The following is a 131,570-nucleotide window of genomic DNA, read 5'->3' on the forward strand; positions in this document are numbered from 1 at the left end:
CATCCGATAAGAGGAATCAAAAGTCCATGCAACCCGATTCCATTTGGTCCAGACAGACTAGCCCCCTTTAGGCTTTTTTATTCAATCAAAAGTTAAAACCTGTAACAATATGAGAATGTATAGTAAGTGTGGTGAGGAATCACTCGTAGTATTTAAGTAAGTAACATTTCTTTGAGGCAAACTCCTGTTACTGCCTGTTTATGAATAAGCATTACCAGTCTGCTGTCAGCATTGCTGTGCCATAGATTCACTCCAGTTTGTTACTGAGACCCTAAAAACTGACTACCTGGTTTATTAACAACAAACAAACAACTAGTGAGGTGTCGTATTTTGTGGTTTTGAGATTTTAATCAGTGCAGAAGTATCAACTGTCAAAAGAAATGAAAGATCGTGAAGGGAAATGTAAACAAATGAACACCCACACATTGCAAATAGCATTTTTTATGGTCTCCGCTGTGCAGTTTGCCGTACAGCTCATTTTGCTCTGACACATTACGTTTATTCTCAGGATTTCCTTGTGTGGTAGAATTGCTATACACTGATCAGCCATAACATTAAAACCACCTCCTTGCCAAATTTATCAGCTCCACTAACCATATAGAAGCACTTTGTAGTTCTACAGTTACTGACTGTAGTCCATCTATTTCTCTACATACTTTTTTAGCCTGCTTTCACCCTGTTCTTCAATGGTCAGGACCCCCACAGAGCAGGTATTATTTAGGTGGTGGATCACTCTCAGCACTGCAGTGACACTGACATGGTGGTGGTGTGCTGGTATGAGTGGATCAGACACAGCAGCGCTCCTGGAGTTTTTAAATACCGTGCCCACTGACTGTCCACTCTATTAGACACTCCTACCTAGTTGGTCCACCTTGTAGACGTAAAGTCAGAGACGATCGCTCATCTATTGCTGCTGGTTGAGTTGGTCATCTTCTAGACCTTCATCAGTGGTCGTAGGACGCTGCCCACAGGGCTCTGTTGGCTGGATGTTTTTGGTTGGTGGACTATTCTCAGTCCAGCAGTGACAGTGAGGTGTTTAAAAACTCCATCAGGTGTCAGCACAACACACACTAACACCACACCACCACCATGTCAGTGTCACTGCAGTGCTGAGAATGATCCACCATTCAAATAATACCTGTTCTGTGGTGGTCCTGTGGGGGTCCTGACCATTGAAGAACAGCACGAAAGGAGGCTAACAAAGCATGCAGAGAAACAGATGGACAACAGTCAGTAATTGTAGACAGTGAGTATAGAAACAAGAAAGTGGTTTTAATGTTATGGCTGATCAGTGTATGCTTCTTTATTTGCTACTCCTAGTTCTTTACTTTGTCATTTATGATTGTCCTTACTATTTAGCATATGATCTCCTACTGCCTTCTTGCATTTTTATGTTAGTAATAACTACTGTAACCAATTCCCCAATAGAACATGTCCTAGTTAAATAGCTTAAGAATGATTTAAAAATAAATAAAGTACATACGTACATACTGATTAATAACAGCTGTTAGAAAAATCAAGAAATACTTTCACTTTACATTGGTTTTGAATTTGAATCTGGATTAAAGTAAAATCATTTCAAAGAATTTACTGACTTTATTGAAATTGACACCATCAGAGGATACCACACTTCCAACAAGTGAGTTATCACATTTCTGTCATGCTAGAGCTGTGGGGGGGGTGTGTGATCCGACTCTCTTTGATCAGATCGGGGGTTGTGCAAGTGGCAATCAGGAATTTGGAACGACTAGATTGCGAGATAAAAAGCGGGGGACCTTCTTACCCAAACACAATAAGGAGAGGTGTCCACAAATTTAGCCATCGAGATTAATCATGTAAGCTTTACCAATAGCTGTTACTTTCTTCACAACTTTGTTCAGCCCACGGTCAACAATGATAATCAATAATTAAGAGTTTTTCCCAATGACACATCAGCTGAACAAACTGCATCCTTATATGCTTAAAGAAACTAATTTAAAAAGAGGCATATTTATATTCAAAACAGCTTGTCTGGAAAAGCCCAGAACAACTTGCCGAGGAACTTAAAAACAACTTGGAGTGAATAAGGACAGTAATTACTGGGAGAAAAAGGCAATGCTGAAAGCAGACCAGTAAGAACCGTCATCACACAAATGCAATAATTATTCATTTACCACAAAGAGACAGACTGGGGCTAAAAACTGGCAAATTCCATCATGTGTACCCACCAGTCACTTCAGACACTAAAGCCGACATACTGTAGAACTAAATCAGTCTGTCTTAGATCTAGATCTTCTTGGCCCGACGGGTGAGCTGGTGGTAGTACAGGAGGGTAATGAGAAGGAAGAGGGCATCGCTGAGAAGAAACAGAGCAGCTCCTGTGGTCAGTATGCCCATCTCTACAAGTGAGACCGTGGTCACTGTGAAAATATTAATAATAAAATTAAAGGTAATTTCAGCACAGTAGTAGCTTTGGGGACAACGGTAGTTCTAGTGTTAACAAATATAATGTACAATAATAGAGAGAGAAGTTTAATACAACTGTACCAGCTTAATAAAGTGCATACTACACTGATCAGCCACTAAATTAAAACCACCTCCTTGTTTCTACACTCACTGTCTATTTTGTTGGCTTTACTGACCATGTAGAGGCACATTGTAGTTCTACAATTACTGACTATAGACTATCTGTTTCTCTGCATGCTTTGTTACCCACCCTTTATGTTGTTCTTTAATGATCAGGACCCCCACAGGACAACCCCAGAGCAGGTATTATTGAGGTGGTGGATCATTCTCAGCACTGCAGTGACAATGACATGGTGGTGGTGTGTTAGTGTGTGTTGTGCTGGTAAGAGTGGATCAGACACAGCAGCGCTGCTGGAGTTTTTAAATACCGTGTCCACCCACTGTCCACTCTATTAGACACTCCTACCTAGTTGGTCCACCTTGTAGATGTAAGGTCAGAGACGATCGCTCATCTATTGCTGCTGTTTGAGTTGGTCATCTTCTAGGCCTTCATCAGTGGTCATAGGACGCTGCCCACGGGGCACGGTTGGCTGGATATTTTTGGTTGGTGGACTATTCTCAGTCCAGCAGTGACAGTGAGGTGTTTAAAAACTCTATCAGCGCTGCTGTGTCTGATCAACTCATACCAGCACAACACACACTAACACACCACCACCATGTCAGTGTCACTGCAGTGCTGAGAATGATCCACCACCTAAATAATACCTGCTCTGTAGTGGTCCTGTAGGGGTCTTGATCATTGAAGAATAGCAAGAAAGGGGGCTAACAAAGCATGCAGAGAAACAGATGGACTACAGTCAGTAATTGTAGAAGTAGAAAGTGGAGCTGATAAAACGAACAGTGAGTGTAGAAACAAGAGTGGTTTTAATGTTATGGCTGATCAGTGTATGTGCATTTAGGCCGTGTCATGCTGCCCTCATGTGACCAAATACGTAATTACATCTGGCAACGCTCATCAAAACCAGAAGAGGGCAGCATAATTTCAGGTACCAAAAATGATTGCATTGAACAAACGACCTGCAGAATAGTAAGCTATATAACAGTAACTTCTTCGAGCAGGGTAAAAAGCATCCAGTTTACTTTTCACACTCAATAATTGTCTTTTACAGGGGAGGTATGGTGCAGAGAGCCAGCCAGCAAAAGACCTGTTTTCAGTGTGTGCTGTTAATTCTAATGTTCTGCTCAAATACCCCCTCACTGATCATTTTCTACTAACATTTTATTCAGAATCAAAGGTCTGGCACCAACCATTTATTCATTTATTTATTAGGATTATAGCGTCATGTTTTACACACTTTGGTAGTTAAACGGTAGTTAATCGTCAAACAGAGGCATGGACAATTTCGTATCTCCAATTCACCTCACTTGCATGTCTTTGGACTGTAGGAGAAAACCCACACAGACACGAGGAGAACATGCAAACTCCGCACAGAAAGGACCCGGACCGCCCCACCTGGGGATTGAACCCAGGACCTTCTTGCTGTGAGGTGACAGTGCTACCCACTGAGCCATCGTGCTGACCTGGATCAACCCAAAAACACTGAGCAAAGCAGGATCAGCCTGGACATGGTCTCACACACAGGTGCATTCATTCGCTAAACCCAGGGGCGTAACTACTTGGGCGGTGGGGGGTTTGGTTCATGTCGTGGAGGCCCATGGTGCATTGGCTGCACTGGGCAGGTCGTTATTATTATATTAAAATATTAAAATAGTTTCGTTAAGTAAAATATTAAAAGTGAAAAAGTGAGTACATTTAATTCATTCTGATCAGCTATCAGCTTACTACATAGTATATATATATATTTATACAACAGTTAGTTCCGACCTTACAATCTGATTGGTTGAGAAGCGTTCTAAACGTGCTGATATTCGTGATAACAGCACGGTCTTTTCACACCACAATGGTATTACTCCGCTGACGCGTTGCCATTAACGACAAGCTTCATGCACATAAGTGCACGCAGGCGACACAGACTTTTTTTCCCGGTCGCGTTTTAAATCCGTTATCTGATATACAATCTAGCGCACTGTGTAGGGAACATAACCAATTGTCTAATTCACTATCTAGTGCACTATGTAGGGAACATACGTATATCCATGATCTGATACACAATCTAGTGCACTATTTAGGGAACATTAATGTGTTTGTAACACGAACAGTTAGTTAAGCCCAGTTAGCAGCTCCTAGTAGTTCTGTTTTCATCCATAGCCTTTGGTGTGTGCGAGAGGTTTTTTTATTTCTTTTTTTTCCCTTCGGAGGTTCTTGCTTTCTTCTTCTTCTTGTTCTTACCTCCCTGAAATGAGTTTTTGCAACTTGGGATGTCTGCTTTGTAGTGTTAAACTTTATATTCGTTGTGGAACTACTTTTTGGCGGAAGGTATTGTCAATATTAAAGCATATTTAATATGAAATTCAGGGCTTCTTTGATTTATTTTCTTTCTTTATTTTGTAAAAACTGTTGACAGGTTCTTCGGTTCGTGCCTGCGACCAAATCACAGCCGTGATGTTATTCGCGATAACACACTCCCTCTCGTGTTCTATTGCTTAAATATATGACAACTGTTAATATGATCCAAAGAAATGAGGGCTAATATGTACCCAACATTTTCTTAACATGTAACATCACTGTTTAAAACCTTATATTTGAGCTGTGCTGGGATGATGAGGGAATTGGCTTTGGATGGAAAAATACGCTCTTGAAGGCATGAATAAAACTTCCTACAAGCCTCCAGGGTTGTTGTTATTTTTAGGCTATGCATTAGTAAACTCCCACATCTGATTATGTAACCATTTGGCTCTTCAGCTGGTGGAAATGTGGGGCACTTCTTCAAGATCTGCTGCTTCCACAAACAAGCACAGCACACAGCTACCGTACTGCTTTAAAATAATCAAAGAATGAAAGAAGAAGCAGGCAGAGATAATCACCCCTCACCTAGGAATTGTACACCAAAGTAGCATGCTTCAGTAAGCAGTGTCCACTGAATGATGATTTTCTCCGCAGTGTAAAGGCCGTTCCACAGGATTAATGAGATACCTGTTGGAGGAAGGAAAAGGGGGAATAAAAATGACACTGGAGTGTAAACACAGCCTGTACTGATTTAAGATCATCAAAAGAAATGCATGTGAAATGCACACATAGGTTTTGTTTCTTTAATCTTTTCATATGCTGCACAGCCTCTTTGTTCTGCTTTGTCAACACATGCAGGCTTTACATGTAAATTTATATACAACCCCAAATCAGAAAAAGTTGGGATGGCATGGAAAAGTTTCTTACATTGATTGCAAACAGGATGAACCTGAGATATTTCATGTTTTACCTGCTCAACTTCATCTCATTCCTGCATTTCAGGTCTGCAACACATTCCACTCTGTAATGTTGCTATTTCTTTTCACCACACTTAAAAGACGTTTTGGCACCAAGGATACCAAGTGATTTAGTGTTTCAGGTCTTATTTTGTCCCATTCTTTCTGCAAACACGTCTTAAGATGTGTAACAGTACGGGGTCGTCGTTGTCGCATTTTTCCTTTCAAAATACTCTATTGGGGACAGGTCAGGACTGCAGGCAGGCCAGTCCAGTACCCGTACCCTCTTCTTCCGCAGCCATGCCTTTGTAATGTGTGCAGCATGTGGTTTTGCATTGTCTTGTTGAAAAATGCATGAACGTCCGTGGAAAAGATGACGTCTTGAAGGCAGCACAAGTTGCTCTAAGATCTCAGTGTAGTTTTCTGTATTAATGCTGCCATCACAGAAGTGTAAATGACCTTTGCCAAGGGCACCCTCACCGCCCCATACCATGACAGACCCTGGCTTTTGGACTTGTTGCTGATAACAGTCTGGATGGTCCTTTTCATCTTTGGTCCAGAGCACACAGCGTCCTTTTAAAAAAAAAAAAATGCTGATTCATCTGACCACAATACACGTTTCCACTAAGTGATGGTCCATCCTAGATGCCTCTGAGCCCCGAGAAGTCGAAGCCGCTTCTGAACATGGTTAACATAAGGCATAAAAAAATCTTGAATGATCGTGATCGGTGATCACTTAAACGTTTGGTGAAATCAAATCGTAGACAACAACAGTAGAACTCAGGGAGATGTTTAATAGTGAAAGTAAGAGCATTTCCACACGCACAATGCGAAGGGAACTCAAAGGATTGGGACTAAACAGCTGTGTAGCCTTAAGCAAACCACTTGTCAGTGAGGCTTTAATTTGCTAGGGAGCATAAAGATTGGACTCTGGAGCAATGGAAGAAGGTCATGTGGTCTGATGAGTCCAGATTTACCCTGTTCCAGAGTGATGGGCGCATCAGGGTAAGAAGAGATGCGGCTGAAGTGATGCACCCATCATGCTTAGTGCCTACCATACAAGCCTGTGGGGGTAGTGCTATGATCTGGGGTTGCTGCAGTTGATCAGGTCTAGGTTCAGCAACGTTATGTGCCCAAATGTTCCCTGATGGCACGGGCATATTCCAAGATGATAATGCCAGGATTCATCGGGCTCAAATTGTGAAAGAGTGGTTCAGGGAGCACGAGACATCATTTTCACACATGGATTGGCCACCACAGAGTCCAGACCTGAACCCCATTGAGAATCTTTGGGATGTGGTGGAGAAGACTTGCGCAGTGGTCCAAATCTCCCATCATCATTACAAGATCTTGGGGGAAAAATTAATGCAACTCTGGGCAGAAATAAATGTTGTGACATTGCAGAAGCTTGTGGAAACGATGCCACAGCGAATGCGTGTCGTAATCAAAGCTAAATGCGGTCCAACCAAATATTAGAGTGTGACCTTTATCAGTTCCATTATTTATTTCAACTCTTTGTTTGTTTCTATGCTTTTATTAAGGATTAAATGCTGCAAAAATAACGAAAGAACACAAATCAGACGTGATACATTGTAATTTGCAGTGAGTGGCTATGTTTTCGGATATTGGTGAGTAAAATCTTGCATACATGTAACGAGCATTTTTCAGTAATCCAAGCTGGGTTAAGCTAGGCACATCTGTACAGATCCCTTCCAGCAGAATCATTTAACAGATACAAATACAAGTTTGGCAAACCTGCCCTTTAACAACTGACCTATATTTCTGGCGCAACACATCACCCCTCAAATGCTACACTGCTAATAGCTACCATAATAAATATAAATATATGAAAGGATTTTTTTTTATATGTGGGCTTCTAAACAACTGAAGAACATGTGGTGAATCTTCCTCCCTAATATCGGCTATGGATGACATGGAGATCGGCTGCTTTTCTACCCCCCTACCAAAGGGCCATCTGCCAACAGGATTATCTCAGCCCTGCATGTGTGATTCCCACTATCTTAGACTTTGATATGACACAAAACAGTCACCACTTCCTGCTGAGTTTGACCACAAGGTACTCATACTGTAAGCCTGTTATCATCAAAGCTTGCTTGTAGACTGAGAAAATGGTTGCATAAACCCAGCAAATTCAAACATGCAGAAGGCGGTTACACCAAATAACCAGTGCCTACATGTAGAGCCAGCGGGGCCTGACAGCACTTCCAGATTTATGAAGCATATCATCCTATTGCAACCCAATTCAAGCTAAACCACACCTACATTTAAACAGACACGAGAGAAAAGTGATTTTTTCCTTAATTTCCTTCATTTTTAAGATTCTAACTTGATAACTCAGTAGTAATATTTCAATTTTTATATTTAAAGGTACACCAGTCAGGTATAACATTATGACCACCTTCCTAATATTGTGTTTGTCCGCCTTTCGCTGCCAAAACAGCCCTGAAACTGCGATGCAGTATGTATTCTTCTTTAATAGTTTGAGCTACAGTAGCCAGCCTTCACTCTGCACGTGCATCAATGAGCCTTGGCCGCCCATGACCCTGTTTCGGGTTTACCACTGTTCCTTCCTTGGACCACTTTTGATAGATACTGACCACTGCAGACCGGGAACACCCCACAAGAGCTGCAGTTTTGGAGATGCGCTGACCCAGTAATCTAGCCATCACAGTTTGGCCCTTGTCAAACTCGCTTAAATCCTTACTTAATGTTATTTAAATTGAATATTATTTATCAATGAATGACCAAAATGTTTCTTTAAAAAGGCATGTAAATCAAAAATAGAAGGAACTCATTAAAAAGAGCACAGTGTAAGGCCAGTGTCATATGCAAATGGACTGAAATGTTTGTGTAAATGGAAGCATTAATGGCAGGAAATTGATTAAAAAAAACACACACACACATTACTGAATATATCATTGTACTAGCCATTCAGATGGACTGATAAGTGATGTGAATGAAGACAGCGGGAAGTGTAACAAGAGGTAAAAGCCTACATTCTGTGGTAAACATACTTAAAAGGGCCCCTCCAAAGAGTCGGATGGAGATCCTACTGGTTGAGAGCTCAAATATCATCTCATAGAGTTGACTGGGGAAGGCCAGAGACTGAAACGAATAGTATAAGACGAGCATAGTATAAACATCCAAGTCATTACACAAGTCTAGTCCTGTCACTCAAAAGGTAGATGATTCACTGTTACATCTATCTGTTAAAATACACCGATCAAGCATAACATTAAAATCACCTCCTTGTTTCTACACTCACTGTCCATTTTATCAGCTCCACTTACCATATAGAAGCACTTTGTAGTGCTACAATTACTGACTGCAGTCCATCTGTTTCTCTGCATGCTTTGTTAGTCTCCTTTCATGCTGTTCTCCAATGGTCAGGACCCCCACAGGACAACTACAGAGCAGGTATTATTTGGGTGGTGAATCATTCTCAGCACAACAGTGACACTGACATGGTGGTGGTGTGCTAGTGTGTGTTGTGCTGGTATGAGTGGATCAGACACAGCAGCACTGCTGCTTACTGTCACTACTGGACTGAAAATAGTCCAGCAACCAAAAATATATCCAGCCAACAGCGCCCCAAGGGCAGCGTCCTGTGGCCACTGATGAGGGTCTAGAAGATGACCAACTCAAACAGCGGACAGCGAGTGGACACGGTATTTAAAAACTCCAGCAGCGCTGCTGTGTCTGATCCACTCATACCAGCACAACACACACTAACACACCACCACCATGTCAGTGTCACTGCAGTGCTGAGAGTCATCCACCATCTAAATAATACCTGCTCTGTGGTGGTCCTGTGGGGGTCCTGACCATTGAAGAACAGGGTGAAAGCAGGCAAAAAGGTATGTAGAAATACACATGGACTACAGTCAGTAATTGTAGAACTACAAAGTGCTTCTATATGGTAAGTGGAGCTGATGAAATGGACAATGAGTGTAAAAACAAGGAGGTGGTTTTAATGTTATGGCTGATCGTGTGTATATGCAGCCTGTCAATGAAATGTTCATTTTGAGTCAAGTGTCATTGTGTGCTTACCACTAAAGACATAGCTGTGAACAACAGTGCAGAGATGAAGATCCAAAGTCTGAAATGAGAAACAAACTGCCATTTCAACATACAGGTGACTCTTAGAGGTGTTCAAGGACCTCTCAAGAACCCCAATACAATAGTAGCAATTACCGAGCCCCATCAATACTGTGCTGCAGTCACGAACCAGCTATTAAACATACCTGAGACCGATGGGTTCTCGCACAGCAAACTTTATTTCATTCCCCAACATCTGACTGATCTGAAAAACAAGAAAAACAAAAGATGAGATTTACTACAGTGGTAGCCTAGTGAGTAGAGCTTTAGGCTATCAATTGCAAGGCTGAGAGTTTGAATCCCAGCTCTGACATGCAGCCACTGTTGGGCCCTTGAGCAAAGCCCTTAACCCTCTCAGCTCCAAAGGTGCCGTACAATGGCTGACTCTGTGCTCTGACCCCAGCTTCCAAACAAGCTCAGATATGCGAAGAAAGAATTTTGTTTTACTGTACATCTGTATATGTACACTGATCAGCCATAACATTAAAACCACCTCCTTGTTTCTACACTCACTGTCCATTTTATCAGCTCCACTTACCATATAGAAGCACTTTGTAGTTCCACAATTACTGACTGTAGTCCATCTGTTTTTTCTACATACCTTTTAGCCTGCTTTCACCCTGTTCTTCAATGATCAGGACCCCCACAGGACAACTACAGAGCAGGTATTATTTAGGTGGTGGATGACTCTCAGCACTGCAGTGACAATGACATGGTGGTGGTGTGTTAGTGTGTGTTGTGCTGGAATGAGTGGATCAGACACAGCAGTGCTGCTGGAGTTTTTAAATACCGTGTCCACTCACTGTCCACTCTATTAGACACTCCTACCTTGTTGGTCCACCTTGTAGATGTAAAGTCAGAGACGATCGCTCATCTATTGCTGCTGTTTGAGTTCATTTTCTAGACCTTCATCAGTGGTCAAAGGACGCTGCCAGTCCCATTCTCAGTCCAGCAGTGACAGTGAGGTGTTTAAAAACTCTATTCAGCATTGCTGTGTCTGATCCACCCATACCAGCACAACACACACTAACACACCACCACCATGTCAGTGTCACTGCAGTGCTAAGAATGATCCACCACCCAAATAATACCTGCTCTGTGGTGGTCCTGGAAGAGTCCTGACCATTAAAGAACAGGGTGAAAGCAGGCTAAAAAAAAAACTTGTAGACATTCTTTTTTCAGTCAATACCAATACTGCTTAATGCAGTACAGTAGTTTTTACTACTGTCCACTTATTTACTAGAAAAGAGTCATAGCTTTAAGATATGTCTGCCAGACAGTCTGTTTCCACCTACCATGTGAGGTTTTTCGGGCAGCTATGGCAGCTCTCGACAGTATAACAAGCATGTGTGCTATCACTACTTCTGTTCATTGTGTGATAGAACTAAGAAGGCAAACCCAGATCTGGAGCATCAGAACAGGCTGCTCTGTGAAAGCCTTTCAAATCTTGTCTGATAAAAAAAATCTCAGTACAGGGAGACAGCTAGGCTCAATGAAGTAGGCATCACAAACATGCTGAACAAAATCAGCAATATGACAAGAAGATAAGCATACCGAAGACAGATGTCAAACGAGCAACATGCAGCACAGTAAGTTTAAAAGCCTTAAAACGGATTAAGGTGATGAATGGTGGTATAAAATAACCTGAATGTATATATGTAGACTAGGTCAGCCTTTTATTTATTCACCAAGCAAAGCTCATCCTGCATTCACACCAACAGCAACACCAGACACAGGAAATGTTTAAAGAAAGCAAAAAAATGCAAATACAAACAGATCCAAGGTGAAAATAAAAAGTGCAGGTGGTGCATCGGTAAAACACTCTGGCACACCAGAGCTGACATTTCGAACTCAACAATTTGAAACTCAGCTCTGCCATCCAGCTGGGCTGGGCGGCTACATGAACAACGATTGGCCTGTTGTTCATCCAGGGAGGGAGCCGGATAAAGACTCTCTCATAACTGATGCAATTACGACATCTGCTGGCTGATTGATGGTGCCTGCATAGAGTCGGGAAAAAATGTGTGGCTCAGGGTGTGGCTCTGATCCGCATATAAACTCCTCACGCAGGTGAAAAGATGCAGTTGGCTACTGCTCAAGTGTTGGAGGGGGTGTGTGACAGTCTCGGTCTCCTCAATCGGCAGTAGGGATCAGCATAAGTACAGAGAAAGCGTAATGCAATCTGGTAATTGGATACAACTACATTGGGAGGAAAATTGGGAAGAATGCAAAAATAAATAAATAAAAATAAATAAAAAGTGCAGGCGCTCGTAGTGTGCAGCAGCCTGTTACATAAGCCCACCACTGCCGAGATCCGGGTTTGAATCTTAGCCGTGCTATCGGCCAGCCGGACACTTGCAGAGTTGCACAGTGTGTCTCTCTGGACGTTATGAGGCTCTTTGTGAGAACCCACTGCTGGTGGGTAAAAGGAAAGGTTCGGCAAGTGTACACGTCTTAGAGGGTACACGTGATTATCTGGGGTTCTCCTCAGTCAGGAATTACAACAGGTGAATTTGAAATACTAGATTAGGAGAAAAAAAAAGTTAAAATAAATAAATGAGCCACTCAGGTGGCGCAGCGGTTAAATATGCTAGCACACCAGAGCTGGGATTTGGAATACATCATATCGAATCTCAGCTCTGCCATCCGGCTGGGCTGGGCAGCTACATGAACAACGACTGGCTGTTGTTCACAAGGTGGGACAAGCCGGACCAGGGTTCCTCATAACTGGTGCAATTATGACCTCTGCTGGATGATTGATGGCACCTGCACAGAGTTGGGGAATAATGCTGATCAGGGTGTGGCTCTCCGTACACAAGGCTGATCCGCATATGAACCGCCTTGTGCAGGTGAAAAGATGCAGTCGATACTGTATACGTATCGGAGGGGGCGTGTGTCAGTTGCGAAGCTCCTCAGTCAGCAGTGGAGGGTAGTATCGGTAGAGGTAAAGCGTAACGCAATCAGGGTCATTGTATATGACTAGATTAGGGGAGAAAAAGAAAAAAAAATGAATATAAAAAAGAATGATTTGAGAATTAGATGTATAAAATGTAAAACAGTAAAGGGTGAAGAGAACAAGGTACATCCTAACACCAAACCATCTCTATTTCCCTAACTTTGTCTCCAAAACATCGTACCTGTGCTGTCCTTCAAATAAACTGGTTCCTAATCCTGTCCATCCTCGTCACTCCCAATGATCTGTGCCACCTCCAGCTCCCGCTCTGTCTTTTTTCAAGCCATACAGCACATAATTTCCCTTTCACTATGGCAGATACCCTTCAACGTTACCCATTTCTTGATATTTTGGCTCTAGTACTTGTACAAATACTCCGAGACGAACTAGACATTCGGTTTTCTGCCTTTTACGACAGAAAAAACAACATCCTAATAAAACAACAACACCAAAATCAGAAGCCAGAAAATTAAGCACAAGACAGCATCTTATGTAAAGCTTAAGTTATTGCTCCCAGTCATTAACCGGAACAAGAAGGCTGTCTGGTCGAAATTCCCTGACTAAAAATAAATGCATTCATTCTTCTAAAATACACATAAGATAAAACGATTGAACATGATTGCAGCATGATTGCTTAGTGGCTCTCTGTCTGATTGAGAACTTGGGTCTCAAGGGGGAGTGAAGCCCCTTCAAATAGTCTGAGAACAAGAGAGCTGGAAATAATGAGACAGATCTGTAGATAGCACTGGAGCTTTTCAACCCAAACACTTATTAAAGATCTTAGAGAAAAAAACTGCTGGTGTAGGAACAGCCCATTCTTGTACAACCCCAAATCAGAAAAAGTTGGGACAGTATGGGAAATGCATATAAAATAAAAATGCAGTGTTCCTTACATTTACTTTGACTTTTATTTGATTGCAGACAGTTTGAACCCAAAATATTTCATGTTGTGTCTGCTCAACTTCATTTCATTTGTTAATAAACCTTCATTCCTGCATTTCAGGCCTGCAACACATTCCAAAAAAAGTTGGGACGGGGGCAATTTGGGGCTAGTAATGAGGTGAGTCTTTGATGAGCAAAGATGATCAGAGGATCTCCAGTTTGTCAACAAATGTGTGAGAAAATGATTAAAAACAATGTACCTCAAAGAAAGATTAGAAGGGATTTGCATATTTCTCCCTCTACAGTGCATAATATCATTAAACAATTCAAGCAATTGAAAGGAATTTTAGTGCATAAAGGCCAAGGGCGTAAGCTTAAACTGAACGCCCGTGATCTTCGATCCCTCAGACGGCACTGCATCAAGAACCGCGACTCAACAATAGCTGAAATGACCACATGGGTGAGGGATTACTTTGGCAAACCTTTGTCAAGCACTACAATACAGAGTTACATGTAGGGCTGTCGCGCTAACCGCAATTTTGAAATATCGCGGTATAGACCAGCCAACCGCAGGGCATGCTGGACAACCGCAACACCGCGATATTCATGTTTTTTCTTTCTTTCTTCTCCTTTTTTTTATTGTTGCAGGGTCCATCTTGTTTTATACGCTTACATTCGTGCGTAATAAATGTTAAATAAATTCATAATGAAAATGAGCTAGGAGCGACATTTTCCCACAACCTGTTCGCATGCGTTGCTGCTGAGTGTCAGGCTTTGTGTTTTAAAATGTAAACAATCGCAACAGGAATTATAGGCAAGTTTATTAATGATTAAATTGAGTTCACACTCAATAAATACTTGTAATTTAGACTATATTCAAACAGCCTTGGCGAACTAAAACACTTAATGACGGTTAATATGGCATTGCAGCCTGCAGATTCTCTCTTGCTGGCTTGCTGGAATGATTTAAATGCATTTTTTCGTTGAATAAAAATGTATTGAAACGAATAATAACTTGAAACGTAGTATATATTGTTATGTTAATTATACCTACTAAATAGATGGTTAATAGTGGCACGATAACCAGGCTAGACTTTCTCTGATCTCTAAAGTCGCATGCAGGTTCAGTACATCTACAGTGTATTAATGCAACGAGCACCATCAGAGAGAGTTTTAGTACCGAGGGGAACATCGCTACCCCACTCAGATCCTCTCTAAACCACATCAGGTGAACATGTTGGTTCGTCTAGCGCGCATGATAACGCAGGTTTAAACTCTTACAGACTTTATTCTTTATTCTATTTTTTTACCATATTTTGATTAGATGTGCATTTAAAATATTTAGCCTAAACACTTTTTTTTTGTTTCACAGTGTATATCTAACCTAGGCTAGAAGCTTATTTAAACCTTTTTTTAATAGAGAAAAGACGCGCATCCCTGCTCTGTTCTGTATTTAACAATAGCCTAAACACGCATTTCATTGGTCTTAAAGCTGTCTCATCTTTGTCATTATAAAGCAATAATATATCGAATCATAGCCTAACAATAAAGCTTGTTTATATAGCTCTAAAATCCAGATCAATTAAGTAATTTTCAAAAACAACAAAAAAATGGCGATATAACCGCATACCGCGATATTGAGACAGTCTGAATACCGCAAGGGGAAATTCTGTCACCGCGACAGCCCTAGTTACATGCACAAATAACACTTGAATCTTTACTGTGCAAAATACAAGCCTTATGTTAACCATGTCCAGAAGCAGCGTCGACTTCTCTGGGCTCAGAGGCATCTAGGATGGACCATCACACAGTGGAAACATGCATTGTGATCAGATGAATAAGCACTCCAGGTCTTTTTTTGGGGAAAAAAATGAACGCTGTGTGCTCAAGACGAAAAGTCCAAAAGCCAGAATCTGTCATGGTATTAATAAAGGAAATTAAGTTGAGCAGCCAAAACATGAAGTATCTCAGGTTCATCCTGTCTGCAATGCAATACAAGTCAAAGTGTTTTTTTATTATTATTTGCATTTTCCATGCTCTCACAACTTTTTCTGATTTGGGGTTGTATTATGGATTATACAAATCAACTGTCCTGAGGAAACCCTGGGTGATTATTTCAACACAACATAATTTAATGCAATAACTTTATTTGTAGGTAAACTCTCTCTCTCTCTCTCTCTCTCTCTCTAATATATATATATACAGTGTATCACAAAAGTGAGTACACCCCTCACATTTCTGCAAATATTTTATTATATCTTTTCATGGGACGACACTATAGACATGAAACTTGGATATAACTTAGAGTAGTCAGTGTACAACTTGTATAGCAGTGTAGATTTACTGTCTTCTGAAAATAACTCAACACACAGCCATTAATGTCTAAATGGCTGGCAACATAAGTGAGTACACCCCACAGTGAACATGTCCAAATTGTTCCCAAAGTGTCAATATTTTGTGTGACCACCATTATTATCACTGCCTTAACCCTCCTGGGCATGGAATTCACCAGAGCTGCACAGGTCGCTACTGGAATCCTCTTCCACTCCTCCATGATGACATCACGGAGCTGGTGGATGTTAGACACCTTGAACTCCTCCACCTTCCACTTGAGGATGCGCCACAGGTGCTCAATTGGGTTTAGTCCATCACCTTTACCTTCAGCTTCCTCAGCAAGGCAGTTGTCATCTTGGAGGTTGTGTTTGGGGTCGTTATCCTGTTGGAAAACTGCCATGAGGCCCAGTTTTCGAAGGGAGGGGATCATGCTCTGTTTCAGAATGTCACAGTACATGTTGGAATTCATGTTTCCCTCAATGAACTGCAGCTCCCCAGTGCCAGCAACACTCATGCAGCCCAAGACCATGATGCTACCGCCACCATGCTTGACTGTAGGCAAGATACAGTTGTCTTGGTACTTCTCACCAGGGCGCCGCCACACATGCTGGACACCATCTGAGCCAAACAAGTTTATCTTGGTCTCGTCAGACCACAGGGCATTCCAGTAATCCATGTTCTTGGACTGCTTGTCTTCAGCAAACTGTTTGCGGGCTTTCTTGTGCATCAGCTTCCTTCTGGGATGACGACCATGCAGACCGAGTTGATGCAGTGTGCGGTGTATGGTCTGAGCATTGACAGGCTGACCTCCCACGTCTTCAACCTCTGCAGCAATGCTGGCAGCACTCATGTGTCTATTTTTTAAAGCCAACCTCTGGATATGACGCCAAACACGTGGACTCAACTTCTTCGGTCGACCCTGGCGAAGCCTGTTCCGAGTGGAACCTGTCCTGGAAAACCGCTGTATGACCTTGGCCACCATGCTGTAGCTCAGTTTCAGGGTGTTAGCAATCTTCTTAAAGCCCAGGCCATCTTTGTGGAGAGCAACAATTCTATTTCTCACATCCTCAGAGAGTTCTTTGCAATGAGGTGCCATGTCGAATATCCAGTGGCCAGTATGAGAGAATTGTACCCAAAACACCAAATTTAACAGCTCTGCTCCCCATTTCCACCTGGGACCTTGACACATGACACCAGGGAGGGACAACGACACATTTGGGCACAATTTGGACATGTTCACTGTGGGGTGTACTCACTTATGTTGCCAGCTATTTAGACATTAATGGCTGTGTGTTGAGTTATTTTCAGAAGACAGTAAATCTACACTGCTATACAAGTTGTACACTGACTACTCTAAGTTATATCCAAGTTTCATGTCTATAGTGTTGTCCCATGAAAAGATATAATGAAATATTTGCAGAAATGTGAGGGGTGTACTCACTTCTGTGATACACTGTATATATATATATATATATATATATATATATATAAATATATGTACATACATACACCCTTTCAGTGTACAGTGTATCACAAAAGTGAGTACACCCCTCACATTTCTGCAGATATTTAAGTATATCTTTTCATGGGACAACACTGACAAAATTACACTTTGACACAATGAAAAGTAGTCTGTGTGCAGCTTATATAACAGTGTAAATTTATTCTTCCCTCAAAATAACTCAATATACAGCCATTAATGTCTAAACCACCGGCAACAAAAGTGAGTACACCCCTAAGAGACTACACCCCTAAATGTCCAAATTGAGCACTGCTTGTCATTTTCCCTCCAAAATGTCATGTGATTTGTTAGTGTTACTAGGTCTCAGGTGTGCATAGGGAGCAGTTGTGTGCAATTTAGTAGTACAGCTCTCACACTCTCTCATACTGGTCACTGAAAGTTCCAACATGGCACCTCATGGCAAAGAACTCTCTGAGGATCCTAAAAGATGAATTGTTGCGCTACATGAAGATGGCCAAGGCTACAAGAAGATTGCCAACACCCTGAAACTGGGCTGCAGCACAGTGGCCAAGATCATCCAGCGTTTTAAAAGAGCAGGGTCCACTCAGAACAGACCTCGCGTTGGTCGTCCAAAGAAGCTGAGTGCACGTGCTCAGCGTCACATCCAACTGCTGTCTTTGAAAGATAGGCGCAGGAGTGCTGTCAGCATTGCTGCAGAGATTGAAAAGGTGGGGGGTCAGCCTGTCAGTGCTCAGACCATACGCCGCACACTACATCAAATTGGTCTGCATGGCTGTCACCTCAGAAGGAAGCCTCTTCTGAAGTCTCTACACAAGAAAGCCTGCAAACAGTTTGCTGAAGACATGTCAACAAAGGACATGGATTACTGGAACCATGTCCTATGGTCTGATGAGACCAAGATTCATTTGTTTGGTTCAGATGGTCTCAAGCATGTGTGGCGGCAATCAGGTGAGGAGTACAAAGATAAGTGTGTCATGCCTACAGTCAAGCATGGTGGTGGGAATGCCATGGTCTGGGGCTGCATGAGTGCAGCAGGTGTTGGGGAGTTACATTTCATTGAGGGACACATGAACTCCAATATGTACTGTGAAATACTGAAGCAGAGCATGATCCCCTCCCTCCGGAAACTGGGTCGCAGGGCAGTGTTCCAGCATGATAATGACCCCAAACACACCTCTAAGACGACCACTGCTTTATTGAAGAGGCTGAGGGTAAAGGTGATGGACTGGCCAAGCATGTCTCCAGACCTAAACCCAATAGAACATCTTTGGGGCATCCTCAAGCGGAAGGTGGAGGAGTGCAAAGTCTCGAATATCCGCCAGCTCCGTGATGTCGTCATGGAGGAGTGGAAAAGCATTCCAGTGGCAACCTGTGAAGCTCTGGTAAACTCCATGCCCAGGAGAGTTAAGGCAGTTCTGGGAAATAATGGTGGCCACACAAAATATTGACACTTCAGGAACTTTCACTAAGGGGTGTACTCACTTTTGTTGCCGGTGGTTTAGACATTAATGGCTGTATATTGAGTTATTTTGAGGGAAGAATAAATTTACACTGTTATATAAGCTGCACACAGACTACTTTTCATTGTGTCAAAGTGTCATTTTGTCAGTGTTGTCCCATGAAAAGATATACTTAAATAACTGCAGAAATGTGAGGGGTGTACTCACTTTTGTGATACACTGTAAGTGATAGCAAGCTTCTAATACCATGCCAGCACCTCAACCAGTCTCAACCGGAAGCACGATTGAAAAAGCAAAGGGAAAGTTAATCCTGCCTCCCTGCCTCAGATACAGCCGGTTCTGCCTGTTGAGCACCATGCCGGACTGATTGCACAGCTGAGACTCAAATCTGGAAGCTCGAACATTGTGTTGAAAAATGAACTGCCACCACAGTACGAGATTGCAGTACGAGATTGATCGTGGAGATCCATTGACAGTTCTTCGTATTTCCTAGCTTGGTTTTTGTCCTAAAAATGCAGTGTAAATTCTGGGCCTTATAGATCCTTTGTGTGTCTTTCCAAACTATATTCAGTATTATTAAATTGCAAAAGGTGGACTCCAATTAAGATCTAAGGAATAATTAAGCAAACATGTTGCTCCTGACCTGAATACAAGAATGTCATAATTTATTTAAAATTCTAAAAGCTATTATTTTATATATAATCATAATAATCATAATATACACCGATCAGCCACAACATTAAAACCACCTCCTTGTTTCTACACTTACTGTCCATTTTATCAGCTCCACTTACCATTTGGAAGCACTTTGTAGTTCTACAATTACTGACTGTAGTCCATCTATTTCTCTACATGCTTTGTTACCCACCTTTCATGCTGTTCTTCAATGGTCATGACCCCCACAGGACCACCACAGAGCAGGTATTATTTAGGTGGTGGATCATTCTCAGCACTGCAGTTAAAGCTGGAGTTTTTAAATACCGTGTCCACTCACTGTCCACTCTATTAGACACTCCTACCTAAATGGTCCACCTTGCAGATGTAAAGTCAGAGACGATCGCTCATCTATTGCTGCTGTTTGAGTTGGTCATCTTTGAGATCTTCATCAGTGGTCACAGGACGCTGTTGGATGGATATTTTTGGTTGGTGGACAATTCTCAGTCCAGCAGTGACAGTAAGGTGTTTAAAAAATTCGTCATTGCTGCTGTGTCTGATCCACTCATACCAGCACAACACACACTAACTGCAGTGATGAGAATGATCCATCACCTAAATAAGACCTGCTCTGTAGTGGTCTTGGGGGGGTCCTGACCATTGAAGAACAGCATGAAAGGGGGCTAACAAAGCATGCAGAGAAACAGATGGACTACAGTCAGTAATTGTAGAACTACAAAGTGCTCCTATATGGTAAGTGGAGCTGATAAAATGGACAGTGAGTGTAGAAACAAGAAGGTGGTTTTAATGCTACGGTTGATCGATGTAAGCATATATAATTACACACAATATAAGCATTATGGGTGTTGGTTGATGAGTAAAAAGAGCAATTACATTAATGCAGCATCACATCCACACCACAATAAAGTGGGAAATAAGTCTGAATACTTTCTGAATCCGTATGCAAATCTGTATGTGAAATTGTGTAATGTATAGATATAATTATAGCCTAGCTAAGAACCAACCTGTTGAAAATGTAAATACATTTCCACAAAGCTTGACTAAATGGACCAAAATAAATACTTGATATTGTTAGTCAATTATTCAAATTTACTTTACACATCAGTGCCTTTGATATGCTTCATGAAAGATTAAAGCGGACGCTAACACCATTTTTTTTCACTTGTTGGGTTGGGTTTTTTAAAAACAACAATGGGGGGTTAAAACAATTTCCTTACATATTAAAGGGCCATTATACCAGGGTGTGTGGTTTGTGGTGGGGAAACCATTTAGACTTCCACTCCAACAAGCACTGCTAAAAGCTTCTGTAAGGTTGGTCGAACTACCCCTCGGTAATGGGGAGCGGCAGGGCTAAATGGTCCAAAGTAAAGGTAATTTGAGAGAATTTAAGAAGTTAGGATGTGGTAATTGTAATTGCAGATGAAACAGTATTACATTATTACGTGAGGATTGCAAGGATTTTTACTGTAGCCAGGGTAACAAGAGACAGTACAGTGTGGACTATTATTAAGTATTCAATCAATTCCAAAGGTAAAAAGCAAAGGTATAAATAAATTATGTGGGTGAAGTTTCAAGACTGCTAGAATGCGTGAAACCTGCTGCTTTTTCTCTGGGTGTTAAATCGCATGTTCATGTTAAACAAAATAGTTACAGATAAAGATGGATTGCAGTAAAACCAATTAACTTGCCACCATCATCTTTAATGGACGAATATTTATAAAGGTCTTTGATTAAAAGATACACCGATCAGCTTTAACATTAAAACCACCTCCTTGTTTCTACACTCACTGTCCATTTTATCAGCTCCACTTATCATATAGAAGCACTTTGTAGTTCTACAATTACTGACTGTCCATCTGTTTCCCTGCATGCTTTGTTAGCCCCCTTTCATGCTGTTCCTCAATGGTCAAAACCCTCCCAGGACCACCACAGAGTAGGTATTATTTAGGTAGTGGATCATTCTCAGCACTGCAGTGACACTGACATGGTGGTGGTGTGTTAGTGTGTGTTGTGCTGGTATGAGTGGATAAGACACAGCAATGCTGATGTCACTGCTGGACTGAGAATAGTCCACCAACCAAAAATATATCCAGCCAACAGCTCCCCATGGGCAGTGTTCTGTGACCACTGATGAGGGTCTAGATCATGACCAACTCAAACAGCAGCAATAGATGAGCGATCGTCTCTGACTTTATATCTACAAGGTGGACCAACCAAGTAGGAGTGTCTAATAGAGTGGACAGTGAGTGGACACGGAATTTAAAAACTCCAGTGGCACTGCTGTGTCTGATCCACTCATACCAGCACAACACACACTAACACACCACCACCATGTCAGTGTCACTGCAGTGCTGAGAATGATCCACCACCTAAATAATACCTGCTCTGTGGTGGTCCTGTGAGTCCTGACCATTGAAGAACAGGGTGAAAGCAGGTTAAAAAAGTATGTAGAGAAATAGATGGACTACAGTCAGTAATTGTAGAACTACAAAGTGCTTCTATATGGTAAGTGGCGCTGATAAAACGCACAGTGTGTGTAGAAACAAGGAGGTGGTTTTAATGTTATGTCTGATCAGTGTATAGTAACCTTTCATTTTATTTAATGGATAAAAAAATTCACCCTGTACTGGAGGACTAGTTCTAAAGACTAGGCTTTAAAATGATCACAATTTAAAATGTACTACAGAGTGAAGTCAAATTGTTTGGGCTTTTCACCCTGTGCCCTCTGTGTGTCCTTCACCACAATGCCGACTTGTTCGCCAAACAGCAGACGTCTCATGCGCAAAAATACAATGAACAAAAACTCATCCAACCTCTCCAGCATTTCTCAGACAGGGCCAATTGTGACTGTTGAGCACCAAGCCAGGTCAATAGCACTTACACTTTTCTGAAATAAAAACTGCACAAAGAGGGGTCAATGAAGACATGGCTTGACAAGTTTGGCATGGTTTTGTCAAAGCTCTGACCTTTAGAGATGAATTGCAATGTCGATTGTGAGTCTGGCCATCAGTGCCCAACCTGACAAATGCCATTTTGTCTAAATGGGTAACAACTCCTAAAGAAACAATTTAAGTGAAGTGTTATGGCTGCAAGGGGGAGAGGGTGTTGAACTCTATATTAATGCCAATGCTGTTAGGAGTAGAGATGTCCACATACTTATGGCCATAAATGGTATATATTAATCCCAATCAATATCAAGGCAGCCATCACCATATTACATTTTATTACTCTAGATTAATTTTCCCTTTACATAACTGAACACCTAGAACACAGACATCAGCTTACCACCACTGAGATTCGAGTTTGAATCCCAGCTGTGCTCTCATAACAGTATTAAATTACTGAGAAAATGGGCCTGATGCAACCCTACGTCACTGACCAGAGCAGCAAATGCTCATAAGTCAGATAAAATAAAGCTTTGTAATCCTATCATGAACCGGAGTGTGTACTGTTTCCCATGGGGAGACAAAACACATCAATACAGCGGTACCTTGTACAACTCAACGTCACCTAAACTCAAAATCTTTGAAACTTGACACCCTTCGTCAAGAAATGTGTACCTTTAAACTTAACGTGTGTGCGACTGCTGTCTGTGTTTAGCTGAATTATCCTCACTGTTTCACTTTTAAACTTGTGTTATAGCTTGAGGTTCTGAGAAATTGGGAGAATCAGCTTTTCCGAGAGTCTAAAATGCTTATCATTAAATTAAGCTTAATGTGACAATGTATTGAAAGAACGACAAAGAAAAAAAACTAAAACTCTCTTAATTATTACTGCTCATAAGTTCTCTCCACTAATTAAAAAGCATAAGAAGTAAAGATAAAGTGCAGGTTTATTGTATTTTTATTGATTTGTTTTTAATTGTATTTTAGTGTTTATATTATATTTGTGTTATTTTCAGTGTATAAGTGTCAAAAACAACCCCTTTATTTTACATTAGCCTAAAATATATGAAGTTCCACGGGACCATGGAACACATTAACAGGTTTCCCATACAACCTTATGGGAAAAAATACCTTAAAACTCAACCTTTTAAACTCAACACCATTTCCAGATCCAATTGACATGGAGTTTCAAGGTACCACTGTATATGTTATTAAAACAAACTGAAAATAAACCCAACGTGTTTCCTGCTGTGGTCATAGATAATTTCCTGTACTACTTTCATGTAACAAAAGACACATCATTTACTGTCTAAAGGAAGCATCAGGCGTCTCAGGAATCTTAATGCTAAAAGGTTCAACAATTTTGTGGACAGCATTCCTTAAGCTACTGACCAAGTTGTCCAATTAATAAAAAGAATGAAGGTGGGTGGTACTTCTTTTATAGATGGTAGGGCTGAATGGTTTGACACTATTATGTAAACTGTCACTCATCAGGGCTGCTTTTCTCACATTGTGTTTAGGCGTCTGCTTCCCATCTTTCTAGTCAAAGACCTTGACATTAAAAGACACATTCACTTTGTCAGTGCATTCTTAGATATTTATTTATTTAATTATATATTAGGATTTTAATCCAAACTCTTAACCTTTCAGTTGATAGCCCAAAGCCCTACACACTTGTTGTGATGAGGAGTATGTGTCACAACACACATTGCATCAAAACCTTCAATGCATGGGAATGTGTAGACACAGGCCAGTCAACGTACAAATGCTAATTCCATTGCATCATCAAATGCATCTACAATGGGCACGCAGGCATAGGAACCGGACATCAGAGGAATAGAGGAATAAGAGCTATAAATCTTCTTGTCTGCAGAATCATGTGGACATCCAGGCATGTGTGCTTTGTTTTCCCATGAAAGAAAGGGCCACAGGTGAGCATACGTCTTCTCCGACAGCTGTGAAGTCAGTGGCCACATCTGTGGATTCTTACAGAAGGCCTCAGAACATTTCTGTGTATTCTTCCGCCTCTGATGATGGCACCTAGACTAGACAGAAGAAGTTGCTGTTATTGCCGCAATGAGGAGAAATCCGTGTCTGCTGCATTCGGTCAGGTCAGGTAGCGATTCCGGGTACACCGGACCTACCGCCACCCTGCCATGGATGTTCTCTTTGATCTAAGCCGTCTGGGGCTCTGAGTAAACAATGCAGAGCTTGGAGAGTGGTTGCGTCCTAACGCAACTCTTGTTTCATGTTGACTGTAGTGCCACACAGGTCACCTCACGCCTTTCACAGGGACAGAGGAGAAAAAAGAGAGAGGGCAGTCTGGGAGAAGATCACAGCTGTTATTTTGATTCTGCATTATTGATGTTGGGTCTGTAATACAGATGATATGTTTTAGTGCCTGGATTTATACTGTGAGCACAAGGCTCACAAGATGCTCTGTTAAGATGTGGTTACTAGAGATGCATGAGTACCGATACTGGTATCGGGTATTTGCCCGATACCGCGCTCATTAACTTGTATTCGTACTCGCAAACGAGGCTCCGATACTAAACATCCGATACCGTGTACCTAGTGCACGTTGCTGCGTTACACTGGTTCACACTACACGATTTTTGCCCTGATTTTCGCTCGCCGGCTGGTCGGCGCTAGATTTGCTGGCTCGGGAGCAACTCGGCGTTCGCTCGGCGATCAAAACTCGGCTCTCGATCGCTAAGTGTGAACTATCCAACAACTCGATCTGACCGGCTCGCCGACCGCTCGAGTTGTCTGATCTGAGATGTGCGACTGGGAATAAGTGACATGTCGAACAGCCAGTGAGAACGCAGGATACGGTGTGAGGAGAAACGCAGGAGAGGAGTGTAAACAGGTGGGACAGGGGGATAATATAGTTTATATCAGAATACACCGGCACACACACACACGTTTTACAGTATTTCTGACCTGATCGTTCTCTACAAAACATAACAACAAAACACCGACATTGCAAAAATATTTATTAACCTCCAACTCACTACAGAACAATCCATGCTGCTCGTGTTGCCAAATCCACTCAGATTCATTTATTTTTCCTCCTTGATTTCATCACATCAGCGCACAAACACTTTGATCACTCGCTACTTGTTGACGTGCATTTTCGGACGTGGTATCATTAAACTTCTCGTCACTTCTCACGTGTGTTTTTGTTTTTAAAAAAAAACGGTATTCTAAATAGGTATTGGTATCGGTATCGGCAAGTACAAAAATACATGTACTTGTACTCATACTCGATTGGGAAAAAATGGTATCGATGCATCCCTAGTGGTTACACGCCTATGTATGCTTGTTTGTTTGATGGAAAAAGAAAAAGAGATTGTATTAGATGCTGTAGCAATTAGTTTTTACCTTTGATCTGTGCACCTCTCCATCATCATCTTCTCCGCCGACGCCGAGGATTTTCCGGGTCTTGAGGCGACTCACCAGATCAGTCTGACTGTGCTTCTTCATGAGCGGCGGGTGGGGTTTGGAGGCCATGGCGGAGAGGAAGAGGTAGACACTTGGCTTGGCTGCAGATGGGGGGGAAAAAGCAATACAACCTGCACTTAATTTCAGTTCTACTTTCACAAGCCTTTTTCTGTTCTGTTCAGGTAAGTCAAAAAAACAGCAATCAAAAAGTAACAGCTGACTGGTGTTAAATTGAACCAGGGAACAGGAATGAAGTTGGATTCGGTAATAACGTCTGTATCCCTTACAGTCAAGGGTAATTCATCATGTCGACAGTTCTGTCAAATGTGCAGTGCAGAAAATGGAACAACACATTCAAGAGAAAAAGACACACAATAAAAACACACAGGAGTGGAATGACTGTACTATAGTATGTCTGTAGGTGACACCCCTCTCCATAGTGCAGGGGTTATCAACCTTTTTTGAATGGTGACCAGTTTCCAAAAACGTTGTTTATCAGATTAGGCCACCTTCTTCCATTGCTCCACGGTCCAGTTCCGTTGCTCACCTGCCCATTGTTGGCACTTTCGATGGTGGACAGGAATCAGCATGGGCACCCTGACTGGTCTGCAGCTACGCAGCCCCATACACAACAAACTGTGATGCACTGTGTATTCTGACACCTTTCTATCAGAACCAGCATTAACTTCTTCAGCAATTTGAGCTACAGTAGCTCGTCTGTTAGAACAGACCACACGGGCCAGCCTTCGCTCCCCACGTGCATCCGTGCATCCATGACCCTGGTGCCGGTTTACCACTGTTCCTTCCTTGGACCACTTTTGATAGATACTGACCACTGCAGTCACAAGAGCTGCAGTTTTGAAGATGCTCTGACCAAGTCGTCTAGTCGTCATCAACTTTAATGATAAAATGTTCACTTGCTGCCTAATATATCCCCCCCACTAACAGGTGCCGTGACGAAGATATCAGTGTGATTCACTTCACTGGTTAGTGGACATAATGTTATGCCTGGTCGGTGTAATTATTAAAATGAAAATAAATGTTAGGAACACAAAAACGGGTAGTGATAGCTTAGAAGTTCGAGTACAGGAATAAAAATCCTTAAGATTCAACATATTTCAACTGCCACTGCTGGGCCCCTGAGCAAAGTCTTTAATCTTTAAAAGATTAACATTACGAGATTGTTTTTACTTCTAAAACTAAAGCAATTCATTTTTCACCCACGGGAGACAGATTGAATTATTCTCACTGACACGCACGTTTAATGTTATTTAGTTCCGTTTGAAAAAAAAAAAAAAACCTTCAAAATAGAGCTCACAGTGAAGATAACCGGTTACAAAAGCAGCGACCGCTGTTATAGGACGTGTTTGTGTCTTTAATACTCTGTTCACAGTGTCGATACAAGTGATTCAGGAGTCGACTCATTTTAAGCGCAGCCTCAGTCATCTCTCCGTGTTTACTGTTAGAATGAATGATGCGGTTGTAAATAAACACCAACTACTACAGAACATTTTGTGTGACTCGCTTACATTATAAAGCTCAGGCTTAATTATACTGGTTATTACCACAGAGCGGGAGCCGACTCAGAGTCGTTTACGATTTACCGAGGTGAACCACGAATGTATGTGCTGATAGAATCGGCTCAGATGGGATCGGACTGTATTATCTTTTTAAAGTAAATATTTCAATCAGCAGAATCGCATCGCATGTATGATGTGCACAACGTTAATTACGTGCGTTTATTAATGAACGTTAACGTTAGCTTGTCAGAAGCTTTCTCAATGATGTCTGTGCGGTGTTTTTTCTTTTTTTACAATTAGTGATGGCAACCCAAGCAACTGTTCCACTGCACTATTTTACACTAAAAACTACACTATTCCATAATGCTCCAGATTGTATCATTCTAAATAGGTATCGGTATCGGCGAGTACTAAAATACATGTACTTGTACTCGTACTCGGTTGGGAAAAAATTGTATCGATGCATCCCTACTAATAGGACATTAGAGCTAAATGCAACAAATTCTGAGTCAGAATTTCAGTTCACCGGGGGTACCTCCCTGAAATGAGTTTTTGCAAGTTGGGATGTCTGTTAACATTAAACACATGCATGGACAATTGTGTTGTCTCCAATTCACCTCACTTGCATGTCTTTGGACTGTGGGAGGAAACCCATGCAGACATGGGGTGAACATGCAAACTCCACACAGAAATGACCAGGACCGCTCCACTTGAGGATGGAACCCAGGAAATTCCTGCTGTGAGGAGACAGTGCTACACACTAAACCATAGTGCCGCCGACCCCCCATATTAAATAAATAGCCAAGCCTAATGATATGACGAGAATCTTTAAAAATTATCACCATGTTACATATTACAAAATATGTTACATTTATCCCCAAGAAACTCAATATTATGAAAAAAAAAACATCACATGATCCCATTTGCATCTTAGGTGAAGCCTAGCGTTGAGAAATGATGCTTATGTATAACACCATGTACAATAATAGTAAAATTATAAAATATATTAATTGTTTAGGCTTGGGTTCTACTCAGCTGACTGAGTACTCTTGATTTAAACACCTAATTAGTGCAATCCTACTCTAAGACTTTTAATTAAGCTGCAGTAATGGTGGCACACCAACCCATCTTTACTAGACCTTGCTTTGTTCACAGGTGTGCAGTCATGCTGGAACACAAAGTGTGAAGCATATAATTACATTCATATAACTGATTTTATACCTATTAGTATGAGGTTGGCTAAAACACTCACTAATACCCCTGAATTACAAAGGATGTCCACAAACTTGTTGCTTGTTGGACACACCTTTCCAAAACTATGGGCATTAATAAGGATAGCTACCAAACAATAATACTGACACTTTTTTGGGAAAACAAAAAGTCAGTTTAAATATGATATGTAATAATAACAATCAGTTTAGCACTTTAACACCAAATACAGCTAAGAAACTAGAAATCAGATTTGCTTTGCTTTCCTGTTGACGTATGGATTCAGGAAACAGAGCTTTGTGGTGGTTCAGAGAAAGGACAAAAACAGGAAACTGTGGATTCCAACAAGTCCACAGATCTCTTCTTTTAAAATGCATAACTCTAGGCTGTTTACCCCTAAATGTACAGTAGTTAATACCAGTGAGATGTGGGCATTATTATAATATTATTATACTCATACTCTCATAAATGTGATTCACACAGGGGTGTAAAACAACGTAAAAAAAAAAAAAAAAAAGCAACAAGCACTATATTTACGTAACACTAAAAGCATAATAATTGGATTCCTGTTTATAGTGATTTCTAAAAGCATATTACAAGTCTGAAAAGGGATGGGCTCACAAAAACAGAATGTGCCTGGCTGTACATGAACCTAGCCTTTGAGGTGACACATATCAGTGCAAAAGGGTTCCATCAGCAAGCACATTAGGCGTAAAACCGCTACCAAATCAGTGTTATTTAATATACTTTTAGTACATGTATCCACTTTAAAATTGCACATAGTACTTATTTTGACCTAAAACCTATTTATTTCAAAGGAAAAATAGATGCATTACTAAGCATTATGAAAATATATATCACAAAACAAGATTAGAGGAAAAACGATTCTACGGTAAGAAATGATTATAGTGTTTTATAAACTTATTATAATTTATAAATTTATTAAACCCACTTCTTTTTGCAAATTTACACCCCATTTTCTCATAGGGGTGGGCGATATGGCCTTTAAATAATATCACGATATTTTGGGATATTTTTGCGATAACAATATTCACTCGCGATATATAAGAATCTCACGGTTGGACTACTGCAACTCCCTCCTGGCAGGAGCTCCCATGTCCACTATTAAACCCTTGCAGCTCATTTAAAATGCAGCTGCCCGTCTGGTTTTTAACCAGCCCAAACACTGCCACATCACCCCACTGCTGCGTTCTCTTCACTGGCTTCCTGTAGCTGCACGCATTCAGTTTAAAACACTGATGCTCGCCTACAAAGCCAAAAATGGACCAGCCCCAAGCTACCTTCGTGGTCTAATCAAACCCCGCTCTGTACCACGCAACCTCCGAGCCACTAGTCTCGCTCGACTTGATCCTCCACCCAGGACTAAAGGAAGACAAGCATCAAGGCTCTTCTCTGTTCTAGCACCCAAGTGGTGGAATGAACTTCCTCTGTCTGTCCGAACATCTGAGTCTCTTGCTGTCTTTAAAAAACGATTAAAAACCCACCTTTTTACTAAACACTTAAGCTGACTTGTACTTATTTACTAACATTTTTTTTCCATTTCCAAAAAAATAAAAATAAAAATAAAAACTTTGGTTCTAGCAGGTTTCAGCAGATTTGTGTTCTTTGACTGTTGTTTACTAAAACTTGAGAAATAAAATGTTTACTATGGAAGCACTTCTGTAAGTCGCTCTGGATAAGAGCATCTGCTAAATGCAGAAAATGTAAATGTAAATGTAAGAACACTTTTTAAAAAAAGTTTATTTAAAAAACACTTTTGTTTTGCAGACACTCAGGAAATCTAAGGTACAAATGTTACTAAATGTACATTAAATTAGGCAAAACTCATATCTCTATATGCTTTTGAGAAGTCGTGATATACGATACGATGTAATGTAAACTTAAAGTACAATGGCAGGCCACCGCCCGTATTTTACCTGATAATGTTTATAAGTTCACTTAAAAACACATAACATTGATAAATTCTGACTAATTACAGTGTTTATATTTTGCATTATTATAAAACTGTATTTGTATTAATATTGACAACATTTATAAACAAACCAGCAGAATCTCACGATCACATTTCTGCTCCGTTTTACTTCAAATAAATGAGCATGAAAAAATCCCGAAAACGTTTAATATTTGATCATGATTTGCTATCATTTAATAGTGAAAGCGAGTCCGTCAATTATACAACAACCAATGAAGAGAGAGCTAAATTCGAAGTTCTGATTGGTTCATACATCTGAATCGGAGTTGTCTGAAGAGGGTCGTTTCGGACTCATTGACTCAGTGATTCAGTTTCCATGCTCATATGTGAAGGAAAGCGTTCCGCTTAGCGCTTTTGTGTTTTAAACGTTCTCAGATGGTAACCTGTGTGGTAACCTGTGTATTCTATGTTCGTTCACTGACACAGTTTTTGGCCTCACATCATTCTCGGACTCACGCAGTGACCGACGCTCCTCGTACTCACGCGGGTGCTTTTGCTTTAGGTGCTGAAATAAAGTTGATGTTGCCACTGTTTGTCGTCATCGTATTTTTGTATGTTTTGCAAATTACAGTCGTTCGTTTGGAGTCTGACCTTCTGTATCCGAAAACCTTCCACACTAGTGATGTAGCTCCGCTTTTAGGGACTAGTTCGTCCTCAATGCTAACTCCGGTACTACTCTCTGCATTGGTCGCCATAATTTCACTGTTACGCGCTTGAGAGTGAGTGACGCGCGTTTGCTAACAATATCGCGATATGGCAAAAATCATTTCGAGTTTACAACTATACCGGTATTATCGTGAACGATATTATATCGCCCACCCCTTTCTCCTGATTTTTTAGCACGTCCAATTTTTACCCAATTGCGTTATGCTTTCTCTCTACTGGTACTGACCCCTGCCCTGATCGAGGAGAGCGAACCGACACGCGCCCCCTCCGCATCTCTTCACCTGCACGAGGCGAGTTCATATGCGGAACAGCTTTGTGTACGAAGAGCCACACCGATTGCATTATCCCTCAACTCTGTGCCAGCAGAGGTCATAATTGCATCAGTTATGAGGTCCCTATCCTCCCTTTATGAACAACAAGCCCAGTCGGACGGCAAAGCTGAGCATTGAACCGACGAGTTCGAAATGTCAGCTCTGGTGTGCTAACGTGTTTAACCGCTGCGCCACCTGAGTGGCTATTGAAATCTATTTCTAAAGGTTGTGAGGGTCCCTTAAATGGACTAGTATTTCTAAACTACCATATAAATCATCTGTAAGATTTAAGTCTCCTGACTATGCCATCAAAGCACCTTTTCTTCTTTATATGAACCACACTTGTTATTTTGAAACGTTATATTTAGTGGTGTAATAATACAATATTTAATCACAGCAATATGATAAAAATATAAAAGCTATTAAATAGTATAAACTTCTTTTTTTTCGGCTGTTCCTGTATTTAAGGGTCCAACAGCGGATCATTCTGGTCCACATACCTGATCTGGAATAGTTTTATGCTCCTTATTTTATCCGGGCTTGGAACCAGCACTGAGAGTGCACTGACACGTGCACCTCCCAATGGTTAGGCTGTTCTGTCATCGTCCTTGGCAACTGATGCACTCACAATACAGGCCTAGGTACAGTATAATGTTAAATACTGTATTTGAATATTTAGTCAATAGATAAATCCTTGTAAAATAGTAGTTGGGTAGTAAAACTGTTTTTTGTTTGATCAAAAGATTGATAGTTATGCCGCTCAGGTGGCACAGAGGTAAAATACGCTAGCACACCAGAGCTGGGATTTCGAATACATCATATCGAATCTCAGTTCTGCCATACGTCTGGGCTGGGCGGCTACATGAACAACGATTGGCTGTTGTTCACAAGGTGGGATTAGCCGCACCAGGGTTCCTCATGACTGGTGAATTTATGACCTCTGCTGACTAACTGATGGTGCCTGCACAGAGTCGGGGAATAAAACTGATCAGGGTGTGGCTCTCCGTGCACAAGGCTGATCCGCATATGAACTCGCCTCGTTCAGGTGAAAAGATGCTGTCGGTACTGCACACGTGTTGGAGGGGGCGTGTGACAGTTGAGGTGGTCAGCAGTGGAGGGTTGTATCGATTGATGTGAAGCGTAATGCAATCAGGGTAATTGGATACGATTAGATTAGGGGAGAAAACTGGGGGGACAAGGTTGATAGTTTCAGCAATGACAGGCTGCTGCTGTTGAGCTCTTAAGCAGGACATCTTACCCTAAAATACTTGCATCTCAATTGTTCTTTGCTTTAGATTAGTGCCTGCCAAATGCCAGTTAATAACCAATACACTACCCACCCACACCTGTCAATCAATGGCGCGTCTTAATTCCACATCAAGAATTTCTACAAAGAATTTGAACTCTTAAGGCATCGCTACAACACTGCTGGATCTGGAACAGGAACTGACTGCTCACCAGGAGCTTGTGTAATGCATATTCTTAGCTTAGTGTTAATGAATAGAGTTTAAATTCATGAGGCAGCAGTCCCAAGTGGGGCTCAGCAACAAAAAGAACCTTTTCATCTTCCTAAAAACAATTCAATGCATTCACAGTGACGACACGCCGGCTGAACAAAAAGTACATGAAGATCTGATGAAAATCAAATTGGTCTTTATTACAGGATGTACTCCCTTTAAGTACGGTCTAAAACAAACACCCCTCATGCTTAAACAAATAAATGAAATAACGACTCAGCAAGAGATTTAATTCTGTAGTAACATGGGGTGTGTTCAAAAACCTAAGCTGCGTCCGGAATCGCATACTTCCATACTCAATAGTACGCGAAATGAGGACGCGAGAGCGGTTAGTATGTCCGAATACATAGTATAAATAAAGAGGTACGCGAGAAGTACCCGGATGACCTACTTATTGGGCAGCCATGTTTGAGTATGCAAGTGATGCACACTTGCGGTCCGCTAATGTATCCCATAATGCAACTGGAGCTGCGTAGGCGTTCAAAGCGGAATAAGAAACAAGAAAGATAGCGGCCCTCTGAGTCCTCTGTTTACAAGTGCAAGTAAGATAAATAAAATAAAACATTTTAAAGACGAATAAATAACAAAAAGACGATAAATATCCAAACTTTTGGCGAGTGGGGTTTGTAATGAGTCTGTAACTATGGTGATATTACGTCATCACGTCCTTACGTCATCACTTGACGTTAGTAAGATGCCGAATGTAGTACGTTGCGGTGTTGTGTGCATACTGCATACTTCTGTACTGAAAGTATGTACTTTTTTACCGGCAGAGTAGTGCATACTTCCTCCAATCTAGTACGTACTCCGTAAGTATGCGATTCCGGACGCAGCTCTAGTGCACTCTCAACATAGACACAATTTTACATCATCCTACGCGCGCTCCCAAGAGGAAGGCTGTTCGAAATCCTAGATGCCTTAATATGCTCCCTACTAGGGTATCTTAAAATTTCAACAGTACTTTGAGCGGAGAACGAGTGACCATACGATGCTTCCTTAGTGGTGAAGGCAATCCCAGCATTCAGTGTGGCACAACTTTTCTCACAAAAGAAGATAACAAATATGGTGGACGATGCGGGGCAAAAAACTGAGTTATTTTCAATGTAAATAAATTATCATTGGTTTTTAATTTGTATAAACGTGTACAAGTGTATTTATTTGCAGGTTCGGGCTTGTCGGGGACAGTTTAACCGTTTTCGGTACACGGAGGGAGATGTTAGTCGTAGGGCTGCAACTATCGATTATTTTTGTAATCGAGTATTCTATCGATTATTCAAGCGATTAATCGAGTAATCAGATAAGAAATACTTTTGCTTTTAAAAAAAATACATATAAGAATAAATACCACATCTCTTGAAACAAACTGAATATTTTTATTACTTGCATACCGTATATATATATATATATATATATATATATATATATACAGTGTATCACAAAAGTGAGTACACCCCTCACATTTCTGCAAATATTTCATTATATCTTTTCATGGGACAACACTATAGACATGAAACTTGGATATAACTTAGAGTAGTCAGTGTACAACTTGTATAGCAGTGTAGATTTACTGTCTTCTGAAAATAACTCAACACACAGCCATTAATGTCTAAATAGCTGGCAACATAAGTGAGTACACCCCACAGTGAACATGTCCAAATTGTGCCCAAATGTGTCGTTGTCCCTCCCTGGTGTCATGTGTCAAGGTCCCAGGTGTAAATGGGGAGCAGGGCTGTTAAATTTGGTGTTTTGGGTACAATTCTCTCATACTGGCCACTGGATATTCAACATGGCACCTCATGGCAAAGAACTCTCTGAGGATGTGAGAAATAGAATTGTTGCTCTCCACAAAGATGGCCTGGGCTATAAGAAGATTGCTAACACCCTGAAACTGAGCTACAGCATGGTGGCCAAGGTCATACAGCGGTTTTCCAGGACAGGTTCCACTCGGAACAGGCTTCGCCAGGGTCGACCAAAGAAGTTGAGTCCACGTGTTCGGCGTCATATCCAGAGGTTGGCTTTAAAAAATAGACACATGAGTGCTGCCAGCATTGCTGCAGAGGTTGAAGACGTGGGAGGTCAGCCTGTCAGTGCTCAGACCATACACCGCACACTGCATCAACTCGGTCTGCATGGTCGTCATCCCAGAAGGAAGCTGACGCACAAGAAAGCCCGCAAACAGTTTGCTGAAGACAAGCAGTCCAAGAACATGGATTACTGGAATGCCCTGTGGTCTGACGAGACCAAGATAAACTTGTTTGGCTCAGATGGTGTCCAGCATGTGTGGCGGCACCCTGGTGAGAAGTACCAAGACAACTGTATCTTGCCTACAGTCAAGCATGGTGGTGGTAGCATCATGGTCTTGGGCTGCATGAGTGTTGCTGGCACTGGGGAGCTGCAGTTCATTGAGGGAAACATGAATTCCAACATGTACTGTGACATTCTGAAACAGAGCATGGGCCTCATGGCAGTTTTCCAACAGGATAACGACCCCAAACACAACCTCCAAGATGACAACTGCCTTGCTGAGGAAGCTGAAGGTAAAGCTGATGGACTAAACCCAATTGAGCACCTGTGGCGCATCCTCAAGTGGAAGGTGGAGGAGTTCAAGGTGTCTAACATCCACCAGCTCCGTGATGTCATCATGGAGGAGTGGAAGAGGATTCCAGTAGCGACCTGTGCAGCTCTGGTGAATTCCATGCCCAGGAGGGTTAAGGCAGTGCTGGATAATAATGGTGGTCACACAAAATATTGACACTTTGGGCACAATTTGGACATGTTCACTGTGGGGTGTACTCACTTATGTTGCCAGCTATTTAGACATTAATGGCTGTGTGTTGAGTTATTTTCAGAAGACAGTAAATCTACACTGCTATACAAGTTGTACACTGACTACTCTAAGTTATATCCAAGTTTTATTTCTATAGTGTTGTCCCATGAAAAGATATAATAAAATATTTGCAGAAATGTGAGGGGTGTACTCACTTTTGTGATACACTGTATATATATATATATATATATATATATATATATATATATATATATATAAACAATAATACATACACATTGCCTCTCATTGGAGGTGGATGAGGTGGATCTGACGTTTGTGTGTGTGTTTGCCTGAGCCCTCAAAAAAGCCTGTGGTGGTTGCAATGAAAAAAAGTAAACACGACGCTCTAATGGTCTGCGTTTTTCTGAGTTTTCATTGTTTCCAGTTTAAAATAATCTCAAACTTTCAGTCGTTTTCTCTATTCCTCTCTGCTCACCCCGCTATATTCTCTCTCTCTCTCTCTCTCTCTCCATTTTGCAGTCCGCGCTATCAAATCGTTACTTTTATATTCAACAGTACACGGAAGCGGCGAGCGTGTACAAATAGGCGAAAAGTACCCAGATTAAGTCCTGTTAAGTACTGTTTAAGTGTGAGATTTGGAACGAGCCCTCACGTTAAAGTGAAAGTCCGTGCGGAACACCGTGAGCTGTGTATCGGTGTATGGAATAAACGATTCCTCGATGCGAAAAATTTTAATCGACCATTTTTAGTAATCGAATTACTCGAGTTACTCGAGGAATCGTTTCAGCCCTGGTTATGCCTAGTTCACACTACACGATTTTTGGCCAGATTTCGCTCGGCGACTGGTCGGCGATTGATTTTCCGGGTCGGGAGCAACTCAGCGTTCGCTCGGCGATCAAAACTCGGCTCTCAGTCGCTAAGTGTGAACTATCCAACAACTCGACCCGACCGGCTCGCCGACTGCTCGGCGACTGGATCGAGTTTTCTAGCAAGCCAGATATCTGATCTCAGATGTACGACTGGAAATGAGTGACATGTCGAACAGCCAATGAGAACGCAGGATACAGCGTGAGGGGAAATGCAGGAGAGGATATAGTTTATATCAGGATACACCGGCACACACACGTTTTACAGTATTTCTGATTTGATCCTCTACAAAACATAACACCCACGCTGCATTACAAAATTATTAATTAACCTCCAACTTACTACAGAACCATCTATACTGTTTGTGTTGCCAAATCCACTCAGATTCATTTATTTTCCTCTTTGATTTTACGCTGCACATCAGCTCACAAACTTTGATCACTCGCTACTTGTTGACGTGCATTTTTGGACGTGGTATCATTAAACCATTGGTCACTTCTCGCGTTTGTTCTCGTGACTAAACGTAGAGAAGCTCACCTGCGATTCCAGTTGGTGATGAATCGTGTAGTGTGAAACCCCCGATCGCGATCAGTCGTGTAGTGTGAAATATACACTGACTGAAAGACTCCCGAGTGCAAAAGATTCAGTCGTGTAGTGTGAACTGTACAGCGACCTGACGACTGGGAAAGTCGTGTAGTGTGAACTTGGCATTAGTCGACATGCTAGCGTGTTGTGTCACCTCATCCCATTGGTTTGAATGGCATAATGCTAACTGTGTTTGCTTAGTAAACGAAACCCCCAGGTTTCCGAACGCAACAAGTGTGTGTATGAGAAAAACCTAGTCTCAGAAAAGAATTCAGAAGTAGGGTAGAAGTTCCACTGGTGTAGAAAATGCAGACAAGCAGTCACCAGTTAAGCCTTTATTTCTAAAGAATAACCTTTTCATGCAAAACAGCACAAATATCTGATTATACACAGAGCACTTCTTGTTTTTCCTCCATTTCATTTCCACAGGCGGAAAATATGAAGCCCTTTATAGCGCTTAGTATTCACAGAACAAAGATCTGTTGAGTACGATTTATAAGGGCATTCACTCTGACTCTCAGGGCGACTGTCTGTGTCAAGGAAAACGGATGATCGTCCATGTTACAGCACATTCACCAAGAATCACAAGTGCTCAATGTTCAAGCACAATAAGCTAGTATACACTGATGGAATTCACTTATAAAATATCCTTCTAAAAAGCGACCAAATAAACATTTTAAACACACTACTGCCTTTATATGCTGTCGATTAATGGTTCTAATATCTCAAATAAAGTAGTAAACAGACATCTAAAACATCTGCATAAACTGTGTACATGTCACAAGCATTACTATAATGTTTATCAGCCATAACATTAAAACCACCACCTTGTTTCTACACTCACTGTCCATTTTATCAGCTCCACTTACCATATAGAAGCACTTTGTAGTTCCACAATTACTGACTGTAGTCCATCGGTTTCTCTGCATGCTTTGTTAGCCCCCTTTTATGCTGTTCTTCAATGGTCAGGACCCCCACAGGACCACTACAGAGTGGTGGATCATTCTTAGTACTGCAGTCACACTGACATGGTGGTGGTGTGTTAGTGTGTGTTGTGCTGGTATGAGTGGATCAGACACGGCAGCATTGATGAGTTTTTTAACTGCTGGACTGAGAATAATCCAGCAATAAAAAATATCCAGCCAACAGCGCCCCGTGGGCAGCGTCCTGTGATCACTGATGAAGGTCTAGAAGATGACCAGCTCAAACAGCAGCAATAGATGAGCGATCGTCTCCAATTTTACATCTACAGGGTGGATCAACTAGGTAGGAGTGTCTAATAGAGTGGACAGTGAGTGGACACGGTATTTAAAAACTCCAGCAGCGCTGCTGTGTCTGATTCACTCATGTCAGTGTCACTGCAGTACTGAGAATGATCCACCACCTAAATAATACCTGCTCTGTGGTGGTCCTGTGGGGGTCCTGACCATTGAAGAACAGGGTGAAAGCAGGCTAAAAAGGTATGTAGAGAAACAGATAAACTACAGTCAGTGATTGTAGAACTACAACATGTTTCTATATGATAAATGGAGCTGATAAAAATGGACAGTGAGTGTAGAAACAAGGAGGTGGTTTTAATGTTATGGCTGATAAGTGTATTGATTATTGCTGGGGTCTTGTTTATATGGCTTTTATAGGGATTTTCATGGCACTTTAAGACTTCTCAGAGGAGCGCAGACTGTTATAGCTGTGGGTGCTGTGGATGTGCAACAGTGTTCGCTAAGTAACATGACAACATGGTAGTTTTAGAGGAACTGCATGTTATTTTACAGGCTCCTTCAACAACTTACAAACTACATTCCCACAAACTTTGCACTGCTTTGTTTATTATAATTGCTCATTTTCGCAGCTCATTTTTCTAGTCAGGGTCTGGGTGGGTCCAGTTTTCTTTGGAATCACTGGTCGTAATACAGTAACACACCCTAGACACAGTATGCCTTTACATTTGCAGCATTTAGCAGAAGCTTTTATCCAAAGCGACTTACAGTACTGTGACAGTGTATTGTCTAAGCAATTGAGGGTTAAGGGTCTTGCTCAAGGGCCCAACAGTGGCAACCTGGCAGTGAATACTAGGCCGGTATCTTAACCACTAGGCTACAACTGCCCAATACACTTGTCCAGCTGGTAGCATCGCTGGGGGTAGGTGAGCTCTCAATGCTGGTCCCAGAATTGTATTGCTTTTTTTAAAGACACTTTTAAGACAAGTCTGATTATGTGACTGTCTTAGTTGCATAGTGTGCCCTCTTAAAAGCAAGTAATCATGCACTGTGCACTTTCCTGTGATTGCAAAACTAACAATCTCAGGCGTATAAGTGGTGTGCACTCATTAAAGATTCCTAGGTAACTATATTCCCAACTTAATTTGAGTATTTGTATGATTAGATAGATGATAGATAGATAGATAGATAGATAGATAGATAGATAGATAGATAGATAGATAGATTATTAATCCCAAAGGAAATTATTGGTCTCCAGTAGTTTAACAAGCAAAAGAAGAGGAACTAATACAAATACAAATAAAGTAAGTAAATAAGTAAATATGGTGCATTTATACAGCATATGGTATTTACTTTAAATATATATATAAATATATATGGTGATGTACTTTAAAGCACCCCGCTGTGCAGAATTTCTAATTAGGGAATGATGAATGATATTTCCTTTACGTGTTTAGACACAGCGCTCCCAAAACGGCTCGTTATGCTCCGTACATCCACCGAATGGCAGAAATGAAATCTCACCTGTTAATTTCACAGTCGTCACTCGTTCTGACTGAGCTTTGAAAAGTGCACGCTTTTAAATCAGCAAGTATTAATAAATGCCATCCGAGTCATGTCTAAAATTAGATGCTTTTGCTAGACAACGGCAATGAATATTGTCAGGAAGACAAACCTCTTTGTTTCTACACTCACTGTCCATTTTATCAGCTCCTCTTACCATATAGAAACACTTTGCAGCTCTACAATTACTGACTGTAGTCCATCTGTTTCTCTACATACTTTTTTAGCCTGTTCTTTAATGGTCAGGACTCCCACAGGACCACCACAGAGCAGGTATTATTTAGGTGGTGGATCATTCTCAGCACTGCAGTGACAATAACATGGTGGTGGTGTGTTAGTGTGTGTTGTGCTGGTTTGAGTGGATCAGACACAGCAGCGCTGCTGGAGTTTTTAAATACCATGTCCACTTACTGTCCACTCAATTAAGACACTCCTACCTAGTTGGTCCACCTTGTAGATGTAAAGTCAGAGACGATCGCTCATCTATTGCTACTGTTTGAGTTGGTCATCTTCTAGACCTTCATCAGTGGTCACAGGATGCTGCCGACTGGGCGCTGTTGGCTGGATGTATTTTTGGTTGGTGGACTATTTTCAGTCCAGCAGGGACAATGAGGTGTTTAAAAAACTCCTGCTCGGAGTGCTGTGTCTGATCCACTCATACCAGCACAACACACACTAACACACCACCACCATGTCAGTGTGACTGCAGTGCTAAGAATGATCCACCACCTAAATAATACCTACTCTGTTGGGGTCCTGACCATTGAAGAACAGCATGAAAGGGGGCTAATAAAGCATGCAGAGAAACAGATGGAGTACAGTCAGTAATTGTAGAACTACAAAGTGCTCCTATATGGTAAGAAGAGCTGATAAAATGGACAGTGAGTGTAGAAACAAGGAGGTGGTTTTAATGTTATGGCTGATCAGTGTATTATGAGTTTGGCACAGAGATCAGGCAAAATGTTCTTATCACAGGTTTCCTCCTGACGTCAGCTTAACACAAACCGTACATTAATAGCACAATAAAACAGATCAGCTGATATCCAGCAGACACCGCCCAGCAATAACAACAGGCGAAATCCTTTTCTTGGCCTGTCGCTTTGGTAACGCTTAAGGCCAGTTGACCTTAAACAAATGGCTCTGCAGTGCTTTAGTCATTAACGTCCTGCTGTTTGTTGTTTAAGAGAGCCGTGCTATCTAGTGAAGAGCGCAGGGCTGTGTCAGCCAAGAAAAGGATAAGCCTGAAAAAGCCCTAAGAGTTAAACCAGATCTGATAAATCAGTTTCGCACTCATCTCCTGCCATGGCAACGAACTCTCCCACTTTCCAACTTAGAAAGGTCATGGCAGATGTGAACAAGATTACTGGTCATGCATAATAAATGAACAAGGATTAGGATGGGTTAACATTTCAGTGTAAACTGGAAGCACAAGAGTAGAAGACAGAAAAGAAAGAAAGAAAAAGAAGAATCATTCCTGCCGTTCAGCCTTAATGCATAACCAGACCTCCCTCTCTGGAGGACAGCAAGCAGCCATCTGCAAAATGTCTTCTGTGACAACTTGGCATTGTTTAAATAACTGTAACCTTTACAGATTGAAAAATGACAGAACCCAGGCTCAACATTTAATGCTAACAGTATACCATTTTCTATTGCTTACAATATGGCACTAAAGAACAAATCATAATAATGCTCTGAGGAACAATCACGAATGTATCAACCATACAGTCATAATTGTACTTAAACACCTTAAAAAAATACTCAAAAATTAGTGACCAACTCTTCACAACCACGCTGGCAATGTTCCGCTAGCACACCAGCGCCTAGATTCTGAACTCCTCGGTTCGAAACTCGACACTGCCACCAGTCAGCTGGGCGCCATCTAGCGTGCATAACTGGCAGTCCCTGCAGCAACTAATTGGCCACCTGGTCATGCGCCCGCCTCCATGTGTCGACCACGAATCTGCGAAACCCCCCCCCTTGACTAGCACCAACTCCCCCCGTCAACTATCGCACAGAAGTCATTGAGAAAGCTCTAAAATAACATAATTAACGTTGTGCACATCATACATATAGAAATATTTACTTTAAAAAGATAATCCCAGATCCCATCTGAGCCGATTCTATGAGCAAATTATATAAATTCGTTGTTCACTTTCGTAATTCGTAAGCGGTTCTTGCTTTTGATGTAAATGAGAGCAGAAAACGTTACTTCACAGAGCCAAGCAGAGGCAAAAGTACATCAATTACCTCAATAAAGTTGGTTAGATTCAGGTTAGTTAGATCTGCTTTGACTGACAGACTGTGATTGTGATAAAGTGACTGTGATTCACTTTAAATTCACTTTAATTCATTTTATAATTTACTTCATAATTTATATCTTACTACTGTGACTTAAATTTCATACTATCCTCACAATGTTAACTGAAACTACACCTCCATATGTACCATATTTACCCTCAGGTCCTGTTGTTGTTGTGTGTTGTCCGAGTGTTGTTGTGGTTATACAAATACTTTTTGGTATAATGTGAATGTCTGTAGTGTGTACCATTACTTACTATTACTTACTTTTTTGACTTGATTTATGTAACTTGCTACTGAGGCCTCAATTTCCTTTGGGATCAATAAAGTATCTATCTATCCATCCATCCATCCATCCATCCGACAACTTTTAGCTCCACAGGCAGAATGAGTGTGACTCGGCTTCCGCTCTGTGGTAATAGCAGTATAATTAAGCCTGAGCTTTATAAGGTAAGCGAGTCACACAGAATGTTTCAGTAACTGGTGTTTATTTAAAACCACGACATTCATTAATAACATTAAAACTGGAGAGATATCTGAGAAAAGGAACTTACGATTCGGTTAAAATGAATTGACTCCTGACTCACTTATAGCGACACTGTGAACAGAGCATCTCCTACACCTCTCTTAAAGACACACGTACTATAACAGCAGTCATCGTTTTTGTCACTTATCTTCACTGTTCGCCTTATTTGTAAGGATTTCTTTCAGATAACATTAAACGTGCGTTTGTGCGTGGTCAGCAAGACTGCGTGGTCTCCTGTGGATAAAAAATGAATTGCTTTAGTTTTAGAAGTAAAAAATCTCGTAATGCCACACAGGACAGGCAGTGCTTAACCATGCTGGTGGCATGGGTCTACATGACGGTGATAGTTACGTGTGTAATGTTTAGGTAAGAAATCTAGTAATGAGACCTTGTCAATTCTATTAATCAGCTGTTTCCGTTTCTCATTTGACTTTTCATTTAAACTGACATGAAATGTATCTCTCACATTGAACTGGCAAGCCGGTCTAGGGTGTATTCCTGCCCAGCAGTCAGTGCTTCAGGGAATAACTGACCCGTCGCAACCCTGACCAAGAGAACTCAGTGGTAAAAAATGAAATAGAAAAAGGAATCTTATTTATTTAAATGCTTATTTAAGCAATGTACTGTAGACTAACTACTATTACTACTGTATACTAAAAGTAAAATGGTAAATAAAAAAAATGAGACAACACAAGCATGTTGTCTTAACTTATACATTATTTTTAAAATTAGTTTGATGATTCCAACATCCATTATTGTGTTTTCTTGTCTAAAGGAGTGTTACAGAATCTGAGAATTGTGCTATTTTCCCACTTTAATCAGCACAGACACTACAGAATTGGGTTAAGATGTGTAGCGCTTGGTTTCCTACTGCAACCCTTACAAGGATAAAGCACCTGAGGACATGAAAAACTGTTTATATTCGCATAACACACGTTACTGCCACATTCCCTAATGTTTAAATAAAGCATGATGTCTTGTTAATACTAAAGGGCTAAGCATTGTGCTTTATATTTCAATAAGACACTAAAAGCTCGTCAAAACAGTCATATCATCAGTTAAAAGCAAAACTTTTGCCGCTCAGGTGGCGCAGCGGAGCTGAGATTTCAAATACATCGTTTCGAATCTCAGCTCTGACATCCGGCTGGGCTGGGTGGCTATATGAACAACGATTGGCTGTTGTTCATCCAGGAAAGGGAGCGGAATAGGGACCTCATAACTGATGCAGATACGACCTCTGCTGGCTGATCGATGGGGAATAATTCTGATCAGGGTGTGGCTCTTCCGTGTACAAGGCTGATCCGCATATGAACTCGCCTCGTGCAGGTGAAAAGATGCAGTCGGCTACTGCGCATGTGTCGGAGGGGGGCGTGCGCCCGTTCGCTCTCCTCAGTCGGGGCGGGGATCAGCACCAGTAGAGAGGAAGCATAACGCAATTGGGTAAAAAATTGGACGCGCTAAAATCGGGAGAAAAAGGTGAGATATAAAAGAGATTAAAAAATGCATTTAAAAAATCTTTAGTTAAAACATTCATTAAAGCAACAAAGCTATAATGACGGCATTTATGGTGGAGCATTAAAACAGACATCACCTGACTCAATTTGATCTAAATACAGACCATCAATAATCTGCACAAATTTTAAACAAAAATATTTTAATTTGGTCAATATATACCTGGGCGAGACGGTGGCTTAGTGGGTAGCACTGTCGCCTCACAGCAAGAAGGTCTTGGGTTTGATCACCAGGTGGGGCGGTCCGGGTCCTTTCTGTGTGGAATTTGCATGTTCTCCCCGTGTCTGCGTGGGTTTCCTCCGGGAGCTCCGGTTTCCTCCCACAGTCCAAAGACATGCAGTCAAGTTAATTGGAGAGACTGAATTGCCCTATAAGTGAACGGGTGTGTGTGTGTCTGCCCTGCGATGGACTGGCGTCCCATCCAGCTGCACTATTAATGTCCCCCCCCCCCCCCCCCTTGACCCTAATTGGATAAGCGGATAAGAAAATGAATGAATGAATATATACCTGCTGTGAACAGGTAAATGTGTTATATGATGTGCACCACCAGTGCTTTTTAACAATGAACTACAGCATTTATAATTTTATATCATAATGTCCTTGAAGGCCACTGTTTTATGAATTCATTTATGGTTATATAATAAAAAGGACATTTGCATGACATGACACATCATGACTAACCAGCTTACTGTCTCACAGTAACAAAGTGAAGTGCTTTCTATTTCAAATATTTCAAGTCTGAACTCTAATCTCAGACCTGCATTAAATAATCTAAGTGAAATTTATGTGCAACAAAAGTGCATGGGGGCTGAAATGAACCAAAGCTCATATTTATTCCTAAATTTCAGTCTCAGAGGTAATTAATCAGCAGCGTGCCATGTGGCACCGAGGCAAAGCTCTGAACACCAGCACGCATGCACACATCCCTCACATATCTTTCCACTGAGAATAAAAACAAATGTCACACTCCATTTCCTCTCAAAAATAGATTTATATTATTCAAGAGATAAACAAGTATGAAGTAATGTACACCTTATATATCAAGAAACTATTATGTGGCAGTGGTAGGTCAGTGGTTAAGGTACTGAACCAGCCATCAGAAGATTGTTGGTTTAAACTAGGGCTGGCACCGATCCAATACTCTAATCTTAAACCGATACTTGTATTTTCTAGATATTGTCTAATAAGAACTAGATAATACTGCTCACACAGTGCACACTTCAAGTACATTACAGTTATTCAAATTAATCCAATGTACATGTTTAACAACTGAATAGCTCTGCAGTGCTGTAGGGAAAGAATTGGCTGCATCCAAGCTATTGCTTAATGTTCTTTTATTTTTCCGAAATAGAAGTAAACAAACTTAGTGCAGCATTGTAGTAGTAAAACTAGAACACTCAAAATGAAGTGAAGGTTCTTTTTGAGGAAAATCAGCATCTCTGCCGTGTTAGCGGACAGTCGGTTCCTCTTCTCATCATATAATAATAAACTCGCTGTATTCGACTGAGTGTTTATTTTTTAGGTGCCGTATCAAATTGGTAGTAATTGTAGATCGTTTAATTAAATTATATCTGGTTTGTTTCTTATGAGCCACCGTACTTGTATGCGTGTTGTAACTGTAACAATGGTTCTGTGGTTGTATTGTGACAATGGTTTGATGGACGTTTCTACGCGAAGTGAGTGTGTTTTGACCCTTTGGGGCTTCCATAGTGCATGGAATAGCGTGCTTGGATAACGCGACGACTCTAGCTGTCCGCTATTCGGTACCGTAACAGAAGAAGTTAATAAAGTGTTCTGCTCCCGACAATCTGTGAATATACCGTGTATTTATTTCTTTATTAAGCGAGTGCATCACTACATTGTTTTGTGAACCGGAGTGATCCTTGACTCACACACCATATAAATAGTAAAATTCTACAGGAATGAACGCAGCTCTGCTCCTACCGCCTCGTGAAACGCTCGCATTGCAGACATTACACTTCGCTGTTGGACTTGTTTCACTTTACAATTTAAAGTATTTCCACACAGCGGACATGCGGACATAAAACAAAGGATCGGGCTCAGAATCGGCCTTAGTAAAGCCGATACCGATCAGTTAAAAAATGCCTTGATCGGCCCCGATTTCGATCTTTGAGATCGGATCGGGACATCCCTAATAGTTATTGCAGGAGAGCATTAGACACATTTAATTAAAACAGTGAAAAAGATTCATGTTTTTTCTTATTAATTTAAGGTTAATTTTTTATTACCCGACTAATCAGTTAATCAGAAACAACAGTTTGATTGATTATAAAAATAATCACTAGTTGCAGCTTTATTAAAATCCCAACTGTTAAAATAAATTGCACTGACAGTAAATTCATTCAACGAGATCCAGATTTAAACTCAGTCATATTATTATCTAGATGTCTCACTGATCTCATGTAGCACTATGACCCAGGGGTTGTTGTACACACATGCACAATCGATAGGACACCAAAATAGCCATCACTGCCAATTGCTCCAAAACAGAAGATGGTAAAAACAACCAGGGTTCAAGAGATAAACAAACCCCATGGTTCAGTTAGCTCCGATTTGGTCTAGTATGGTTCCGACTATTTTTTGTTATAATATAATCTTTGTTAAAATACATTTTCTTCTCCGCAAATGAAAAATATTACAAAGGGAAGGGGAATATGAGGGATAATTTTAAAAGACCAATACTAAGAAGCTCTTTGTGTGCATAGACTCACAAACGCACAATTAAGAAATCAGTAGTGGTGAGCAGCTTGTTTAAGGTTAAAAAGGTGCAATGTATACAAATTAAAATATAATTGTTCCTTTAGCCTGTTTATCCTGCTTCTAAGAACACTGGCTGATGCCAACACCGATATGTAGAGAGCAGTGAGACTGACAGGCGAAGGTGGTGTTTCTGATTGGCTGGCAGATGTGTTTAAAGTCTTCAAAACATAAATCACATTTGTGAATTATTGCATCTGACCAAATTTACCCATGTTATTACCCATGTGATAATATAATAATTGCAAGGAACATAAAATCAATAATATCAAACCCACATTCACATTTTACTAAAGAGTAATAAGCCGTAAGTCATAAACTATTTTTGGACATCTGCTGACAGATCGATGTCGCCTGCACAGAGATGGGGGATAGTGGAGATCAGTGCAGGCCTCAAGCAGGTGAAAAAAATGTAGTCGGCTACTTAACACGTGTCGGAGGAGGCGCGCGTCAAGGCCTCAGCATACTTCATGCGGAGACGATGTTCGCCTGGCTTCGGCGACCGATGTGACGTAATTGCGGACAAGGCGAACAACCACGGAGAGGCTTCGCTTGCCTCGTCACGCACATGGAAGCTGGGCGAGCTCCGCAGGCGACGACACTCCACGACAACGCCTGTGATCGGTCGGTAAAAAAAGAGGCGTGCCATGAAAACAAACATGGACGATTTTGAGGAGAGTCTCAACTGTGATCATCGCTTGCGGCCGAAATCGCATACTTAGCAGGTAATGACTGCTACTCCTACTCTGACTGGACTCACGTGATGCTCGTTGTCCTGGTAACATGTACACTAGGTGGTACTTTACACATGCACGTTGTTTTGGATCGGATTACTTGTAGCGTGCATGGAAATGGAGATTTTAAACAGATTGCTGGGTAGAGTGTACATATAAACACCTTAATCTCATTCTATAATCAGGATGAATAGAGAACATCTTTGTATGTAAACATAGCCACTAATGATCAGAAAAAACAATAAAGAATGAGAAAAAAAGCAAACTGGATCAGCTGCATATGACACAGAATATGTACAGAATACAGAATGAGCAGGTTTATTGTTCTTTAGTAAAATGTATCATTTGATGACCCTAGTGATGTCTTGCCTTAGCCTTTTAATGGTCTCACCAAGAAAATAATGTTTAAAAAATGATTTCTTTGCATTTCTTAGTTTTTTTGGGACTAAACCAACAACGAACAATTAATATTCTTTTACTAGTGCACACAGTATTTTTAATGAGCCTCTACCAAACAGTTGAGATGATCACAAAAATTTTTCAGCTGCTAGCATCAAGTTGACATATACTGTAGGTTACATTTACATTTTCTGGATTTAGCAGACGCTTTTATCCAACGCGACTTACAGTACTGTATAATGTCTAAGCAATTGAGGGTTAAGGACCTTGCCCAACAGTTTGCAACCTGGCAGAGTTGAAACTTAAACCAGCGACTACTTGCTTACTTGTACCTTAACCACTAGGCTACAACTGCCCTTAGGTTAGAGAGGCTGTTTTCTTAAAACCAGTGTCGTCTACCAATTTTTTGAGTTTAACACGTCAACCAAGGAGTGGACACGACCCATATTTAAATACAGCCTATTTTTAGCCAAGTATTTAGACTTAAAGTAAGGTAAAATGCTTACAGGTAATTGACTAACATTACATGCTGCAGTGTGTAGGAATTAAAAGCGACATGAGTACAGCCATTGACGCATAACCATAGCAATCACTATATAAATTTTTGCGGCTTACAGTTGTGACAGTATACAATCCAAGCAATTGAGGGTTAAGGGCCTTGCTCAAGGGCCCAACTTTGGTAACCTGGCAGTGGTGTGGCTTGAACCCACAACCTTCTGATTACTGGACCAGTACCTTAACCACTAAGCTACAACCACCAAGTTAAAACCAGCTGCATTTAGTTTTTTTTTTTTTTTAGATTTTTTTTTACTTGTTTGCAATCTTATATCATTTCATTTTTCTCAACTGTTTTTTCCTGGTCAGGGTCACAGCAGACACTGCTCCACAGGGAAATACTAGGTGCAAGGCAGGAATACCCCGGACACCACATGTGTCCAATCTGTGGCCGCTTCTTAAAGCCTACCAGTGTTGGGTTCCCACACACTTTTGCTGAGCCATGCTAGGCTCCATGTGACTCCCTGCCCAACTTTCCCAAGCACCCGGACCAGTTCCATAGATCGTATAATCACACCAACAGCAGGAAAAGTACCCGCCTGACTTTCTCTTCTTCAAACACGGAAAACAAACAATTGTGTTCGTGTGGACGCCTGGTTAGGGCTGGAGGCTTAAACTTACAGAGTAGGTTAAAAAATAGAAAAGGTTACACTTTACTGCCATTCTGAACTTCATATAAAAAAGATGTGACTGGCAGTTCGAGTGCTTAATAAAAAAACACCAACACCTCCTTTTTAACAGCATGCTAAAATTGGCCGGCTGGTGCATTTCCAAACATGACATCCAACGCACACTGATATACTGTATATCACAGCATATTTCCTGTCCATAGCGTGAAAAGAAAATGTTAGCCAGTAAGCTCAGACTGGTGGACGTACGTGATCCAGGAGAGGTCTGTTTCTTCCTCTGCAATCTGATAAGCCTACACTGCGTTTTCGCACTCAGACGAGACCAGACCCAGCAGGTCACGCTAGCCTGCGTAAGCTCACTTGTGAAAACAGGAGGAAATGGATCTTGTCCCGCTCTGAGATCTCAGCGCAACGTTGGTAAAGAAAGATGATTTGAGTCTGATCTCTCCGCAGTGTTCGGTGTGGCTCTGAGGAATAGCAGGAACAGACCTAATAATACAGATATCCAATATCTTACACACTGTTTGGGTTCTAAGCCGAGTTGAGCTACCTGTCTGGCTTACAATATAACTAATTACAGTAACGATGCTCAGTGAGAAGAAATCCTCTGGCTATTAGGGTTTGGCAATATTGCCGATTTTCATACCGTCATACCGTCCTTCATAAAATACAGCGGTATACGGTAATACCGAGGGGGGGGCAAGTTCGGGCTTGTCAGTGAATGTAACCGTATTCGGTACACAGATGTTATATTGACATGCCAGCACGTTGTGCCACCCCATACCATGGTTTTGAATGGCAAGATACTAACTGTTAGCTTAGCATGCAAAACCCGATGGAATCGCTGTCTAAGTAGCGCGTTCGAATAACCTGCCTTATAAGTCATTGACTAAATAGAATCCTCTCTACTGAGGCAGCTGTCTATGTAGGCAGTAAGACAGCAAGGCAGCTCACTAGGTGTTTGAACACACCCTATGCAGAGCGCTCCCTAGCTTTTGTGTTATCGCCTCAAAAAGTGAGCACCCCCATAACCAATCAGTGAGCTCCAACCGCCTACAACTCCCGCCCCTCCCTTATTGTGGATGCGCACAGGTCTTAAAGTTTCCGTTTTCAAGGTGGACCTTAAGCAGAAATTTGGCGCTTCACATTTTTAAAATACCGTCACCATTTTTAAATACGGCGGTATACCGTAATACCGTCATACCGCCCAATCCTACTGGCTATACAGTCAAATTTTTACAATGAAGCCCTGCCTTCCCAACATTATTCCCATTATTTGGAATAAATTCAAATGGATTAGAGAAAATATTTGCCAGTGAACATAGCCACTAATGATCAGATAAAACATAAGAAATTTGACAACTCTCAACTGCCTGGGACACAATAGGTCTGAAAAGCAACTGTCTATGATTTGCGAGCTTTATAATGAGGGTTACTTAGGCTTTATTCACAATGAAAGGTAAACAAGTAAAACAAAGGGTTTGCTTTACTTGTTTACCTTTCATTTGAGACATTTTAGCCACAAGATAATTCAGACTTACACTTTCTTTCACCCTATTCCTTGCTGTCTTAAAGCAATGTGTTAATGTCTATCACAAGTTTACCAAATAAATTCCGCTGACTCAAGTAAAATGTAGCTTATTAACTCCGTAAAACCCTTGTGACCTTGGTCTGCTCATGTGTAAACGCTCCAGGGGCCGGTACTAAATATAAACACCTGTACACATTTTCATACATCAACGGAAGAATTCAAAAGTGCCAGAAAGTACGTCTCAGAAAACCTGCAAGATGTGTTTAAATCATGCAAATATATGACAATATAAAGGGTGTCCCAAAATTCACGCAAGAAGTAATTTTGATAGAGAACACAGGTTTTTAATTAAAAATTTAAAATTTTTAATTCATTCATAAAGTATACAGTATAGGGTTATGTATGGAATAGCATATCGGGTAAATGGCCTCCACGGCTTTGCTGGCACATACGCACTCTTTTGTCGAACTTTTCCATGACCGTTTTGCATAAATGTGGCTGAATTTCCTCCTTCAAGGCGTGGGTGGTCGTGGGCTTGATGGCATAAACCTTAGACTTTAAAAAAAAAAAAAAAAAAAAAAAGTCCAACGGCGTTAAATCGCATGATCTTTACCGCACAAATGGCGCCAAATTCAAATCTTGTGTGAATTTTGGGACACCCTTTATGATAAGTACTTGTCTGCTGTGTTTAATTCATTAAAAATATCCACTATAATGTCTAAAAATGCTGCATTCTGGGGACACACATTTTTCACCGCCTACCAGCCACAGAAAGCTGCACAGTGCAATATTTTGCTCTGCCATAATGCTCTGAACTGTTACATTTGTGGTTAAGTGGTATTGTATCTATTTCTTGACAGTTAGAGTCTAAGAAAGAGCCCTAGGGGCAATATGGCATGAGACTAGGATCTCACCACTGCATTCACCTGTCTGAGAAAGTGCAAACAATCTATTATCCATGACCACATGTCAAAGAAAGCCAGTTAGATTTAAAGGCCACAGCCGGCATTTAACTCCCCTTACTGGGCCAGTCTGTCAGTCCACAAAAGCATAAACAAGTTCCACTGAATTCCTAATGTGCTCTCCAGTATGAGCGCGGTTCTTCGTCGAATCCCCTGAAGTCTCATACCATAAAGCTTCATTACAAAGTCCAGATTAATGGACGTTACGCAATCACAGTGTCTATTCAAACTAAATGAAATTTGTCAGGGACTAATGCACTTCATCTTTGATTATTCAGATGCAGGTTTAATTAGCAGCATTGACCAGGATATCGAATGGTTTCCATCCGATGTTTTCTGAGATATCGGGCAGCATCTCCCATCTAAGTTACACAGATCAAATCTTAATATTTAATTTAGCAGCATCCCACACAAAAAAGCAGTTTAAAAAGAGGTCTTTGTAGTTTAAATAAGAAACTCACATCGAATACAGTGATGCAATCGACAAATGAAAGAGTAAAATAAAGATCGACATTTTGAAGAGAGCTGAGTAAGAGGGGGAATAGGGGGATTAGCAGGAAAAGATAATCACCAAATGTCACAGAAAAATGTGTTAGCTTAATTAATAGCATGTGATTATATAGACCAGGGGTGGGCAAACGTTTTGGTTCAAGGGCCACACTGGGTTTTAAAATTTGACAGACGGGCCGGGGCAGTAGCAGATGGGAGGTGAACTAATATAAATTATCAATCAAAGAATGAAATGTCTGTGTATAGACGATAGACTCGACTTTAACAAAGGTCGGTAGTGTTTGGAGTGTGCAAACTAGTAGAATCAACTGAAATGCAGGGTATTGAAGAAAAAATGTGAAATAAAAGCAGGCCCTAAAGTAGGGCTCTCGATATGCTTTTGATAAATGGCGATATATACGATACAATACGATATAATGTAAACTTAAAGTACAATGGCAGGCCACTGCCCGTATTTTAGCTTATATTGTTTAAGTCTTAAAAACACAAAATACTGTAGTTCTGATACATTCTGAGAATTACAGTGTTTATATTTTGTATTATTACAAGGCTGTATTTGTATTCACATTGACGGTATTAATATTATATCTACATTTTGACAATATGAAACAAACCAGCAGAATCTCACAATCACATTTCTGCTGTCCGTTTTACTTCAAATAATGAGCATAAAAAAAAAATCACAATATTTGATAATGCTTTGCTATCATTGCAATATTCTCTCAAGAAACCTTACTGTTATAAAATTTGGTATTACTTTATAATGGCTACACATGCGTCTAAGTTACAATGTAAAACTCTCACTCTAGCTTCATAACGACTTCTTCATCGGTTAAAATTTATCATTACCATCCTACCTGTTACAAAATGTTCAAGAACATCATTAGCAGGTAATGCAGTCATGCTTGGGTAAATAAACATCCAGGAAAGGCCCAGGCCTTAATGAGGCTTGCAACTTAGCCAAACGTATGAGCTAAAATAAACACAGCTTAATAACATTGCTTAATGAGTGATTATCAGGATTTGAGCATTTTAAACCTTTACAGTGCATTCCATTCAGATATTAAGAGAATCTAAATACGGAACAAAGCCAAAAATCACCAGTGACTACTGATTACCTTTGAACTCTTAGATAATGCATGCTGCTTTGACAGAATTCACAATGTAAGTTTAGGAATATTTCAACAAACTGTTGTGAATAAACAGTGCTGCATTCCTAAATCCACAGTGGAAGCAGTAGGTCAGCAAGCTCCAACAATGCATCACATTTTCAGGGCCCAAGCCCAATGAACTTGAATTAGGGGTAGGTAAAGGTCAAAATTCTTTATTACAGTATGTATAAAGGGAGAATGTCCGAGGCCCCGTGGTAGATTGGCATCCTGTCCGGGGTGTGTTACTGCTTTGCGCCCAGTGATTCCAGATTATCAGGACAAAGCAGTGGCAAAGCATCCAATAACCAGGATAAAGCAGTGGTGATTGATGTGTGATAGCACTGCTGAGATTACCTGGATCCCCACATCCCAGCAGTAGTTGGCGAGCACCCTATAATGGTATAGTAATATCATATCAAAGTGGCAGATAAAATGAAGCATATTATTTTTTTCTGGCCTGCTTGACATTTAGACATCTAATAATAAATGTAATTACTGTATACCCCTGTAATTACTGTATATATTATGTGGCAGAAGGTAGAATCATTTGCTTGTGTTTTTTTCCTGCAGTGTTAAGATTGTTTCGAGAGTAAATTATATTTAGATGGCAGATGCAATTTAATTGTACATATATGTATTCTTTATGCATTTTCTCCCCTTTATCTCCTTTTTTTTAGCGCGTCCGATTGCCCGATTGCGTCATGCTTCCTCTCCACCAATGCCGATCCCCGCTCTGATTGAGGAGAACAAAGCTAACCCACGCCCCCTCCGACACGTGGGCAGCATGCCGTATGCATCTCATCACCTGCACTTTGACGAGTGCAGTGCCGATCAGCGTTGTGTATTGACAGACACACCCTGAGAGCACTCTTTTCTCATATCTGCGCAGGCGACATCAATCAGCCAGCAGAGGTCGTAATTGCACCAGTCATGAGAGAGACCCCATCCGGCTTAATCCCGCCCACATCCGAACAACAGGCCGATCGTTGTTCATGTGGCCGCTCAGCCTTAGCCGGCAGGCAGAGCTGAGATTCGATACAATGTATTCGAGATCCAGCTCTGGTTCCAGTGTGTGTTTTTACCGCTGCGCCACCTGAGCGCCCATGCAATTTAATTGTTAACATATTTAGTTAAATGAATGAAAAATAAAACGGTCCCTTGCCTTTCTTTCTCATCTTTCCTACATGGGAATGATATAAATAAGTTTGGTGGAGTTGTTATTAGGATACCCAATGAGAACCTTTGTCTTTTTGAACATATTTGAACATATGAACATTTGAGCTTCATTTGAACAGTACTGAGAGATTGAGCTTATATAACTAAACAAATAAAACTGAACACAAGTTGTAAAATGTAATTAACAAAAATGGTAATTTATTGTGAGGAAAAAGACACCCTATGCCCAAATAGCTGGTATTTCCCCCTTTGGTTGAAATAACCTCAATTAGACATTTCCTATAACCACCTATCAGTCTCTGGCATCGACTGGGAGAAAGTTTTTCCCACTCCTCCATGCAGAATTATTTCAGCTGTGTGAGGTTTGAGGGGTTTCTTGCATGCACAGCCCGTTTCAAATCACCCCACAGCATCTCAATAGCATTAAGATCCGGGCTTTGACTTGGCCATTCCAGAACTCTCTATTTATTTCTTCTGGAATGGGCCACCTTCGCTTCAGTTTTTGGACAGATGGTCTTACATTTTCCTTAAGCACCCTCTGACAGTGAAGAATCCATTGTGGATTCTATAATGGAGAGCTTGCCAGGCCCTGCTGCTGCAGAGCAGTCCCAAACCATGACATTTCCACCTCCATGCTTCACAGCTGGTATGAGGTTCTTGTGCTCAAATGCTGTGTTACTGTGCCCAAATAATTCAACTTTGAATTCATCTGTCCAAAGCACATTGTTCCAGACGTCCTGGTCTTTGTCTAGGTGTTCTCTGGTAAACTTTAGTCTTGCTCTGATGGGTTTTTTTGTTTGTTTGTTTTTTTGACAGCAAGGGTTTCATCCTTGCTCACCTCCCATGAAAATCAAACTTGTGTCTCTTTCCGATGGTAGATGCATGTACCTTGCTATCAACTGTGGTAAGAGCTACCTGTAGGTCCCGTGATGACATTGTAGGATTATTGGAGACTTCTTTACGCATCTTGCGGTCTGCTCTTGGGCTGAACTTGTTAGGACGGCCTGACCTGCCCATGTTGGCATTTGTTTTAAATGTACTTGTAAATTATTTTCCGGACAGTGGAATGGCTGATTTCTAATTGTTTTGAGATCTTTTTAAATCCCCTCCCAGACTCATATGCATCTACAATCTTCTTTCTGAAGGCCTCAGAGAGCTCTTCAGATCTTACTGTGGTGATACCACTCACTTCAACAATCAAGAGCAAACCAAACTAATGTCTGAGGTTTAAATACAACTCCAATGTCCTCTAACGATGGTCTAATCATTGCAGCTGATGTGGTGCACCTGATTCTAATTTGAAGTAGTAATAAATGTGGGGGTGTCTTAACTTTTTCCTCACAATTAATTTGCATTTTTGTTCATTACATTTTACAACTTGTGTTTAAAAGTAAATGTTAAAATTTTTTTAGTTATATAAGCTCCATCTCTCAGTACTGTTCAAATAAAGCTCAAATGTCCATATGTTTAAATGTGTTCAAAAAGACAAAGGTTTTCATGGGGTGTCCTAACTTTTTCACATGACATATTTTAGAACAAGTCTATTTCTGATATTTGAGAAAGAACTAAACTTTGCTGTCTGCAGACAAGCTTGAGTGCGTTTTAATTACCGATCCATCATTTTCAATTAATGGTTTATGATTAGCATTGCCTAATAAGCTTGCAGACAAAAGGAGGCTTCAAACTAGTCTAGAAGAAGCAGCACTGAATGCAAAAAACAACAAATTATTTTTAAAAAGTGTGCTAAAAATGTTAATATAGTTACTACTTACATTCACATTTGCCTTTATGCCTTTATCCAAAGCGACTTACAATTATGACTGAATACAGTTTTGAGCAATTGAGGGTTAAGGGCCTTGCTCAGGGGCTCAACAGTGGCAACTTGGCGGCGGTGGGGCCTGAACCGGCAAGCTTCTGATTACTAGTCCAGTACCTTAACCACTGAGCTATCACTACCCTGTACTACTATACTACTTATGCTAATTGAGGTCAACTTAATGAAGCTCGTTTACTGGCATGTTGCACATACCAAGGAAACTGGTGGCAGATGTTCAGTGAGGCAGAGATATTTCAGTTTCATGCTACATAAAAAAAAGAATAAAAGTTTGCCAGCAATTCAAGTCATCCTGTCTGATCTTAGGTTACGAATTTCAAAACACTGCAAAACTGATAAAACATCAGAGGAAAAAAAATGTATTCCTTATTGGCCACCTTTAATTCCCATCAGCCACAGGAAGTCTTTGATGTGACTTCTGTGAATAGAACCCACAAGCTCCACTCATCTGGCAGTTTTCAGAGTCATTATGCTCCAAGCTGATCATTTTCCACTTCATTCGACACAACACACTTCCTCCTTGGTGTTTCTGACAAGAACAGCAAGCCGGAAAAAAGCTTTAAACAGGGTCCTGTTAAATTTTGCTGTGTGGCTTGATTAACTGCCTCTGACAAGCTCTGTGTGATCACTGCTTAAGGATGAACTATCAAGTATGGCCATTTTCAGTGGCAGAAAACGCTATATAATATATATACAGTATATTATATATAGAGATGCATGAGTACCGATACTGGTATCGGGTATTTGCCCGATACCGCGCTCATTAACTTGTACTCATACTCGCAAACGAGGCTCCGATACTAAACATCCGATACCGTGTGCCTAGTGCACGTTGCTGCGTTATGCCTGGTTCACACTACACGATTTTTGCCCTGATTTTCGCTCGGCGGCTGGTCGGCGCTAGATTTGCCGGCTCGGGAGCAACTCGGCGTTCGCTCGGCGATCAAAACTCGGCTCTCGATCACTAAGTGTGAACTATCCAACAACTCGATCTGACCGGCTCAACGAGCGCTCGAGTTTTCTAGCACGTCAGATATCTGATCTGAGATGTGCGACTGGGAATGAGTGACATGTCGAACAGCCAATGAGAACGCAGGATACGGTGTGAGGGGAAACGCAGGAGAGGAGTGTAAACAGGTGGGACAGGGGGATAATATAGTTTCTATCAGAATACACCGGCACACACACTCACACGTTATACAGTATTTCTGACCTGATCGTTCTCTACAAAACATAACAACAAAACACCGACATTGAACGGTGTTCTAAATAGGTATTGGTATCGGCAAGTATATATATACGTATATATATATATTTTTTTTTATTAGGATTTTATCATCATGTTCTACACATTTTGGTTCCATTCATGACAGGACAGGTAATTACTGGTTACACATGATTCATCAGTTAAAAAGTTTAATGTCAAACACAGTCATGGACAATTTTATATCCCCAATTCACCTTACTTGCACATCTTTGGACTGTGGGAGCAAACCGAAGTGTCCGGAGGAAACCCACGCAGACATGGGGAGAACCTGCAAACTCCACACAGAAAGGACCCGAACCAGCCCACCTGGGGATCGAACCCAGGACCTTCTTGCTGTGAGGCGACAGTGGGACTGTAAGGCACTGGGTAGCACGTAGGTAGCACCCAACCTATTTCCAAAAAAAGATGGAAAAAGCAAGCCAATAATATCATGGTATTAGAAGAGCACTTCAACCTTATTTCCCAGCATGCCATGTGGTAGCATAAACAGCCTAATGGCCCATTTTCCCAACCTGTGTATGAATGCCTAAAGTACCACAGAAAACCAAAATAAAGCCTGGGATGGTGCATAACAGTTTCAGTGCTTTGTTACACCCAACACTCATGAAGAAATTATGCATTGAAGCATGGTGAGGGTAATGGCAGGTCCGGTTTTACTGGGAACACTGAGTGTAAGGCAAGAATACCTTAAATAGGGCATCCCCACCCCCAGCATGTTTGTGTATTTGTTCAGAGATCTGGGCTAATGTAAAAGACTGCTGTGCCACCTCAGTGTCACCATTTATTTAAGTTATTTAATCATTTGTATCCTAAGGTAAGCCATTTATTCTGAATAGGGTCACGGTAGATTTGGAGCCGAGATTCTAAAAGCAATGCATGTTAAGAGAAAACGTCCTTGACAGATGGCCAGTACCAAACCATTTACAGTTCTACTAGACACAGGGATAACATGCTAAACTACACACACGGTGACCACAGGCAAGGATCAAACAGTGGAATGGTTTCTGCTACATTCTTAACTTGGCTAAAACTTAAATGGCACTCTATTAAGTGCACTACTGCTTGTAAACACCTGTGTAGGGAGCATAGCTAGGGCTTGAGTTTTATCCTGAATTTCCTCACTAGAAAAGCCACAGACTTTATCTTCAGTGTTTTGGGAAACAGCAGCAAAAGCACAGCTGGTGAAAAAGTAATCATACAGCAACATAGTCTAGTAAACCAAAGCTTAATCCTGGCTCAGGGTCACTGCCTAAAGAGTTGTGCAAGTGTTCATTGTGTCCATGTGTGTATCCTCTGGGTTCCTAAACATGCACTACAGCTCATCTTTACTCGAACTGTGCCAGTTCCATCTTCAATAACCTCTTCATCTTGGTCAGGGTTGTGGTGGGTCAATCATCACTGGGAAACACTGGGATGAAGGCAAGGATACACTATGGACAAGGCACCAATCCATCACAGGGCATCACACAATCTCTTTTATTTATAGACTTCATTACACATAGGGGCAATTTGGGGAAGCTGCACATTACCTACACTTGCACTCAAATACTGAACTACTACTATTATTATTATTATTATTATTATTATTATTATTATTATTATTATTTATTATTATTATTAATTATTATTATTATTATCATTATTATTATTATTATTTATTATTATTATTATTAATTATTATTATTATTATTATTATTATCATTATTATTATTATCATTATTATTATTATTATTATTATTATTAATTATTATTATTATTATTATTATTATCATTATTATTATTATCATTATTAATTATTATTATTAATATTATTATTATTATTATTATTATTATTATTATTATTATTATTATACAATTGCTGACAAGATTATTCTAAATCCATATGGATAGAACATGTTATGAATAGAACGTGTTTCTCAAAAACATCCTGTCATCTGTTTGGGTCTTCAGGATACCTAATGGCTCATTCACTGTTCCTCTAATTGTGTCCATCCATCTTGCTGCTAGCCATTCTCTTCCTCTTTTAATTTAAACTTTTCCAAGCATTGCTGTTTTTTTTCCAATGAATTGATTCTTAATGTGTCCGAAATAAGAGAGCTCCAGTTTGGTTGTCTGGCTTCAATGTTAGGTTAGATCTGTAGATCAAGATAGATATTTTTTTAATAAAAACTCCCTCTGTTAAAAATTATGTGTACTAACACTAACCCAAGAAGCAAGAAATGTTTCAGATGAGAGTAGATTCTGTATGATGCAATACATGAGTGAGTACCTACTTTTACTTGTAGTTACGAGAATGATTACTTTTTGGAATAATTTTGTACATTGGTATTTTTGAACCCTATTTTGCCAAGCACATTCTCTGTAAATCTCTCCTGAAAATGAACAAAAAGATGTCAGGAACGCATCCTCATCAGCTTTGATTAGCAACTAATTACATTTGTTCTTAAGTCAGTGAATGCATTTACATGAACACATTAGTCAGATTATGACCATAATATAATTACTAGATTAACATGCACTTTCGTTTTCTGTTTTTAGTCATTATTTTTGACATTTCAAGTGCTCTATCAGGGCACTGAGGATGGAATCTCGGCAGTACTTACGGACAGTTGGACATCTACGCAGACGTGATTGGCTATATCTGAATAGGGGGTGGCCTAACAGCCCAGTTATTGGGAGGTGCGCATTAGTGGTGGTAAATTCGGTTCATTTTATGGACTCGGGTTAATCTGAGTCACTCAGTAATGTGATCTGGTTCACTTGGGTCAGTTGAGTCACTTGTACTGACATCTTGATTGCGATTGATTTCACTTGTCTTCCATGCACTCATCTTCTGTAAATAAATCCTTCTCTCTTAATTCTCTTGGCACCTCACACTTCTCTTGTCAGTGACAAGTTGAATCTTGATCATGTGGGAGAGGGGGGTGGACTCACCTACCAATCAGGTGTATAAATGTGTCAAGGGTTTAAGGGGGATGGTCAACAACAAACTGCCATGGTAACTTCACCCATTCGGGCAGCCACAGTGGCACCAAAACAAACAGTCAATAAATTACCATGGGGGCTATGATACTCTTTAAGTGGTACAGTACCAAAGTAGCCTGTAAGCATTTGCATTTTAATAAGAATATAACTACAGTGGGGGAAATAAGTATTTGATCCCCTGATGATTTTGTAAGTTTACCCCCTTACAAAGAGTTGAACAGTCTATAATTTTTATGGAAGGTTTATTTTAACAGAGAGAGACAGAATATCAACAAAAAATCCAGAAAAAAAACATTAAATAAAAGTTATAAATTAATTTGTATTTAATTAAGGGAAATAAGTATTTGATCCCCTACCAACCAGCAAGAATTCTGACCCCCACAGACCGGTTATGTGCCCATGAGGCACACAAATTAGTCCTGTCCCTGTATAAAAGACTCCTGTCACAGAATCAGTTCCTTCCGTTCAAATCTCTCGACCACCATGGGCAAGACCAAAGAGCTATCAAAGGACGTCAGGGACAAGATTGTAGACCTGCACAAGGCTGGAATGGGCTACAAGACCATCAGCAAGAAGCTTGGTGAGAAAGAGACCACTGTTGGTGCGATAATTCGAAAATGGAAGAAATACAAGATCACAGTCAATCACCCTCGCTCTGGAGCTCCATGCAATATCTCACCTGGTGGGGTAAGAATGATTCTGAGAAAGGTGAGGTCAGTCCAGAATTACACGGGAGGAGCTTGTCAATGATCTCAAGGGAGCTGGGAGCAGAGAAATGCTGGATATGACCCCAAGAACACCATCCCCACCGAGCATTTCTTTGCCTCCAAACACGGTGAGTGGAGTTGATGCCAAAGAGCTAAATTTTGGTCTCATCTGACCATATCACATTCTCCCAAGCTTTCTCTGAATCATTCAGGTGTTCATTGGCAAACTTCAGACGGGCCTGTACATGAGCGTTCTTGAGCAGAGGGACTTTGCGGGCACTGCAGGATCTCAATCCATTACGGCAAAGTGTGTTACTAATGGTTTTCTTGGTGACTGTGCTCCCAGCTCCCTTGAGATCATTGACAAGCTCCTCCCGTGTAATTCTGGACTGACCTCACCTTTCTCAGAATCATTCTTACCCCACCAGGTGAGATCTTGCATGGAGCTCCAGAGTGAGGGTGATTGACTGTGATCTTGTATTTCTTCCATTTTCGAATTATCACACCAACAGTGGTCTCTTTCTCACCAAGCTTCTTGCTGATGGAAGCCCATTCCAGCCTTGTGCAGGTCTACAATCTTGTCCCTGACGTCCTTTGATAGCTCTTTGGTCTTGCCCATGGTGGTCGAGAGATTTGAACGGAAGAAACTGATTCTGTGACAGGAGTCTTTTATACAGGGACAGGACTAATTTGTGTGCCTCATGGGCACATAACCGGTCTGTGGGGGTCAGAATTCTTGCTGGTTGGTAGGGGATCAAATACTTATTTCCCTTAATGAAATACAAATTAATTTATAACTTTTATTTAAATATTTTTTTCTGGATTTTTTGTTGATATTCTGTCTCTCTCTGTTAAAATAAACCTTCCATAAAAATTATAGACTGTTCAAGTCTTTGTAAGGGGGTAAACTTACAAAATCAGCAGGGGATCAAATACTTATTTCCCCCACTGTATATATTGTTGTTGTTTTGCTTACAAGAAAATATGCTGCGTTACTAATCTATACCACTACTACTGAAAATAATAATAATAATAATAACGTGCATAAAATCAGCCACATAACGAACACCAGTGTGTTTAACCGCTTGTATTTATTAGAATATTTAACTCAGATTCACGGTCTGGAGTGAAGTCGGTTCAGCCAAATCACCTAAATCCGCAGTGTTTCGATGAGTCTGCTCACTCGCCTTGTGTGCTTAGCAGCAACCAGCCAGAGGACTCATAGGATAGGATCCGGGTTAATTGAGATTTCGGACTCGTGATTCCTAGTTCAGTACAAAGAATCGAATCATTAATCCGGGTGATTCAGGAACCGCCCAGCTCTAGTGCGCATTAGAAAAGGCACACATTGTAAAAGCCGTGCCAAATTAGGTATGTGGAACAAAATGATCCACTGTGACAACCCCTAAATACAAGAGCAGCCAAGAAAAAACATGCCCAATCAAGAATTTATGTAACACAGTTAGAATGCAGTCTGGTACTAACAGCGTGAATCTGAGGCTAATCAGACTATCAGTGTACAGACTAACACACTTGTGAAGTGGTGCTTGCTGTATTTAAACCTTAACCACATGAAAAATAAGAACATGACAGGGCTTGTCTACCTGCAGCAATGTTTTCTCATTGCAACACATCCTATGGGGATAAGGGATACACACAGATTACACATACTCAGAATTTTACAGCTATCTCACACTTCCAAGGTTGCAATAAACCATCATGCAGGATTCGTCACCCTTGACATTTTCATGGGAGAATGACTCGAGTGTCATACAAGGCAAACTGTTAAGTCTCCAGCACGTAACCGACACCTAAAATGACGACACAAATGCACAAATCTATAACCTTTCTTAAACGTGACCTTGGCTGCCAATTGTAGACTTTAAAAAGTCTCCATAAGGGACATGAAACCAGAAATTAATACCATGGCTTTTCATCAGGGAATACACTAGTCATCTGAAGTTGATAACTCAAAAATAGCCACGCGATATATCCTCTTCAGTGATGGGAAGCAGACAGCACACAATTCCCAGGACTAGCACTTCTGACTGATGCTGCTCAGACAGAACAAGCACACCAGTGTCTAAAGGTAATATTAAATCTGTCTCAAAACCTAGTGATCTCTACAAAGAGAGCATTTTACGTCATCCTACGTGAAGACGCCTATCATACATTCACATTTTTGGCATTTAGCAGATGCCTTTATCCAAAGCGACTGACAGTACAGTGACAATATACAGTCTAAGCAACTGAGGATTAAGGATCTTGCTCAAGGGCCCAACAGTGAAAACCTTACAATACCTTAACCGCAAGGCTACAACTGCCCCGTCTTAATTCCAAGATGCTTATTTTGACCGATATTCTGACCAAATAACGAAGGAGCATTGAGTGTTTTCTCAACCGCAAAGGTAATCCCAGCATTCATTTCTCTCTAAAAAAATTTTGAAAGACATGTATGCTGGCCTCCAACAATTACGCAGCAGCCGGCCACATTATTAGGCTATTATTAGGAGCAACAAATTTCCACTCATTTGGAAGGACCACAATCCTCTAACTTTGTTCTTCCACCTCTGATGCTGGTGCCTCAAACAGTGAGTCGGAGTCGCAGTGGCAGGGATGTTGAACCCTGTCCGGTATTCTATCCCCATGATACAAACAATTATGACTGTAGAACAGCTAACTAGACAGCTGGGACCACCGAGACTTGAAACAGAGCCCTGAGACTAGACGATGATTGGCTCACCTATTGAATGCTACTTAGAGCAAGGGACATTGGAGTTTATAAAGCACTGTACTTTCCAATAAAAGTTTCAACACAGATACACAACAATGCAATGCTGAATGCAAAGTTAGTAAAGTACAATTTGTCTTTCTCGTAACTAAAATATTTCATTTGTTTGATTCATTCATCGTTAATTTCATTTGGGATTAATAAAGTATCTATCTAATCTATCTATCTATCTACCTCTCTATCTACCTACCTGTCTATCTATCTATCTATCTATCTATCTATCTATCTACATATCTATCTACATATCTATCTACCTACCTGTCTATCTGTCTATCTACCTACCTACCTACCTACCTACCTACCTATCTATCTATCTATCTATCTATCTGTCTATCTGTCTATCTACCTCTCTATCTACCTACCTGTCTATCTATCTATCTATCTATCTATCTATCTATCTATCTATCTATCTACATATCTATCTACCTACCTGTCTATCTGTCTATCTACCTATCTATCTACCTATCTATCTATCTACCTACCTATCTATCTACCTATCTATCTATCTACCTACCTATCTATCTACCTACCTGTCTATCTGTCTATCTATCTATCTACCTATCTATCTACCTACCTGTCTATCTATCTATCTATCTATCTACATATCTATCTACCTACCTGTCTATCTATCTATCTATCTATCTGTCTATCTACCTATCTATCTACCTACCTATCTGTCTATCTACCTATCTATCTACCTACATGTCTGTCTGTCTGTCTGTCTGTCTGTCTGTCTATCTATCTATCTATCTATCTATCTATCTGTCTGTCTATCTATCTATCTATCTATCTATCTATCTATCTATCTATCTATCTATCTATCTACAGTGCCTTGCAAAAGTATTCAGCCCCCTTGAACTTTTCAACCTTTTGCCACATTTCAGGCTTCAAACATAACGATATGAAATTGTAATTTTTTGTGAAGAATCAACAACAAGTGGGACACAATCGTGAAGTGGAACGAAATTTATTGGATATTTTAAACTTTTTTTAGAAATAAAAAACTGAAAAGTGGGGCGTGCAATATTATTCGGCTCCCTTGCGTTAATACTTTGTAGCGCCACCTTTTGCTGCGATTACAGCTGCAAGTCGCTTGGGGTATGTCTCTATCAGTTTTGCACATCGAGAGACAGAAATTTTTGCCCATTCTTCCTTGCAAAACAGCTCGAGCTCAGTGAGGTTGGATGGAGAGCGTTTGTGAACAGCAGTTTTCAGCTCTTTCCACAGATTCTCGATGGGATTCAGGTCTGGACTTTGACTTGGCCATTCTAACACCTGGATACGTTTATTTGTGAACCATTCCATTGTAGATTTTGCTTTATGTTTTGGATCATTGTCTTGTTGGAAGATAAATCTCCGTCCCAGTCTCAGGTCTTTTGCAGACTGCAACAGGTTTTCTTCCAGAATGGTCCTGTATTTGGCTCCATCCATCTTCCCATCAATTTTAACCGTCTTCCCTGTCCCTGCTGAAGAAAAGCAGGCCCAAACCATGATGCTGCCACCACCATGTTTGACAGTGGGGATGGTGTGTTCAGGGTGATGAGCTGTGTTGCTTTTACGCCAAACATAACGTTTTGCATTGTGGCCAAAAAGTTCGATTTTGGTTTCATCTGACCAGAGCACCTTCTTCCACATGTTTGGTGTGTCTCCCAGGTGACTTTTTATAGATATCTTTGAGAAATGGCTTTCTTCTTGCCACTCTTCCATAAAGGCCAGATTTGTGCAGTGTACGACTGATTGTGTCCTATGGACAGAGTCTCCCACCTCAGCTGTAGATCTCTGCAGTTCATTCAGAGTGATCATGGGCCTCTTGGCTGCATCTCTGATCAGTCTTCTCCTTGTTTGAGCTGAAAGTTTAGAGGGACGGCCGGGTCTTGGTAGATTTGCAGTGGTCTGATACTCCTTCCATTTCAATATGATCGCTTGCACAGTGCTCCTTGAGATGTTTAAAGCTTGGGAAATCTTTTTGTATCCAAATCCGGCTTTAAACTTCTCCACAACAGTATCTCGGACCTGCCTGGTGTGTTCCTTGGTCTTCATGATGCTCTCTGCGCTTTAAACAGAACTCTGAGACTGTCACAGAGCAGGTGCATTTATACGGAGACTTGATTACACACAGGTGGATTCTATTTATCACCATCAGTCATTTAGGTCAACATTGGATCATTCAGAGATCCTCACTGAACTTCTGGAGTGAGTTTGCTGCACTGAAAGTAAAGGGGCTGAATAATATTGCACGCCCCACTTCTCAGTTTTTTATTTCTAAAAAAAGTTTAAAATATCCAATAAATTTCGTTCCACTTCACGATTGTGTCCCACTTGTTGTTGATTCTTCACAAAAAATTACAATTTCATATCGTTATGTTTGAAGCCTGAAATGTGGCAAAAGGTTGAAAAGTTCAAGGGGGCTGAATACTCTCTGTCTGTCTGTCTATCTGTCTATCTATCTATCTATCTGTCTGTCTATCTATCTGTCTATCTATCTGTCTATCTATCTGTCTATCTATCTATCTATCTATCTATCTGTCTATCTATCTATCTGTCTATCTATCTGTCTATCTATCTGTCTAACTATCTATCTTGTCTTAATTACCCTAATCATGCAAGAAACTTAATAATAATTAATACATAGTAAACATTCTATCCTTCTTAAGTTAACCGCTTTCCCTATGTCAGATACAGACAGTAAAACCAGAATGAGATAAACTGTTAACTGTTAGCTTAGTAAATTAAAACTGCAGTGGTGTTTGGAGGCAGGCAATAGCGCAATCCCTTTCTCAATAACCATTTTATCAGCTCCACTTACCATAAAGGAGCACTTTGTAGTTCTACAACTGTAGTCCATCTGTTTCTCTGCATGCTTTGTTAGCCCCCTTTATGCTGTTCTTCAATGATCAGGACCCCCACAGAGCAGATATTATTTAGGTGGTGGATGATTCTCAGCACTGCAGTGACACTGACATGGTGGTGGTGTGTTAGTGTGTGTTGTGCTGGTATGAGTGGATCAGACACATCAGCGCTACTGGAGTTTTTAAATACCGTGTCCACTCACTGTCCACTCTATTAGAGACTCCTACCTCCTAGTTGGTCCACCTTGTAGATGTAAAGTCAGAGACGATCGCTCATCTATTGCTGCTGTTTGAGTTGGTCATCTTCTAGACCTTCATCAGTGTGACAGGACGCTGCCTACGGGGCGCTGTTGGCTGAATATTTTTGGTTGGTGGACTATTCTCAGTCCAGCAGTGACAGTGAGGTGTTTAAAAACTCCATCAGCACTGCTGTGTCTTATCCACTCATACCAGCACAACACACACCAACACACCACCACCATGTCAGTGTCACTGCAGTGCTGAGAATGATCCTCCACCTAAATAATATCTGCTCTGTGGTGGTCCTGACCATTAAAAAAAATGTAGAGAAACAGATGGACTACAGTCAGTAATTGTAGAACTACAAAGTGCTTCTATATGGTAAGTGGAGCTGACAAAATGGACAATGAGTGTAGAAACAAGGAGGTGGTTTTAATGTTATACCTGATCGGTGCCAAACTACATCCAGAGCTGGCAGTTATGATTGTTAGCTTGAGCCCATAGTGGCAAATATGACTAGATTAAATTAAAGCCATGCATCCCATGTTAGGTTGTCTTCTCCTTAGAACACTGAATTTAAATGCACTCTTTTATAGTGCAATGGGCTTGACAGTCAACAGCTTATATTTGACTAATAAGGTTTGGTTATTTGACATTTGCCATATTGTGCATCTCTGTGGGGTAACACTTTTTTTTATTACAAGTCAAACACATCAGTTAAGTCAAACATTATAAGTTTAAAATAAAGCAGAATTCTTTCATCTCAAATTAAACTACAAGCAGGATGTCCTTTGACCAAGAATCCTGTAAGCAACACAAAATCAAATAACTCACTACCTGTGGCAGCGCCACAGAGACTGCAAAAGAAATTTAACTGAAATCAAGCCAAGGTTGCTTTAAATATAACAACATAATTGCTCCTGCGTTACCGTACCATTTCCTGCCATTGTGATTGCTTTAAAAAAAAAGCTGACCCATTCAGTCAATGGACCCTGCTTATCAAGCCAGCTCCTTGTGCTTTATACCAACTACACTGTGGAAAATTACTATAACAATTAGGGATGCATCAATACCATTTTTTCCCAACCGAGTACGAGTAAAAGTACATGTATTTTTGTACTTGCCGATACGGATACCGATACCTATTTAGAATACCGTTTTTTTTAAAAATCTCGTGAGAAGTGACGAGAAGTTTAATGATACCACGTCCAAAAATGCACGTCAACAAGTAGCGAGTGATCAAAGTGTTTGTGCGCTGACGTGATGAAATCAAGGAGGAAAAATAAATTAATCTGAGTGGATCTGGCAACACGAGCAGCATGGATTGTTCTGTAGTGAGTTGGAGGTTAATAAATATTTTTGCAATGTCGGTGTTTTGTTGTTATGTTTTGTAGAGAACGATCAGGTCAGAAATACTGTAAAACGTCCTGCGTTTCCCCTCACGCCGTATCCTGCGTTCTCATTGGCTGTTCGACATGTCACTCATTCCCAGTCGCACATCTCAGATCAGATATCTGACGTGCTAGAAAACTCGAGCGCTCGGCGAGCCGGTCGGATCGAGTTGTTGGATAGTTCACACTTAGCGATCGAGAGCCGAGTTTTGATCGCCGAGCGAACGTCGAGTTGCTCCCGAGCCGGCAAATCTAGCGCCGACCAGCCGCCGAGCGGAAATCAGGGCAAGAATCGTGTAGTGTGAACCAGGCATAACGCAGCAACGTGCACTAGGCACACGGTATCGGATGTTTAGTATCGAGTACGAGTACAAGTTAACGAGCACGGTATCGGGCAAATACCCGATACCAGTATCGGTACTCATGCATCTCTAATTACAATTGCAATCACAATTATTCAACCCCCATTGCAATTTAATTTTGTTTATAAGTGAAGTATTGTAGCACAAAAACCTGAAAAAATTAGTGAACTAAGCGCTATTGCCAATGAGGGATAGGCAAAGATTTCCCAGAAATGCTGCCAGAAGCTGGTGTCTGGCTATGCATCACGTTTGCAGCAGTTCATAATAGCAAAAGGTGCTCTACTATGTCCTAAAGATGTCTGTCATGTTTGTTTATTAAGATTTTAATGTCATGTTTACACACTGTGGTTACATTCATGACAGGAACGGTAGTTACTCATTACACAAGATTCATCAGTTCACAAGTTTATATTGAACAGTCATGGACAATTTAGTATCTCCAATTCTCATCACTTGCACGTCTTTGACTGTGGGAGGAAACCAGAGCTCCCAGAGGAAACCCACGCAGACACGGGGAGAACATGCAAACTCCACACTGAAGGGACCCGGACCGTGAGGCAGTGCTACTTAACCACCGTGCCGCCCAGATGTTTGTCATAAAGGGGTTGAATAATTCTAAGACTGCGGTAGTTGTTATATTAGTGGTGTGGAGCTATTTAAATTGTTCTTGTTTAATTGGTTTATCGCAAACAGCTGAAAGTTTGCTAGTAAACTTAATTTGCAGTGGGGGTTGAATTTTGAACATTTTGATTGCAATTGTATTTCAGTACATTTTACATTTTCAGCATTTATCAGACGCTTTTATCCAAAGCGACTTACACGATGAGCAATTGAGGGTTAAGGGCCTTGCTCGGGGACCCAACAGTGGCAACTTGGTGGTAGCGGGGCTTGAACCGGCAACCTTCTGTTTACTAGTCCAGTACCTTAACCACTGAGCTATCACTACCCTGTAGATAGTTATCAGTATTATCAGTAGATAATCACTTTGTATTTTCTACTGTTTGGCCACAGTAAAAGAAACCACAACTATTTCATATTTAAATCATGAATTAAAAGATCATGATTATCGTCGCTACAACAGTTAATCAACAGTGAACTTCTCAGGAGAGCAATTAAAAACGCTTTCATTTTGGCGCAACAGCTCGATACACTTGTAAACCACGAGTGTCAGTGGTGACACCATTCTGGTCTGCTGCTCAACAGATTCAAGTGTCTGTGTCTGACAAAGGGAAGGCAGAGAACTCAAAAAGGACTGAATGTTTACAATGTATTACTTATTCTTAAAGTTCTTGCATGCTGCATGATTAGGGCAATTGCAAAAGGTCGATTGTATCGAGAATAAACTCTTTTAAATTGCCCACTCAGGTCTGGATTAAACTCTTCAGGCTGAATGTTCAAAATTTATTTCATCACTTAACCATCAAACATGATGATTGCTTCCACACTAGCAACAGCATGAGTCCCTCCAAATTTAATTCAAGCATTGCTGAAAGGACCCTTTAATAATGTAATTTGCTCAGTATGCCAAATAAATATTTTGAACGTAGGCCCGAGTACTGTGTTCATGCTAGCATCTTAAGCAGAAATCAGGATCTAAGGCTGGATAAGACAGGAAAAGCTTTTTAGCAGTAAATACTTTAGATGGGTTTTGGCACTCTTCACTATTTAGTCTGGTGAATCTGTAATGTTTAATTGCTGCTTGACTCCCAAAGGCCTTGACAACATGAAAACTTGACAGTATCAGAAGTATCACGGGGTTAGAAAGATGATAATTGGCTACCTTATCCGAAGAACTGGTTCACAGATGGAGGAAGAAAACCGGAATTCCCAGAGGAAACCCAGGAAGACAGAAGGAACCTGGACCACTCAGAACATTCTCGCTATTAGACCTCGCACTGAGCCACAGTGTCGCTAAAAGAGAGACCTTCAACTTGGTGCTTTCATGAGAGAGATTAGGTTCCATCATTAAGTATTTGGTAAAGACTATTTTTGGTTTATTTTATGTATAAAATAACAAATAGTTCAGTATACACCGATCAGGCATAACATTATAACCACTTCCTTGTTTCTACATTCACTGTCCATTTTATCAGCTCCACTTACCATATAGAAACACTTTGTAGTTCAACAATTACTGACTGTAGTCCATCTGTTTCTTTACATACTTTTTTAGCCTGCTTTCACCCTGTTCTTCAATGGTCAGGACCCCCACAGGACCACTACAGAGCAGGTATTATTTAGGTGGTGGATCATTCCCAGCACTGCAGTGACACTGACATGGTGGTGGTGTGTTAGTGTGTGTTGTGCTGGTATGAGTGGATAAGAAACAGCAGTGCTGCTGGAGTTTTTAAACACATCACTGTCCCTGCTGGACTGAGAATAGTCCACCAACCAAAAATATCCAGCCAACAGCATCCCGTAGGCAGCGTCCTGTGACCACCGATGAAGGTCTAGAAGATGACCAACTCAAACAGCAGCAATAGATGAGCGATCGTCTCTGACTTTACATCTACAAGGTGAACTAACTATGTAGGAGTGTCTAATAGAGTGGACAGTGAGTGGACACGGTATTTAAAAACTCCAGCAGCACTGCTGTGTATGATCCACTCATACCAGCACAACACACACTAACACACCACCACCATGTCAGTGTCACTGCAGCGCTGAGAATGATCCAACGCCTAAATAATACCTGCTCTGTGGGGGTCCTGACCATTGAAGAACAGGGTGAAAGCAGGCTAAAAATGTATGTAGAGAAATAGATGGACTACAGTCAGTAATTGTAGAACTATAAAAGTGCTTCTATATGGTAAGTGAAGCTGATAAAATGGACAGTGCGTGTAGAAACAAGGAGGTGGTTTTAATGTTATGGCTGATCGGTGTATACAATAATGGAAAAATAAATATGTACAATTTTATAATGGAACAACTTGATGTAAGCTCAAGGTAATATTGGGGTTCATGGCTTGTTTTGACTCAATTACAATAGTTTTTAAATCATAATGACTTACACGGTCACAAAATCAGAGAAAGCCAGATGGTATGTTCACACTAGACGAATGTTTACACAGATAAAGATCAGGAAGAAAAAACATTTGAGACAGTGCCAGATTCACAGGGAGTTTCTGGGAATTAATGTACTCGCTACCCAAAAGACAGAAATCAGCTGGAACGAGTTGCATTCAAAACACACATTATTTACATCTGAAAACAATGCTTAGTAGAGAAAGCCTATAAAACATACATTTTCTCCTAATAGGGATGTAACGATGCACCACAAGGCAGTTTTAAATTGGTGCACATGTGCCACGATTCGATTCTGTAATTAATGTAAAATGAATCGATATTCACTTTAAACAGCAGAGGGCACTGGCGCTAGTCGCCTCGCCTGGTTGACGTCACTACACAGAGTTGTACGGGATTTTCCAGCCAAATGTATTCGTGTGAGGATACTTTCTTTATTTGTATTATTCTTTTATTTATATAACGTGGGATTTGTTTTAAAATTTCATTTCAGTTTTTATACTCAAAAAGGGAAATGTGCAGCATTGTTTTGCATAGTTTGTACCTACCTCAGAAATAAAAGAGCATTCAGTATTTAGTAGAGATGGAACGATCGATCGGCTATGAATCGGTATCGGCCGACTTTTAATCAAAATATGCTATCGGCGATCGGCCGATATTTCCTAAAAGACCTAAAATAACATCATTAACATCGTGCATCATACATACGATGTAATTTTGCTGATTGAAATATTTACTTTAAAAAGATCATTCAACCCGGTCACATCGGAGTCGATTCTATCAGCACGTTATATAAACTCCTGGTTCACTTTGGTAAATCGTAAGTGGTTCTTGCTTGTGATGTAGATGAGAACAGAAAACGTTACAGAGCCAATCGGAGGCAAAAGTTTATTCATTACCAAATTCGTTAGTTCAGGATCATCTGCTGAACTTTTAGGATAATCAGAAAACTTTTAGCTGCTTAGACGGAACAAGTCTGACTCGGTTACAGATCTGTGGTAATAGCAGTTTAATTAAGCTTTTTAATGAAGCTTTTTAATGTAAGAGAGTCACACAGAATGTTCTGTAGTAGTTGGTGTTCATTTAAAACCACGACATTAATTAATAACAGTAAACACGGAGAGATAACTGAGAAGAGAAACTTGCGCCTCGCGAAAAATGAATCGACTCGTGAATCACTTTAAGCGATACAGTGAACAGATCATTTCTCTTAAAGACACAAACACACAAACACACACACACACACGCACGCGCTGCTCCGGTTTATCTTCACTGTAAGGCTGTTTTTAAGGTTTTTTCAGACTGAACTGGATAACATTAAACCTGCGTGTGTGTGTGGTCAGTTAGACTAATGAAATATGTCTCCTGTGGGTAAAAAAAATAATTGTTTGATGTACTTCATTTACTGCTAAATTTGCAACACCATCCCCCCCCCCTTACAAGATTCCTACAAGAAATCATGGTACAGATGACATGCACCTCAATGACTGGATAATTAGAAAATTACAAATGTCTGCAAGTCAGTCAGTCAGTCAGTCAGTCAGTATTCTATTTCTCCATGTGAGAACCTGTAGCAAAGCTGTTTACTTTTCAGTAAAGAGAAATCATTCCTTTTAAAGCCAGGAACTTTCATTTATAATTAAACCATTTTCTAAATAAGTGGCACAAATACAATTACTTTGCTTTAGTAACACATTTTACTAGATTCCTGCCACTACAAACACAGTGAGTGTTCACAACAGGCTGTAAAACCAACCTAACAATACCAAAAAATATATAACAATGTTAATCAGTGCATAGCATCCTTAATATCTAGATTTCTCTATGTGTATTTCTTGAAATTGAATATAATTAGATGCATTTTTATGTGTGGGGAGCAGAACAAATGGAAAAAGCTGGACTTCTTTTATTTTGTTTCAGAGGTCAGTGCTCAATGAGTGTCTCTTTCACATAAATGGTGTGTGTGCTCCACTATTATCATGGCACTGTTAGGCTGACACTATAAAATTAGCTTCAAAAAGAGTCATAATAACAAAGGCTAAAGCTACATTTTAGGCAAAACTACACTTTTAAGGCAAGTTTGCGGCTGCTTTTACATTCACAAGCATATAAACCAGCAGAAGCGTCTTTCTTGTGCTGCGTTACGACCAGCCATGTGATACATTCGGATCAATCACAGACAGGCGGGGGATGTACTGACGCACACCACAGGGCTAAGCAGTTCTGTTTAAGATTCTGCACTGTACTAGGTGAACTCAAACCCTCACACCCTTACACCCTTACACCGTACATTAGCAGTAAAAGCCTTTTTCATCTTGGGTATATCTCCAGCACTATTGTTGCAGGTTAGCTGACCTTCCTTCAAACCACCCATCACCTCTAGATCGAGTGGGTTGAAGTCTTGCCTGTCCTTGAGTGAACAGAAAGCAAAGGCATAGAAATATTGCCACCATTTAACTGTTAAGAATCAACTATAAGATGAGCTTCTCTATGTGCATTACTAATTGTAATGTTTATACATTTTACACACATATGCAGCTTTAAAATAATTGGGAACACCTTCACATTAACACTTCTATAATTTAAGCTATTGAGAATTCAGGACCTTGTTCAAGGGCCGCACATTGGCAATCGGGCAGTGGTGGAGCTTGAACCAGTGACTTTTCCATTACAGATCCATTACTTTAATCTCTAAGCTATTACTACAGTATATATAGAAAAGGGTTAAAAAAAAAACCCTGAGGTAATAAAAAAAGTGAGCCTTTGAATCTCTCCCATTTCCACGCTTCTATCTCTGTTTGCTTCATCTCTTCATTTCATTGTATAGAATTACAATGAGGTTCATGTAAGAGGACTAGGACTTGCCATGGTTTATTTTTGTAATCATAAAAGAGTTGTGCGTGGATTTAACTGGTTAATACATTTTAATTTAAAATCTCCTGGCACTTCATGAAATCCATGATGACATATATACGATCATGCCAGGGCCTGTAAAAAAAACCCCATCACATTTCTGTAGCCACACTTAAGAGTAAAGATTTTTGTAGACCCTCTATATTAATCCTCTTACTGTATGTATGAGTAAAATACATTTGTGCATTTATTATGTATTTATGTATTATCAAATCCTTCCCATGTTGATAAATGATTATGAAAATCTGGCCTGTTAATCACCTTAGATTTACAGTACAGTGGTACCTTGTAACTCAACATCCCCTAAACTCAAAATCTTTGAAACTCAACACCCTACATCAAGAAATTTATATCCTTAAACTCAACATGTTCGCCTTTTTAAAAAAATGATTTAATTAATTTCAAATTAACAATGAGCAGCCGCTTTGTTTGTTTGTTTGTTTATTAGGATTTTAATGTCATGTTTTTACACTTTGGTTACATTCCTGACAGGAACGGTAGTTACTCATTACACAAGATTCATCAGTTCACAAGGTTATATCGAACACAGTCTTGGACTATTTAGCATCTCCAATTCACCTCACTTGCATGTCTTTAGACTGTGGGAGGAAACCGGAGCACCCGGAGGAAACCCACGCAGACACGGGGAGAACATGCAAACTCCACACAGAAAGGACCCGAAATGCCCCACCTGGTGATCGAACCCAGGACCTTCTTGCTGTGAGGCGACAGCGCTACCCACTTAGCCATATAGGAGTTGCCCTGAGCAGACGCTTTGTTCAAGGCTTCGCTTGCCTAACGTCACTTAATGTATTAAAATTATGACACAGAAACACTGAACTTCTCTTAACTATTACTGCTCATAAGTTCTCTCCACTAATGAAATTCCTCGCTCGTTTTAGTACAATAAGTCACGTTAAGCTTTGTGTAAGTTATTTATTTTTAACTGTTTTTAACTGTATTTCAGTTTTTTTATATTATATGTGTGTTATTTTTAGTGTATAAGTGTCAAAAACAATCCCATTATTTTACATTAGCCCAGAATATATGCAGATAAACGGGACCATGGAACGCATTAACAGGTTTACCAAACATCCTTATGGGGAGAAAAAACTTGAAACTCAACGCCACTCCCAGAACCAATTGACGTCAAGTTTCAAGGTACCACTGTAATGAATGCCTAAGTGTCTAAACATTTGAATAAAATAATCAAGAGAAGCTTTATTTATGTACGCTACATTCCAGGTGTTTTTTGTTTTAAAAATACTGTTCAGAATAAATGTCATTAATTAAGTTTTTCACATATTTTTAGACTGATAAGCTTATTAAAACATTTGTATGTCATTTTACCCACCTGTATCTAACTGTAGCACTAAACTGAAAGAAATCTGGAACATTTGGGCAATTTACCAATATGAAAACCAACATGTAAGGGCAACTATAGTATTACCAGCCAGATCCTACGCAATAACGTGTAAACAAAGATGCTTTTGACAGTCATATAGGAGTTGTCTTAGTAAAAACCTTAAGATGCATCATGCTTACTGGTGTGATTATTATAGACTGAGAACTGGAAAGAAAAAGATTGTAAATTGGAGGATAAAATCTGAATGAGCTTGTGCTGAAATATCAGTACAACAGAAAAAGGCTGCAGCTACCAGTCTGACAAGTCTGTATGTTTAAAAATTAAAGTTTAAGTTTAAATAACCGTTTGCAAATGATAACACTAGGAGAACATACTGTATTTTAATCTGGGTTAACACACTGAATCGATGCAGTAGTGACAGCCTGACTGATTCGAGCGGGGGGTTTAATAAGTTCTTAAACAACAGTCATTTTGCGCTAAACATTTAACAATTCAGCCCTGGTTTACAGACACACGAGACAAAAATGAAGCATTTTAAACATAAACTGTAAATACATATTAGTTTAATGTTTTTAAGCTAGCTCGCGTAGCTAACTGTATATATACACATATACCTCTCACAGCTGCGTTTCTGGTAAAACTGTTACTGTTATGATACAAAACAAACAAAAAACAAAAAAAATCTCATAAAGGCTGAGATAAACATTTACTCCTTATTAAAGCGTAAAACAGTTAGAAGAATATTTATTATAAAGAAACAAAGAAACAAACAAACAGCTTACCTGGTAGTTTGGGTTAAACAATGCTGTGTCTGTGAAGAAATATTCACATTGCACTGCCACAGTTTGGCAAACGACAATCCAGCACGAGCCGTTACCGTAATAGACTCAGTAGAACTGGCGCGCATTTTTAAAGTTAACCGTAACGTTTAGAGTATGAGCGCGAATGAACGTTCCGAATCGTATTAGTGAGTCAAATAGTTTGATTCGACTCACCTCATGAAGAGTCGACTTTTTCAGATCCTGAACTTCACTTGCCTGTTGCTCCTTTTCCATTGCGCGGTGCAGAGAAGTAAAATCTTAAGCCCACATTTTATACTGCATATACGTACACTGCCTGGCCAAAAAAAAAGGTCACCACCTGGATTGAACTAAGCAAATAGGTAAGAGCCTCCCATTGGATAATTACTGCATGGGTGATTATGTTTCAGCTGGAAACAAGTTATTTAATCCTAACTGATGCAGTGAGTAGCTTCTCATTTGTTAAACAACCATGTGGAAAGACACATCCTGTGGTCGTGGAAAAGATGTTAATCTGTTTCAGAAGGGTCAAATTTTTGGCATGCATCAAGCAGAGAAAACATCTAAGGAGATTGCTGAAACTACTAAAATCGGGTTAAGAACTGTCCAACGCATTATTAAAAAGTGGAAGGACAGTGGGGAAACATCATCCTCGAGGAAGGAATGTGGTCGGAAAAAAATCTTGAATGATCGTGATCGGCGATCACTTAAACGTTTGGTGAAATCAAATCGTAGACAACAACAGTAGAACTCAGGGAGATGTTTAATAGTGAAAGTAAGAGCATTTCCACACGCACAATGCGAAGGGAACTCAAGGGATTGGGACTAAACAGCTGTGTAGCCTTAAGAAAACCACTTGTCAGTGAGGCTAACCGGCAAAAACGGTTTCAATTTGCTAGGGAGCATAAAGATTGGACTCTGGAGCAATGGAATGTTGTCTGATGAGTCCAGATTTACCCTGTTCCAGAGTGATGCCTAGTGCTTACCGTACAAGCCTGTGGGGGCAGTTCTATGATCTGGGGTTGCTGCAGTTGGTCAGGTCTAGGTTCAGCAACATTATGTGCCCAAAGAATGAGGTCAGCTGACTACCTGAATATACTGAACGACCAGGTTATTCCATCAATGGATTTTTTCTTCCCTGATGGCACGGGCATATTCCAAGATGACGATGCCAGGATTCATCAGCTCAAATTGTGAAAGAGTGGTTCAGGGAGCATGAGACATCATTTTCACACACTGATTGGCCACCACAGAGTCCAGACCTGAACCCCATTGAGAATCTTTGGGATGTGCTGGAGAAGACTTTGAGCAGTGGTCTAAATCTCCCATCATCAATACAAGACCTTGGGGAAAAATTAATGCAACTCTGGACAGAAATAAATGTTGTGACATTGCAGAAGCTTGTGGAAACGATGCCACAGCGAATGCATGCCGTAATCAAAGCTAAAGGCGGTCCAACAAAATGTTAGAGTGTGACCTTTTTTTTGGCCAGGCAGTGTAAGTAATAATGTTATAGTCAAGTCCAGGCAAGTTGATTCCGACTCCTGGCAACTATGAACAATGTTTACTGTATTCCTATTGACTCAATCAGTATTCAAATAATTGTATCCATCCTTCTTGTTGCTGGCCATTCTCTTCCTCATTTACCTGAAACAGATTTGGTCAAGGATCCATTGGTTTGTTTACTTTTCTAGCCAATGTACAAGTTCAAAAGCATTAGACAAATAGAAAAATGAACAGTACAATGTATAACAATATAGACATTAATAAAAGTCAATAAGTCGCCGCTCAGGTGGCGCAGCGGTAAAAACACACGCTATTCACCAGAGCTGAGATCTCGAATACATCGTATCGAATCTAGGCTCTGCCTGCCGGCTGAGGCTGAGCGGCCACATGAACAACGATTGGCCTGTTGTTCAGATAGGGGCGGGATTAAGCTGGATGGGGACTCTCTCTCAGACTAGTGCGATTACGAGCTCTGCTGGCTGGTTGGTGGCGCCTGCACGGAGATGGGAAAGGAGTGCGGTAGACGGTGTGGCTCTCCGTACACAGTGCTGTACTGCACTGCACTCGTCAAGTGTAGGTGATAAGATGTTCGATTGCTGTGCACGTGTCGGAGGGGGCGTGGAGCAGCCTCGTCCTCCCCAATCAGGAGCAGGGACCAGCATTAGTGAGAGGATGATTGACGGGCAGAAATTTGATGCGCTAAAGTGGGAGAAAAATTTGTAATGCACATAAACTCTAAAAATTGCACATGGGAAAATGAAAAAATGTTGTACATTGTTATGCGCCATTAAAAAAACTATATTTCCTGTGTGTATAGTCTTAAGTGTGCACAGTTACTGTGACATATTGTTCACAGGGGAGAATTCAGTGGAAAGGGGAAATATCAATGACATTAAAAAAAATAATTATTATGACATACGGTTTTTTGTTTTCTATAATTTACATTTTACAATCCACCTGCGGCCTCATGCCTACGACCTAATTACAGCATGTTGACGATCAATATAACAGCCCTCCCTCTTATGTGAAATTGCTTTTATACAGTACAACAGTTTTACAAATGCCATTAATAAGTTAACAGTAATAAGCAACAACAAAGTATGATTTCATTCTTTCATTATGGCCTTTACTCCGCAAACACAAATAGTCTCGGACTGTTGCCAGGCAACTAATGTATTCCTGCACACTAGTTACCTCCTACTTTGTTTGGTTAGGCCTACACCTTACGACAAATTGAAAAATTAGATACATTTATTTTTACATTTCCATTTATTGAGCAACTGAAAAAATAAGTCTGTTAATAGTCGCAATGTGTGAATCTGATGAATCAGTAGAGTGAAAAAGTATGTTGCTCAATCATTTCCTGCTCCTCATGGATGGCCTCCGGTAATGTTTTAGCAACTTTCAGATCCGCAAGATGAGCGTGTTTTCTGTTTATATTATTACATTCTGTGACATGGAAATAAGACTTCACGTTATATGCATCACTGCTGTGCAACTAAGTAAAATTTCAGTGCTGTTATATTGTATCAGCAAAACTAAAACTTGTGTAACCATGTGGGGAAAAGTATGCATCATTAATAACAGTTTGGAAAGGCCCTGTCCTATCCAGCATGGCTACATATTTAATGTCAATAAATACATGATTTGAGGTGTTCGGTGTATGGGGACGTCAGTGGCCTGCACAGAGCCCTGACATTAACCCATTGAACTGCTTTAAGTAGGAATTTGAGCATCAAATACAAGAGGGTTTTTTTTGTTTAACTTTTAATTTTTTTTAACCCAGTTAGTGGGTGGGATATATTAGGCAGCAAGTGAACATTTTATCCTCAAAGTTGATGTGTTAGAAGCAGGAAAAATGAGCAAGCGTAAGGATTTGAGTGAGTTTGACAAGGGCCTAATTGTGATGGCTAGACGACTGGGTCAGAGCATCTCCAGAACTGCAGCTCTTGTGGGGTGTTCCCGGTCTGCAGTGATCAGTATCTATCAAAATGATCCAAGGAAGGAACAGTGGTAAACCGGCGACAGGGTCATGGGCGGCCAAGGCTCACTGATGCACGTGGGGAGTGAAGGCTGGCCCGTGTGGTCCAACAGACTAGCTACTTTAGCTCAAATTGCTGAAGAAGTTAACGCTGGTTCTGATAGAAAGGTGTCAGAATACACAGTGCATCACAGTTTGTTGTGTATGGGGCAGCAAAAGGGGGACCAACACAATATTAGAAAGGTGGTCATAATGTTATGCCTAATCAGTGTATATACCACACCATATTCTATTAGGAGCAGGTGAGTTATTTTAAAGTAGAGCAGTGTCTCATTTTGCCGCAGTTAGCTAGCAAATTCGCCTCATTAATTTCAGCTGGGTCAAATTCCAGGCCTAAAGCAGCTTAGCTCTGAAGGATTAAACAATATACCCCATTTAACACAATTGGCCCAACCTTTAATAACAAATGAATTCCAGGGCCGGCTTACAAAGAAAAAAAAAACACATTTCCGCAATGCTGTTGCCCTCCGGCGCTGGAGATTGAAAGTGGCACAGTTATGACATTCTCAATTATGTTTGTAAAACTAGCAGCCATGTGTACACAGCGATAAGCTGTTCCAAGGTAATACCAGCCTACGGGCCTACGGCCATGCTCCTACGGGCATGTTATTGGTATGCTGAAATAAAACTAAATACCCCCCACCCAAAAAAATCTATGTCAGTACAGGTAGAATATACAACCCATGTGGATCAAAACCAGGACCATGAAGCTGCTTTGAACCAATACTACCTGCTTTGTAATCATGCCACTTACAACTTTTTTTAGAATGATTCTAAGCAGGTTTCTCATTGATTTTGCAACTTGGCTTGTTGTAGCTTCTGCTGGCTGGTCAATGCACCTAGATGAGAGATGGTTCATTCACAGACAGCAGTGTGTGATTTTCAGTACGCTATACTGCTCTCTGTGAGACTCTGGTGGGTAAAAAGAAGTCGCTTGTAAATGTGCACATGTCATGGGGGGGTGAAAAGTCTTCTTGGTGGTGGAGGAAGTTACAAATGGGGAATTAGATTAGATATGACTACAATGGAAAAAATTTATGGTTTTTAGTACCTGTAGATAACAATAAACACTTTCATTAATACACTGACTAGGCATAACATTATGACCACTGACAGGTGAAGTGAATTACATTGATTATCTCTTTATTACGGCACCTGTTAGTGGGTGGGATATATTAGGCAGCAAGTCAACATTTTATCCTCAAAGTTGATGTGTTAGAGCCGCTCAGGTGGCGCAGCGGTAAAGTACGCTAGCTCACCAGAGTTGGGGTTTTGAATACATCGTATCGAATCTCAGCTCTGCCTTTCCGACTGGGCTGGGCGGCAGCATGAACAACGATTGGATGTTGTTCAGGGTTAGAGGGTAAGAAAGTCAGATCGTAGGTCCTCATAACTGGTGCGACTGCGGCCCCTGCTGGCTGACTGCACAGGGCTGAGGAATAATGCTGATGGGGGTGTGACCCTTCATACGCAGTGCCCGTCAAGTGTATGAACTCGACTCGTGCAGGTGAAAAATGCAGTCTGTACTGACTGTACGTGCCGGAGGGGGCGTATGTCAGTTGAGAGGCGTCCTCAGTCAGCGGTGAAGGGTCGAATCAGTATAGAGGACGCATTCAGGGTAATTGGACACGACTAGATTAGGCGGGAAAAATTTGGGAAAAAAAAAAGTTGATGTGTTAGAAGCAGGAGAAATGGCCAAGCGTAAGGATTTGAGCGAGTTCAAAGTGGTCAGTATCTATTAAAAGTGGTCCAAGGAAAGAACAGTGGTAAACCGACGACAGGGCCATGGGCGACCAAGGCTCATTGATGCACGTGAGGAGGGACGGCTGGCCCATGTGGTCCGATCCAACAGACGAGTTGCTGTATTTAAATTGCTGAAGAAGTTAATGCTGGTTCTGATAGAAAGGTGTCAGAATACACAGTTGCAGGGCTGTTTTGGCAGCAAAGGGGGACCAACACAATATTAGGAAGGTGGTCATAATGTTATGCCTTGTCGGTGTATTTTAGTGTATATTTATTCTGTGATAATTGGCCTTTTTTTAGGGTGTATTCTTGCCATGTGCCCACTGATTTGGGGCTGTACATGGCCCACCGCAACCCTTGCTAGGGTGTGAGTGGTGAAAATAAATAAATGAATTAAAAATTACTTTTCCACTTTTTACCTGAGAGATAATAATGTTGACACAAAATAAGTGAGAGCATAAAAAGCCTGGAATAACTTACTGTAAATTATAAACCTTTTTTAAATTATTGTATTAAATTAATACTTAGAAGAAAAAGAAAAGGTTTGCCTAATTTTCTCAATCACAGTGCAAAATAATAAATGAAAATAAAAAGAAATGAAGAAGAAAACGAAGAAGTTTTGCATATTTTTCTTAATCAGAGCAGCTTTCAAGGAATTCAGATAATTAGAGATCTGTAAGAGTGGCACAGTGGCACAGCTGGTAGAGTGGGAGCTGCAAGGCAACATGATTCATGAGAACCTCAGTTTAATTCTAATTAACATTAACATTTGCAGCATTTAATTGATGTTCATACCCAGAACGACCTTCCTCAGTAAACATGTGAAAATAGACGAATAACTTAAATCTGATCTTAAATTGAACCCAGGACCTTCTTGCTGTGAGGCGACAGTGCTACCCACCAAACCGCCCTAGGAGCAATTTAAAGTAGAAAATAGTGTCTGATGAATCACGTTTTCTTTTACATCACGTGGATGGTCGGGTGCATGTACGCCGCTTACCTGGGGAACACATGACACCAGGATGCACTATGGCAAGAAGGTGGAGGCAGTGTGATGCTTTGGGCAATGTTCTGCTGGGAAACCTTGGGTCCTGCCATCCATGTGGATGTTACTTTGTCACATATCACCTACCTAAGCATTGTTGCAGACCATGTACACCCATTCATGGGAACGGTATTCCCTGATGGCTGTGGCCTCTTTCAGCAGGATAATGCGCCCTGCCTGCCACAAAGCAAAAATGATTCAGGAATGGTTTGAGGAGCACAGCAACGAGTTTGAGGTGTTGACTTGGCCTCCAAATTCCCCAGATCTCAGTCCAATCGAGCATCTGTGGGATGTGCTGGACAAACAAGTCAGATCCAAGGATGCCACACCTCACAACTTACAGGAGTTAAAGGATCTGCTGGTAACATCTTGGTGTACCACAGCACACCTTCAGGGTTCAAAACAAGGGCTGTTTTGACAGCAAAAGCAGGACCAACACAATATTAGGAAGGTGGTGATAATGTTAAGCTTCATCTGTGTATATATACTGTATGTACAGGGGTTAGACAAAATAACTGAAACACCTGTCATTTTAGTGTGGGAGGTTTCATGGCTAAATTGGACCAGTTTGGTGGCCAATCTTCATTAATTGCACATTGCACCAGTAAGAGCAGAGTGTGAAGGTTCAATTAGCAGGGTAAGAGCACAGTTTTGCTCAAAATATTGCAATGCACACAACATTATGGGTGACATACCAGAGTTCAAAAGAGGACAAATTGTTGGTGCACGTCTTGCTGGCGCATCTGTGACCAAGACAGCAAGTCTTTGTGATGTATCAAGAGCCACGGTATCCAGGGTAATGTCAGCATACCACCAAGAAGGACAAACCACATCCAACAGGATTAACTGTGGACGCAAAAGGAAGCTGTCTGAAAGGGATGTTCGGGTGCTAACCCGGATTGTATCCAAAAAACATAAAACCACGGCTGCCCAAATCACGGCAAAATTAAATGTGCACCTCAACTCTCCTGTTTCCACCAGAACTGTCCTTCGGGAGCTCCACAGGGTCAATATACACGGCCGAGCTGCTATAGCCAAACCTTTGGTCACTCGTGCCAATGCCAAACGTCGGTTTCAATGGTGCAAGGAGCGCAAATCTTGGGCTGTGGACAATGTGAAACATGTATTGTTCTCTGATGAGTCCACCTTTACTGTTTTCCCCACATCCGGGAGAGTTACGGTGTGGAGAAGCCCCAAAGAAGCGTACCACCCAGACTGTTGCATGCCCAGAGTGAAGCATGGGGGTGGATCAGTGATGGTTTGGGCTGCCATATCATGGCATTCCCTTGGCCCAATACTTGTGCTAGATGGGCACGTCACTGCCAAGGACTACCGAACCATTCTGGAGGACCATGTGCATCCAATGGCGGTGCCGTGTATCAGGATGACAATGCACCAATACACACAGCAAGACTGGTGAAAGATTGGTTTGATGAACATGAAAGTGAAGTTGAACATCTCCCATGGCCTGCACAGTCACCAGATCTAAATATTATTGAGCCACTTTGGGGTGTTTTGGAGAAGCGAGTCAGGAAACGTTTTCCTCCACCAGCATCACGTAGTGACCTGGCCACTATCCTGCAAGAAGAATGGCTTAAAATCTCTCTGACCACTGTGCAGGACTTGTATATGTCATTTCCAAGACGAATTGACGCTGTATTGGTCGCAAAAGGAGGCCCTACACCATACTAATAAATTATTGTGGTCTAAAACCAGGTGTTTCAGTTATTTTGTCCAACCCCTGTATATGCTAGTATACAAATATAAATCTAGTCCTGGTTGCTATTTTGGTTAAGAGTCTGAATAGCCTGTGAGGGAAAACTTGTTTTCTACAATGAAATCACTATATTTGTGCAATGCCCGTGCCTTTTAAATGCCCTTTAATAACAGGAACATCTTATTAGGGCTGGATAAATCGTTCTCATCATGGCAAATCTGGGGAGCAATTAGTCCGGCCTGAGGTAGTAATAACAGTGGATCTTTTCCTTGGTATTTATGGGAAGTGCACTTACAGCAATCACAGAGGAATACTGAAACAGGTTTGTCTTTGTGATAATGGCTTAATATTCTCAATCAAGAGATCAATCAGTGAAATCCCAGTTTGTTTAAATATTAACTTTGAAGCATCCATAATGTATACATACCGTGCGACTAATGGATCATTGTGTTAATGGGAAGCTATGCAGTGTAACTTGAGAAAAGGTGTGAAATAGACAAAGAAATTAAGCAGTAGTGAATAAAATATATACGTATGCAGATAAACTCAAAGATCTATATCATTGCACATTTTAAATCCAATATTTTTTATCCAAAAAGATTAATTCATCTTTTTTAGGTGTTTAATCTTGATGAGGGTGCAGGGTGGATCCTGGACCCTGGAGCTGTGTAGCATCCATACTACCTGCTGTTGTACTATGCTGCCATAGTAAATAGAGCAATCAGATGAATTAAAGATCCCTGAAACACACAAATTAAATAGTAAAAGTAATGATAATTCACACAGTATTTTTTTGCTGGATACCCTTCCTGGCATAACCCTCCTATTTATCTGGGCTTGAAACCAACACTAAGGGTGCACAGATATGTGTCACCCCCAAATGGTTTGGTTCACGTTACACCAAATATGCCCTCTGTATTAGTCAGCACAGCCGGGTATTTGAACCCTGGAACTCCCCCGGATTGGTTAGAAACCAATCGATGCAGTAAAACACGCAAGCACATCAGAGCTGGGATTTCGAACACATCGTTTCAAATCAAATGGGCTGGGCAGCCGCATGAACAACGATTGGCTGTGTAGTGGGAAAGCCGGGCCAGGGTTCCTCATAACTGATGCAGACGACCTATGCTGGCTGATTGATGGTGCCTGCACAGAGTCGAGGAATAATGCGTTGATCAGGGTGTGGCTCTCCGTACACAAAGCTGATCCGCATATGAACTCGCCTCGTGCAGGAAAAGATGCAGTCGGTACTGCGTACGTGTCGGAGGGGGGGCGTGTGTCAGTTGCGTCGCTCCTCAGTCAGCGGTGGAGGGTTGTATCGGTACAGCGAAAGCATAATGCAATCAGGGTAATTTGATACAACTAGATTAAGGAGAAAATTGGGGGGGAAATTGCAAAAAAAAAAAAGGACAAACATATTCATTTTTACTAATTGCTTCATCATAGTCAATATTTTCTTCAAGCTTCACTTGTATGAATTGTAACAAAATTATTCTTGCCAGTTATAATAATGGAATCTTCTGCAAAAGTTTTTTAGCCAGAGCACTAATTTCAAGTCTGGGCAATAGCCTTAATTTTGCAACGGTGATGGAATATAAATTACTGTACATAAACTGAACCAGACCCATTATAATCAGATGCACTGAGCCGTTTCATTACCCCGGACAAATGCTGGCAGTTTAGCATGTCACTATTTCTTTGTTACAGGATGTCACTGCAGGTCAGTTCTTCAAATCCCTGCCTTGCTGTAAGCGCCACAGTAAACTGATACTGTAACTATTACTGAAAAGTGAAGTACAGGGACAATAACAGCTCGACCATAAAGGGTTTGGACATAGAAACACACAGGCCAACAAAACTCAGTCTTTACTCTCTCACACTGAGTACTACTGGCTTATGGAGGCTACTTCAGTACTTCTGTTAATCGGAAGCATTTGACACTATGTGCCAAATGATAAAAAATGATCTAGAATGGTGTATAACCCTTAACCATTAGACACCGGAGTTGTTGAAACACATTTTTAAGTGACTAGAGGCCTAAAGAACTCCAACTTCCTTTATGTTAAGTACCTGGAGCTAATTTACTGGGCTCTTTAGTTTCAAAAAACAGAAATCATAACCTTACAGCACATGCTTCCAGCTTTGCAACATTAGCATTTACATTGGGCAGGTGTAGCTCAGTGGTTAAGGTACTAAACTAGTAATCAAAAGGTCACCGGTTCAAGACCCACCACTGCCAGGTTGCCACTGTTGGGCCCTTGAGCAAGGCCCTTAACCCTCAATTGCTTAGACTGTATACTGTCACAGTACTGTAAGTCGCTTTGGATAAAGGCATCTGCTAAATGCAGTAAATGTACATTGCAGTTATGTACAAAGCAGGGTTTTAAGAACTGGTTTGCCAAGTTTGGTTTAAAACAACTTGACTGTACAGAACTCTGACCTCAGCACCACTTTGGAATGAACTGACTATCAGCAATAACATATCAGTGCTCAATCCCACTAATGCTCTGGTAGATTAAAGGAATGAATTCCCATAGTCCTGATCCAAAGTTATATATTATATGTTATTATATTTATATTAATGTCCATGGTTTTGGAATAAGATGTTCGACATATAATTTGGGTGTCCTCAAACGTCTGCTGTTATGGCTTAAAGGAATCAATCCCCATAGCCCTGATCCAAAGTGAAAAGCTTTGCCAAAAGGGTAGAGACTGTTATAGCAATAAATGGGAGACTACTTTTATATTAATGTCCATGTATTTGGAATGAGATGTTTGATGTAACTAATAAATGGGATGTTTGGGTGTCCTCATACGTCTGCTGTTGTGGCTTAAAGGAATCAATCACCATAGCCCTGACCCAAAGGGTAGAGACTGTTATAGCAACAAATGAGAGACCACATTTATATTAATGTCCATGTATTTGGAATGAGATGTTTGATATGACCCAAAGGCTAGAGACTGTTATAGCAACAAATGGAAGACCACATTTATATTATAGTCCATGTATTTGGAATGAGATGTGTGATATAATTATGTAAATGGAATGTTTGGGTGTCCTCATATGTCTGTTGTTGTGGCTTAAAGGAATCAATCCCCATAGCCCTGACCCAAAGTGAAAAGCTTTGCCAAAAGGGTAGAGACTGTTATAACAACAAATGGGAGACTACTTTTATATTATAGTCCATGTATTTGGAATAAGATGTTTGATGTAACTAATAAATGGGATGTTTGGGTGTCCTCATACGTCTGCTGTTGTGGCTTAAAGGAATCAATCCCCATAGCCCTGACCCAAAGGGTAGAGACTGTTATAGCAACAAATGGAAGTTCACATTTATATTATAGTCCATGTATTTGGAATGAGATGTTTGATATAATTATATAAATGGCATGTTTGGGTGTCCTCATATGTCTGTTGTTGTGACTTAAAGGAATCAATCCCCATAGCCCTGACCCAAAGTGAAAAGCTTTGCCAAAAGGGTAGAGACTGTTATAACAACAAATGGGAGAACACATTTATTTTAATGACCATGTTTTCGGAATGAGATGTTCGACATGATTATATAAATGGAATGTTTGGGTGTCACCTGACCTTAGGCTGGTTTTAAAATTCTATTCCAAAACTCTGGGCATTATTATGCATTGAGGAATTTAAAGGGGTGTCCACATACTTTTGACAATATTGTGTATTTGCGGTAGTCCAGTTTCTCACTATAAAAAGAAATGAGTGGACACTGTGAGAAGCAGAAGGGTAATACTTCACAGCTACAGTGGCAATTATCAGTGGTTCAGATGTCACTTTATGCAGTGTATTCTGTCGGAAATGTCATCTCTGTGTGTCACACTTACACTTCCGAAGAGGGAGAAAGAATGTCACTCTAAAACCCGAACACAATGGTAGTCTGTGAAAAGGTCAGCTACAAATGCTCTCAAAATCAATGTTATAGATCAATATCAGACCATTTAATCACAAGACAGAATAAATGTATATAAATAAATATAATGCTATCAGAATAAATGTAACATGTGACAAGATGTAAAAAGTGATACATCAATTCCAATATAATACAAATATAAAAATCATGAGTCCAAGAAATATCAGGTGATGAAAAAGAATTCACTGCGCTACGGCATTCCTTCCAGCACATCTTAGCGATTCTCCTGTTTAGGACTGTGCAATTTCATAACACGGAGCATTTGAATGATAAGAAACTGGGACCATCTCCATGGCAACAGGCTCCCACGGTGCAGCGGTGGGCAGGTGGGATAAAAAGGGGTCTGCCACGCTCAGCAGTATACTGGACCTACCATGATTTACAGGCATGCCAGTGGAAAAACAAATATACAAATGTACACGTTCTCACTTGCACTATATGGAAGGGTCGATTTTTTTGTTCACGGTGGCTGATAATGAGAAGGTTAGGGCATTTGTTTTGCTTGCTAAAGCTTTAACAGACAATCATGCCTGAACTCCTGCCAGTTTTCAGCAAGAAGAAACAATACATCAATTTGTTACACCATGTGGTGTAGGGAAGCATCATTAGCATTTAGCAAAGTCATGAGTTCTTTAAATAAAGAGCTTGCAGATATAATTGTGATTAAACAGACTTGATGTGTCTTATTTAAGATGTTTTATCAGTAAATATATCATCAAGGGAATAAAAAGCATTATTAAGAAAAGTTGAGAAACTTATGGGACTGAATTCTTAACTCAATTCTTCCCCACAATTTGGAGTCCTTGTTGTGCTCCTCAAACCATTCCTGAACCATTTTTGCTTTGTAGCAGGGTGCATCATCCTGCTGAAAGAGGCCACAGCCATCAGGGAATACCGTTTCCATGAAAGGGTGTACATGGTCTGCAACAATGCTTAGGTAGGTGGTACGTGTCAAAGTAACATCCACATGGATGGCAGGACCCAAGGTTTCCTAGCAGAACATTGCCCAAAGCATCACACTGCCTCCTTCGGCTTGCCTTCTTCCCATAGTGCATCCTGGTGCCATGTGTTCCCCAGGTAAGCGACGCACACGCACCCGGCCATCCACGTGATGTAAAAGAAAACGTGATTCATCAGACCAGGCCACCTTCTTCCATTGCTCCGTGGTCCAGTTCCGATGCTCACGTGCCCATTGTTGGTGCTTTCGGCGATGGACAGGGGTCAGCACGGGCACCCTGACTGGTCCCATACGCAACAAGTAACTTCAGCAATTTAAGCTACAGTACCTCGTCTGTTGGATCGGACCACACGGGCCAGCCTTCGCTCCCCACGTGCATCAATGAGCCTTGGCCGGCCATGACCCTGTCGCCGGTTTACCACTGTTCCTTCCTTGGACCACTTTTGATAGATACTGACCACTGTAGACCGGGAACACCCCACAAGAGCTGCAGTTTTGGAGATGTTCTGACCCAGTCGTCTAGCCATCACAATTTGGCCCTTGTCAAACCCATGTATATATAACCCAAACCATATATATATATAAACATGGTAAAGTACAGAGATGATTATAATTAAATGTAAACAATGACTAAGTGTTACTGATGAATAATACTGCATAACAGGTTTTTAGTCTAGCTGTAATCTGATGTGATGTGATAGTACTATTGCACATACTTACATTTTTACATCTAATGTTACTAAGCCTTACGGTATATCTATCTGCGTGGCACGGTGGCTAAGTGGGTAGCACAGTCGCCTCACAGCAAGAAGGTCCTGGGTTTGATCCCCAGGTGGGGCATTTCGGGTCCTTTCTGTGTGGAGTTTGCATGTTCTCCCCGTGTCGGCGTGGGTTTCCTCCGGGAGCTCCGGTTTCCTCCCAAAGACATGCAAGTAAGGTGAATTGGAGACACTAAATTGTCCAAGACTGTGTTTTATATAACCTTGTGAACTGATGAATCTTGTGTAATGAGTAACTACCGTTCCTGTCATAAATGTAACCACAGTGTGTAAACATGACATTAAAATCCTAACAAACAAACAATATCCATCCATCCATCCATCCATCCATCCATCCATCCATCCATCCAAATGACTGAGCTCATTAAATTATTATTATGATGATTTGACCCAAAAACAATAAGCAAAATTCGTCACCCATTCAAACATTAAACATGTCTCATGTTATTTTTGAGCTTCTTTTGATTTTCTATGTTTAAGGACAAAGAGATATTGGCAATTTCCTGTGAGAAGGTATCATGAATTTAAAGGTAAACTGCAATAAGCAAGCATAACCTCCGAACAGCAGGTTCCTTAATACCTCCTCAAGACATTACATTACTAGTGTGCATTCAGTTGAAACAGCTGAAGCAAATGACCACCATTGTTTAGGGATATTGCTTTCTGTTTACACGGTATAATATGCTAGTGATGACATATTGCACCAGAGAACAAAAACATATTTTCAACTTCATTGCTAAGGTAAGATGAGAAAAACACTGTAAACTACAAGCTAGACTCTAGAGAGCACATCCAGTACAATCCACTGGAGAATTACAGGCTCAAAGTGAGAAAGTAAGAATAATATTTAGAAAGCTAGGTTTGACATTTTAAAAAGGTTTAGGATTATATTCACTTAAACCTATTTCATTTTTAATAAATAAAGTGGGTTTTTTTTCATTTCCCCCCCCCCATTTTTCTGCCAATCTAGTCATATCCAATTACCCGATTACATTACGCTTTCTTTCTACTGATGCTGACTTCCACTCCTGACTGAGGAGAGTCTTGGCTAACACACGCCCCCTTCCGACACGTGTGCAGTAGCCGACTGCATCTTTTCACCTGCCTGAGGCGAGTTCATATGTAGACCATCTTTGTGTACGGAGAGTCACACCCTGATCCCAGATCCCCCGTCTCTGTGCAGGTGCCATCAATCATGAGGAATAATGTCCAGCACCCACCCTAATCAACTAGCCAATCTTTGTTCAATTAGGTGCCCAGTAGCGAACCGAGATTCAAACCAACGAGTTCAAGACATCAGCACTAGTGTGCAAACGTGTTCTACACTGCGCCATCTGAGCGCCATGTGTATTTTTGGTCAAATTAGTCTGGATTGTGCATTTTTCCATCAAACACAGGTAAGAGCTTTACAGCATTTAGACTATCACATCCAATATTTTCATTATTTAAAGATAAGGCGCTTGCTATTAGCCTGCTGGTTTTAAAACTCCCAACAAGACTGATCTGATATTTTTGAATATGAAGATTTGTCTCCATTCCAAGATCTTGTCATGGACAACCCTTGTTGATACTCAGATCACACAATCTAAAAATGCTCTAACCTCTGGCCTTAAAGCCAGAAATCATTCTTGGCTCATGTTTTCAATCTGACCTGATCGTGCAAGTTCTTCCTCTACAACATCAGGGGGATTCATCCATTTCTCCCCATGGAATCCACTCAGATGCTTGTCCAGTGTTTTGTCATCTGGAGGCTGGTCTTCCCATGTCCACCCCCAGACGACCTTTGCATCTGATTTAAAATGCAACCACATACAATATCTGGTTTTTAGAAGTGTCAACATGCCACATCTCAGTCCTGGTTGGATATGTCAGTTTTACTGGGTACTTGTATGAAAATCATAAGGGAAATATAATAATTCTACCAGCTATAACAAAGCAAAGCACCATTGAACCATAATTTAACTCTTAACTCAGCACATTGGTCATAATAAAAATGCAAAAGAGGAAAAGAGCTCCACCAAGTGGACCTACTCGATAGTCTTGTTCTTACAGCAGGTTGCCTTGTGCTTGAATGATGCGTTTGCCTTAGTCCTCATTTTTCCCTACTAGGAAAACATTTGGATTAGTGAGTAGGTTACTCATGCCAGGCAGTGTAATTGATTGATTAATTGATCGGACCATCTGAGATGAGCTCAGGCCCAGAGAACTCTGGGGTATTTTTGCATAGAGTTTTATGTTTCAGTTCTTGGTGCACATGTCTGAGGCAGGTAAGGTTGGAGAAGACATCCTTTGTAATTGCCTATGCAACGGTGACACACTGTGTGGTCAAAGCGCCTACACAAGTGGTGGAAGAATACTTTGGTCAATTGTTCCTATACAGTAGCACCTTGAAGGCGTTGAGTTTCAAGGTATTTTTCCCATAAGGATGTATGGGAAACCTGTTAATGCGTTCTATGGTCCCGTGGACCTATATTTCAGGCATATGTAAAATAATGGGTTGTTTTTGACACAACTTCTCAGAACTCCGAGCTGTAACACAAGCTTAAAAGTGAAACAGTGAGGAAAATCCAGCTAAACACAGATACATGTGGACGCTTTCAGAGTGAATCTGATGGTTAATCCACACAAATGCAGATTCATCTCATACTGTATGCACACTTTGATGACGTATTACTGCACCGCTCAAGCCGAGCGCTGAACAAAGCGACTGTTCTTTGTTAATTTGAAATTAAATAAATATATATATTTTTTAAAACAAACTAAACATGTTAAGTTTAAGGGAAACGTTGAGTTTAAGGGTACAAATTTCTTGACAAAGGGCGTTGAGTTTAAGGGATGTTGAGTTACAAGGTACCACTGTATGCTTGTTATGGCTCTGTGTAGGACTCTGCCATTGGCTGATGAAAAGAAGAGCTTGATGGCTTTATATGTGCATGGTAGTCTGTGGCCCTTCTCAGTCAGCATTGATTTCATGCATGGGGCAGAGGTTGCCAATGCATTGGGGAAAATAGACATGTCTAAATTAAAAACAGTGCAAACTTTTTTTATATACAGATTTTCTCCCCTTTTTCTCCCTTTTAAGCGCGTCCAATTGCCCGATTGGGTCATGCTTCCTCTCCACCAATGCCGATCCCTGCTCTGATTGAGGTGAACGAAGCTAACCCACGCCCCCTCCGACACGTGGGCAGCATGACGTACGCATCTGGTCACCTACACTTTGACGAGTGCGGTGCAACTCAGCACTGTGTACGGAGAGACACACCCTGAGAGCACACTTTTCTCATCTCTGTGCAGGCGCCATCAATCAGCCAGCAGCGAGAGAGACCCTATCCGGCTTAATCCCACCCATATCTGAACAACAGGCCAATTGTTGTTAATGTGGCCACTCGGCCTCAGCCGGCAGGCCGAGCTAATATTCGATACGATGTATTCGACATCCCAGCTCTGGTTCCAGCGTGTTTTTACCGCTGCGCCACCTGAGCGGCCAAAACAGTGAAAACCTTTACACAAACTCGCAAGGCACAGAATTCAATTATTTCCACAAAGTGACTTTATTTCAAGTATTGAAAACTGTTAAATAAAAACAAAACATTTTAAATAGTGAACAATTTATCTTCATGAGTTATTTATTTAAATTGTACCCATTACCTTTATAAACAAGTATACACATCGTTCAAATTTAACCTTTTACATGGAACTTTTAAAAGATCATGGAGTTAAAGTTTACATACACTTGTAAGAGACATGCATCTCACAGCAGTCTTGGGATTATCTTTTTCTGTGACTTACTGGCTTTTTCCATCAAAAAAATTCCTTTGTTTTAAACTATACATAAGGCAACGTTGTATATTCATTTGGTGTTGAAGAAAGTTCAATTATGTCATTTAACATAGTGGCATGGCCTGCCAGTTCCTTGTTAGTGATTATGACAGACTATAGCTGGTGATGGTGGCGTCTCTGTACTCAAGTAAATAGGGAAGTTTGACGGCACTTTACGCATTACAGTGGATAAACTCTGTACAGATCTCAGGAACTGGAATATCAACACACTTAAGTCAGAAAGTTTACCCATCCCTAAGCAACGTTAGGTCCCAGAATCATTTTCCAAGCAATACTAAGTACAAACTACATGGATCAGTGGTCTCTTTGCCAAGGTTGGTAAAAAACAAGCCTGATTGGTTTTTTTAACGCATTTTCTCCCCTTTTTTCTCCCTCTTTGGCGCATCCAATTGCCCAATTGCATCATGCTTCCTCTCTGCCCATGCCGATCCCTGCTCTGACCGAGGAGATCGAAACCAACCCACGTCCCCTCCGACACGTGGGCAGCATGCCGTATGCATCTGATCACCCACACATCGACGAGTGCTGTGCCACCTAGTGTTGTGTACGGAGAGACACACCCTGAGAGCACCCCCTTCCTCATCTCTGTGCAGGCGCCTCCAATCAGCCAGCAGAGGTCGCAACCGCACCAGTCCGACAGAGAGAGACCCATATCCGGCTTTGTCCCGCCCATCTGAACAACAGGCCAATCGTTGCCCATGTAGCCACTCGGCCTCAGCCGGCAAGGCAGAGCTGAGATTCGATACGATGTATTCGAGATCCCAGCTCTGGTTGCAGCGTGTGTTTTTACCGCTGAGCGGCCAGCCTGATTGTTTACATAATTGTTTACATAACAGGCAGCTGTAGCCTAGCGATTAAGGTACTGGACTAGTAATTAGAAGGTCACTGTTTCAAGCCCCACCACTACCAGGTTGCTGCTGCTGTTGGGCCCTTGAGCAAGGCCCTTAACCCTAAATTGCTTAACTGTATATTGTCCCAGTACTGTAAGTCACTTTGGATAAAGGTGTCTGCTAAATGCTGAAAATGTAAAATGTACATTTACATAATCAAAGAAGTATTATAAACAAGAATCTGCTCGAAGACAGGTGTCACTCACTGTCTACAGTCAAGCAAGCTTATAGGCTGCATTGCAAGAAAGAAGCTCATGCTTAGTATCAGGTGATCAACTTCAGTCAGGCTTCAGTGTGGCACTTTTGAAGTAGACGCTTCTTTCTTCACTGCTTGAAATGTACATTTCCTGGTTGCTGAGGTGATACCCTCAAGAGTACACAAGGACATACCTTTCTAATTATGAGGTTATAAATATCATTGTAGCTACATTTAGCCAACAAGTGTATATAATTAAATATACAAAATAAATATGCCTCAAACTTTGTGGCAGCCATCTGAAAAAGGCCCATTTCTGTTCCATCATGACTGTAGCCCTGTGCTATAAGTGAGGTTTGGTTGTGGAGAAACTCCAGTGGTCTGCACAGAGCCCTGACCTCCCACTGAACAGCATAAGAGATGAATTGAAACGCTGATTGCAAGCCAGACATTCTCATCAGTGCCAAACCTCACAATTACTCTTTGACTAAAGGGTAAAAAAAACTACCCTTAATGAGACCACACCGTTAAAAAAAGAAAAGGTACAATTTAGTACTTTCATATCTTACATCAGCCGTAACATTAAAATCAGCTTCTTGTTTTTACACTTTGTAGTTCTACAATTACTGACTGTAGTCCATCTATTTCTCTACATACTTTTTTTTTAGCCTGCTTTCACCCTGTTCTTCAATGGTCAGGACCCCCACAGGACCACTACAGAGCAGGTATTATTTAGGTGGTGGATCATTCTCAGCACTGCAGTGACACTGACATGGTGGTGGTGTGTTAGTGTGTGTTGTGCTGGTATGAGTGGATTTTAAATACAGTGTCCACTCACTGTCCATTCTATTAGACACTCCTACCCAGTTGGTGGTTGGTGACAGTGAGGTGTTTAAAAACTCAATCAGCGTTGCTGTGTCTTATCCACTCATACCAGCACAACACACACTAACACACCACCACCATGTCAGTGTCACTGCAGTGCTGAGAATGATCCAACACCTAAATAATACCTGCTCTGTGGTGGTCCTGGGAGAGTCCTGACCATTGAAGAACAGCATGAAAGGGGGCTAACAAAGCATGAAGAGAAACAGAAACAGATGGATTACAGTCAGTCATTGTAGATAAAATGGACAAAGCGTGTAGAAACAAGGAGGTGGTTTTAATGTTATGGCTGATCGGTGTATAGAGTGTTCTAAATCTATAGCAGTCTGAGGCTCGCTGAACTGTGGACACTATTTTTTTAGAAAGCCCAATATAAACATATGAAAGGAATCAAACTCGTACTATTTTGGCTAATTGCAGACATAAGAATCCCAAGACTGACAAGACACACTTCTTTCTCACTCCTTTTGATTTTAGTCCACTGACCAGGAAAAATAGCATCTAGACCATGTTTATAGCTGCTGGTAATGTACTCTTTAAGCACATAATATAAGTTTTAGCATCGACTCCTAGTTTTTTGCGATGTCACTAGAAAACTGATACTTGAGAATACTCAGGGAACGTATCAAGAGTAAAAAATGACAGATTTTCGGGCCCATTGTAAGGCACCCTGTGCTATCAGAGGATTAAAAACAATGTTTCTTATGGTTCGTTTTCTACCTGATCTTCAGAAAGATCCTCACCTGTTTGATGGTAGATGGTCTGAATAAAAAAAAATCAGAAAAGCATGAGTAATTTCTGCCTATAACATCAAGGATTTAAGAAAAATGCACCTTCACACCTTCCCTTTTATGCTATGCTATATATAAACAAATCCAGGAGTGCAAGAAAATATTCCATTATTCTTTCAACAGTGATTAATGCCATAAAAACAAAACAGAACGATCGTTTGAACATGTCAGAAGGTTAAAATGCTGTTGCTAGTTGTATCTTGTGATTGGGATAGTAAAAAGAGTTTATACAACTAAATACACTCAAAATTAGCAGTTGTATTATTATTCAAGCCAAGTCAGGTAGCAAGAATGTCTTAATTTATACAAAAAGCATTAAAAAGAGTATTTAATGGAAGAAAACTACCATCCTAAATCAAGTTGGCATTAGAATAAATACAGTATGAGGAATATGTGTGGAATGTTACCTGATCCTTGGAAATGTAGAACGTTTGATTTTTTCTACAGTCCAACATGCAAGCACCAATGGCACCAGTGCCATTTAAAACACGAAGAGCCTACTGTACAATCCATGATTCACAAAAAGAGATGTACGTAATTAGCACCTGTTACATTTGAACCCAACACACCAAGCTTGACCAGCTGGCACTTGACCAGACGTTTAGAGTGTCTGAGGGAGGGACACATACAGAATAACCTTGCTGCTAACACAGTGACTCCAGCTGTCTGGTTGGGCTTAAGCTATAAAGCACGGAAGCAAACAGGAACTAAATCCAGGTATTATCCTTCTGCTTTCACATTGGGGTGACAAAATAGCCCATGTACCATCAGCCATAACATTAAAACCACCTCCTTGTTTCTACACTCACTGTCCATTTTATCAGCTCCACTTACCATATAGGAGCACTCTGTAGTTCTACAATTACTGACTGTAATCCATCTGTTTCTCTGCATGCTTTGTTAGCTCCCTTTCACCCTGTTCTTCAATGGTCAGGACCCCACAGGACCACCACAGTGCAGGTATTATTTAGGTGGTGGATCACTCAGCACTGCAGTGACACTGACATGGTGGTGGTGTGTTAGTGTGTGTTGTGCTGGTATGAGTGGATCAGACACAGCAGTGCTGATGGAGTTTTTAAACACCTCACTGTCACTGCTGGACTGAGAATAGTCCACCAACCAAAGATATCCAGCCAACAGCGCTCAGTCGGCAGCGTCCTGTGACCACTGATGAAGGTCTAGAAGATGACCAACTCAAACAGCAGCAATAGATGAGCGATCGTCTCTGACTTTACATCTACAAGGTGGACCAACTAGGTAGGAGTGTCTAATAGAGTGGACAGTGTATCAAAAAACTCCAGCAGCACTGATGTGTCTGATCCACTCATACCAGCACAACACACACTAACACACCACCACCATGTCAGTGTCACTGCAGTGCTGAGAATGATCCACCACCTAAATAACACCTGCTCTGTGGTGGTCCTGTGGGGTCCTGACCACTGAAGAACAGGGTGAAAGGAGGCTAAAACGTATCTAGAGAAAGAGATGGACTACAGTCAGTAATTGTTTGTTTGTTTGTTTATTATGATTTTAACGTCATGTTTTACACTTTGGTTACATTCATGACACGAACGGTAGTTACTCGTTACACAAGTTTAATCAGTTCACAAAATTATATCGACACAGTCATGGACAATTTAGTGTCTCCAATTCACCTCACTTGCATGTCTTTGGACTGTGGGAGGAAACCCACGCAGACACGGGGAGAACATGCAAACTCCACACAGAAAGGACCCGGACCGCCCCACCTGGGGATCGAACCCAGGACCTTCTTGCTGTGAGGCGACAGTGCTACCCACCGAGCCACCGTGCCGCCCTAAAATTGACAGTGAGTGTAGAAACAAGGAGGTGGTTTTAATGTTATGGCTGATTGAAATAATTCAAATTGAATAAATTAGCACCTTGATGTCCACTCGGGTTAGCCATGGGAATAGATGGTGTGGTTTTGTAGGATTAGAAGAAAAATAAAACAATCCATGGGTATTCTTTGTGCTGTGGATAAAAACTAATAAAACATGACAGCATGATGCTACGTGACCCAACATGGATTTGTTTTCCAAACAGATTCTAGGAAAGCACCCGGTTTAAAATAACATACAGGTTCACAACAGTCTGAGGATCAGACTGATATTACAGATGTATCATTTAAATTTACATTTACAGCAATGTCTATTCCAACCTCAAAACTGAGAAGTGCTTTAACAATATACAAACTTACTTTTGTGAATGTCAGATACCTGAAATCTATGTACATTTGGGTCCGACGAGGACCCTGTGAGCTTATGCACTGAGCCTTGGTGTCAGATCTTCCCTCCTCCTGGAGGAGATATCGATGTCTATGGACTCTTTTCCGAGAATGAGCCGGAGACGTTTCGCTGGTGGAAGCGGGATGAAATCGTCCACGAAATCCTCCTCCTCCTCGTCCTCTCCCTCCTCTGATGAAGACTGTTCGTCCGCATGCCCGTGTTTGCTGCCATTTTGTGCTTGACTATCTAAAAGTTCAAGAGGGCTGACCCCATTGAGCATGGCCCCACCGAGACAGGTTTGAGAGACCGGACACTCGTGCTTCACTTGGATCTTCACTTTGGCAGAATCTGTGTTGGAAACAGGACTGAAGCGATTGTTCGACCTGCCTTTCTTGTCACGGTTCTTGCTAAACTTAATGCCACCTTTGGAGGAGTTCATGTGAGCCTCTCTGGGCTCGCTACTGCTGCTGTCCCTGCGTCTTCTCAAGGTCAGCTTCGGAATGCCTGTAGTATCCTCCAGGATTGATGAATCGTAGTGCGGAATTCGATGCCTCTTTTTCCTCTTTCCCAAACCCCGACTGCTCTCCTTAGACTTCTTCTTCCGGGACCTTCTACCATTTGGGAGTGCAGGAAATCCCATTAGTATGTTTCTACAGTGCTTGATGTTAGCACTTTGCACAACAGGGGAAAATGCTGGCACAAAAGGTTCCCCGCATGAGTCCTCACTTTTTATCACCCTGTTCGGCCGAGGCTGAGTAAACCGTTGACTTTGCAAGTTCGAGGTTCTCCTGATGTATTCGTTTTCTAGATCAGCTTCATTCAGACTCAACCCATGAGAAAGATATTCCTCCAAATCACCAGATTCTGTCTTAATCACTTTATTATCCAGGGCTGGGATTTGTTTTTTCAAAGTGCTCGGAACCTCTTGTTTCTTATGCAGAGTCCTCGTTGACTTTCGAATACTGTAAGTGCAATTCTGATCAGTCTCCAGACCTGTGGAACTTCTTAATAAATGATGATTGTTTTCCTTCGCAATGTGCCGTGTAGATTCCAGTGAGGTAAAAGTCCTATGTGAGTCCGTCTCCTTTTTAACAGAAACTCTGCAAACTGCAGCATTGGGCTCCTTAGGGTTTGGAGCTACTTTGACAGAAGGCTTTGCTTCTGACCCTCTGCTTTGGCTCCGTAACCGTACGTTCGTGTGCGAAGACTTGGAGGGTTTTAGTCTCTTTGGTACCCTGTTATTAGTTGGACTTTGTTTGGAACTTGAGGTAGTTGTGTAGGCTCTTGAGAGAGAACGTCCACTGTGAGTCCTGGTTTTACTCGCCCTTCCACGAGTGAGTGTCCTTTTCCTACATGCTGAATAGAAAACATGATGATTAAATGTATGTTGTTGGGTTTTTTTGCATTTTGCTTCCCCTCAACTAATGCTGACATCCTGACTGAGGAGAGCCGTGAATATTGTGGATCAGCTTTGCGCATGGAGAGTCACACCCTGATCACATTATCCCCCATCTCTGTTCAGGCGCCAGCAGTCAATCAGCCAGCAGAGGACGTAATTGCATCAGTTATAAGGAATCCCCTCTGGCACCCTCCATAAACAACAAGCCAATCATTGTTCGTGTAGATGCCCAGCCTGCAGGTAACAGAGCTGAAATTCTAACTCATGATTCTGAGATGTCAGCTCTGGTGTGCTAGCATGTTTTACCGCTGCGCCACCTGAGTGCCCAAATATGTTTTAAAAAGGTTTATTTCAATCTGCTCTGGATCTGAAAAGACACAGCCAGTCTGGCTTGTTTACATCCCTCTTACTAGTCACATTATAAAAATGCCTCCAAGGCCCTTTATTTTACCATTACCATAACATTTATTGCTCATGAACAGGAATATGGCAGCCTACCTTGCTCTTATGATACTTTGATTAGGCTGGAAAACACAATCTGCTCTAAAACAGAAAACCAAAGGACTCAGGTATATTCTGTAGCTATAGAATATGCTAGCCTTGGATCTTATTGACACGTGGGCACCATTGACTGAGCTGTCGGCATGAGTGGTGGAGGGATACAGAGGGCAAAGCATGACCTTCTGTTCATGTTAGAGCTCTCTGTGAGAATTTGCCCTGTCAGCTTGGGTGTCAGACATGCAGCAAAGAATTTGAAATCATTGGGACAAATAAGTGTGTGCAAGTGTGTGTGTGTGTGTTGTAAATTATAATACTTGCATTACATCATAATAAAATGCCATTTAAAATCCATTTAAATTACAATTAATTCTCTTATATGCAACTATAGCCAACTGACATCCAGTCCACCTTCTGCATGCTTTTGGGAAAGTAAAGGAAACCAGAATAGCAAAGGAAAACACACATGGACAAGAACTGCCATGATCACAGACGATAACTGGAGGTATATTTCAAACCCAAGTTCTTAGGACCATGTTGCTGTGGAGCACCTACACTACCACCCGACTGCTATAATTTTAGTTTGCTTTCAATAAACAATGCAAAACATTTATAATAATATAAAACCAGGAGACCTGGACCAGTGATGTTACTGTTGTCAATATAAAACATATCTAGAATCAACACAGCTGATCACAAGCCAGAATCACCAATAATATAGAAGTTAGTCTTACATGAATGTAATTTTGGTGATTCCTGAGCGTCTGCATCGGTGTGAGAATCAACAGAATGAACATCGGAGTTCTGACTCGCTTCTTCCAGCTTCTTCAGCCGGTTGAGTCGCCTGTCTGTCTCCCTCAAACCATATTTGCTATTAATAACTGGGGCTGCCGCAGGAAGTCCCATTTTGGATGTAAAAGCACCAGTGCCACGTCTGCAAAGAATTAAAATAAATAAACAGAGCTTATTAACACACAAATACAAAAAGAAATCGCAAATAAAGTATTATGATTCCGCTCCTATTTTTTTTTTAATAAAAAGAATAAAAAGTTTCAGGGTACAGTGAACTCAACGTCAATTGGTTCTGGGAGTGGTGTTGAGTTTAAAAGGCGTTGAGTTTCAATGTATTTTTCCCCATAAGGATGTATGTGGAAACCTGTTAATGTGTTCATGGAACTGCATATTTTTTTAGACTAATGTAAAATAATAGGGTTGTTTTTGACACTTATACACTGAAATAATACAAATATAATATAAAAACACTGAAATATAATTGAAAACAGTTAAAAATCAATAAAAAAAATACAATACACCCTGAACTTTATCTTTACTTCTTTATTGTTTCCTTTTGCTTCTTAATCATGGAGATGCTTGATATTGGAATATCGTATTCAGTTCAGTAAAGGTGCGGTCACATAAGAAACTTAACGTCATTTCATTAGTGGAGAGAACTTATGACCAATAATAATTAAGAGAGGTTTAATGTTCCTGTGTCGTTCTTTTAATACACTGTCACGTTAAGCTTTTTTAACGATAAGCGTTTTAGGCTCTCTCGGAAAAGCTGATTCTTACAATTTCTCAGCACTGTGAGCTATAACACAAGTTTAAAAGTGAAACTGGAAAAATCCAGCTAAACACAGATACATGTGAAGAGTGGATTTGACAGTTATTCCACACAAATGCAGATTCGTCTCATATTCGCACTTTGATGATGCTTTACTGCATCGCTCAAGTCAAGCACTGAACAAAGCGACTTTTCATTGTAAATGTCATCATAAATTTTTTTAAAAGCTGAACACGTTGAGTTTAAGGTAAACGTTGAGTTTAAAAGTACAATTTGTTTTGGCAAAGGGGGTTGACTTTCAAAGATTTTGAGTTTAGGGGACGTTGAGTTACAAGGTACCACTGTGTTTTATAACACTATACCTTTCACATGTGTAGCATTCACAGAATTCATTGTTTTCTCCAAAGAAGCCATCACCATAGTAACAGGAAATTTCTTCTCCTGGTTCTATATCTCTGAGAACTTTGACACAAGCAGTGTCCCGACCAGTTGACACAAACTGAGGACACAAGAAACAACACGCAATGTATCAAACATTCCAATTATTTATGTAGTCCATGTAAAAACTGATATATATACACTGATCAGCCATAACATTAAAACCACCTCCTTGTTTCTACACTCACTGTCCATTTTATCAGCTCTACTTACCATACAGAAGCACTTTGTAGTTCTACAATTACTGACTGTAGTCCATCTGTTTCTCTACAAGCTTTATTAGCCCCACTTCATGCTGTTCTTCAATGGTCAGGACCCCCACAGGACCAACACAGAGCAGGTATTATTTAGGTGGCGGATCATTCTCAGCACTGCAGTGACACTGACATGGTGGTGGTGTGTTAGTGTGTGTTGTGCTGGTATGAGTGGATCAGACACAGCAGTGCTGCTGGAGTTTTTAAATACCGTGTCCACTCACTGTCCACTCTATTAGACACTCCTACCTAGTTGATCCACCCTGTAGATGTAAAGTCAGAGACGATCGCTCATCTATTGCTGCTGTTTGAGTCGGTCATCTTCTAGACCGTCATCAGTGGTCACATGACGCTGCCCACGGGACGCTGTTGGCTGGATATATTTTTAGTTGGTGGACTATTCTCACTACAAAGTGCTTCTATATGGTAAGTGGAGCTGATAAAATGGACAGTGAGTGTAGAAGCAAGGAGGTGGTTTTAATGTTATGGTTGATCAGTGTATGTTACATAGATAATGAATACAGTTACCTTACAATTTGGCCGACAATCTGAAAACAAGGGGGAAAAAATGGCATTATTTTAAAAGCAAAACACACATCAAACAAGACTTGGTTTTTTTGAGAGTAATTGCATGTGTACCGTGGTTAATAAATGCAGCAGGTCCGAGCCATAGCTGAGCACAGTTTTTGCGAGTGGAGTACATGACGCTAAAATCGTTCTCCCCATGGTGCAGTAACAAGTTTTCCTCGCTTGCTGAGAGCTCAGCAATACAACCAACCAAGTGTTCAATCTTATCATTCCTCTTCCTGTAGTAGAAAAAGAACACACGTGCAAAAATGCATTGAATTGCACTACAGGTCTCACAGTACAAGCTCAGACACCAGATACACAATATTAATCTTTTACCATAATTTTGTTGCAACTATTTTGGCTCCATTTTGCTCTGATGAGTAACGATTGCAGGGTAATATTTCAAACCCACTTTCACTGGCAAACATGCGCAGGTAAACAAATACCTAGAAAACAACAGCACAGAGCTTTAACATGTAAATACACAGGTATAACATATACACCGATCAGACATAACATTATGACCACCTCCTTGTTTCTTAACTTTGTAGTTCTACAATTACTGACTGTAGTCCATCTGTTTCTCTACATACTTTTTTAGCCTGCTTTCACCCTGTTCTTCAATGGTCAGGACCCCCACAGAGCAGGTATTATTTAGGTGGTGGATGAATCTTAGCACTGCACTGACACTGACATGGTGGTGGCGTGTTAGTGTGTGTTGTGCTGGTATGAGTGGATAAGACACAGCATCTCTGATGGAGTTTTAAACACCTCACTGTCACTGCTGGACTGAGAATAGTCCACCAACCAAATATATCCAGCCAACAGCACCACATGGGCAGAGTCCTGTGACCACTGATGAAGGTCTAGAAGATGACCAACTCAAACAGCAGCAATAGATGAGCGATCGTCTCTGACTTTACATCTACAAGGTGGACCAACTGGGTAGGAGTTTCTAATAGAGTGGACAGTGAGTGGACACGGTACTTTAAAAACTCCAGCAGCGCTGCTGTGTCTGATCCACTCATACCAGCACAACACACACTAACACACCACCACCATGTCAGTGTCACTGCAGTGCTGAGAATGATCCGCCACCTGCTCTGTGGTGGTCCTGTGGGGGTCCTGACCATTGAAGAACAGGGTGAAAGCAGGCTCAAAAATAAGTATGTAGAGAAACAGATGGACTACATTGAATTATTGTGGACCTACAAAGTGCTCCTATATGGTAAGTGGAGCACAGTGAGTGTAGAAACAAGGAGGTGGTTTTAATGTTATGGCTGATCAGTGTAAATACCTCAGTCTTAATCTATAATCAAAACAAATTCAATTCATTTTCTTATTACAGAAAATATTTGCATGTAAACATACAGTTAGTAGTTGTGTTCAGTTTAAAATACATACATGTTGCTTGAAAAGTTTTTCCTGGGCCTTGGTCTTGGGTAGAAGATGGTTTCTAGATGTCAAAGCCTCAAAAGCTTTCTTCAGGTCATTATGTTTTTTAAAATTCTCTATTACCTCCTTTAGCTCCTCTTGTCTTCCTTTTACTGGACGAAACCTAGTCAACAGACAATAAAAACCATCATAAAACAGGAGTTGTTATTTGGTTTCACCAGACAGATAAAATAAATGTTTTACAACATAATACATAATATATCACAGAGAACCAAAAGGCTGAGACCACTAATGAAAACGCTTCTATTTTGCAAAGCTCAAAGCTTTGCAACAACTACTGGAAGACTAAAGATCAGTGAGTGATGACTGGTATGGACGTTCCTTAATAGTCACCCGACCTAAACCTTATCAAGCAAAAAACAAGCAATCAGTACCATCTGAAAATGCTCTTAAGAATATTATGAAATCATGCTGGGATAACATAGATCAATATAACCATTGTATTAAATTTTACACATTAGACATAATAGTACAGATAATACACATGTATGACATGTAACATATAACATATTTAACAGGCCCGACAACACACGGACTGTTAACCAGTATTTAACCAGTTTTTAACCAACATTTAACCAAAACAACAACTGTGGTTAAGAAGTGCTACAGCTCTGGGGAAAAAGCTGTTAGCATGTCTGGTTGTGTTTGTTTTGATTGCCCTGAGTCTTCTGCCAGATGGAAGTGTCCAGGACGAGATGGATCTGCTGTAATTTTACCGGCGCCCTTCTGCTGTTGTGGATGTCCTGAAGTGTTGGCAGACTACATCCAATGATCCTCTCCGCTGTCCTGAATATATACGCTGGAGTGTGGCTCGTTCATGAGATGTGGAGAAACCAAACCAGATGGTGATAGATGATGTAAGGATTGCTGTGTAGAACTGGATCAGCAGACTTTGAATTGACTTTGGCAGGTTGAATTTCCTCAGCTGTCTCAGGAAGAACATTCTCTGCTGAGCCCTCTTGGTGATGGAGAACACCCTTTCCCACTTTAGGTCCCTGGATAAGGTGGTGCCCAGGAACTTAAGTGACTCCACCATCGAGACAATAGAGCCACTGATTTTTGGTCTGAGATTTTTGTATAGTAGTATAGAATTAAATAGAACATACACCATTGGTGTTAAAACTGTGGGTGTTGGGTTGTGTGGTAGAATGGTGACTACCACGTGATCAGTTTTGCCCTACTTCTGTCACGAGATGACACCAAAGTCAGACGATGGTGAAAAGAGAGCGATTTCATACACACAGTCCTCCACAAAAACAAATGATGATAAGTAAATATGAATATGGTAAATTGCAACCTGCAATTTCCGACCTGGCCAGGCATCCACACAAACACAAAGAGGCCATGATTGAGGGAGGAAAGGTCAAATAGGATTTCTTCCCACTGTGATATGCAATCTCCAGGACTGGTTCTGGGAAGGGGGTCACATGGAGCTTTGTGTGGCTCTCCACCGGGAACCACTGGACGCATGTCAGGGCGCCAATCCATCGCAGGGCTTTGGCCATAACCCCCTCCTCAGACATAGCCAATCAAGTCTGTGTAGACGCCCACCAGCTTATAGCAGGGATTTAAACAACGAAATCCCATGGTGGGTGTTAAAACGTTGCCCATATAGTCTATTACTCTGTGAATGTATCGTTACCTTGTATTCATCTTATGGGTTTGAAACCCAAGGTAAGAGTCTAGGATGAGGCTCGTGGTTAGGTCATCATTCTCACATAATTCCTTGGCCGTCATTCCTGATGACCGGACATGCCGTCTTTCCACTTCAAATGGACCACCATTAAAGCCTAGGGAACCAGACAATGCAAAATAAGGCAAAATGATAGTGGGCTTATTTTACAGTGATCTTATGACAGAACAAAACCTATTACCATTTGCAGACAACAGTATACTATGGCATTAGTGTCAAAACATATACTGGCTTAACTGTTTTTTTAATGTCACAATATGTGAAAGGTCACTTTTCATTCTACCCTCCAAAAAACAGCACAGTGACATCACTGGCCCAGTTACTATTTTCTGCATTTTTAGGCCCTGTAATTCTACAGCCTTTGCCATTATTAAAAAACAACCAAACATGACCATTTCCCTTATATATAGCATTCACTCACGGCGACGGCATGGCCTGCTGCTAAGGGAGCTCTTGCCGTGACCCAAATGTTGAGCACGGCCTTGGCTCCCAGGCTGTTCACTGAACCTGCTGCCATGTCGTCTGCCATTTACTACCATGTTCTTCTTGGATTCGCCCATCCACTTTATACCCACAAACCACCCGGGTTAGTTGCATTGAGTCTGTGTTCTGGAAAAGCAAACAAGAAGGCTATATGTTAGATAACTGTGTCCATAAACAATCCAAAACACAGCTCTACTATGCATGTGCAACATCACAATTTATACCTACATATTTCATGTAGAATTTTTACATGACTCCTGTAGGAAACACTTGAGTTTTTATAATCTTGGTTTTAATTATAGACTTTGTGTATTTTTACTTTCATAGCACGCTATATAAAATAGACAGTCTATCCGTAATTTTTAATGCAAGTTTTTAGTTTCTGTTTCATTCTGTTCTCTTATACTCTTAAATAAAAATAATGGTTGGTTAAGACCATTTTCTACGTTTACTTTATTCAAGGAACATAAGAAAATTCAAAACTGATGTGTGTCTGTCAAACTTGTGTTACACATAAACACATTAATGTATAACCATAACTATTAACAATTCTATTATTATACCCCATCCATCGGGAACCACTGGACGCAAGGCAGGAATTCCCTGAACAGGGCGCCAATCCATCGCAGGGCTTTGGCCATAATCCCCTCCTCAGACATAGCCAATCAAGTCTGTGTAGACGCCCGCCAGCTTATAGCAGGGATTTAAACAACGAAATCCCATGGTGTGTCAGCTTGAGCGCTGAGCACCTTTATTTGAAAAATGGTACTGTTAAAACATTGCCCATACAGTCTGTTACTCTATGAATGTATAGTTACCTTGTATTCATCTTTCACGTTAATGTATAACCATAACTATTAACAATTCTATTATTATATCCCATCTTGACAGCGGGCGGAACTTGTCATAAAGCAAGCAATTACAAAGCCCACCTGATTAGAGGGAAGATATGATGGGTAATTTACATTGCAGACCCGCTATTTACTGGGCAATTGCTGCGTCATTATTTTAATCTTTATTTTGTAAGTAAATATCCAGATAAGTAAGCTAATAAAAAAGAAATTTGGTCTTATTTAAGACTTACCTTGAACAGACATTGGAACGTTTTCGTTAAGATTTGGCAACCCGGACAGTCGAAAAGTCTGTTAAAGTGATTCCTAAAATATGCAATTAAACTGAATGAAGTGTAAATGGCTTTATTTTTACTGTCTACTACGATTAAATCGCCTAAAACACATCTTAAAGCCGAGAATATGCATGGCCTTTATTAATCAAAAATACTTGAAGTCAATGTAAACGTTTCATACTATTATAATGCAAACTTGTTATCATTTAAAAAGGCTGAATGCGTTTTACTGGATTAAAAAATGCACACAAACAATTTGATTCGATTAAGCTTGTGAACCGACTCGACACGTTCATGTATTATTTGACTAACCTGACATAACTACTATACAAACGCGTAAGGAATACAGTTATTAATCTCTAGGAATCATTTTCAGACACAACAACAAAATCACCAACAATACAGTTAAAAATATTGTGTGTTTAAAGGACTTCATTTTTTGTTAATCATAGAGTTATTAACTAATTCGCCTATATGAATTGCTACTAGCCGGGCTGTGTTCTAAATACCCTATTCTATACTAGGTAGTCTTTGAAAATATAGCAGCGACAACACTGATAGTGCACGAATTTGACAACTATTTAGAAGATTACAATACTATTTAGGACGCAACCGCAGTGTAACTAAGATAGTGAATAAAAGCAACTAACGTATATAATGTGCATTAAATAATCTTGCATATTTGTGTATCTGTAAATTTAATTGTAACCTTTAATTGAGCAAAGACGGTGTAAACAATTTAAACATGTTTATAGTTGACTGTCTGGTCAACAGCTAGTTTAATAATATCCAATTTTATGGATAATAAAATACAGATTCTAAATAAATGAATAAAATAGAACATATTTTTCTATTTACTATCGAATTAACGAATAGCGTTTGCTTGGTTAACACTTTTCGGACTATATGTTACCGTAGACAAGTTGGGCATGGTTGTATCCCAAACCTACACATTTAATACCAACCATTGTTTCAAATTAGCAAGAATTCGATTTGTGAAGTGCACACTACTTAGTATTGTAACAAGGAATTTGGGACGCACCCCTTAAACCAAATACTAGCAATGCTAACCTGACAACATCTAATAATCATATATTTACAAAACATGCTGGTTTGTTTATCATTCATCGCATACATAACTTAAAGTGATAACGTCAAAAATGACTAAATAACAAATCGGTTGAGTCACTAAATACTTAACCCAGCACAGGATCAGTTAGCTACTAAGCTAACCGGCTAACTCGAACAAATAAATTACTTTTAGTTGTAAAAACAATACATTCTTACTTAGTCATTGGCTGCTATAGCAAAGTTCAGATCTCAAACGTTCACTCAGATCCAAAATAAAAAGTCCAAAAATAACAAAGAACATTAAACTTCACTTAGAAATTAACATTTAAATCCAAGATGGCGGAGGTGTTTGAAGAAGAAAGGTAGTAGAGAAATCAGTCTTGACAATTTTTGCTAGTATTTGATAATTCATACAAAAACTATTTTTAAAAAATCAATTAGTTTTAAATCAAAATGTTTATTTAGTAAAGAAAATAGATTTGATATACGATAGGGAAATCAGTTGAGAACTACTATCCTCTACTCGGAGGAACACCAAAGTAGTTCCGTAAAAACAAACCCCTGTCCTTTTAAAAAAGGTTGCCAGATCCACTCATCCTGCACATCATGGTATCTGATGTGACGAGAACAGTTAAAAGTTTTTAAATGATAGTAAGGAATGTATACAGTGGATTTAAAACATCTCCACACCTCTGATACAACACCAGGTTTCATAATCAGACTAAGATAAATCTTTTCATATTTATTTCCATCTATAACGTGACCTATAATTTGTGCAATTCAACTGAAAAACGAAGTGCAATCATTATTGAGGTGGGGGTGTGGAGGACTACAATTATGTATTTGAATAACTGTTTGTTTGTTTGTTTGTTTGTTTGTTAGGATTTTAACGTCGTTTTACACTTTGGTTACACTCATGACAGGAACGATAGTCACTCATTACACAAGGTCTTGGACAATTTTGTATCTCTAATTCACCTCACTTGCGTGTCTTTGGACTGTGGGAGGAAACCGGAACATCCGGAGGAAACCCACACGGACACGGGGAGAACATGCAAACTTCACACAGAAAGCACCCGGACCGCCCCACCTGGGAATCGAACCCAGGACCTTCTTGCTGTGAGGCAACACTGCTACCCACTTAGCCACCATTTGTCCATTTGAATAACTGTGTAACTGTCTGGTTGACAGATAGTTTAATAATGTTTAATGACAACCATTACCTGAATTCTTGATATATCTGGGCTTGGGCATGGTGGTGGCAGCATTATGCTTTGGCCCGTTTTTCTTCAGCTGGAACTGACGCTTTAGGCAAAGTAGGAACTAGGAACATTTCCAAATATCCATCAGTTTGGCACAAAAATCTTAAGGCCTATGCTAAAAACAATAGAATGGCTTTACCAGAATGGCATTGCGAAAAGCCCAGATCCGAATGCAATTGGGAATTTGTTTGGTGACCTAAAGAGAATGTGCACAGAAGATGCCCTCACAATCTAACACATCTGAAGCACTTTTGCAACAAAGAGTGGGCAAACACTGCCAAGTCAAGATATGCATTGCTGATAGACTCCCACCCAAAAGACTGATGATGTCATAACTTCAAAAAGACTTTTGTTTATTTTTTTAATAAATTGTACACATTATAGGTCACATAATAGGTCTAGAGGATAACCGAGTTCAGCACAGAGAGTGCAATCAGGGCTCATCATCTTTCAGTTCAGTCTGTGGTAGAATAAAGTCTAGTGGTAAGTTCTGGACAATGTGGGGGCGGTCACTGCAGATTTCCAAGTTATTGCAACCTTCCCCCTTCCGATCCTCTATAGAGGTGCTATAGAGAACATTCTGACCAACAGCCTCCCAGTCTGGTATGGAAATTGTACAGCCTCTGACCAGAAATCCCTTCAGAGAGTAGTGAGGACGGCGGAGAAAATCATCCGAACCTCACTCCCTTCCATACAAGAACTATACCAGTCACGCTGCCTCAGAAGAGCCACCAAGATAGTTGGTGACCACACACACCCGGCCTATGGACTGTTCAGCCTCTTGCCCTCTGGCAAACGCTATCGCAGCATGCGATGCATTTTTTACTTTACTTAACGTGTATTTTATGTCTGTTTACAATGTATGTGCGACAGTGTTTTTTTTTTTTTTTTTACTTAATGTATATCTTTTTTAAAACTTAATGTATATTTTGTCTTGTATATGCTCTTTTTTTGTTTTATATTCTGCACGTTGGAGCTTGGGAAACGCAATCTCGTTCAGCTGTGCACTCCTAGCTGTATAGTCTGAATGACAATAAAGTTCACTTTGACTGACTCAAATCTTCAGGCTTCAGCCTGGCAAAAGGTTTCACATCAAGACCACAGACATTGTTGAAGTTTTAATATAAAGAAAATCATTAATAATAAAATGTAAACAGTGCTGATTATATCATGGGACTCTTCCCCCCTTGTTTTACAGCTTAACTGAAAGCAGGAACTTCTATGGTTTGTAAAGGCTAATCAAAAGCCTGAATAAATTCCACCTCAGGCCAGTGTGGAGGACATACAGAAGAAACTGGCTGACCAGTTAACCTGTTTGGAGCAGAAACATGCAGACTTTTTATAATCCTTGGGGACTTCAGCAGGGCAAAATAAGCCATGAGATATCAAAATTTAGACAATAAAACATTGGACCATTGCAATACAGTTATTAAAGACGTATACTGCTTTGTTCCCCATGCAGTGTTAGGACATTCTGATCTGGTTTATCTTTTTCCAACATAGAGGCAAAAAATAAACAGTGAACCAATGGACCAACAAGACAAAGTAGGAACTGCAGGACTGTTTTAAATATACCGGTTGTCTTATTTCTGAAGCTTTAACCAACAACCTGGATGAACTAATTAACTCTGTGACTTCATACATTCGCTTTTGTGAAGACGAGTGTGTACCTTCCGGGACATTCTACAAAAACAACAATAACAAACTGCAATTCACAGCCAGATTAAGAAAACTTGCCAAGCTAAGATCAGATAACATAAGATAACATAATCCTTTATTAGTCTCACAGTGGGGTTGTTTGTTTATTAGGATTTTAACGTCATGTTATACACTTTGGTTACATTCATGACAGGAGCGATAGTTACTCGATACACAAGATTAGGTCACACAAGGTTATATCCAACACAGTCATTGACAATTTTGGATCTCCACTTAACCTAACTTGCATGTCTTTGGACTGTGGGAGGAAACCGGAGCATCCGGAGTAAACCCATGCAGACACGAGGAGAACATGCAAACTCCACACAGAAAGGACCCGGACCGCCCCACCTGGGGATCGAACCCAGGACCTTCTTGCTGTGAGGCGACAGTGCTACCCACTTAGCCACCGTGCCGCCCTCACAGTGGGGAAAATCACTGTGTTACAGCAGCGAAGAGATAGCAAGGAAGATGCTTACAGATGTGGGGATAGAGCCCTGTACAATCAGACCATAACCATGTTGAAAAAAGAAATCCATGTGACCAAAACAGCTAGCCTGTGACTCTCACTGTGCAGCTCCTTGCAAGACATCACTAACTACAAGGGACCATCCAACCCCGCTAAGACAAACAAAGACCTGGCTGTCAACCATGTTTTCTACTGCAGGTTTGAGGTACACATTCACACCCCCTCCCACTCCTGTACATCAGCAGCCAACATCACACCTCTGGCTGTCACCACACACTCCCCCCTCGAATAAGCAAAAAGCCACCAGGTCTAGACGGTGTCTCATCCTCATGTCTCAAAGCTTGTGCTGACCAAATGGCTCTTATCCTTACACAGATCTTTAACATGAAAGAAACCCTTCATCACAGGACTAGGTGAGTACAGGCCGGTTGCTCTTACATCTGTGGTCATGACATCCTTTGAATCAGGCCCCCTGCTAGACCCTCTGCTGTTTGCCTACCAGCCCAGTGACATATGTGAGGATACTGTTTGTGACTTCAACCTTGGCATTAAACACCATCATCCCAGAAATCCTCTGCTCCAAACTCTCAAATCACTGTATCCCCTGCCATCTGTCAGTGAATCACCAGCTTCCTAACAAGCAGGACACAGCATGTGAAGCTGGAGGATGTCACTTCTGCAATATGAACAATCAGCATTGGTACTCCACAGGGTTCTGTCCTCCCTCCTTTGCTGTTCTCTCTCTACTTGAATGACTGCACCTCTACAGAGCCAGCATTTAAATGGCTAAAGTTTGCAGACTAGACTGCGGTCATCAGACTCATCCAAAATTAAAATAAGTCTGCATATCGGCAGGAGGTTGAACAGTTGGTGTTCAACCTGGATCTGCACACACTCAAGAAATGATAGGGTTTTAGGAGACAACCCTCAATGCTGCTCCCCACCACAAGTGTCTGCTGTGGAGAACTTCAGGTTTTTGGGAACTATCATCTCCCAAAATCTGAAGTGGAAGACCAACAACTCCGTCCTCAAAAAGGCCCTTTAGAGGATGTATTTTCTACAGCAACTAAGGAACCATGGTTCTACTTTATGCAATTTTTCTATTTTTCTATCTGTAAACTTCTGTTTAGCACATGTAAATAACCTGTACAATGTCTGTATATTTTAGAGAAATAACAACCATCAAAAACAAGTTCTTTGTGTGTGTAAACATAATTGTCCAATATGATTGTAGGTTTGGCACAAAATGAAGGTCTAGAAGATGACCAACTCAAACAGCAGCAATAGATGAGCGATCAGCTCTGACTTTACATCTACAATGTGGACCAACTAGGTAGGAGTGTCTAATAGAGTGGACAGTGAGTGGACACGGTATTTAAGAACTCCAGCAGTGCTGCTGTGTCTGATCCACTCATACCAGCCCAACACACACTAACACACCACCACCATGTCAGTATCACTTCAGTGCTGAGAATGATCCACCACCTAAATAATACCTGCTCTGTGGTGGTCCTGTGGGGGTCCTGATCATTGAAGAACATGGTGAAAGCAGGCTAAAAAAAGTACTAAAAAAAGAGTCTTAATATATATTACATATTTATACCCCACCCCACCCCCAATCGTCACTGTTTAATTCATACGCTGTCCATGTTAACAGTTTGTAAAATAAAAAAATTTCTTGTGACCCCATTTCTATTACAGACAATCAGGTGTCTAGCACAAACTAACCTTAAAATGAAGCAGAGATTAGTAGTGTTCAGTGTTAGTTAACACTATAAACATAATGCAAAATGACTGCATGAAAAAGGCCAAAACCAATTTTATTAGAAAAGAAAAGTCACATTCACAAAAAATCCCTACTTAATAACAGGGTTAATAACAGGCATGCAATAACACATTTCAGCATGACTATATACAGCACACATATACTGTATTCATCAAGATACATAGTAAATATGCTCACGTTACAAAATTCACAATTCAAGTGAATTAACTGTTAAACTGACTCAGTGGCACTGAATACAAACTAAACGTTTGGCTGGAATCTTTCCAGATTTAAGGTGCAGGATCTACAAAGCACATTTTAGTAGCAAAATCGTTCAAGAGGTTAAACCTGTAAAATACATCTGCATGTCCATCAAAGACACAGAGGTAAACCGTAAATAATAATGTGTAAGTGTTAAATAGCACCTGTGAAGAAAACATTACTATAATAAACTGCATCAACAGGCTTCAAGCATCATTTCTGTTTAAAAATGCCCAGTCTGATTATGAGTACGTATATGTATTAAATAGTCTTTAAGCAAGTAAAGACTACAACTAATTCCATGGCAAATAATTCACTTTTACCTGCATTTAGATGCTAGCCCACTACCTATTGTTTGAGCGTCTACACATCCATGAAGTGGAAGTGGCTGAATGGACTATAGCCATTGGGGGGGTCCTAAGCCCGGATTAAATAAGGCGGGTTAAGTCAAGAAGGGTATCTGGTGTAAATCCTGATTGATCTGCTGTGGTGACCCCTAAATTTAAGAGCAGCTGAAAGAATAAAAAAAATGAGGAAACTCTCAGGGCCTGAATAAATCAAGGTCTGACTTTACATTTGTGAGCCTATTGTCTAATATGCCATCTTTCATTTCTGTAAAATATAAAGAATAGTTCCCATTTATTCATATTATTGAACCGAATCCTAACTATACATGCAGTATCAATATGCTGTTTAACTACTTACAATTATACTTTCTCGCATCTGACTCAGATGACGTTGTAACGAACTAGTAATAAGCATGCATATTTGGTGTTAAATATATATGATGCAATAAATGGGATGAGAAATGACACAGTTATGTTTTAAAAGCAACATTTAGAAGTTTTACAATCTAAATTATGATTACTTAAAAAATCTTAATTTGTGTCTGAATTATCAAGCGAGTTTTGTGTAAATTTAAAGCTGCAACATGTAGCCTTTTATCACCAGTTACCAATCACCAGGTAAGCAAATAAGGAGATACTTAATACAATTTGATGCTGAGCTCCTGGAAAGCCTAAAATATTCATTAAAAGGTCTAGTTATCATTAAAGTTTTGCACTATGAACTTCTACACATGACAACTGCTTAAATGTGCATTTACCTACCACAGAGGGCCTCATGTTCCTGACTGCTAACACACTACATATCACTGCACTGATTTTAGTCAGATGTATGGTCTGACATGAGACTTTATCATCACTCTTGCATAAACGTAAAGTGGTTTAACAAATTTATAAATACATTTAAAATATACTTTATAGATTTAAAACACTTTATCATTAAAAATATCTTGTCTGCTTTGGCTTTAAAACTGAAAGCCAAGTGTTACAGTATATACACCGATCAGCCATAACATTAAAACCACCTCCTTGTTTCTACACTCACTGTCCATTTTATCAGCTCCACTTACCATATAGAAGCACTTTGTAGTTCTATGTAGTCTTCAATGGTCAGGACTCTCCCAGGACCACTACAGAGTAGGTATTATTATCTGAGTGGTGGATCATTCTCAGCACTGCATTGAAACTAACATGGTGGTGGTGTGTTAGTGTGTGTTGTGCTGATATGAGTGGATAAGACACAGCAGCACTGATGGAGTTTTTAAACACATCACTGTCACTACTGGACTGAGAATAGTCCACCAACCAAAAATATATCCAGCCAACAGCGCCCCATGGGCAGCGACCTGTGACCACTGATGAAGGTCTCAAAGATGACCAACTCAAACAGCAGCAATAGATGAGCGATCGTCTCTGACTTTCCATCTACAAGGTGGACTAACGAGTGGACACAGTATTTAAAAACTCCAGCGGCGCTGCTGTGTCTGATCCATTCATACCAGCACAACACACACTAACACACCAGCACCATGTCTCACTGCAGTGCTGAGAATAATCCACTACCTAAATAATACCTGCTCTGTGGTGGTCCTGACCATTGAAGAACAGGGTGAAAGCAGGTTAAAACAGTATGTAGAGAAACAGATGGACAACAGTCAGTAATTGTAGAACTTCAAAGTGCTTCTATTTGATAAGTGGAGCTGATAAAATGGACAGTGAGTGTAGAAACAAGGAGGTAGTTTTAATGTTATGGCTGATATGTCGGCCTATGATGACCTGACTGTTTTTGCCTGTGTTTTCTGGGTAGGCTGTGAACCGTGAACCCATCATGACCCTGACCAAGATAAGGCGGTTAGAGAAAATGGAGGAACATCTAGAATTAAAGTCATCCAAAGAATGCAAAGGATTTTTAACCAACACCTCACAAATTAGCAGTGAGGCAGCAAGTCTATTTAAGTCATTGCATGAATACCAAAGTGGTGTTTAACCATAAACCTGGCCGAGCAGATCATAATCCAGACCTAATTGAGTTAGTATGTTCCTTATTTGTAATGCTGATTGTTATGAATTTAAACATCTGGATGTTTTTAATTAATATATTGAATTACAGTAATCATACTGGGCATTATAATAAAACAGATTAATTTTCGCTACTTGCTCTCTTTAAAAAAAGCTCTCATTAACAGCACCATTAAATATGCTGGGAACTGAGTGTTAAGTCACAGTACTTTAGGCTTACACCAAACCTGTTCTGTTTTTTTTTGTTGTTTAAGGAAGTGCAGCAATAAATTATGCAGTGTGAGGCCAAGATACGTTACAATCAAAATACAATCAGCATAAGAACAAAGGTTAGGAAAAACGTCCGGGGTACACAGAACATCTATGGCATCATACATTACAGTCCAATTTTATCACAAGATACTGACAGCAGGGCACCCAATACATACATAGATTCTTCCAGTACCAGTACTGCATCTAATAAAGAAGTGATACGTGATATGTGGATTAGTGCTCTTAATGGGTTTTACATTTCCAGAATATAGCACAAAAAATGAAATCTTGTACTTATAATCATTGTCTCAGTTATGGTTATAATAGGGCTGGCTCGATACCACTTTTTTATGTCCGATGCCGATACTGCAAATTAAGTATCTGCCGATACCGATACCAATTAGATACCGTCATTTCTCCTCTCAAACAACTAAGCAGTAATAATACATGTCTTAATGCACCATGGTTAAACTAGCTATCTAAATAACAATGCTCAGACTGTGTAACAAATATTCTAAAGTAATAAATACAGAACCTACAACATCACATTTATGCAAAACTGCTGTTTTTATTTTAACTTTTACACACAACATTTAGCAGCATTTTTGGTTTCACTTACGTTCGAGATGTTGTTCACGTGACACATCTCGCTTTACGGCGTGTCGTCCAGAGTGTCTACAATTGGAAGATGTGGATGTCAATCAAACGAGATGGACCGATTAGAACTGACACAGAGTTGAGATTTTCCTGTTAAAGTTCTGTCACGTTTTTAGATTAAGAGGACATCTGTGGCTAAACGGGAAACGGTGGAGTTTGTTTTATTTCATAACACTAATGGATTAATCGTTGAGGATGTGAGAGATCTCCAAGCCGGGACAAGATTTTCTTTATCTCAGGTGAGCAGTTTATCATTTATAAAGCGATTAAAATGCGTAATGTTTAAGTAGATCAGTGTGTCTTAATTTCTGAATGGCTGTTGCAGATGAGTTGTAGATCAGTGGCACATGTTAATGATGTCATCAAGATGCACCTTGTTACGGCAGTTGCCGAGTGAGCTGGCAATAAACGGCGCTCTGTTGGAACGTATCTTCGTGTGTTACTTGCTTTACACACAAACAATGGCCTTGTTTACATTAAGTGTTATTTACATTAAGCAACAGTATCGGATCGGATTACATGTTTTTTTCACTCTGATATTCGATTCAGTGATTTGGGCCAATATCGGACCGATACCTGCCAGCCCTAGTTTATAAATAGTGAATGTTCTCTTTATAAAAAGCTTTTCAACTGGCCCAAGGATATTTTAATAGCCTCGTCATTTATATGGTGGCCTTTGCTCTTTTAAAACAGATGTTTGCATAGTTAACTGACTCGAGGTATTGGAGCAGGCTGGATGCTTTCAATCTTCACGACAGGAAAATGTTACTTCATTATTGCTGTGATGTAAGGTCATTAGGTAAACACACTTTCCCATCAATTTCATACTTATTTCCAGTCAAAAGCTGTATAGGAATCTTAAATGACATGGTAAATTATCATGTTCTCCTTCTCTCTTGATTTTGGTTTTAATCAACCTTATTATTTTCATGAATTGTCCCGGTACTAGAAATGCAAAACCCATGATCTTAATACATTGTAGAGGTTTCGGACAAAAATATGATAAACCAAACTTAAACCAGTCACACTTAATGAATATCTCAAAAAGAAAAAAGAAAGCATACATACAAGCAGTAATCTACTAGAAAATTCTAGAACATTCTGTAAATTAAGGATAATCAAGATTAATTCAATTCAAGCTTTAGTGTTATGACAAAAAAATCTATACAATCATAATCACATCTCATGTAACCACTACCTCATGCATTATTAGATCATCTGGCCGTTGCCTTCATCAAGCTGTTCCTGATGCATCGGTGATTTTGTTCTCCCCCTCAAAATCCTCCACCCCTGCCTGAGTCATCAGATCTGATATGTTCTTCTCCAGGTCGTCAATTCTCGTACTCATATCGTCAAGTGTGCTGATTAAGGAAAATTTACAATCATAGATGGCAGAATGTAAACAGAATTTCATACCACTCAATTTCAACCATAACTGGATCGTTTTGACATGATCTGAAGCTTCCTCAGATACAAATGCTGTTGTGTTCATGTGATTTGTACAATATTCCTTACCTAGAAGATTTACATGAGGTACACATTTTGACTTATATTTTGGTGCAAAATATCAGTTGAAAAGTTGAAAGTTAGGAAAATATGGAAAAAAAAACATGTATGTCATGCTGTTCTTGGGATTTTAATGTCAGTAGTGTTTAGCTGATATTGTAAACAGAAAATTGTAAAATGAAAGACACAGATAAGGAACATCTATCTATTTCCTCGGCTGCTCCCGTTAGGGGTCGCAGACGGATCGTGATCCGCATTATTGATTTAACACAGTTTTTATGCCGGATGCCCTTCCTGACACAACCCTCCCTATTTATCCGGGCTTGGGACCGGCACTACAATGCACTGGTTTATGCATCCTAGCGGCTAGATACCTATAGGACAATTCAGTGTCTCCAATTAGCCTGGCTGCATGTTTTGTGGACTGTGGGAGGAAACCGGAGCGCCCGGAGGAAACCCACGCAGACACGGGGAGAACATGAAAACTCTGCACAGAAAGGACCTGCTCTCCTAATGCCCCTAAAATGATCACCCATGGAGGTAGGATATTTCTTCCAATAATCTGGTCTGACATGGTTTGGAACTTGTCCTGCATTTGCTGCAGTAAGCTCTGCACCTATAGAGGACAGAAAGACAAATAAATGAATGGGATTTACAAACATAGCTCACTTCTTGTTTAACTTCTGTTACCAAGGATACACAATTCATGCAAATCTCTCGGTGTGTGTGGGTGTATGGGGTCATGAAGTCTCCCGTAAAAAATAGCGAGAACATGCACACCTACGCTTGTGGGTGTAACCATAGAAACAAGCTGACATTAAAACAAAAGTGCATTTAAAATTAAAACTGAGATGTTGGTACGATATAGGCTCTGTCGAAATAAATGGAGTGCCTTGTATTTAATATATATACCGATCAGCCGTAACATTAAAACCACCTTTTTTTTAACCTTTCACCCTGTTCTTCAATGGTCAGGACCCCCACAGGGCCACCACAGAGTAGGTATTATAGGAGTACAGAGTAGGTGGTGGATCATTCTCAGCACTGCAGTGACAATGATATGGTGGTGGTGTGTTAGTGTGTGTTGGGGCTGGTATGAGTGGATAAGACACAGCAGCGCTGCTGGAGTTTTTAAATACCATGTCCACTCTATTAGACACTCCTACCTAGTTGGTCAACCTTGTAGACGTAAAGTCAGAGACGATCGCTCATCTATTGCTTCTGTTTGAGTTGGTCATCTTCTAGACTTTCATCAGTGGTCATAGGACGCTGCCCACAAGGAGCTGTTGGCTGGATATTTTTGGTTGATGGACTATTCTCAGTCCAGCAGTGACAGTAAGGTGTTTAAAAACTCCATCAGCATTGCTGTGTCTTATCTACTCATACCAGCACAACACACACTAACACACCACCACCATGTCAGTGTCACTGCAGTGCTAAGAATGATCCTCCACCTAAATAATACCTGCTCTGTGGTGGTCCTGTGGGGGTTCTGACCATTGAAGAACAGCATGAAAGGGGGCCAACAAAGCATGCAGAGAAACAGATGGACTACAGTCAGTAATTGTAGAGCTACAAAAAGCTTCTATATGGTAAGTAGAGCTGATAAAATGGACAGTGTGTTTAGAAATGAGGAGGTGGTTTTAATGTTATGGCTGATTAGTGTATATATGTATATGTATATATAAAACATTAATACAGTTATTCATATAGTATAACAAATGCAATACAAAATAAAAAAATAAAAATCATAAGCCTAATATCTGACTTTAAGATGCACTATATGGCCAAAAGAATTATACCACCCCTCCTAATTGCAGTTCAGGTGTTTCAGGCACACACATTGCACTGATTTATATAAATATATATTAATGATATAAAATGAAGAGATGATTTAAAATGTTTGATGTGAAGGAACTCCAGGGGCCTGCACATAGCCCTAATTTCAACCTTTTGGTTGAATTGAAATGTCAGTTGTGAGCCAGGCCTTCTCGCTCCAGGTGAAAGTGTTTCTGTTTATCACAGTTTCTCCATCAAAGACATGCCAGCTCCTCTGTTGAAAACCTGTCATTATCCTAAAATCATGATGGTGAGCTTGGTTTGGTCCAGTTTTTTGCTAGAGACCCCAATAAACCCAATATGCAAGATGATTAACCAAGGTAGAACAATAATGTGGGTCATTACATTGGAAAGAAAGTAAGAACGACAGTGGATTGAAAGTTATGCATTGACAGTTGGGTTTTCAGGAAAAGATTCAGTGTGCAGGCATAATGGGTTGACAAAAAAAACCTAACCTGACCAAGCTCAGCATTACAATTAACAACAGGACAAAGGCAGACTTTCAACAGAGAAACCAACAAATCAGTGATAAAAAGAACCCCTTCCACCTGGGACAAATTAACACTCCACGACACACAGGTAACTGTCATGTTGAAAGTGGAATTGAAATTTCAATCATCTTTGTCTCTTTTGCTGGCCACATTTGGCAAGACAGAAAAACATGATTCCTTAAGCAATTCCCACAGCTGATCTCCACAGCAAGTGGACATGTTACACCGAACTATACAAACAGTATGACTAAAAACACATGCAGTATATAATGAAACATACTATATAGATTTAAAGACACTGACTAACAATAATTATTAATGTCGAGGTTGATTAATTAATCAGATTTAGTTTTTCGGCCAAAAAATTAATTAGACAATTTTTATGATTTGTCTGAATGCTGATCAAATTTGAGATGTGTATGCTTCTTTTTTAGCAGAAGGTTTAAGAATAGGATGATTGCAGGGTAGTTCATTCTTTAATGTTCACTATGTAGATGTTGTTCCTGCTGTTTTTAGGTCATCCTGCAGCTCTTTTCCTTTTCCAGGTCTTCCGTGACACAGTTCTCAGGGAATGATTTGGGGTTTCCATATGTGATCATACTGACAGTAGCAGCTTTGTCCCTTCTAGTACTTTCAGCATTAGATTTTTCTCTTATTTAGAGCATTAAAATCTAGAACTACATTTATATTTGTAAGTCTAGTGGGTAGAGCTTTGAGCTATCATCTGAAAGGTTGAGAGTTTGAATCTCAGCTCTGCAGCCATTGTTGGACCCAGAGGCGATTTAATCTGCCTGTGGGCCCAGGGGCTACAGCTGCTTGTGGTTCAGTGGCAGCTCATGGGCCCCAGTACAAATATATATATATATATATATATATATATATATATATATATATATATATATATATATATATATATATATATACAGTGTATCACAAAAGTGAGTACACCCCTCACATTTCTGCAGATATTTAAGTATATCTTTTCATGGGACAACACTGACAAAAAGACACTTTGACACAATGAAAAGTAGTCTGTGTGCAGCTTATATAACAGTGTAAATTTATTCTTCCCTCAAAATAACTCAATATACAGCCATTAATGTCTAAACCACCGGCAACAAAAGTGAGTACACCCCTTAGTGAAAGTTCCTGAAGTGTCAATATTTTGTGTGGCCACCATTATTTCCCAGAACTGCCTTAACTCTCCTGGGCATGGAGTTTACCAGAGCTTCACAGGTTGCCACTGGAATGCTTTTCCACTCCTCCATGACGACATCACGGAGCTGGCGGATATTCGAGACTTTGCGCTCCTCCACCTTCCGCTTGAAGATGCCCCAAAGATGTTCTGTTGGGTTTAGGTCTGAAGACATGCTTGGCCAGTCCATCACCTTTACCCTCAGCCTCTTCAATAAAGCAGTGGTCATCTTAGAGGTGTGTTTGGGGTCATTATCATGCTGGAACACTGCCCTGCGACCCAGTTTCCGGAGGGAGGGGATCATGCTCTGCTTCAGTATTTCACAGTACATATTGGAGTTCATGTGTCCCTCAATGAAATGTAACTCCCCAACACCTGCTGCACTCATGCAGCCCCAGACCATGGCATTCCCACCACCATGCTTGACTGTAGGCATGACACACTTATCTTTGTACTCCTCACCTGATTGCCGCCACACATGCTTGAGACCATCTGAACCAAACAAATTAATCTTGGTCTCATCAGACCATAGGACATGGTTCCAGTAATCCATGTCCTTTGTTGACATGTCTTCAGCAAACTGTTTGCGGGCTTTCTTGTGTAGAGACCTCAGAAGAGGCTTCCTTGCCATGCAGACCAATTTGATGTAGTGTGCGGCGTATGGTCTGAGCACTGACAGGCTGACCCCCCACCTTTTCAATCTCTGCAGCAATGCTGACAGCACTCCTGCGCCTATCTTTCAAAGACAGCAGTTGGATGTGACGCTGAGCACGTGCACTCAGCTTCTTTGGACGACCAACGCGAGGTCTGTTCTGAGTGGACCCTGCTCTTTTAAAACGCTGGATGATCTTGGCCACTGTGCTGCAGCTCAGTTTCAGGGTGTTGGCAATCTTCTTGTAGTCTTGGCCATCTTCATGTAGCGCAAGATCCTCAGAGAGTTCTTTGCCATGAGGTGCCATGTTGGAACTTTCAGTGACCAGTATGAGAGAGTGTGAGAGCTGTACTACTAAATTGAACACACCTGCTCCCTATGCACACCTGAGACCTAGTAACACTAACGAGTCACATGACATTTTGGAGGGAAAATGACAAGCAGTGCTCAATTTGGACATTTAGGGGTGTAGTCTCTTAGGGGTGTACTCACTTTTGTTGCCGGTGGTTTAGACATTAATGGCTGTATATTGAGTTATTTTGAGGGAAGAATAAATTTACACTGTTATATAAGCTGCACACAGACTACTTTTCATTGTGTCAAAGTGTCATTTTGTCAGTGTTGTCCCATGAAAAGATATACTTAAATATCTGCAGAAATGTGAGGGGTGTACTCACTTTTGTGATACACTGTATATATATACAGGGGCGGATCTAGAAAAATATTTATGGGGTGGCGAGAGGGGGGCAGGAATTTTTGAGGGGTGGCAACATATGGCAGACGTATTTATACTGAATTTAATCACAGTTATAACAGTTTGATGAGAAATAGTATGTACACACTACAAAAGGGCACGGGCTGCCATTTACAAACTCATACAGACAAACTTAATCTCATGCAATCAATGTCTTGCATTTAAGGTTTCATGTGAAACAGTTCATATTAGGAATAAGTGACCATACAATGTAATCTCATTAATAGGAGATAAAAGCATGGTAACACTACTGTAGGTGGGGCATTATCATTATCAAAGGAAAGGCATTAAGGTAAGACACAGGTGATGAGTGGCAGATGTATGAGAGGGAAAGCAAACAGTTTTTGACTGTGTCAGAGTGGCAGCGTTGCAAATTGGCCATAACTTTTCTTTTAATTTGTTGCTGCCAACTGGGGTGGCAGCAGGGGTGGCAAGGCTTTCTTTTAGGGTGCATTTGCCACCCTATGCCACCCCGGTAGATCCGCCCATGTATATATATATATACAGTGTATCACAAAAGTGAGTACACCCCTCACATTTCTGCAGATATTTAAGTATATCTTTTCATGGGACAACACTGACAAAATGACACTTTGACACAATGAAAAGTAGTCTGTGTGCAGCTTATATAACAGTGTAAATTTATTCTTCCCTCAAAATAACTCAATATACAGCCATTAATGTCTAAACCACCGGCAACAAAAGTGAGTACACCCCTAAGAGACTACACCCCTAAATGTCCAAATTGAGCACTGCTTGTCATTTTCCCTCCAAAATGTCATGTGATTTGTTAGTGTTACTAGGTCTCAGGTGTGCATAGGGAGCAGGTGTGTTCAATTTAGTAGTACAGCTCTCACACTCTCTCATACTGGTCACTAAAAGTTCCAACATGGCACCTCATGGCAAAGAACTCTCTGAGGATCTTAAAAGACGAATTGTTGCGCTACATGAAGATGGCCAAGGCTACAAGAAGATTGCCAACACCCTGAAACTGAGCTGCAGCACAGTGGCCAAGATCATCCAGCGTTTTAAAAGAGCAGGGTCCACTCAGAACAGACCTCGCGTTGGTCGTCCAAAGAAGCTGAGTGCACGTGCTCAGCGTCACATCCAACTGCTGTCTTTGAAAGATAGGCGCAGGAGTGCTGTCAGCATTGCTGCAGAGATTGAAAAGGTGGGGGGTCAGCCTGTCAGTGCTCAGACCATACGCCGCACACTACATCAAATTGGTCTGCATGGCTGTCACCCCAGAAGGAAGCCTCTTCTGAAGTCTCTACACAAGAAAGCCCGCAAACAGTTTGCTGAAGACATGTCAACAAAGGACATGGATTACTGGAACCATGTCCTATGGTCTGATGAGACCAAGATCAATTTGTTTGGTTCAGACGGTCTCAAGCATGTGTGGCGGCAATCAGGTGAGGTGTACAAAGATAAGTGTGTCATGCCTACAGTCAAGCATGGTGGTGGGAATGCCATGGTCTGGGGCTGCATGAGTGCAGCAGGTGTTGGGGAGTTACATTTCATTGAGGGACACATGAACTCCAATATGTACTGTGAAATACTGAAGCAGAGCATGATCCCCTCCCTCCGGAAACTGGGTCGCAGGGCAGTGTTCCAGCATGATAATGACCCCAAACACACCTCTAAGACGACCACTGCTTTATTGAAGAGGCTGAGGGTAAAGGTGATGGACTGGCCAAGCATGTCTCCAGACCTAAACCCAATAGAACATCTTTGGGGCATCCTCAAGCGGAAGGTGGAGGAGCGCAAAGTCTCGAATATCCGCCAGCTCCGTGATGTCGTCATGGAGGAGTGGAAAAGCATTGCAGTGGCAACCTGTGAAGCTCTGGTAAACTCCATGTCCAGGAGAGTTAAGGCAGTTCTGGGAAATAATGGTGGCTACACAAAATATTGACACTTCAGGAACTTTCACTAAGGGGTGTACTCACTTTTGTTGCCGGTGGTTTTGACATTAATGGCTGTATATTGAGTTATTTTGAGGGAAGAATAAATTTACACTGTTATATAAGCTGCACACAGACTACTTTTCATTGTGTCAAAGTGTCATTTTGTCAGTGTTGTCCCATGAAAAGATATACTTAAATATCTGCAGAAATGTGAGGGGTGTACTCACTTTTGTGATACACTGTATATACAGTATATATATACAGTATATAGTCTATATATAGTCTAGTAACGTTAAGCAGGTTACACAGATTCCCAAAATCCTTTGCTGTGCACTCACTGTGTAGTGTGATTACATGCATTCTGATATTTTATTGTCTTTTAGTTATTTTTATATTTTACTTAACGAAAACATTGCCGTGTTTTTTTTACTTTCGTTATCGCGGCACTTTACCGCTAGCATTAGCCACTTGCTACTGTAGAGGGTGGGCTCACCTAGCCGCTGTCCAGTGGGGATGTTACGGGTCTTTTGCTGTGCGGTGGTGGAGGTGTGGGAATAAACACACACGACAGGGTAGAGTCACTTTAACTGTTTAGTCAGAACTTCAGTGAGGGTTACAGCACTTAAGATCGCCTAGTTCCAGAACCCGAACTTTAATGCTGGGACCATAAGGCGAGACTCATATACAAAACTAACTGCAAAACGTCCGAACGCACATGTATAAACCTGGTGCTGCATTATGATTGGCTGAGCTGAATGTCACTCACATACTAGCTCTAACGTTCACGTTGCTTAACTGAAACCACCAATCAGAATTACGGCAGCTCGTTTATCTGGCCAATCAACAGTCAGAAATATGAATAACGCGTAAATGATTTTGTAAGCTTCCCCATTCTTATTAACCAAAATAACTAACAAAATAAATAAAAAATAAAACAGCCAATCCGGGGCCCTAAATTTTTCGGGAAGCCCAGGTAAGCCCGTGCATTAAATCGCCCCTGGTTGGACCCTTGAGCAAGGCTGTGACAATGGCACACGTGTATATATATACAGTATATACATGTGTGTGTGTGTGTGTGTGTATATATATATATATATATATATATATATATATATATATATATATATGTATGTGTATACATATATATATATATATATATATATATATATATATATATATATATACATATATACGTATATATTCATATATATATAAATATACATATATTCATATATATATCAATATACACACATATATACATATATATATGTGTGTGTATGTATGTGTGTGTGTATGTACGTATATATGACAAATAAATGCTTGCTATTCTATCATATGTATTTTAATGTCTTCTATCGATTATTTAAACATATTTGAATACACATACTTATGAATACACACTCTTTGTTCATATTTGTTAGTACAAAATAAAAGTGTGTATATTTAAAGTGGATATAACCACTAGAAGTGTACTGCCTAATAAAAACAACAGTAGGTGCAGGAAAGCGTCATGTGAACGGCTATGACTTCTCCCACACGCAAAATATTTATTAATAAATCGAATTATAATCACATTTGGTTATTTTCATTGATAATTTAGCCTGCGTCTAAAAATGCACACTAGCATACTACACAGTAGCATAGTACGCGAGCTATATACGGTATATTGTAAAATCTACGGTCACTAGGATACTATGCAGTGTATGAAAATGCAGCCTGGAAACCTGCCTGTTTATCTACATTAACAGTCGCTACCGTACACTCCAAAATCTTACTTACCACGACGGTTAGATCCTGAGCTGATTTCGGCTCTGTGTCCGACATGGTCTGAAATTGCCTTAGTTCTGAAATGACCAGCTTTTCTTATGAATTGAGGTCGGAAACTGCGTGTATCTTTGCTATAACGAACTGCCTACACGCTGCCCACACACAACCAAGGCGACCGAAGCGCCCTGACGGTAGTGTGAGCTGAGGTTGGAGGATTGGATGACGTCTTTACGGAGAAATCCCAGATGGAGAATCGCTACAAAATGTACCAGCTATTCCAAAAGCCCTTAAATCCTATCTGGTGCAGAACAGAACCATGGAGCCATTTGGTATTCCGCCGAAAAATAACTACAGTGGTACCTTGAAACTCAACGTCAATTGTTTCTGGGAGTGGCGTTGAGTTTCAAGGTATTTTTTCCCATAAGGATGTATGGGGAAACCTGTTAATGTGTCCATGGAACTGCATATATTTCAGACTAATGTAAAATAAGGGGGTTGTTTTTGACACTTATACACTGTAAATGACACAAATATAATATGGCAACACTGAAATACAATTGAAAACAGTTAAAAATTAATAAAAAATACCTCTTCACCTTTACTTCTTTATTGTTTCCTTATGCTTCTTAATCATGGAGATGCTTGATATTGGAATATCGTATTCGGTTCAGTAAAGAAACTTAACGTGACTTATTGTACTAAAACGAGCAAGGAATTTCATTAGTAAAAATAACTTATGACCATTAATAATTAAGAGAGGTTTAGTGTTCCTGTATCGTTCTTTTAATACATTAAGTCACATGAAGCTTTTTTTTCTTTAATGCATTTCCTCCCTTTTTCTCCTCCTTTTTAGCGCGTCCAATTGCCCAATTGCATCATGCTTCCTCTCTGCCTATGCTGATCCCTGCTCTGACCGAGGAGATCGAAGCTAACCCCTCCCACATGTGGGCAGCAATCCGCATGCATCTTATCACCCACACATTGACAAGTGTTGTGCCACCTAGCGTTGTGTACCGAGAGACACACCCTAAGAGCACTCCTTCCCCATCTCTGTGCAAGCGCCTCTAAGCAGCCAGCAGAGGTCGTAATTGCACCAGTCTGACAGAGAGAGACCTATATCCGGCTTTGTCCCGCCCACCTGAACAACCGGCCAATCGTTGTTCATGTGGCCACTCAGCCTTCAGCCGGCAAGACAGAGCTGAGATTCGATACGATGTATTCGAGATCCCAGCCTGGTTGCAGTGTGCATTTTTACCGCTGCGCCACCTGAGCGGCCCCACATTAAGCTTTTTTCAATGATAAGCGTTTTAGGCTCTCTTAAAAAAAGCTGATTCTCATTATTTCTCAGCACCCTGAGCTATAACACAATTTTAAAAGTGAAACAGGAAAAAAATCCAGCTAAACACAGATACATGTGAAGCTTCAAGAGTGAATTTGATGGTTATTCCACACATTAGAAGATGCAACAAAAAGCTTTTTTTTTCAGTAGACACCTCAAAGCTGTATTTGCCACTAATGGCTGTATAACAAAATAATTATGTGTTATTATCTTGAATGGTCTGAATACTTTTTCCTTTATCAAGTTCCCCAATCAAAAACACATATTGAGTGTAAATTCTAGAGGAAATATGCACTGAAATTGTGCAGATAAATACTTTTTACAGATGTGCAGCTGTATTTATAAGTTAAATTTCAATGCCAGGCTCCATTTTATGTGTGATTGTTATTACTCCCTGTAAGTCAGGCTGGGGATTGTTTGTGCTGTGGACCTAAATTTATGTGTCTCTTCAAAAACCTGTCCATACACAAGGAATGTTGAATAATAACTACTCAGTTAATCTTTTAGTATCATGGGTATCTTTTCAGTACCATGGGTATATGGTATGTTTGCATTTATGTCAATTCTGTTCTATTTTCTGTTCAGTTCTATATTATTTAGCAGATATTCCTAGTCTGTAATATTAAAAACAATGCAATATTGACCAATTCACCTTAAATATTTTCATATATTATATTCCATTCACTTTTTCATGTCATATT

At 40.6% G+C, this 131,570-nt stretch overlaps 3 protein-coding genes across 10 annotated transcripts; all 3 read right to left on the bottom strand.

The window, feature by feature from the left end:
• Window positions 1–1,548: 1,548 nt before the first annotated feature.
• On the bottom strand, window positions 1,549–77,642 carry tp53i11a (tumor protein p53 inducible protein 11a). 3 transcript variants are annotated; one of them, XM_063012409.1, is made up of 8 exons: window positions 43,132–43,299; window positions 42,845–42,987; window positions 25,984–26,144; window positions 10,074–10,132; window positions 9,880–9,928; window positions 8,844–8,934; window positions 5,438–5,539; window positions 1,549–2,399 (listed from the first exon to the last, which is right to left on the bottom strand). In XM_063012409.1, the coding sequence occupies exons 3-8, from the start codon at window positions 26,110–26,112 to the stop codon at window positions 2,266–2,268; spliced, it is 564 nt and encodes a 187-aa protein (XP_062868479.1). In that variant the 5' UTR covers window positions 26,113–26,144; window positions 42,845–42,987; window positions 43,132–43,299; the 3' UTR covers window positions 1,549–2,265. The 3 variants fall into 3 exon arrangements, with proteins under 3 accessions (XP_062868479.1, XP_062868480.1, XP_062868481.1); XM_063012410.1 differs by lacking the exons at window positions 42,845–42,987; window positions 43,132–43,299 and adding an exon at window positions 77,552–77,642; XM_063012411.1 differs by lacking the exons at window positions 42,845–42,987; window positions 43,132–43,299 and adding an exon at window positions 58,336–58,392.
• An 8,545-nt stretch (window positions 77,643–86,187) lies between these two features.
• LOC134331130 (histone-lysine N-methyltransferase KMT5B-like) lies at window positions 86,188–120,663 on the bottom strand. Of its 5 annotated transcripts, none has more exons than XM_063012405.1 (10): window positions 108,437–108,619; window positions 107,965–108,112; window positions 106,272–106,425; window positions 105,204–105,313; window positions 104,937–105,103; window positions 104,826–104,845; window positions 103,968–104,104; window positions 102,776–102,975; window positions 100,136–101,500; window positions 86,188–86,361 (listed from the first exon to the last, which is right to left on the bottom strand). In XM_063012405.1, exons 1-9 carry the CDS (start codon window positions 108,573–108,575, stop codon window positions 100,179–100,181), a joined length of 2,397 nt encoding a protein of 798 aa, XP_062868475.1. In that variant the 5' UTR covers window positions 108,576–108,619; the 3' UTR covers window positions 86,188–86,361; window positions 100,136–100,178. The 5 variants fall into 5 exon arrangements, 4 of the variants coding, with proteins under 4 accessions (XP_062868475.1, XP_062868478.1, XP_062868476.1 ...); XR_010015107.1 differs by having other exon boundaries at window positions 86,297–86,361; window positions 100,117–101,500; XM_063012406.1 differs by having other exon boundaries at window positions 86,306–86,361; window positions 100,151–101,500.
• hsbp1a (heat shock factor binding protein 1a) lies at window positions 118,658–129,798 on the bottom strand. Of its 2 annotated transcripts, XM_063012414.1 has the most exons (4): window positions 129,543–129,798; window positions 121,478–121,544; window positions 120,621–120,778; window positions 118,658–118,969 (listed from the first exon to the last, which is right to left on the bottom strand). In XM_063012414.1, the coding sequence occupies exons 1-3, from the start codon at window positions 129,585–129,587 to the stop codon at window positions 120,657–120,659; spliced, it is 234 nt and encodes a 77-aa protein (XP_062868484.1). In that variant the 5' UTR covers window positions 129,588–129,798; the 3' UTR covers window positions 118,658–118,969; window positions 120,621–120,656. The 2 variants fall into 2 exon arrangements, with proteins under 2 accessions (XP_062868484.1, XP_062868483.1); XM_063012413.1 differs by lacking the exon at window positions 118,658–118,969 and having other exon boundaries at window positions 120,486–120,778.
• Window positions 129,799–131,570: the final 1,772 nt, after the last annotated feature.

Source organism: Trichomycterus rosablanca, chromosome 17, assembly GCF_030014385.1.
Source record: "Trichomycterus rosablanca isolate fTriRos1 chromosome 17, fTriRos1.hap1, whole genome shotgun sequence".
Taxonomy (NCBI): domain Eukaryota; kingdom Metazoa; phylum Chordata; class Actinopteri; order Siluriformes; family Trichomycteridae; genus Trichomycterus; species Trichomycterus rosablanca.

What these genes read in the sequence shown, in the direction of transcription:
- tp53i11a (XM_063012410.1), bottom strand. Translation starts at nt 26,112, where the DNA reads ATGGCCTCCAAACCCCACCCGCCGCTCATGAAGAAGCACAGTCAGACT. An exon ending in GAGAGGTGCACAGATCAAAG is followed by an intron (nt 10,133 to 25,983) that starts GTAAAAACTAAT and finishes CTTGTTTTTCAG; the next exon opens with ATCAGTCAGATGTTGGGGAA. An exon ending in TCACAGCTATGTCTTTAGTG is followed by an intron (nt 8,935 to 9,879) that starts GTAAGCACACAA and finishes TATTCGTTTCAG; the next exon opens with TCTCTGGCCTTCCCCAGTCA.
- LOC134331130 (XM_063012405.1), bottom strand. Translation starts at nt 108,575, where the DNA reads ATGGGCGAATCCAAGAAGAACATGGTAGTAAATGGCAGACGACATGGC. An exon ending in TGCTGCATTTATTAACCACG is followed by an intron (nt 104,846 to 104,936) that starts GTACACATGCAA and finishes CCTTGTTTTCAG; the next exon opens with ATTGTCGGCCAAATTGTAAG. An exon ending in ATCACCAAAATTACATTCAT is followed by an intron (nt 101,501 to 102,775) that starts GTAAGACTAACT and finishes TTTTCTATTCAG; the next exon opens with CATGTAGGAAAAGGACACTC.
- hsbp1a (XM_063012414.1), bottom strand. Translation starts at nt 129,587, where the DNA reads ATGTCGGACACAGAGCCGAAATCAGCTCAGGATCTAACCGTCGTG. An exon ending in CTCAGGATCTAACCGTCGTG is followed by an intron (nt 121,545 to 129,542) that starts GTAAGTAAGATT and finishes TGTCCTCTATAG; the next exon opens with GTGCAGAGCTTACTGCAGCA. An exon ending in AGACCAGATTATTGGAAGAA is followed by an intron (nt 120,779 to 121,477) that starts ATATCCTACCTC and finishes TAATCAGCACAC; the next exon opens with TTGACGATATGAGTACGAGA.